The sequence below is a fragment of the Ornithorhynchus anatinus genome, chromosome 7 (genome assembly GCF_004115215.2).
Source record: "Ornithorhynchus anatinus isolate Pmale09 chromosome 7, mOrnAna1.pri.v4, whole genome shotgun sequence".
Lineage (NCBI taxonomy): Eukaryota > Metazoa > Chordata > Mammalia > Monotremata > Ornithorhynchidae > Ornithorhynchus > Ornithorhynchus anatinus.
In genome coordinates this window covers 412615-524856 of record NC_041734.1, presented here as the reverse complement: position 1 = coordinate 524856, position 112242 = coordinate 412615, and the positions used below count along the sequence as shown (strand labels likewise).

At 56.1% G+C, this 112242-nt stretch overlaps 2 protein-coding genes and 1 long non-coding RNA gene across 6 annotated transcripts; 1 reads left to right on the top strand and 2 right to left on the bottom strand.

The window, feature by feature from the left end:
- Nucleotides 1-20848: 20848 nt before the first annotated feature.
- On the bottom strand, nt 20849-42396 carry MRPS28 (mitochondrial ribosomal protein S28). Its single transcript, XM_029068821.1, has 3 exons — nt 42174-42396; nt 30558-30742; nt 20849-21246 (listed from the first exon to the last, which is right to left on the bottom strand). Exons 1-3 carry the CDS (start codon nt 42369-42371, stop codon nt 21072-21074), a joined length of 558 nt encoding a protein of 185 aa, XP_028924654.1. The 5' UTR covers nt 42372-42396; the 3' UTR covers nt 20849-21071.
- A 3422-nt stretch (nt 42397-45818) lies between these two features.
- Nucleotides 45819-58938, bottom strand: TPD52 (tumor protein D52). 3 transcript variants are annotated; one of them, XM_029068817.2, is made up of 8 exons: nt 58740-58938; nt 53246-53361; nt 52751-52899; nt 52176-52277; nt 51360-51386; nt 50355-50396; nt 46957-47005; nt 45819-46134 (listed from the first exon to the last, which is right to left on the bottom strand). In XM_029068817.2, the coding sequence occupies exons 1-8, from the start codon at nt 58768-58770 to the stop codon at nt 46015-46017; spliced, it is 636 nt and encodes a 211-aa protein (XP_028924650.1). In that variant the 5' UTR covers nt 58771-58938; the 3' UTR covers nt 45819-46014. The 3 variants fall into 3 exon arrangements, with proteins under 3 accessions (XP_028924650.1, XP_028924651.1, XP_028924653.1); XM_029068818.2 differs by lacking the exon at nt 51360-51386; XM_029068820.2 differs by lacking the exons at nt 50355-50396; nt 51360-51386 and having other exon boundaries at nt 58740-58936.
- Nucleotides 58939-59450: 512 nt separating this feature from the next.
- On the top strand, nt 59451-109567 carry LOC114813211. Of its 2 annotated transcripts, none has more exons than XR_003760874.2 (9): nt 59451-59622; nt 83430-83535; nt 84439-84618; nt 89423-89617; nt 92940-93402; nt 94228-94421; nt 101936-102043; nt 102943-103072; nt 109383-109567. It is a non-coding gene; the product is annotated as an uncharacterized LOC114813211 (long non-coding RNA). The 2 variants fall into 2 exon arrangements; XR_003760876.2 differs by lacking the exon at nt 109383-109567 and adding an exon at nt 104408-104587.
- The last annotated feature ends 2675 nt before the right edge of the window (nt 109568-112242 follow it).

Sequence of the window (112242 nt, the reverse complement as noted above, 5' to 3'; positions counted from 1 at the left end):
TTCACTTCTCTGGGCCTCAGTTCCCTCAACTGTCAAATGGGGATTAACTGTGAGCCTCACGTGGGACAACCTGATTACCCTGTATCTACCCCGGGGTTTAGAACAGTGCTCGCACATAGTAAGCGCTTAACAAATACCAACATTATTATTATTATTACCCCAGCATTTAGTATTGCGCTTGGCACCTAGGAAGTGTTTAACAAGTACCATCGTCATTATTAACAGAAGACCTGATCTCTGCTCTCCAGGAGCTTTCAGTCTAGCCCAGAGTAGACCCGAAGAAATTTGCAGATAGAGTGAAAATGAGGCTGAAGGCCTTGTACCTTTCTCATATCGGAGTTGTACGACCACAGTGACCTCCATAAATCAGCTCTCAAAACTGTAGGAGTGAGGGGTCATGCGTCCTGACTTGTTCACTCAAAGGAAACCACACTTCCCTGCTGCTTAGATCTAGGATCAGAGACCCTCCCTCCCCCGAAACAAATGATCTATCTACCTTTTACCTTGACTCTTAATCTCTTTCTTATACTTGAAATGGGATTAAGACAGGACAATCTTCTTTGTCCCTTGGGGTGCTCAGAGTTGACTGATGTTGAAGGCTAGTTAATTAATTAATTAATGTCGGTATTTGTTAAGCGCTTACTCTGTGCCGAGCACTGTTCTAAGCGCTGGGGTAGACACAGGGGAATCAGGTTGGCCCACGTGGGGCTCACAGTCTTCATCCCCATTTTACAGATGAGGGAACTGAGGCACCGAGAAGTTAAGTGACTTGCCCACAGTCACACAGCTGACAAGTGGCAGAGCTGGGATTCGAACTCATGAGCCCTGACTCCAAAGCCCGTGCTCTTCCCACTGCGCCACGCTGCTTCTTCAGTTAAAGTCCCCAAGGTGAGGGGTGGGTCTCCCAGGGTGACTTCGGGAGGATTCAAATCCTTTCGGGGACCCTGACTCTGGGAGGGTTGGAGTGCTGCCCTAGGGCTGCCACGGAGCAGATCCCTGTCAGTCATATTTATTGAGCACTTACTGTGCGCAGAGCACGTTACTAAACGCTTGGGAGAGGACAATACAACTGAGTTGGCAGACACGTTTCCTGCCCACAAGGAGCTTACAGTCTAGTGAAAACTCAAAGGTTCCCAAGGCAACTTCTGCACTTGGGGTTCAGAGAGGTGGCGGGCCGTTTCTTCTCCCTCACCTCTCACCCCAGGCTTCTCTGCTCTCATCCCTTACTGCTGCCAGCAGTTTTCAACTAGAAGCCGGAGGCCCTGGGCTAGGATTTCTGGAAAGGGCAACAATTCACCAAGCCGGACCAGGGACCGGTAGCCAGGTCTCCAGACTCCTCCAGACTGTAAACTCGAGTGGGCGGCGATGGTTTCTGTTTATTGTTATTCTGTACTTTCCCAAACGCCTAGTATTTGTTAAGCGCTTACTACGTGCAGAGCACTGTTCTTAACACTGGGGTAGATACAGGGTAATCAGGTTGTTCCACGTGAGGCTCACAGTCTTAATCTCCATTTTAATAATAATCATCATAATGTTGGTATTTGTTAAGCGCTTACTATGTGCAGAGCACTGTTCTAAGCGCTGGGGTAGATACTGGGTAATCGGGTTGTCCCACGTGAGGCTCGCAGTTAATCCCCATTTTATAGACGAGGTCGCTGAGGCCCAGAGAAGTGAAGTGACTTGCCCACGGTCACACAGCTGACCAGTGGCAGAGCCGGGAGAGGTAAGTGAGGCCCAGAGAAGTGAAGTGACTTGCCCACAGTCACACAGCTGACAAGTGGCAGAGCCTGGATTCGAACCCATGACCTCTGACTCCCAAGCCCAGGCTCTTTCCACTGAGCAACACTGCTTCTCTTCTCTAGTACCGTGCTCTGCACACAGTAAGCGCTCAGTAAATGCGATTGAATGATGAATGAATTGTCCGGGGCCAGCCCTCAATCAATCAGTCAATCGAGAGTATTGATTGAGCACTTACTCTGCAGACTACTGTTTTGTTCTGATAAGGACCACGCTTGACATGTACTAAATGCTTAACAGATGCCCTTATTACATATTTGAGTCAGTACAATAGAGTTAGGAGACAGGATCCCTGCTTTCAAGGAGTTTACAGTCTAGCTGGGGAGACGTACAAGCGGAAGAAAGGAACAGAATTTAGAGATACTGGAGGGGGGATGGAGAATGGTTTAGGTGACAGGGAAGTGCTAAAGTGCCTCTCTTGCCGTGCCATTTGCGTCTCTATTCAAGAGTAAACTCAACAACCTCCTCTCAGGGGAGCATCATCACCGTCAATGATATTTATTGAGCGCTTACAATGTGCAGAGCACTGTACTAAGCGCTTGGGAGAGTAAAGTACAACAGAGAGTTGGCAGACGTGTTCCCTTCCGGTCTAGACTGCCCTCTTCTCTCCCAGGAATGGAGTGGCGGGAGTTCGGGGATCCGTTTACTTCCCTGGAATCGGGATGCTGGTTTTCCTAATGGATGAGTTGGGAAGCAGCGTGGCTCAGTGGAAAGAGCCCGGGCTTGGGAGTCAGAGGTCACGGGTTCGAATCCCGGCCCTGCCACTTGTCAGCTGTGGGACCGTGGGCAAGTCACTTCTCTGAGCCTCAGTTACCTCATCTGTAAAATGAGGATTAAGACTGTGAGCCTCACGAGGGACACCCTAATTACCTTGTATCTACACCAGTGCTTAGAACAGTGCTTTGCACGTAGTAAGCGCTTAACAACTACCAACATTATTATTATTATTATTAACTCACAAGGTAGCGCGTCCAAGAACGATTTGGGGAGTGGGAATTGATTGCAGGGGAGTCTGACAGTCGGGAATGAAGGAGGAAGAGAGAAGAAAGGGAAGGGTGCGGTACTGCCCTCGGGAAAGTTGTGGACCCAGCGACACAGTCACTCAGCAAAGTAGAATGTCCTGCTCTTTTTTCGCTTGCCTCTGGAACCCTCTCTTTGTAACCTCCCTGCTCCTCCATAATAATAATAATTATGGTATTTAATAGTAATAATAATGTTGGTATCTGTTAAGCACTTACTATGTGCAGAGCACTCTTCTAAGCGCTGGGGTAGATACAGGGTCATCAGGTTGTCCCGCACGAGACTCGCAGTCTTAATCCCCATTTTCCAGATGAGGTAACAGAGGCCCAGAGAAGTGAAGTGACTTGCCCACAGTCACACAGCTGCCAAGTGGCAGAGCCGGGTTTCGAACCCATGATCCCTGACTCCCAAGCCCGGGCTCTTTCCACTGAGCCACGCTGCTTCCATAATAATGGTGGTATTTGTTAAGCGCTTACTATGTGCAGTACTATGTGTACTATGTGCACTCTTCTAAACGCTGGGGTAGGTACAGCAGCATGGCTCAGTGGAAAGAGCCTGGGCTTGGGAGTCCGAGATCATGGGTTTGAATCCCGGCTCTGCCACTTGGCAGCTGTGTGACTGTGGGCAAGTCACTTCACTTCTCTGGGCCTCTGTTACCTCATCTGGAAAATGGGGATTAATTGTGAGCCTCACGTGGGACAACCTGATACCCCCGTTTCTCCCCCAGAGCTTAGAGCTGTGCTCTGCACATAGTAAGCGCTTAACAAATACCAACATTATTATTATTACAGGGTAATCAGGTTGTCCCACGTGAGGCTCACAGTCTTAATCCCCATTTTCCAGATGAGGTCACTGAGGCCCAGAGAAGTGAAGTGACTTGCTCACAGTCACACAGCTGCCGAGTGGCAGAACCGGGATTCGAACCCATGATCCCTGACTCCCAAGCCCGGGCTCTTTCCACTGAGCCGCGCTGCTTCTCGCTTGTTAAACGCTTACTACGTGCTAGTCACTGTACTAATCGCTGGGGTGGATACAAGCAAATCGGGTTGGACACAGTCCCTTTCCCACGTGGGACTCACAGTCATAATCCCCATTTTCCGGGTGACTGTAACTGAGGCCCAGAGAAGTGAAATGGGTTGCCCGAGGCGACACAGCAAACAAATGTTCTTGTCTGTCCGTCTCCCCCGATTAGACCGTAAGCCCGTCAAACGGCAGGGACCGTCTCTATCTAAGCTCTTAGTACAGTGCTCTGCACATAGTAAGCGCTCAATAAATACTATTGAATGAATGAAATGGTGGAGCCGGGATTAAAACCTGTGCTGCTTCCCATCTAATCTAATTATCTAATCTCCCTTTCCCTTAGGTAGTGCGGCCCCGTGGTCCACGCAGGAGTCAGGGAGACTGGAGTCCCAACTCTGCCACCAGTCTGCTGTGTGACCTTGGGCAAGGCTCTCAACTTCTCTGGGCCTGGGATAATAATCCCTGCCTCTCCTCGCCCTCCGGGGCCCTTGTGAGGTGAAAACGAGATAAGCGGTAGGAAGTGAAAGGGATCTTCAAATCCCAAGTACCACTGCCGTGATTTTTTTCGAGCCCCACCCAACTTTGTCACCCAGTCTCACCAGGGAGGCTCCTCCTTCTCCCCCCCCCCCCCCGCCCCAATCACTGCCCCAAACTGGGGCAGTTTCCTGAAGAGGCAGCGGAAGGGAGATGGGTGGGGGCAAGAATTCCCATCTCCCTGAACCTTAAGGCTTCCCTGCCCGACCTAGCCCCGAGTCAGAGATGGGATGCCCCTGGAGAGGCAGCAGTTCCACTGGGCATGTTCAGTCATTCGATCGGATTTCTCCGGCACTCACTGTGTGCAGAGCGTTGTACTGAGCCCTTGGGAGAGGACTGTGGAACAATAAACAGACACATTCCCTGCCCACCCCGAGCTGCAGAGGGCCGGTTTTGGTTTAAGCTTCTGCTCAGACTGGGATCCCGGCGGGGGGTTGGAGGGCTGGGTTCCCCCCGTGCCCCCCTTCCCTGACCTCCTTACTGCTGCTGGCCGGGTCGGGGGTGCCGACTAGCCCGTCGGGCACGTCCCCTTCCAGGGGGTCCAGACCCAACGGCCCGGCGGTGGGGCAGAACAACTGTCCCGCCTCAGCCCCGACGCCCAAACTCACGGCCGGAACGGGCTAGCGGGGACACCGAGGCGGTGCCCGGGGATGCCAGGCCCTAGCCTCGGTAATTAGCCGAGGCGAGGGTCAAGACCCATTAAGAGACTGTGTGCTGAGGGGCGGCTCCTCACTTTCCCCATGTGTTTTGGCCTCGGGCCTCACGGGGTGTGTGCGTGTGTGTCTGTGTTTTGGGGGACGGGGGGAAGGTCTCTCTCTATTGCTCCCCTGGAACTTTCCCCAACCCCCACCCGGGGGGTGCGGGGGAAGGTTTACAGGATCGGGAAGGTTTGCTAGAGGAATAGGGCCAAAGCCTATTTTTCTATAACAATGGCACAGACCAGCCTTGCCACTCGCTATTCCCATTTTCCAGCCAGCTTGCGTATTTTGTCCGGGACTTTCTGTTCCCTCCTGTCTCTCTTCACCCTTCGGACCACTTCCTCAGCCAACGTGGAGTCCGAAGAAATCGGAAAAGGGACCGTTTATTCCAGCCGGCGGACTCCGCTCGGAGCTCCGTGCCGGCGGACCTCCGGGCTCACCGGGGCGCCAGGCCTGCCGGACTTTCCCCGGGCCCCTCCCCCCGAGCTGGCGTCTTGCGGAGCTCGACCACCAACCCGCCACCCCCAAGGTCGGAAACCCACCGTTTCCAGGGTCACTTGGCCCGATTCAGCAGGCTGCTCCGGCACGACCAGGGTCACCTTTAAGCACCCGATCTGGTCAACTGAAGAGGCCGACGGCTTCCCCCTTTCCTTCTGGAGGAAGGAAGTACGCTTGTCACTTGATGTTTTTTGAAGATGGGGGCCGTCATCTTCAATCACTTTGGCCTGGGGGTGTAATAACAGGTTACGCCTAGCCCGGGCTTCCCATGGTGTGTTGTGGGGATCGCGGGGTGGGCTGTCCCCACCTTTGGGGCGATTCTGATCTCAGGTGGATCGCAGACATGATCTTCTTATCGTGGCTGCGGCAAGACTGTCAGCTTGTTGTGGGCAGAGAACACGTCTACCAACTCTAATGATAATAATGTTGGTATTTGTTAAGCGCTTACTATGTGCAGAGCACTGTTCTAAGCGCTGGGGTAGACACAGGGGAATCAGGTTGTCCGACACGGTCTTCATCCCCATTTTACAGACGAGGGAACTGAGGCACAGAGAAGTGAAGTAGAGAAGCAGCGTGGCTAGAGAAGCAGCGTGGCTCACCACGGGCTTTGGAGTCAGAGGTCATGGGTTCGAACCCCGGCTCTACCACTTGTCAGCTGTGTGACTTTGGGCAAGTCACTTCACTTCTCGGTGCCTCAGTTACCTCATCTGTAAAATGGGGATGAAGCCTGTGAGCCCCACGTGGGACAACCTGATTCCCCTGTGTCTACCCCAGCGCTTAGAACAGTGCTCGGCACATAGTAAGCGCTTAACAAATACCAACATTATTATGCCCACAGTCACACAGCTGACAAGTGGCAGAGCTGCGATTCGCACTCATGACCTCTGACTCCAAAGCCCGGGCTCTCTCCACTGAGCCACGCTCCTTCTCAACTCTGTGGTGGTGTACTCCCCCAAGCGTTTAGCACAGGGCCCTGCGCACAGAAAGCGCTCAATAAATACCACTGGTTAGTACCACCGACTGCCTACCGACTCTGTTGTACTGTACTCTCCCAAGCGCTCAGTACAGTGCCTCGCACACGGTAAGCGCTCGATAGATATCGTTGATCGTTAAATCCCCTTGGTTGATCGATGGCCTCGGGAGTCCCAGGAGGCCTGCGGGCCCGGCATGCCGATGAAGGTGCTGACGGGGACTGGAACCGAGAAGGGCGAGCGAGCCTCGTCCGGTCCCCGAGGCCGGTGGATGGAGACCCGGCGAGGAGGTAGTCGATTCTAGTGCCGGGGGCTTGCCCCAGGCCTGTCCCGCACTCGTCCTCGTCCGTCCATCCAACCGGTGGGTTCCCGCTGGGGTGCGGAGCGCAACCGAGCGGAGGTGAGCGGAGGGGCGGCACGCTGACTGCCAAGTGCCCGCAGCAGTGTTTTAAGGACGGGACCCACCGATGACCGCAGTGACCGCAGCACGGTGCAGACGCTTTGCCCTGGAGTCACAGCCCAGTAGGCGGTTCGTAATAATAACAGCGCTATTTGTTGCGTTCACCGTGTGCCAACCACTCTACTGAGTCCTGGCATAGATAGGGCATCATCAGGTCCCACATGGCGCTTGCGGTCCAAGTAGGTGGGAGAAGGAGTATTGAATCCCCATTTTGCAGATGAGCGAACTGAGGCACAGAGAAGTGAAGTGACTCGCCCTGGGTCACACAGCGGGTACGTGGCGGAGTCCGGATTAGAACCCGGGCCCGCTCTCTTTCCACTAGGCCGTACCGCTTCTGCCAGCGGTCGCCAGGGTAGCCACTGTGGTCTTGGCCACTGCCCACATTAGCCAGCGATTTTTCAGCGTTCCCACCGGGTCTTGCGGAACACCCTGATCTGTTCTCCCGGCCCAGCGGACAAATCTGAACCGTCTCCCCTCTCCGAAATGCATCTCCCTTTCAGCAGGGAAACAGGGCGAGGCTGCCCGCTCCCCACGCCGATGGAAAGCCCAGGTTCTGCCTACTTGCCTATATTTCAAGTTTGTCCTTTCCCAGCAGTTTTAGCTGGATGCGCAGACGGCAGGCCAGAAAATTCTTGGCAGGGACCGATGAGAAGCCGTACCGCTCACGACTCTGGTTTATTCTAGCAGGGCCATAAATTTCATAATAACCTCTGGGAGTTAACTTTCATCCTTCAGCTCCTCCTCACACCCTTTGTTCTCCAAAAGGGGCCTGGAGCACCAGATCACCTGGCTACCAAATTTGTCCAAATTCATTTAAAAATCTCGACGGTCCCTCCCGCTGGTTCTGGGGGCGTGCTGTGTAAGCCGGGTAGAACGCTTGCTGATTTTCACACGGAGGGCAGAACGGGCATTATTACGGTGACCTTCAGTGACCTGTTAGGACCGGTTGGCACCCTGCAGGTGCTGTCCCCCGTGCCCCCCACCCCCAAGAACAAAGTCTGGAATCCACAACTGGCCCAAGCGCTGGGAGCCGGTCGATTTTTCTGTGCCTCAGTTTCCTCATCTGTAGAATGGAGAGTAAATAAGGGAAGCTGTTCTCCCTTCCCCTTAGACTGTGAATGCCGTGTCTGATCGGGGACTGTGTATGACGCGTTTATTTACAAATATATCCACACACACAAACACAACCCCCCTCCCCCCCGACCATACACACATTCTCCTGTGCTAGCTCAGGATCCCTCCCCTCCGCTTTATCCTCCTCCGGCCCTTTCTGGCGGGTGACCCGGGCTGGGGCAGCCTGGAAAATATTAGCCCGAGGCCAGAATCAGGGAGGGTCGGGGTTCTAGGGAACACCCTCCAAGATCTATCGGGCAGCGGGGGAAGCTGCACAGACCAAATTTAACTTTCATCATTTTTCTCCTAGACATAAAGTCTGGATGAATCACCATTTTGTCTACCCATCTCGATGTCTCTCTCAGCTTCACGGGGCACAGAAATACTCCTTTAAGCGCACGGTCGGTTCCTCCATCTCTACGGGAGATTGAGTCCGCTCCATGCCTCCGTTTAATATTGAAGAGTTATTAGCGACGGTATCGATTCAGCTCTCCCTGTGCGCCACCCCTAAGCACCGGACGGACACGGGACCATCCGATAAGTCGCAGACCCCGTCTAACCCCCGCCAGGGCTCCCCGTCGGAACGAAGGGGCAGGTTACGGGAAGCGGCCCGGCCTCGTGGCAAGAGCCCGGCCCTGGGAGTCGGCGGTCTTGGGTTCTAATTCTCACTCTGCCATCTGTCTGCCGTGTGACCTCGGGCGAGTCACTTAACTTCTCTATGGCTCAGTTACCTCATCTGTAAAATGGGGATTAGTATTCACTCATTCATTCAATCGTATTTATCAAGTGCTTACTATTCATTCATTCAATAGTATTTATTGAGCGCTTACTATGTGCAGAGCACTGTACTAAGGGCTGGGGATGTGTAGTACGGTAACAGAGAGAGACAGTCCCTGCCCTTTGATGGACTTACAGTGTGGCTCAGTGGAAAGAGCCCGGGCTTTGGAGTCAGAGGTCATGAGTTCGAATCCCAGCTCTGCCCCTTGTCAGCTGTGTGACTGTGGGCGAGTCACTTCACTTCTCTGTGCTTCAGTCACCTCACCTGTAAAATGGGGATTAAGATTGTGAGCCCCACGTGGGACGACCTGATTCCCCTGTGTCTCCCCAGCGCTTAGAACAGTGCTCTGCACATAGTAAGCGCTTAACAAATACCAACATTATTATTATTATTAATCGGGGGAGACAGACAAAAACAATAGCAATAAATAGAATCGAGGGGATGAAGATCTTAGTACAGTGTATTAATGGGGATTACTACAGTGTACAGTACTTAATACAGTGCTCTGCACCCAGTAAGCACTCGATAAATACAAATGATTGAATTAGGACTGTGAGCCTCACGTGGGACGGGGACTGTGTCCAACCTGAATCTACCCCAGCACTTAGAACAGTGCTTGGCACATAGTAAGCGCTTAACAAATGCCAGTATGATTATTATTATTATTATTATTATTGCTGCCATCCTGCCGGTCAACCGACCGGGTCCCACGGCTGCTCGTTTCCCCAGAAGGCGCCCGTCTGGTGGAGGCCCAGGGTCGGTGCCGGAGGATGGGGGTCGGGGGGAGAGGGGACAACCTCGTGGATCCGGGGCATCTCGTGGGACTGGGGGGATTCTCTGCGGGTGCGGGCCCCTCGCGGGGGCGTCGGCGCTGGCCGGCCGTCGGCAACGCCGACCCGCCGCCACCCTGGCCCCGCTGGGCCCGGCTCCCACGCCGATGACTCCGCGTGCGCACGGCACGCGCACAGCACGCCCACCCGCGTTGGAGGATTGCATTTTGCACCGGCCGGGCCCAGCTCTCCACGGCATCGGCCGTGCGTGGGGAGCCCGACGGGGGGTCTTCGCTTTCTCCCCCCTCCCCGTGGAGCAGAGCGGAGGGACCCCCGCGGCGACCACCGGCGGGGTGGGGAGACCGAACCCCCCCCCCCCCTTCCAGTCGACGGCTCTTTTCTCACTGGTTTGGCCAGGGGCCGGGTTCGGGCCGGTCCCTGTAATTGCGGTTTATACCAGGTTCCCACGCTACCATTGTTTGGTAGACTTGGTTTCCCAGTCCCGTCACATGTGCTAATTAGTTAACGTCGCTGGCTAGCTGGGAGGCGTGTGCCCGGTCTAAAAGCAGAGAGATCACTTCCTGGAGAGAGCCCGGCCCTCCGAAAAGCCCCAGGCCTTTTCTCTTTCTGCCCCTCGCCTGAGAACCCCTTCCTCTTCGTCTCCTGAGGCCCCCCCGGAGACGCCCCCTCGGCCAAGACAATAAGAGAAGCGGCGTGGCCTAGTGGAAAGTGTACAGGCCTGCCAATCGGAGGACCCGGGTTCTCAAGGCCTAATGGAGAGAGCGCAGGCCTGAGAGTCGGAGGGTCGGAGGTCCTAACCCCGGCTCTGCCACTCGTCTGCTGTGAGACCCCGGGCAAGTCACTTCACCTCTCTGGGCCTCAGTTCCCTCGTCTGGAAGATGGGGATTGAGACCGCGAGCCCCACGTGGGACGGGGACTGTGTCCAACCCGATTTGTTTATAATAACGTCGGCATCTGTTAAGCGCTTCCTATGTGCGGAGCGCTGTTCTAAGCGCTGGGGGAGAGGCAGGGTCATCAGGTTGTCCCACGGGAGGCTCGCAGTCTTCATGCCCGTTTTACAGATGAGGTCACTGAAGCACAGAGAAGTTAAGTGACTCGCCCACAGTCACACGGCTGCCAAGTGGCAGAGCCGGGATCCGAACCCATGACCTCTGCCTCCCAAGCCCGGGCTCTTTCCACTGAGCCACGCTGCTTCTCATACCCCAGCGCTTAGTACAGTGATCGACACATCCCACAATTCATTTTATTTTTATTTTATTCCGGTTCCACCGAGTGCCAGCTCCGTCTCCTTGGGCAAGTCTCTTCACTTCTCTATGGCCTCAGTTTCCTCATCCGCAAAATGAGGATTTAATACCCGTTCTCCCTACCTGGACTGTGAACTCAGTATGGGACGGGGACCGTGTCCAACCTGATTATCCCATAAACCCCCCGACGCCGAGAAAGGTGCTCGACACATAGTAAGCGCTTAACAAACCCCACAGTTATTACTGCTGTTCTTATTATTAGCCGTCGACAAGGCACGGAAGGCGTGGCGGAGCTTTGAGTCCGAGACCCGGAGACCCTTCGGCCCAACGCCTCCCGAAGAGTCCCCCCGCAGAGATCTCCGCCGCGGCCGGAGAACTGTCGAGAGGGGCCGAGGGCGGGTCCATCTGTCCTCCAAAGGCTCCGATGTCCCCGGTGGGTCGGCGAGATGGAGAGGGTAACCGGGGGCGACGGGACGAGCGGGAGAGGGTAACCGGGGGCGACCGGCAGAGAGGGACAGGGTAACCAAGGGCAACCAGTAGAAAGGGAGAAGCAGCCTTGTAGTGAGGTGGGACAAAGGATTCCCCGCAGGTCTGTGGTTTCAGCTGTCGGGCCGGGGGGCAGTGGAACCAGTTCCAGATGCGTGGGGGGGGGGGGCGGTAAATGAAGCTGGGGTCTCCCAGTTCCAGCTGAGGAGGGCGGTGGACTCAGCATCCCCCAGTTTCAACTGTAAGAGCTGATTCGCTCCCTTTATTCATTCATTCGATAGTATTTATTGAGCGCTTACTATGTGCAGAGCACTGGACTAAGCGCTTGGAATGGACAAATCGGTAACAGATAGAGACGGTCCCTGCCCTTTGACGGGCTCTCGGTCTTTATTCACCCCTCCCTCAGCCCCACAGCACTCAGGTACGTATCCGTAATTTATCGATTTCTATCAACGTCTGTCTCCCCCTCTAGAATGTAAACTCGCTGCGGGCAGGTAATGTGTCTACCGACGCTGTTATATCATATCGTACCCTCCCGAGCACTCGGTATAGTGTTCTGCGCACACGCTGAAACGGCGTGGTTTAGTGGAAAGAGCACGGGTTTGGGAGTCAGAGGACGTGGGTTCTAATCCCCACTCCGCCACTTGTCTGCTTGACCTTGGGCGAGTCACTTAACTTCTCTGTGCCTCAGTCACCTCACCTGTAAAATGGGGGTTGAAACTCTGAGGTCCCCGTGGGCCCGCCCGATTATCCTGGGCTTAGAACAGTGCGCGTGACTCGAAGGAAAAAGCCCGGGCTGGGGGGGTCAGAGGTCATGGGTTCTAATCCCGGCTCCGCCACTTGTCAGCTCGGTGACTTTGGGCAAGTCACTTAACCTCTCTGGGCCTCAGTGACCTCATCTGTAAAATGGGGATGAAGCGCGTGGGAAAACCTGAATGACCCTGTATCTCCCCCAGCGCTAGAACAGTGTTCGGCACACAGTAAGCGCTTAACAAATACCAACATTATTATCATTCAACCTGATGACCCTGCATCTCCCCCAGCGCTTAGAACGGTGCTCCGCACATAGGAAGCGCTTAACAAATGCCAACGTTATTATTATTACTGTTATCGTCGTACTGTCCTCTCCCAAGCGCTTAGTACCGTGATCCCAGCGCTTAGAACGGTGCTTTGCACTTAGTAAGCGCTTAACAGATACCACCATTATTATTAACAAATACCATTATCATTATTATCTGTACCCAATAAGGGCTCAATAAATACGAGAGAGTGAATGAATGAGGGGCGGGCCCGGGCTTCCGACGTGTCCGGCATCACTTCACCTGTGGCCGGCGACGGCCGCAGGGCCCCAAACGCTTAGTACACGGTAAGCGCTCAGTAAGTACGATTGAATAATGATAATAATGTTGGCATCTGTTAAGCGCTTACTCTGTGCCGAGCACCGTTCGAAGCGCTGGGGGAGATACGGGGTGATCAGGTCCCACGCGGGGCTCAAAGTCTTAATCCCCGTTTTCCAGATGAAGTAACTGAGGCCCAGAGAAGTTAAGTGACTTGCCCAAAGTCACACAGCTGACAAGCGGCGGAGGGGGGTTTAGAAGCCGTGACCTCTGACTCCTAAGCCCGTGCTCTTTCCACTGAGCCACGCTGCTTCTCTAGGGAATGAATCCCGGGGCCACGCTGGTGGGCCGCTCCCCCGGAGGGGGGGTCTCCCACCTCCCTTTTAGAACAGAGGGTTCAGGGTCTCCTCCCGGGGCGGCGACCCTCTGCCCGCTGGGGACGCCCAGGGGGCCAAACCCTCCGCGGGAGCTGTGCTCCCAGGGCCCCGGCGCCCCCAGACCCACGCAGGCCCCTCCCGGGGCACCCTTGGGGTGAAGCTCCATGCCCGACGGGCGAGGGGTCCCCCGACCCGCCCCAGTCCCCGGCTGGACCCCCCTCTGCCCGCCGGGGCGGCCAGTACGCTCCTCTGAGGACATCTTCCAGGCGGGCGCGTTGTAGGGAGCGGCCTACGGGCCGTACAGGTGTGCCCCATTACGGCCCCACCTGGGACTCCGGGCCGGCAACGCCAGCAGGGCGCCGCCCCTTCCTCTTCCCTTCGCCTCCCTGGCTGGTCCTGCTCCAGGTCTTGGCCGGGTTCGTACATTCACTCGGTAGTATTTGCTCCGTGCAGAGCACTGTACTAAGCGCTTGGAACGTACAGCTCGGCACCAGAGAGACACCATCCCTACTCAGTGACTGGCTCACCGTCTAAACGGGGGAGACAGACGGCAGAACAAAACCGAACAGAGGTGGGCCCGGGCCCCGCGCCGTCCAAACCCGCCTCACGGCCTGGGCCGGGGGCCCCCAGAGCCGACGGGCCCCGGACCCTCCGCCCTGCGACAGCCGCTGCCGCCGCGGCTCGGACTAACCCCTCATCCGGGAAGCCTTCCCCCATCCGGACTCCAGGTAACCCGCCTCTCCTCGGGCGCCGCTCAGAATGGCCCACTCTTTGTGTTGGTTTGGGGATGGTGACGAACGTATATGTCCGGGGGGGGTGGGTTGCCGTGAGCCGCCAGCCCAGTTCACCCCTGACCCCCTGCGTGGCCGAAAACGGAAGCAGCTTGGCCTAGCAGAGGGAGTCAGAGGACCTGGGTTCTAAGCCCAGCTCTGCCACTTATCTGCTGCGTGACCTTGGGTAAGTCACTTCACCACTCAGTGCCTCAGTCACCTCATCTGTAAAATGGCGATTATAGGATTCTTAATTAAGAGTACTTGTGGGACAGGGACCGTGTCCAATCCGATGATCTTGAATCCACCCCGGCACTTGGCGCCTGGCACTTAAGCACTTAAATATCATTTTTTTTTTTAAAAAAAAAAAGCAGATGCAAAACCCTGTATTTTGCAGACACACCACAGACGCCGTCTCCTGATGTTTTGTTTGCAGCACCTGGTCGCTTTAATTCCTCCCACCTTGATTCTCCAAAGCTTCTGTTGTAAAAGGATGGCTCCATTGGGGATGGCAGTGTGCCATGCTACTCTGTTCCCCTTTTCAGCTGGGATGCAGTACCGTCTGAGGTTCGGTTTTATGGTGTCCTTAAAATGTTTCCTCTGCCCTCCTTGGTTACCCTGTGACAATTTCGGCTCTCCTTGCGGCAGCTGTTCGGGGCCTCCGGCTGTAGTTTATTCTACTCAGGTGTCCCTCCCGCTGCAGCTCTGTTGAGTTGCGTGTGGCGGTTCCGAGAGGCCGACTTTAGTTGGTTTTTCGCTGTTTTTTCTGTTTTTTCTGGTATTAAGCGCATAGTGTGGGTGGCAGACACTATACTAAGTACTAGGGTAGACGAGCTAATCAGGATGGACACAGTCCCTGAGTAGATGAGGGAATGGAGCCCCAGAGAAGTGAAATGACTTGCCCAAGGTCACAGAGACAAGTGGAGGAGCTGGGATTAGAACCCAGCCCTGTCTGGTCTCCAGGTCCACGCTCTATCCATTAGGCCACACTCCTTCTCGAGACTGGTTCTAAAACTTATTTTTACTGTGGTATTCGTTAAGTGCTTACCATGTGTCAAGCACTGTTCTAAACACTGGGGTAGGTCCAGTAATAATAATAATAATGTTGGTATTTAAGCGCCTACGTGCAGAGCACTGTTCTAAGCGCTGGGGGAGATGCAGGGTAATCAGGTCGTCCCACGTGAGGCTCACAGTTAATCCCCATTTTACAGATGAGGTAACTGAGGCACAGAGAAGGGAAGTGACCCGCCCACAGTCACACAGCTGACAAGTGGCAGAGCCGGGAGTCGAACTCATGACCTCTGACTCCGAAGCCCAGGCTCTTTCCACTGAGCCACGCTGCTTCCCCAAGTGAATCAGGCTGATGATACAGTCCTTATCCACCTGAGGCTCACAGTCTAAATAGGAGGGAGAACAGATATTGAATCCCCATTTTGCAGTTGAGGAAACCAAGGTCCAGAGAGGTTAAATGACTTGCCCAAGGTCACACGGCAGGCAAGTCGAGGAGCCAGGATTAGAACCCAGACGTGGGGTTTATCCACTAGGCCACGGAGTGTGGCCCTTGCCACTTGTCAGCTGTGGGGACTGTGGGCAAGTCACTTCACTTCTCTGTGCCTCAGTTCCCTCATCTGTAAAATGGGGATTAAGACTGTGAGCCTCACACGGGACCACCTCATTACCCAGTGTCTACCCCAGTGCTTAGAACAGTGCTCTGCACATAGTAAACGCTTAACAGATACCAAACATTATTAATGCTGGAGTAATATTAATGATGATGGTATTTGCTGAGCACTTAGCACGTGCCAGACACTGTACTGAGCGCTGGGGTGGAAACAGGCAAATGAGGTTGAACATAGTCCCTGTCCCACTTGAGGCTCACAGTCTTAGTTCCCGTGTTAGAGATGAGAGAACTGAGGCACTGAGAAGTGAAGTGACTTACCCAAGGTCACCCAGCAGACAGGTGGCGGAGCGGGGATTAGAACCCAGGTCCCCGTGACTCCCAGGCCTTGGCCGTGGAGCCAGACGTGCACCAGGTCTCATCGCCATAGAGAAGGAAGATTCTCCTCAGCTCCGCAGACTGTAGACCTTCAGTTATGGTCTGGAGCTTGAGACCAACCCATTCCCCACGGCCTCGGTTTGACCGTCTCCGCGACAAATACGCTGGACATCTAGATTCAGTTTTCCCGTTTTTCTCTTTCCTGTCTGTCATGGGGTCGTCGTCAGTCTCTTGCCTAGGTAGGATTCCGCGACAGCGCGTTTAGCTCTCGGTCGTCGAGGCGATTATAAGTTATATGCGTTCCCTGGTGTGGGATGTTGCAGCCGCTCGCCGTGCTGAAGACTTACCGTCAGTTCGAGGAGACGGGCCGAGTCCCCGACGGGGGTTTACAGTCATGTTGCGTGTCTTCCTTGGGTGTTGGCTTCTAAGGCCTCGTGGTTCGCGTCCGGTAATTTTGGATGCCTGTCTCGGATTGTGGGAGATGCTTGGAGTTGGTTGAGTCGGAAGAGTTTCAGAAGTGTATTCTAACACTGCGCCCAACTCTCTGTGGGCACATCCAACGTGGCCGCCTAGAATACGTTGAACAGGACCGGCCCCGCGGTGTATCTCCGCTTTACTCCAGCCGTCGCGGGGGAACGGATCGGACGGGGCAACGCTCGGGCTCTTACCCAGCCAGCCGTGAGAAAGTCTGACTCTTGATGATTTTTTCAGGGCGGCCGAATTTTGCCAAGTGATTTCCTGAGCCCAGATCTACTGATGGTATTTTGCGCTTCCTGAAGGTATATGAAAACTCTGTAGAGGTCTTGATATTATCACCTTGCCTCCTCCTACCCCTCGCCGCTACTGCTCTACTACAAACCCAGCCCGCAAAAAACACTCCGCTCCTCTGGTGCTAAACCTCCCTGTATCTCCATCACGTCTCTTCTCGTCGCCCGACCCCTCGTCCACGTCGTCCCTCTGGCCTGGAAACGCCCTGTCTCCCTCAAATCCGACAGCAGTCACTCTCCCCCGACCCTACAAAGCTTTTATTGAATGCCCACCTCCTCCAGAGGCCTTCCCCGACTAAGCTTCTCCTTTCCTCATCTCCCACTCCCCTTTCGGCGTCGCCCTGATTTGCTCCCTTTATTCATCCCCTCTCCCAACCCCACAACCTCTTAGGTCTGCATATGTCATTAATTTATTTCTATTAATGCCCGTCTTCCCCTCTAGACGGTAAGCTTGCTGTGGGCAGGGGATGTGTCTGCTTATCGTTGTACTCCCTGCGGGATCGGAGCCCTTCAACCCGCCCGCGCTTTGGTGCAGCCCTCCCCGTCCCCCGGTCCCGTGTACCCCCCTCCCCCGCGTCGTGCCCCTCCGGAGGGGAGCCCGCCGTTTCCCACAGCTCGGGGGATCGGGTTCGGCTGTAACCCAATCTCCGTGCGACCGACCCCAGGCTCCCGGGGCCTGCCGCCTCCCCCTTTCCCCCACCCGCTCCTCCGGGTGGGCAGCGCGGACTAACTGCCTCCCGCTGGCCGCGCCCTATGCCCCGCACGCTCGGGATCCACCGCCCGGGGTCTCTGCGGGGTTGATCCCGGCACGACCCGGAACAGGGGCGGGGGCTGCGGCCCAGGGCCTGTCCTCCACCCCCCAACCCAACCCCTCGCCCACACCCCAGACTCGGGGCCGTGCCAGAACCCGCGGGTCCGGGGGCGACGGCCGGGTATTAGCAAGGCCCACCCGGCCGGGAGAGGGGTTGCAGGCAGAGATCTGTGAGCAGGAAGTGTGTGTGTCTATATTGTACTCTCCCAAACGCTTAAAACAGTGCTCTGCCTACAGTCAGTGCTCAATGAATACGAATGCCCGACGAACGGGAGAGCAGCTGGTCGGATGCAGGGTGAAGAGAGTTAGATCGGTGTCGGTTTTGGGGAGGTGGGGACCACCCACCCCAGGACTGTAATCTCATGGTGAGCAAAGAATGTGTCTGCTATATTGTTGTGGTACCTTCTCCCAACCTCTTAGCACAGTTCTCTGTATACAGTAAGTGCTCAATAAATACAGTTATTATTATTAATAATAATACGGTGTTGCGCATACAGTAAATACTCAATTAATACGATCGACTGGGGGAGAGAGGATCCGGCGCCGGCCCAGTTCCGTTGCGGACTCTGTTCCTCGTGGCCTTCCCTCGCCGCCTTCCCCCGCTCCCCCCCCGGCACGTCCCATCCTTCCCTGTTTTAGACTGTGAGCCCGTCACTGGGCAGGAATTGTCTCTATCTGTTTGCCCTGAATTGCACATTCCAAGGCGCTTAGTGCAGTGCTGGTGCACATTAGTAAGTGCTCGAATAAATACTATTGAATGAATGAATGAATGAATCCCTCCCCACTCCCCCACCCAGCGGCGCCCAAGCAGTGGTCCTGCTGGACCGGGGTTTGCGGAACACGACCCCCGGCCCCGGCTTTGCGCCTCCTCCGCCCGTGCCTCCGTCGCCCCCCGCAGCCGGCCCCGCTCCCGGGGCCCGCACTGGCGCGAAGGACAGCTGCAGGTTTCCTCCTCGCATGTCGTATGGCCGGTTTAGGCGCCATTAACTGCAAACCGCTGCCAAGGGAGGGAGAAAAGCTCAACTGAAGCCCGACACGGGTCCCTCCATCCAACCGCCCGCCTCGGGTCCCCCCAAGGGGGGGGAGGCCACGGGACTCCGAGTCTGGGTCTAGCCCCGGCTCTGCCCCGGCCCGCCGTCCGAGACCCCCGGGCGGAGAGAGGTGGGAGCTGGCTGGAGCCGCCCCTTGCCCCCTGCTTCTAGCTCTCGTAGCCCGCGGGGAGATGCCAGCGAGAAAAGGCAGCCTTGGGAGTTAGGTCAGTTGCCCCCTCCCCTCATCTCCCCTCTCCCGCCAGACAGTTTCCCTCTTTCTGCTCCCGAAGACGCCTGGGGCCGCTCCGCCAATGGTGTTTCCAGCCGAATTTCTCTGGGGTTTGTCTGCTGGCCCGGGAGAGGCTGAACTGCGGGGAGGGGATATGGCAGAAGACTTGGAGAGAAGGGAGGCTGAGGAAAGATAACGATGGAAGAAGTGCTTACTCTGTGCCGAATGCTGGGATAGATAGGTAGATGTGTTAGAGCAGACGCACTGCTGTTCACAGTCCTACCGGCGACCGAAAAGTTAAGTGACTTACCCAGGGTCACGTAGGCTGGTGTCAGAACTGGGACTAGAACCTGGGTCTCCCAACTCCTGTGCTTTTTTTTTTTTTTGATATTTAAGCACTTACTACACGTCAGGCACCGCAGTCGGCACTGGGCTAGATACACGCTCATCAGGTTGGACCCAGTCCGTGTCCCACGTGGGGTTTTAAATCCTGATCCCAGTTTTACAGGTGAGATCATTTAGGTAAATGGTGAAGCTGGGAACTCGGGGTCTCTGATTCCAGGCTGGTGCTCTTTCCACCAGACCCACGTTGCTCTCCCGAACCAGGAATGTACGTGGGGGGGGGCGAGGGGAGGGGTGTAGGGAGCTAGGGGCCGGGGGCGGAAGGCTGTGGGGAGGGGTGAGGGGCCTTTCCCATGAGCTCAGGGATGAAGGGGTCACCGGCCCACTTGGAGGCTACGGTTTGTCACACGAGAATCGGTTCGTTTGAAAGCCGCCGCCGCCGCCGCCGGCTCCCTCCGTCTGTCCGCCAGCCCCGTCCGTCCCCGAGGCCCCCCCCAGCCCCCCTCCGGCTCGCGTCGCGGCTGAGGAGGCGGGCTGCGGGGAGGGGCAGGGAGACAAGGGGAAATGACGGCCCCGGTGACCCCAGGGTGGGGGGGGGGGGGGCAAAGGTTACGAGGGCCCAGCGCTCATCTTACTCCCAGGCCGAGTCGTCCTCCCCGACCCCGGGGCCCGCTGGGCGGCTCCTCGGCCCGGGCGGGCGGGCCGGACCGCTGGGCTCCCGCCCGTCACGGGCCCACGGTGGGGGTCGAGGCATCGGAGCCAGGGGCCCGGGTGGGAGAACTGGAAGGAGCACTGTTCGACACGACAGAGGAGCGGGGAAGGAGCACCAGACGGGACCGGCCGAGCGAGAGCAGTGAGCTCGGGCCCCGGAGGGTGCTTTCCTCAGGATGGTCCCTTATTAAAAAGTATGTCTCCTTCAGGAAGTTTTTTCACTGAGCCTTCATTTCCCCTACTGCATCACACTCTAAGGTCGTTATGGGCAGGGAACGTGTCTGCTAATTCTGTTGTACTCTCCCAAGCTCTTAGTACGGTGCTCTGCACATAGTAAGTGCTCAATAAACGCCACCGATGGACTGATCGATCTAAGCACTTGGATCTATGTCCTTTAAGCAGTCCGTATCTGTAACTTATTTTACCGTCTTCCCCTCTAGATTGTAAGCTGCTTGTGGGCTGGGATCACGTCTACCGGTTCTGGGCAGGGAATGTGTCTGTTGTTCTACTGGATTCTCCAAGGTGCTCAGTACAGTGCTTGGCACACGTAAGGGCTCAAATCCCAATATCTGCCTTTGAGAGTGCAGGCGCGGCGGGTTAAAGGGAGGGGGCGGGAGCCTGCCTGCCGAGGCTCGAAGAGCGAGTTGGCGGACTGCCCGTGAACACGCGGTTCACGGGCCTCACCTCCCCGCCCCGCTCCCCCACCCCCGAGCGCTCCGGACCGGCAGAGGGCAGGGGCGGGCGAGGGGGCCGGGGAGCCACGAGCGGGTTTGAAGGCAGAGTGGAAGGAGCCGTCCGAGAGAGAGAGGTCGGAGGGGGCGTCTGGGGAGGGGAGAAGGATGAGAACGACCCCCACGGTGACCCGTCACGGACGCTGGTACGTGGACCGACGCAAACCGCTCGAGGACCTGGCTCCGGCCCACACGGCTCCCCGTGGGGACGGTGCCGACGCACCCCCGGGCGCGTGGGGCCTCGCCGGCGTCGCTCCGCATCCGCCGGGTCCGGAAGGACGAGCGTCTGGCCGAGAGCGGGGGAGCGGCGAGGGAAAGAGGGCCCCGAGGAGCAGATATTTTCACAGCAGGCGCCAGGCCTGGCCTTTATTGACGGTCCTCGCGCAGCGCTCGGCCCAGGGTGGGGGCTTAGCGCTTACGCCCCCGGACCGCTCATTCTTCCATCGATGGGCCATCGCGCCCCCTCCCCGGGCGGAGGTGCTCCTTCACGAGCGTTCCCGGGCCAGAGGGGGTGGGCGGCCCGGACGCCGAGCGGCCGGTCCCGTCGTCCGCCGGCCGGCTAGGCCCTCGCCGGGGTTTCCTCTCGGGGCCTCGGGGTGGGGTGGCCGTCCACGAGGCCCACGAGCACCGCGTCGGCCTCCAGCAGGGTGGTGTCCGTCTTGGCTCCCAGGAACCTGGAGGTCAGCTCCAGATCCACCAGCCTCAGGCGCACTCGGGCCCCTTCCCGGTACTTCCTGCGAGACAAGGGATCCGTCAGACTTGAGGGATCCCGTGGCAGCGCCCGCCGGCACCGCCACCCGCCGCCGCACACGAGCGTGCACGTTCGACACGGGGGTGCGTGGCAGAGGACCGTCCCCTCCTGGCAGGCCCGGGCGCGGAGAGGCCCGCCCAGTCTTTGTGCCGTCGGACACCTGGCAGGGTCTGTGACCGCTGTATGCGGGAGCGCCACGGGGACGCCCATCCGACGGGCCGAAAGCCTCCGCGGCCGGCCTAGGTGGCGTTGCCGGGTTGATGACCCTTTCCGCCGGGCCACAGTGCTCCGCCTAAAACAGGACTCATCTTCCCTCCCAAACCCACGCCTCCACCTAACTTCCCCATCCCACTCGACGAGCCCCGCCCCCCCCAACATCCTCCCTGTCTAGGTAGCCCACGGTTCTGGTGTCACCCTCGACTGTTTGCTCTTTCACCTTTCACGTGCCATCTGTAGCTAAATCCTGGTAGTTTTTTGTCCACATCTCCTGGATCTGCCCCTTCGCCTTCCAAAAGGCCCCTCGACTGTTTGCTCTTTCACCTTTCACGTGCCATCTGCAGTTAAATCCTGGTAGTTTTTTGTCCACATCTCCCGGATCCGCCCCTTCTCCTTCCAAAAGGCCCCCCCTTGGGTCCGGGCTCCTCCTCTTTCTTTCTTTAAGGGCTTACCGTGGGCCAGGCACCGTACTAAGCACTGGGGTAGGGTCAAGCTAGTTAGGTTGCTCATAGTTCACGTCCCATAAGGGATTCACAGTCTTAACCCCATTTTACAGATTTGGTAAGTAGGACATAGAGAAGTTCCGTGACTTGACCAAGGTCCCGCTGCAGACAAGCGGCGGAGCTCTTAGTTAATCTACTCCTTTCCCACCTCGCCCCGGCTCACGCCGTTCCTCCTACACACTGTGCCTCGAGTCTCCCGCCTCCAACCCTCCCCTCCTGCCCGAGCTCCTCCTCCCTCCAGATTAACCAGCGCGCGCCTCTCCCCACTTCGGAACCTTTCTGAAACCCCACTTCCTCCAAGAGACCGTCCACAACGAATCTCCTCCTCCCCGGCTCGCCTCCCTCCGCATCTCAGCAGGCAGTTTGCCCTTAGCCCTCTTGTACCTATCGGTTTACGAGCTCTTCGACTTAAGCCCTAGTTTATTCACTCATCCACCGTCCTAGTCTCGTTTCCCTCCTACGAGCGGCGCTCTTCTGCCACCCCAGCGGCCTCCCTCCCCGGCTCCCTCGGGTCCCCCCCGCTCCCGCCCCTCAGCCTGACTGTGGCCGGTCGGGCGTCTTTCCCAACCGTGTCGAGGTGGTCGGTCCCCCCGGCCGCCGTCCGTCCGGCGCTCACACACCCGGCGTCCCCTTTGGAGCCGGGCGGGCTGCCGTCCCCGCTTTCCCACAGGATCGGGTTTCCGGCGCGCTCTCGGGCTCCGGGCCGTCCCCGCTCCCATTGAGGCCCCTCCCGCCGGCGGGCCCGTCCACACAATGCGCCGGCGGCCTCCTCTCTGAACGCCGCTGAAACACAACCCCCCCCCCCCCGCCCGGCAATAAAAAGACAAGGAGCCCGATTGTACCCAACGAAGGCTTCTGGGAACGGGCCGACAGCGCAACCTCCTCCAGAAGACAGAATGGTTCGGGGAGTTTTCTCACCCGTGAAAAAGCACAGAGGCTCATAATTCTCCGGCTACGTGCCAAGATTTTGGGGGGGGGCCACGTCACTGAACACCTGAGAAGCAGGCCAGGACACCCCCTTTACCTCCCTCCACCCCCCCCCGCCAAAAATCTGCTTGCCCGTAAGCAAGCGATTCGATGGGATCAACTTTCGACCTTCTGAAGAAGGGATTTTTCCTTCAGGAGGTGGAAGAAGAAGTTCTAGAGGCGGCTTTAAAGACCAGTAAACGGGGGAAAGGCTTTTCTTTGGGGGAAAACCCCGGCCCCTCGCAAGCCATGGAATCGATCGATCGTGTTTATCGACTGAGCGCTTACCGGGTCCTGAGCACTGCACTACGCGCTTAGGAGAGTACAACACGACAGAGCTGGGAGATGCATTCCCTTCTCACAAGAAGCTTACAATCTAGAGGGGAAACTGATACGCGGGATCAAAGCCCAAAAGAAATTAGGTTGAGGACAGAAAAGAAGTTAAGCAGTGGAGGGGAAGGGCTCTAAGGAAAGGGGGCCCCGCGCTCTCTCAGGGAAAGGGCAGGGCCGGCAGACGGCGGGGGGCCGAGGCGGGGTCTGACGGCCCCTACAGCAGGCCGGGAAAGGGCGGACGGACGTGGGAACCCCGCGTCAAGAGGCCCGCCGGAGCGTTTGGCCTTCTCCAAGCAGCCGGCGCCCGGGCGTTGGGCTGAACGGCAGCAATCCCGGAATCCCGGGGTCAGTCCGGCACTGCGTCGTGCAATTCCCGCTGGGCGATATTTCAGGGAGCGGCCCCCTTCCTGTCCGTCCCCGGGCCACTCCGACGGCCCGTGCCTTCGTCCCCTGGCCTCCTCACTGGCGTCCCTGCCCCCGGCCTCTGTCGGAGGTCCGCTAGCAAGGGAAGCGCTAACAGTCGGCGGCCGATTAGCCCCCAGTTCCCAGCGGAACCCGGGACGGGGATGGTCGCCGCAGCCTGGTGGGAGAGGACGACCCGGGCGGGCCGCTCCCCTCCGGAAGTGGCTTCCTGAAGACTGGGAGAGCACGAGGCCCATTAGAACAGGGGGGCTGGGCACCGCCAGACGCTGAAGGGTCCACGCGGCACAGGACGGCCTCTCGGGCGGCGGAGGGAAGGAGTGTCATTCGCACTGGCTGCTAGACTGGAAACTCCTCAAGGGCAGGGATCGTGTCTGTCAACTCTACAGTACTGAACTCTCTCTCAAGCTCTTGGTACGGTGTTCGGGCCCCAGGAAGTGCTCTGTGGCTACCACCGATGGATTGATTGACTGGGACGGCGTCTCCCAGTGCAGGGTCAGCTCTGGGCCCGCGAGACTTTGCAGTTCAAGCTCAGTCGCCCCTCGGCGAACTGATGAGACACCGTCCCGACCCCTCGGCACCGAGGACTTGATTCTAGTGCCGGTGGCTGGCCCAGAGCCACGGGTGCTCTCTCCTCCCTGCCCCGTGTGTCCCCACCGGGCCACGGAGCGTCATCAGCGGGTGGACGGGCGGGGGTGCGGTGCGCGGCCGAGGTCACGTGCCGTCCAGACGGAGCCGGGGCCGGCCCGCCGGCCCACGGCGGGGCCCGGTCAGCTTGCAGCTCTGCCCGCGGGAGATGCTCGATAAGTCTGGTGGTGGGGAGGATGGTGTGCAGGAGGAGAGGAGAAGGCTGAGGGGTGAGTTACCCGACTCCCAGCCCCCTCGCGAGGACCCAAGCCCGCGCCTGCCTGGCTCTCTGGCTCTGCCCGAAGCTGAAACCGTTCCCTTGCGTTCCCGGCGACAGCTGAGGACGAGGCCATCGCGCGCTCCGGTGGGGGCCCGGCTCTGGCCCCGAGGGGGCCGGCTTGGGTCCTTCCGGTCCGGGGCCAGTGCTTTTCTTTCCTTTCCCCTCCCCCGTCTGTAAGTGTCTCTGACCAGGATGAAAGCGAGCCTTTAACCTCGTTCCCACTCCGGGAACAAAAGGAAGTGGGGAAAGAAAGAAAGAAAGAAAGAAGCGGGCAGGAGTCAAGACCAGGCCGCGGAGGGGGCGGCCCCGAGCCCGAGCCGGCGGCACATCACAGGGCCGGTCCTCCGGACTCGGCAGGGGCGGGGCGGGCCGGAGCGGGCGGAGGGGAGGCCGGCCAGCGCTCTCATCCCCACGAGGCCACCTCAGGCCCGACGATTAACTCTGCAGCCCCGCCGTCAACCGTCCCTTGCCCAGGCGGGTGGGGTCCCCCTGCCGTCCGCCACCCCGGGAATCGAGAGGAGGCCGTGGCGGTCGGGGGCGCTCCCGGCCAGGGGCACGGTCGGAGCCGTGCCGGCCCCTGCCGTTCCTTTCGTTCATCCATTCGGTCGTATTTATTGAGTGCTTACTGTGTGCAAAACACTGCACTAAGTGCTTGGGAGAGTACAACAGAACCAATAAACAGACAGTGTTTGCCCGCAAAGCGCTTGCAGTCTAGAGGGGGAGACAGACATTACAAATAAATAAATGGCAGCTATGGACGTAAGCGCCGTGGGGCCGGGAGGGGAGATGAACAAAAGGGAGCGAATCAGGGAGACACAGATGGGAGTGGGAGAAGAGGAAAGGGGGGCTAAGTCAGGGAGACGGGAGAGAGAGGGGGCAGGGGTCGCTCGCTACCGGTCTGGCCGAGGTCACCTGTCGGTCAGCCCATATCAGTACCATCTCTGCGGGCGGATGGCGGAGCCCGTGGGGCCGGGAAAATCGCATTAGGCTAATCTTTCCGCGGCAGAGGGACGAGCCCATCCATCTGGCTCGCCCGGAGCCTGGGGGGGGCCCTGGTTCCCCGCGGCGGCCGACTGGCCGAGTCCCCGCCTGCAACGCTCTCGCCCGGATGGACGGCTGAGGCGTGGGAGGGGTCAGGAGAGGGGCCAGAGGGGGCAGGGAAAGAAGAAGTGGGGCCCGGTGGGGAAGCTCCTTGTGCGCAGGGAACCGGTCTACCGACTCTGTGGTACTGCACTCTCCCAAGCGCTCAGTACAGTGCTCTGCACTCAGAAAATACCACGGATGGATGGATTGGTTGATGGTTGATTAAGCACGATCGCGCGCAGTGCCGGCAAACTCCAATTCTTGGCCTTTTGCTCACGTCGGGTTAGACCCCCGAAGCACCGTTCAAGAAACTCTGAGCTTGGAAAACTGCCGACCGTAGGTTTCCACCAGGGTGAGCGAGGGAGCCGGAGCCGGACTGACGGACTCTTACGAGACAAGTGTTCTCAGGAAGCGAGACCGCTGCGCCCGCGAGACCTTTACATCTTCTTAAACAAGAAGACGGGAAGGTCCTCCGGGGCAAGGATCATGTCTTCTATCTCTGGCCAGTCGGTCAACTGTTCTTATTGAATGCGTACCGCGTGCAGAGCAACGTAGTAAACGCTCGGGAGAGGACAACACGGCGATACAATAGACACGTTCCCTGCCCACAACGAGCTTATAGTCTAGATGCGGGGGAGACAGACGTGAATAGGAATCAATCAATTACAGATAGGGACCTAAGTGCTATGGGGCCGGGAGGGGGGATGAATAAAGGACAAAGGTCAGTGCGGGGCAGGAGGGAGAGGGAGAAGAGAAAAGGAGGGCTTAGTGGAGAAAGGCCTCTTGGAGGAGACGTGCCTTCGGTGAGGCTTTGAATGTGGGGAGAGTAACTGTCTGTGGGATATGAGGAGGGAGGACGTCCCAGGCCGGAGGCAGGACGGGGGTGAGAGTTTGGTGACGAGTTAGACAAAATCAAAGTACAATGAGAAGGTTGGCATTAGAGGAGCGAAGTCTGCGGGCTGGGTTGTAGTAGGAGAGTAGTGAGGTGAGGTAGGAAGGGGCAAGGTGATTGAGTGCTCCGAAGCCAACGGAGTGCTTCAAAAGACAGTGGTGAGGGGTTTCTGTTTGACGCAGAGGTGGATGGGCAACCACTGGAGTTGCTTGAGGAGTGGGGAAACGTGGCCCGGGCGTTTTTGTAGAAAAAAATGATCTGGGCAGCAGAGTGAAGTATGGACTGGTGTGGGGCGAGACAGGAGGCAAGGAGGTCAGCAAAGAGGCCGATACACTAATCGAGGCAAGAGAGGATAAGTAACCGTATTAACTTGGTAACGGTTCGGACGGAGAGGAGAGGATGGGTTTTGGCAATGTCGTGAGGGTCAAACGGTCGGGATGTAGTAATGGATCGAACGTGTGGCTTGAATGCCAGAGAAGAGTCGAGGACACCGAGGTTATGGGCTTGTGAGACAGGAAGGATAGTGGTTCCGTCCGCAACGATGGGAAAGTCAGCGGGAGGTCAGGGATTGGGTGGGAAGGTGTCCTGAAGGCAGGAGGAAGTGGGAGACTGCAGAGAGGGAGAGAGATCGGGGCTGGAGATGGAGATTTGGGGATCATCCTCGTAGAGGTGGTAGTCGAAGCCACGGGAGCGGAATGAGTTCTTCAAGGGAGTGGGTGTAGATGGAGAATAGAAGGGGAGCCAGAACTGAACCGTGAGGGACACCCAAAGTTAGGGGGTGGGAGGCAGAGGAGAAGCCTGCAAAAGAGACCGAGAATGAGCAGCCAGAGAGATAGGAGAACTAGGGGAGGACGGCGTCGGTGAAGCCCAGGTCGGGTAAGGTTTGCAGGAGGAAATGGGTGGTCCACAGTGTCGAAGGCAGCTGAGAGGTCGAGGAGGATCGGGATGGGGTAGAGGCCACTGGATCTGGCAAGAAGGAGATCACCGGTGACCTTTGACAAGGCGATTTCTGTGGGGTTGAGGGGAAGGAAGCCAGATTGGAGGTGATCAGGGAGAGGAGAACTTGGAAAGGAACTTGGACAGGAATGGTAGGAGGGAGATGGGACGATAATTGTGGGAGCCATGGGGTCTACGGAGGGGTTTTTTAGGACGGGAGATATTTGAAAGCTGTGGGGAAGAAGCCATTGGAGAGCAGTTGAAGACGGCACTTAGGGAGGAAAGACGTGCTCTGCACACAGTAAGCGCTCAATAAATATGATCGAATGAAGAAGGGAGGGGAAAGTTTTTTGGTAAGCTCTCGGTACAGTGCTCTGCACCCAGCAGCCCTCAGTACAAACTATTGGTTGAGTTACATTTTGGGGATAGGAAGGAGTTGCACGTAGCTCACAGGTGGGATTGCATATTTGCGTGAGCCCGGGGGCTGGGGAGGGGGCGCCCACCCCTAGGAGCGGCAGTCCTAGCCGCACGCCCCGAGATCCGGTCACTTCCTCACACCGGCTTATGCCTGCGGAGAAAAAGCCACCGGCTTACTGGAATGAAGGGAGCTTTATCTGCAGAGACCTTGGCCTTATCTCTAAGTAAGGAGGAGAAAAATCATTTCTTTCTGGAGAAGGCCAAGAGCAGGTGCTGGCGTCCTCAACGACCCCCTCCGCCCCCGCCACGGTCTCAGAGTGGCTCTCAGACCTGACAGCCGGTGAGGGAGAGATCTACTTTGGGACGGGCTAGGGCTAGTGAGTCCCTCTGCTCCCCAACTTGACCCCCTCCTACCCCACCTCGCAGCACCGAGACGTTCCATGCCCTGGGTGGGGCCGGACGGAGCCCCTCCGGCCACAAACGTGACCCGCCCGAGCCCAGCCTGACCCACGGGCCCAGGTGGCGATAGCCGCAACCTCACGGTGGCCGGTCTGGTTAGGCCCGCTGGGTCAGGTGACGCTGCCGCGAAGGGACTATCGCCCGTGATCGCCCGTCTCCGCCATCCCCTCCGTCTCGTCCTGCCTCTACCGGGCCTGGCCCGGCCTAGCCTGCCAGCCTCTCTTCTTCCCTCCCTCCAGCCCGCGGTTGATCGGCCCCACCGGGGCTGGGGGTTGACGGGCGAGGGCGGGGACAACGTGCGAGCCCCCGGGGGGACAGGCTGCTCGCAGGCAGCGGCACAAAGGAGGGGCCGGGATCCCCTGACGTTCTCACCCGGGGCCGAGAACGGCTCAGTGGGGAGTCTCGGGGATGTCTGCACAGCGTCTACCGCCTCTGGGGTCCCGCTCCGAGCCCGGCCCGCCGAGGACCTCTGCCCCGTCCAGCTCTGAAGCGCTCCTGTGTCGTGGCTGAGCGGCAAGAGCTGGGTCTCCCCCACCACCCGGTCTCCCGAAGAAGGGCCAGGGCAGGGATGACGGTCGGGAGGTCGGGACTCTGGCCGTGCCGGACACCTCTTGCGGCAGGGGGTCGGGGTGGTGCTCCGCACGTGGCTCTCTGAAGGGGCAGGAAAAGTCAAGTCGAATTTCTAGCCCCGAGGAGTTTAGAGCCTGACGGAGCCATGAGCGTTTTACAGTGGGTCACCGGAGGGAGAGTCAGGGATGGACAGGAGAATCAGAGGAGTCGGATGGTCTGTGCTGGGAGAATCAGAGGAGTCGGATGGTCTGTGCTGCTTCACTGGGGGAGAGTCGGAGACAGGGAGGGAAGAGTCAGTGGTGTTGAACGGTCTGAACTGGGTCACCGGGGGCGAGTCAGGGGTGTGAAATAGGCCACGCCGGGGAGAGAATCAGAAGGTCGGATAGTCCGTGCTGGGTTACCGAGAAGGGGAGAAATAGGTACGGTGCTTGGTCGCTGAGTGGGGAGAATCGGGGTTGGATGGTCCGTGCTGGGTCACTGGAGGGAGAGTCAGGGATGGAGCGGGGAGAATCGGGAGGTTGGATGGAGAAGGGAGGGGCGGGGTTGTGGAAGGTCCACCCCTAACCTTGAAACCGAGTGTCCCAGAGGACAGCCAACAAGCCGCCAGTCCCGGGCGGGACTGACACGGGCAGCTACGTGGTCGCTCTCTTTCCCAGACTGCTCTGGACAATGCTGGCGGCGAGGAGACGTGGCCGGGGACAGCGGCCGCCCCGTGCCGGGGGCTCTCACAGAGGGCCCGGGGCCCGGCCAGGCCCGGCCTGGGTTTCTGGCCGGCGGCTGCCCGAGGAGTCTGGCACAGAACTATCTCTGTCCGGGAAACAAAATAAAAAGAAAAAAGAAATGGACGGTAGAGCCCCAGCCAGCGGAGGCGGGGTCAGCCCCAGGCCGAGCCCGGAGTCCCTCCAACGGGGACGGTCGCAGCGGCCTCAGCAGCCGGAGCCTTGGGAGTGGAGCGGGGCCCGCCCCGGCGGCCCTCTCTCCGGCCCCCTTCGGCTCACGCCCCCCGGATGGGGATCTCGGGTTCCAGCAGAGCGGGCGAGGCCGTGACGGGGAAGGCCGTCTCAGAGGACGCAGGACAGGGAAGACGCTTTCAAGGGGAACCCCTCGAAGAGAAAGCCTCTCGCCTCATCGATTCCGAAACGCGACGCCGGAATCCGAAACGGCCGAGGGGGTCGGACTAGGCCCCGTCACTCCTCGTTGACCGCCTCGGTCGCCCCCACCCGGTGTCTCACTTGCACCGTCGGGGATCCCGGCCGAGGTCCGCACCCCAGGAGCGGGTCCCGGGCGCCGGGTCCGGGCCGGCCGGGTCCCTGCCGCGTTTGCCGGGGGCCCCGGGACGGTGAACGCCCCCCCGTAGCTCGCAGCGTGGCCCGACGTACGGAACGTCAGCTCCTTGTTCCGCCGGCCCGAAGGGCGAGCCGGGACAGGGCAGGGGGGTAGAGTGAGGGCGAGACAGGACGCCCTCCACTCCTCGCTTGTCTGGGTGCCCCGTCAGGCCGGGCACCCCCACGGGGCCGGCCGCTCAACGACCCAGAGAAAAGGCACCGGGCCGCCGTAAGCGGTCGAGGAGCGGCGGCAGAGAAACGACTTACTCAGCGTCCAGTTGGGGTCTCTTGCACACGCAGTGGAACTTGGCCCCGAAGTCCACGTAGAGGTCATCCCGCACCACGTGAAAGATACGTCCGATCACCGGCTTGTCGGCCGCGGGACCCATCTGGACCAAGGGCGAGTGCCTCAGCATGGATGCGAACGACGCAGGCGTGCTCCTCCACGAAGCCTGGACACGGGGCAGATGAGACGGGGCCTGTCGCATTCAACCCTCTCGACCAAGGGGCCCACCTGAACCTGGGGCCAGGGGGCTCTAGAAGACCCTTTGGCTAAAACGGAAATCCACCATTCATTCATTCATTCATTCGATCATATTGCCTGAGTATCCCCCGGGGGACCAGATCTGAGGCCCATCCAACCCGGACTCATCTTCAACAGTGGCACCAGGGTTCTCGGAGGATCGCCCGCCTAGATGTCCCCCCGTACTGCCTACCCCAGCGGACCATCTGACACGCCCCCGACTTTCCCTTCTCCATCCTTGACTCTCCCGCAGGGACCCGGCGTGGGCTGTCCAACATCCCCGACTCTCCTTTTTCCATCCCTGACCCTCCCCCAGTGATCCAACACGGATCATCCCACCCCGACTCTCTCACGGTGATAGCACAGACCATCTGACACCCCCAGTTTTCCCCCCTCATCCCCGACTCTTCCCTCCCGTGGACCCACCCGAACCCCCAAGACCCCTGTATCCCCAGAAGGGGCGAAATCCCTTCCCAAAGAAGAGGGGGGCTGCCCTCCTCCCACCCCAAAACCAGCCGGGGGCGGTTCGGAGCTCCTCCCCCGCCGCCCAACCCTGGCCATTCGGTGCCGACAGATGCACCTGTGGAAGGAGGGAACGGTGGAGATTCACATCTGCCTGTGACTTGAACCCGCCACAACAGGGAACTGCCTTTTCACGGCTCACCTGGGGTGGTTTGGCTGTCGAGCCCCGAGACAGAAAGGACGCCAAGCGGTGGGTGTTCTGGGGCTAACGGCGGGCCTCGGCCCTCTCGGGGCGGCGCCCCCGGCCTGCCGCCCCAGGGTGGCTCTCGCCACGAGTCCTGCCGGGGAATCGGAGGACGCTCACCCGGGACCCGGGAACGGAAGCCGTCGGGACGGGGCCGCCGCGGGTTGGGGGGAGACGACAGCGTGCGCGCTTACGACAGCGGACACGGTAATGCCTCACGTGTGCCGCCGTGGGGTCGTGGGAGGCAACCTGGTGCGTGCTCACGGCTCCGGACACGGGAACGCCTCACGTGTGCCGCCGCGGGGCCCGGGGAGATGACTGCGTGTGTGCCCGAGGCAACGGCCTTGGGAACGCCTCACGTGCCGCCGAAGGGTTAGGGGAGGCAACTGCGTGCGCGACCACGGCACCGGACGTGGAAACGCCTCACAAGTGCCGCCGAGGGGTCGGGGGAGATGACCGTGTGCGTGCCCCGGCACCGGACCCGGGAATGCTTCACACCTGCTGCCACGGGATCGGGAGGGACAGCGGTGTATGTGCAAGTCCCCACCCCGGGTACCAAAGGAGTTAAAGAGTGTTCCTGCTCCGCCGGTCCTTCCACCCCGCACCCTCTGCCAGTGGGAACGGCCCCCCGTGCTCCCGCCTGCACACGCATCTCCGTCCCCGGGGGGGGGGGGGTCGGGGGGTGAGCCCGTCCCAGGCCAAGGTCGGCTCCCCGGGAGGCCCCCGAGTCGGCCGTCCGGCCGCCCACTACTGGCCGTGTTCGAGCCGTCCGGTTAGGTACGGCTCATCTCGCCAGAGGCCGGCCGTGCCACGGCACGGTGGTTCCCGGCACGTCGGGGCTTGGCTGCCTCGGAAACGGGCCGGATCTCCCGGGCTCCAGGAGGGAACCCGGCGCCCGGCGTCCGGGGCGAGTTGCGGAAGGTCGAAACCGGTACCCCTGGATGGCCCTCCTCCTCTCACCCCGGTCCTCCCTCGTCCAATTCCCGCCCAAATCCTCCAAAGGGTTTGGGTCCAGCCCTGTCACCGTTACTTCCTCTCCTTCCACTCCCTCCTCGACCTCCCTACAATCCAGCTTCCCTACCCTCCACTCCCCCGCTAACGCTCCTGAACTCTCGGCTGCCTCCGATACTGTGGTCCACCGGCTTTCCCTGGAAACATCATCCAACCTTGGCTTCCCGGACACCGTCCTCTCCCGGTTCTCCTCCTATCCGGTGGTTCCTTCTGCGTCTTTAGCGGGCTCCCCCTCTGCCTCCCACCCCCTAATTTTGGTAAGCTCAGTTCCGGGTGCCCTTCTATTCTCCATCTACACCCACTCCTTTGGAGAACTCATTCGTTCCCACAGCTTCAACTCCCATCTCTACGCGGATTACTCCCGAACCTCCCTTTCCAGCATCGACCTCTCTCCTGTGCAGTCTCGCGTCTCCTTCCTGGATGTCCTGCAAGCACTACAAGCCCAACGTGTCCAAAACTGAACTCATCTTCCCGGCCAAATCCTCTCCTCCACCTGATTTTCCCATCGCCACCATCCTCCCTGTCTCTCGAGCCCTTATATATCATCTTCGACTCCTCCCTCTCTTTCAACCCCCACATTCGGCGTGTCGGCCAGTCCCGTCCGTTCTTCCTCCACCTCATCTCCAGACTCCTTCTGTCGCTCTCCGTCTCGGCAGCCGCCACAGGTCTGGCTACCTGTCGTATCCTAACCTGACGACCGTATCTGCCTCCTCGCGGACCTCCCTGGCTCCAGTCTCTCTCCCGTCCGGTCCATACATCGCTCTGCTACGCGGGTCATTAGTCTACTTCACTATTCAATCAATCGATGGTATTTATTGAGCACTTACTGTGTGCACAGCGCTGTACTCAGCGCTTGGGAGAGTTCAATCCAACAGAGTTGGTAGACGTGTTCTCTGCCCACCGAGACCTCCAACACCTCTGGTGGCGGCCCAGCCATCTCCTCATCAAGCGGAAACTCCTCCTCAGTGGCTTTAAGGCATCACCCTCGCCCCTCTATTATCCCCGCTCCTCTCTCGCTACGCCCCAGCTCACACCCCTCACCCCTCACAAGCCACCCCACCCAGTGTACCTCGTTCTCATCTCTCTCACCGCTAAGGTCTTGCACATGCCCTCCCTCTTGCCCGGAACTTTCTCTTTCCTCGCGTCTGACGGACCACCGCCCTCCCCCACCGTCCAAGCCCTTTTGAAACCACATCTCGGGAGGCCCGTGTCACTTCGGGGTCCTCGTCGCCTATCGTTATGCTTATTGTGGTATTTGTCAAGCACTGTTCTGAGCGCTAGGGTAGATACCGGTTAATCAAGGGTCACACTCCCTGCCCGACATGGGGCTCACCGTCTAAAGGGGAGGGAGAACAGGTAGCTAATGCCTATTTTTCAGTTGAGAAAACTGAAACTGAGGCACAGTGAAGTGCTCTGCCCCAGATCACACAGCAGACAAGTGACGGAGCCAGGATGAGAACCCAGGTTCTCTGTGCTAGTTGTGGCACGGCATGGTCATTTATATTACGTTGCCCACGGGTAAGCGCTCGATAAATAACGACCGAATGATGACCAGAATGATTAGGCCACGCCGCTTCTTGTGTAGCACTTCCCTGTAGCGTCTGTACGTAGTCGTCCCGCGCCGTTCCTCCCTCCTACCCATCACTTATTTTAGCGTCTGCCTCTCCTGCTAGATTGTAAGGTCCTTGAAGGCGGGACGCTAACTCTACGGCACTCTCCCACATGCCCTCGTAGTGCCGAGCACAGAGGAAGCGCTCAGTAAGCAGCCCGGATTCGGAAGGGGGCGCCCGTGCATCCCCGGGGCGATCGTCCGCTCATCTACCGCCGCCTCCTGTGACATCTGGGGTCGGTGCTCGGAGCCCTGGTCCCGTCACCGCTTTGGGGCCGGTCAATCCGTGGGACGGGCGGGGGGACCGCTCTCCCTGGCTGGGGTGGACAGAAGCGGGAGGGTGGGCGGCGGGAGGGACAAAGACCGCGTTGTCTTCATTTCGGAGTTCGGTCCAGCTGGAAGCTGGGGCGGGGGAAGGGTCACCGCGGGGCGGGACCCTCCCTCTAAGACCCCTTTGACAGGAAGCTCTCCCACGGTCAAGGAGCGGGGCCGTGGCGACCCCGGGGAAAGGCCCCGGCTCGCCCACTTCGCTCAGATTCTCTCCGCGGCGCCGCAGGGAGCCGACTGTGTGAACTCAGAAGGACCTGGGTTCTGATCCCGGCCCCGCCACTTGCCCGCCGTGTGACCTCGGGCAAGCCCCCACACTTCTCTGTTCCTCAGTTACCTCGTCTGTAGAACGGGGATTAATCCATCACGTCTATTGAGCGCTTACTGCGTGCAAAGCGCCGCACTAAGCAACGACGGACACATTCCTGCCCACAACGAGCTCACAACTGGGAGCGGGGGGGGGGGACGACAGGCAGTAATGTAAATAGATAAATTACAGATATATACCTATGTGTTGTGGGAATCAGAGGGAGGATGAAGGAAGGAGCGGGTAAGAGTGGGGCAGAAGTGAGTGGGAGAATAGGAGAGGAGGGTTTAGGGAAGGCTTCTCGGTGGAGATGTGTCTTCAATAAGGTTTTGAAGTAGGGGAGGGCAATTATCTGTCTGATATGAGGAGGGAGGGCGTTCCAGGCCAGAGGCAGGATATGAGCGAGAGGTCAGTGGCGAGACAGACGAGATGGAGGTACAGCGAGAAGGGTGGCATTAGAGGAATGAAGTGTGCGGGCTGGGATGTAGTGAGAAAGTAGCAAGGTGAGGTAGGAGGGGGGCAAAGGGATTAAGTGCTTTAAAGCTAATGGAGAGAAGTTTTTGTCTGATGCAGAGGTGGATGGGCAACCACTGGAGTTTCTTGAGATTAAGAATAACATTGTGAGCCCCATGTGGAACAGGGACGACGTCCAACCTGATCAGCTCGTATCTATCCCAGCGCTTAATACGGTGCCTGGCACTTAGTGAGTGCTTAACACCATTAAAAAAAACCCCCCAAAAAACCTCATCGGGGTGTTCAAATCGAACACAGCAGGGCTGGGCTCCCTCAGACTGATGGACCTGTGGACCAGCACCCAGGAGGATGGACCCGTAGTCCCGCTTGACTTCGCCCTTCCCCCCGCCTCTCCTCTTCACCCGCTTCTCCTCATCCCGCTCCCTTGGTTTCCCCCTCACACGACCTTCTAGCTCGCCTCGCTCAACCCTCCGCCTCGGCCCCTCTCTCACGCTGTTCCCCGGCTGGGGCTCCACCCCGATCCGACAGACCCCCAGCTCTCCTCACCTTCCTCGCTTCCACCAGGAGCCCTTCCCTGCCCGGCTCCCGACTCCTAAGCCACACCAACCAATAGTAATAATAACAACGTTGGTATCTGTGAAGCGCTTACTATGTGCAGAGCACCGTTCTAAGCGCTGGGGTAGACACAGGGGAATCGGGTCGTCCCACGTGGGGCTCCCGGTCTTAATCCCCATTTTCCAGATGAGGTAACTGAGGCACAGGGAAGTGAAGTGACTTGCCCACGGTCACACAGCTGCCAAGTGGCAGAGCTGGCATTCGAACTCATGACCCCTGACTCCAAAGCCCGTGCTCTATCCACTGAGCGCGTGTCTGCGCGCACCCTCAGCGCTAAAGTCATATTTATCGAGCGCTTCCTGTGTGCAGAGCACTGAAATTAGCGTTTGGCAGAGTACAAGAATACATCAATAAACACACACGTTCCCTGCCCACAGTGAGCTTACAGTCTAGAAGGAGCACATGAATAGAAATAAATTTCAGATAAGGACACGAGCTGTGGGGCTGGGAGTGGGGGATGAATGAAGGGAATGTGTCTACTGTTCGGCTGTACTCTCTTAAGCACTCAGGACGGTGCTCCGCGCACAGTTAAGTGCTCACTAAATATGACTGAATGAATGAAAAGCCCTTGAGGGCAGGACGCAGGCCGCTCGCTCAACTGGACTCTTCCCCCTGGTTAATCCTGAGCCAGCACCGTCATCACTTAGCGAGCGGTGGGTACCGGTGCCCGCCGCGGGCAGAGCGTGGTTCACAGAGGACGACGGAGTTGGTAGGCACGGACTCTGTCCTCGAGGAGCTTCCAGTCTTCTTTGGGCAGAGCGCCGCACCGAACACTTGGGAGAGGACAACAGAGTGAGCAGTCGTGATCTGGGCCTTCGAGGACCCTCCGGTCTACTGTGCGCAGAGCGCCGACAGCAAGCGTGTCAAGCAGCGTGGCTCAGTGGAAAGAGCCCGGGCTTCGGGGTCAGGGGTCACGGGTTCGACTCCCGGCTCCGAAGCCCGGGCTTCCGAGTCAGGGGTCGTGGGTTGGGCTCCCGGCTCTGCCACTCGTCAGCTGTGTGACTGTGGGGCAAGTCACTTCACATCTCTGTGCCTCGGTTCCCTCATCTGTAAAATGGGGATCAACTGGGAGCCTCACGCGGGACGACGTGATGACCCCGGATCTCCCCCAGCGCTTAGAACAGTGCTCTGCACATCGTAAGCGCTTAACGAATACCGACATTATTACTACTATTATTATTACTGACCTGGGCACTTGGGGGAGGACAATGGTAGATGCAATTCCTGCCCTCAGGGATGTTACAGTCTACGCTGTGCAGAGCACTGGACTGAGAAAGAGGACAACAGAGTTGGTAGACACCATCCCTGCCCTCGAGGAGGTTACAGTCTACACTGTGCAGAGCACCGGACTGAGAAAGAGGACAAGAGCGTTGGTAGACACCATCCCTGCCCTCGAGATCCTTAAAATCTAATATACGGGGGCAGGTCCTAAAATGAACCGCAGGCGAGGAGGATGGGGAACAAGAGGGCAGGGATGTCCAACACCTAGCGTGTCGGACGGTACGGCAAGGCCCCGCTGGAAGTTATAGCCTATTCATTCATTCAATAGAATTTACTGAGCGCTTCCTACGTGCAGAGCACTGTACTAAGCGCGTGGTACGTACAAATCGGTAACAGATAGAGACGGTCCCTGCCCTTGGCCGGGCTCACAGTCTAATCGGGGGAGACGGGCAGACGAGAACGATGGCAGTAAACAGAATCGAGGGGAAGAACATCTCATTAAAACAATAAATAGAATCGGGGTGATGGACATCTTATTAACGGAATAAATAGGGCGACGAAGATCTACACAGTCGAGGCGGACGAGTACGCGTGCCGAGGGGATGGGACGGGAGAGGGAGGAGCAGGGGAAAGGGGGAGAGAGGGTTTAGCGGCGGAGAGGGAAGGGTTTTTTGAACTGAGAGAAGACGAGGTCTTTAGGGCCTAGTCGGAACTGAGAGGTGTCCTCACCAAATCCACCTCCAGCTCTCGAGAAGATCTCAGTCCGCTCAGAGTGCGTGAAGATTGCCCGGAACGGTGAGGAAGGGCAACGATTACCCGAGCGCTGAGATCCCGGCTCTGCCACTTGTCAGCCTGTGTGACTTTGGGCAAGTCACTTCACTTCTCTGTGCCTCAGTGACCTCATCTGTAAAACGGGGACGAAGACTGCGAGCCCCAATGCGGGACAACCCGATTCTACCCCAGTGCTTAGAACAGTGCTCCGCACAGAGTAAGCGCTTAACAAATACAAAGCAGCGGCCGAAGCAGGAATCAGAGTATCGACTGAGGGCCATGGGCGCCGGGCTCTAAGCGCGGGAGAGGCACAAACAGAAACACGGGCTACGTGCCCCGCCACAAGGAGCTTGCAGTCTTCCGGGTGAGACCGACGTAGAAATATCTACCGAGGAATACATCGACCGTACCATCGATCGTCCGGGCGGAGGGAAGAGTGCGCATGATGAATCGATGGGATTTCGGAGACGCCGTCGGGGAAAGTTCGTTGGAGGGAGCTGGGATTTTAGGACTCGGAAGGTGGGCGAGCTGGGGTGGGTTGGGTTTCGGGGCCGGGGGGGGGGGGTGGGGAAGAGCGTGAGGGAGGACCAGAGGTAGAGAGTCGAGCCCAGAGTGAAGGACCTGTAGGAGCTTGGCTTGCAGGGATGAAAGGGCGAGCTGCTGAGGCGCAGGTCAACGGGGGCGGAGATGTCGGATGGCAAGAGCGGGTGGAGAGCTCTTTTGAAATCCATTTATTTCAATTAATGTCCCCCTCCCGACTCGAAGCTCGTCGTGAACGGGGAACGTGGCTGTCGTTCTATTGGACTCTCCTAAGCGCTTAGTACAGTGTTCCGCACGCAGTTATCCCTCAATAAATCTGAGGGACGGATTGACCAGGGAGGAGTTTCTGTGGAGGGATCTGAGGAGAGGGGAGATGGATTCCCCATCTATAACTGTTTCCCTATAGGGAAGCAGCGAGGCTCGCTGGAAAGAGCCCGGGTTTGGGAGTCAGAGGTCATAGGTTCGAATCCCCACTCTGCCACTTGGCAGCTGTGTGACCGTGGGCAAGTCACTTCACTTCTCTGGGCCTCAGTTCCCTCATCTGGAAAATGGGGATTAAGACCGTGAGCCTCACGTGGGACAACCTGATGACCCCGTACCTACCCCAGCGTTTAGAACAGTGTTCGGCACATAGTAAGTGCTTAACAGATACCAGCATTATTACGGAAGCAGCGTGGCTCGGGGGAAAGGGCCCGGGCTTGGGAGTCAGGGGTCATGGGTTCGGATCCCCACTCTGCCACTTGGCAGCTGTGTGACGGTGGGCAAGTCACTTCGCTTCTCTGGGCCCCCGTTACCTCATCTGTAAAATGGGGATGAAGACGGTGAGCCTCACGTGGGACAGCCCGATGACCACGGTATCTACCCCAGCGCTTAGAACAGCGCTCGGCACACAGTAAGCGCTTAACAGATACCAACATTATTATTATCTGTAATTCATTTTAATGTCATTTGTTCATTCACTGTCATATCTGAGCGCTTACTGTGTGCCGAGCACTGTACTAAGCGCTTAGCATCCCCACTAGATCGTAAGCTCCTTGGGGGCAAGCTCTGAACGCACAGTAAACGCTCAGCAAATGCCACTGATTGGCTTGAGTAGAAGCGGCCTGGCACAGCGGATAGAGCACGAGCCTGGGAGTCAGAAGGTTCCGGGTTCTAATCCCAGCTCTGCCACTTGCCTGCTGGGTGACCTTGGGCAAATCACTTCACTTCTCTGGCCTTCAGGTACCTGTAACATGGGGATTAAGAGTGTGAGCCCCATGGGGGACAGGGACTGTGTCCAAGGTGATTAGCTTCCCTCTACCGCAGTGCTTAGTTTAGTGCTCTGGCCCACATTAAGTGCTTAACAAATACCCATTCCCCTCCCCACCTCCTCAACGTACCCAAGGTGCTGATGATAATAATGTTGGTATTTGTTAAGCGCTTACTAGGTGCAGAGCACTGTTCCAAGTGCTGGGGTAGATACAGGGTAATCAAGTTGTCCCACACGAGGCTCACAGTTAATCCCCATTTTCCAGATGAGGTAACTGAGGCACAGAGGAAGTGAAATGACTTGCCCAGAGCCACCCAGCCGACAAGTGGCAGAGCTGGGATCCGAACCCTCGACTCCCAAGCCCGGGCTCTTTCCACTGAGCCACGCTGCTTCTCTCTGATGTGGCAGTTGGGAGGGGAATAGGGTGGGGAGATGAGGGATTAATTAGGGAAGGCTTTAAAAGTCCCCCCGATTAGACTGTGAGCCTGTCATTGGGCAGGGATTATCTCTGTTGACGAATTGTACGTTCAAAGCGTTTAGTACGGTGCTCTGCACATGGTAAGCGCTCAGTAAATACGATCGAAAGAGCGAATGATGGGGAAAGCGACGGATCGGTCCGACAGAAAGGAGGGACCTCCAGGTAGGAGTGAGGGATCAGTGGCAAAAGAAGGGAGGCAGCATGGCCCTGGTGGTTACAGCATGGATCTGGGTTCTAATCCCCCCTCTGACAGTTGTCTGTTGTGCGTTGACTTCTCTGCGCCTCAGTTACCTCCTCCGTAAAATGGGGATTAAAACCGTGAGCCGCGCGTGGGGCCACGGGACCGTGTCCATCCCGGTATTGACCCTATTGCTCGGCCTGGTGTCTGGCACGTTGTGAGAGCTTAATAGATGCCCCGAAGGTCGGTCGGGGCTGGAGGAGGGAAGAGTTGGAGGTGAGCGAGGGTAAGGTCGCCGGGGGGAGAAGGGGGCAGACAGTCGGGAGTACCTGCTTGATGCAGCCAGCGGGGGCTTAGTGGCAAGACCCCGGGCTTGGGAGTCAGAGGACGTGGGTTCTAATCCCCGCTCCGCCACTCGTCTGCTGGGTGACCTTGCAGACACCCTCTGGGCCTCGCTTCCCTCATCTGTAAAATGGGGATGAAGACCGTGAGCCCCACGTGGGACAACCTGTTCACCTTGTATAATAACGATGGCATTGTCGTCGTCGTCCCGCCCAGTGCTTAGAGCAGTGCTTTGCACATAATAAGTGCTGAACAAATGCCATCGTTATTATTATTATTATTCTCTGGGCCTCAGTTCCCTCATCTGTCCAATGGGGATGAAGAGTGAGCCCCGCGGGGGACAACCTGATCCCAGCGCTTAGAACAGTCTTTGGCACATAGTAAGCGCTTAACGAATGCCATCATTATCATTATACTCTGGGCCTCAGTTCCCTCATCTGTCAAGTGGGGATGAAGACTGGGAGCTCCACAGGGGAACAACCTGATCCCAGCGCTCTGAACAGTGCTTGGCACATGGTACGCGCTGAACAAATGCCATCGTTATTATCATTATTCTCTGGGTCTCAGTTTCCTCCTCTGGCCACTGGGGATGAAGACTAGGAGCCCCATGTGGAACAGCCTGATCCCAGCGCTTAGAACAGTGCTTGGCACATAATACGCGCTTCAATGCCATCATCATCATTATTATTCCCTGGGCCTCACTTTCCTCCTCTGTCCAATGGGGATGAAGAGTGAGCTCAACGTGAGACAACCTGATCCCAGCGCTTAGAACAGTGCTTGGCACATAATACGCGCTTAAATGCCGTCATCATCATTATTATTCTCTGGGCCTCAGTTTCCTCCTCCGTCCAGTGGGGATGAAGAGTGAGCCCAACGTGGGTAAGCCCGTCAAACGGCAGGGACCGTCTCTGTTGCCCACTTGTTCATTCCGAGCGCTTAGTCCAGTGCTCGGCCCGTAGTAAGCGCTCAATAAATACGGTTGAATGAATCATTATTAATATTAATAATTATTAATGTTAAGCGCTCACTACGGGCCGAGCACTGTTCTAAGCGCTGGGGTGGACAGAGGGGAAATCAGGTTGTCGCCCGTGGGGCTCCCAGTCTTCATCCCCATTTTCCAGATGAGGTCACTGAGGCCCAGAGAAGTGACTCGCCCACAGTCCCACAGCTGACAAGTGGCAGAGCAGGGATTCGAACTCATGACCTCTGACTCCAAAGCCCCCGCTCTTTTCGCCGAGCCAGGCTGCTTCTCCATTATTCCCTATTACTCTCTGGGCCTCAGTTCCCTCCTCTGTCCAATGGGGACGAAGACGAGGAGCCCCAAGGAGGGGCCGCCCGATGCAAGCGCTCAGCAGAGCGGCCGCCGCCTGGTAGGCGCTGAACAATCTCCAGCAAAGCCAGGGAACCTTCCCCTCCCTCCTCCTCCCCCTCCTCCCCCTCCCCCCCCCAAGGGGCGGGGCCCGGAGGCCGTGGGGCGGCAGGGCGCCTGCGCGCCGCCGGGCTGCGGATTGGCCGCGCGGGCCGCCGCTCACCTGGGCGCGCTCCGCCTCCCGCCGCAGCTCCGCCTGCCGCTCCATGGCGCCGGCCAAGCCGCCCGCCCGCCGCCCCGACTCCTCCGCCTCCTCCGCCGGCCCAGCGCTCCGGGCCCCGGGCCCGCCGGCGTGGCAGGACCGCGCGGGGAGGAGCGGCGGCCGGACACGGCGCCGACACCACGCCGCCGCCGCCGCCATGACGGCACCCGCCCTCCCCTCCCACCCGGAAGGACACGCCCACTTCCGGGGCACGTAACGCCCGCCCGGGGAGGGGGAGGAGGCGCGCGCGCGGGCGGGGCGCGCGGGCGTGACGTCACTTCCGCTTTGGGCCCGCGCCGGGCCTCGTGACGCGCTTGGCCTGGGCGGGGGCCGCGCGCCCCTTCACTGAATAATAATAATGTCGGTATCTGTCGACTATGAATACTTTTCGTTCAGTGGGCTTTATTGAGCGCTTATCAATTAATGGTGGTATTTGTTATTCATTCATTCATTCAGTAGTATTTATTGAGCGCTTACTACGTGCAGAGCACCGTTAATAATAATGTGGGTATTTATTAAGCACCTAACTCTGTGCAGAGCACTGTTCTAAGCGCTGGGGGAGATGCAGGGTCATCAGGTTGGCCCACGGGAGGCTCACAGGCTTCATCCCCGCTTGACAGATGAGGAAACTGAGGCCCAGAGAATACTAATAATAATGTTGGTGTTTGTTAAGCGCTTACTATGTGCAGAGCACTGTTCTAAGCGCTGGGAGGGACACAGGGGAATCAGGTTGTCCCTCGTGGGGCTCACAGTTAATCCCCATTTGCTAGATGAGGTCACTGAGGCACAGAGAATAATAATAATGTTGGTATTTGTTAAGCGCTTCCTAGGTGCAGAGCACTGTTCTAAGCGCTGGGGGAGAGACGGGGTCCTCAGGTCGCACGTGGAGCTCACAGGCTTCATAATAATAATGTTGGTATTAAGCGCTTACTATGTGCAGAGCACTGTTCTAAGCGCTGGGGTAGACACAGGGGAATCAGGTTGTCCCACGTGGGGCTCACAGTCTTCATCCCCATTTTACAGATGAGGGAACTGAGGCCCAGAGAATACTAATAATGTTGGTGTTTGTTAAGTGCTTACTAGGTGCAGAGCACTGTTCTAAGCGCTGGGGGAGATGCAGGGTCATCAGGTTGCCCCCCCCGTGGGGCTCACGGCCTTCATAATAATAATGTTGGTAATGTTAGAACTGTGTGCCAAGCACTGTTCCAAGCGCTGGGGGGGATGCAAGGTCATCAGGTTGCCCCCCGTGGGGCTCACGGCCTTCATAATAATAATGTTGGTAATGTTGGAACTGTGTGCCAAGCACTGTTCCAAGCGCTGGGGGGGGATGCAAGGTCATCAGGTTGTCCCACGTGGGGCTCACGGCCTTCATAATAATAATGTTGGTATTTGTTAAGCGCTTACTCTTTGCAGAGCACTGTTCTAAGCGCTGGGGGAGATGCAGGGTCATCAGGTCCCATGTGGGGCTCACAGGCTTCATGATAATAATAATGGTGTTTGTAAGCGCTTACTGTCTGCAGAGCACTGTTCTAAGCGCTGCGGGGAGAAACAGGGTCATCAGGTTGTCCCACGTGGTGCTCACAGTCCCATTTTACAGAGGAGGGAACTGAGGCCCAGAGAAGTGAAGTGACTGGCCCACAGTCACCCAGCTGACAAGTGGCAGGGCTGGGATGCGAACCCATGACCTCTGACTCCCAAGCCCGGGCTGTTTTCCACTGAGCCACGCTGCTTCTCCAATTAATTAATGGTGGTATTCGTTAGGCGCTTACTGCGTGCCAAGCAAGCAGCGTGGCTCAGTGGAACGAGCACGGGCTTTGGAGTCAGAGTTCATGGGTTCGAATCCCAGCTCGGCCACTTAGCTGTGTGACTTTGGGCAAGTCACTTAACTTCTCTGTGCCTCAGTCACCTCATCTGTAAAATGGGGATTAAGACTGTGAGCCCCACGTGGGACAACCCGATTCCCCCGTGTCTACCCCAGCGCTTAGAACAGTGCTCGGCACATAGTAAGCGCTTAATAAATACCATTTTTCTTTCTTCTTCTTCTTCTAAGCTCTGGGGGGGGGGCAGGATGCAAGGTCATCAGGTTGTCCCCCGTGGGGCTCACAGGCTTTTGCTGTGCACATAGTAAGCACTCAATAAATACTACTGAATGAATGAATGAATGAATAATAGTAATAATGTTGGTAATTGTTAAGCGCTTACTATGTGCAGAGCACTGTTCTAAGCACTGGGGTGGATACAGGGTGATCAGGCCCAGTCCCACGTGGGGCTCCCGGTCTTCATTCCCATTTGACAGATGAGGGAACTGAGGCCCAGAGACGTGAAGCGGTCTGCCCCAGGTCACACAGCTGACAAGCGGCGGAGCTGGGATTAGAACCCAGGTCCTCTGACTCCCAAACCCGGGCTCTTCCCACTAAGTCACGCTGCTTCTCTCTTGATTATCAGCCATCGCTGCTTCCCTGTGAACTCGAAGTGGGGGAGTGTGTCTGTCCATCAGTCAGGCTGCCTATTAGCACAGCCTCCCAGGTGCTTAATAATAATTATTGTGGCATTTAAGCGCTTACTATGTGCCAAGCACAGTTCTCAGCGCGGGGGCAGGTAGGACGTAATCAAGTTGGACACAGTCCTTGCCCCTCATGGGGCTCGCAATTTGATGCCCATTTTGCAGATGAAGTAACGGAGACGCAGAGAAGTTAAGCGACTCGCCCGAGGTCGTACGGCATACGTGTGGCAGAGCTGGGATTAGAACCCACCACCGCTGACTCCCAGGCCTGTGCGCTTTCCACTAGGGCATGCTGCTTGCTCTGCTTGATTCATTCATTCAGTAGTATTTATTGAGCGCTTACTATGTGCAGAGCACTGGACTAAGCGCTTGGAATGGACAAGTCGGTAACAGATAGAGACGGTCCCTGCCCTTTGACGGGCTTACGGTCTAATCGGGGGAGTACTCTGCAGCCTGTAGGCGCTCACACGATAGCGGAGCACTGTTTCTGAGTGGAAAGCGTCCGGCCCGGGCGTCAGCGGCTTTGGGTTCTCATCTTGTCTCTGCCACTTGCCTGCTGTATAAGCTTGGGGAAGTTATTAACTTTTTCGTAACTCAGTTTCCTCTTCCGTAAAAAGGGACGCAATATCTGTCCTCCCCTTTTACTTGGCCCACAGACCTCACTGTGTGACAGAGACTGTTTCTGATCCGCTGAGCTTGTATTTACCCGGCCCTCGGTACGCAGCCTGACCCATATTAAGTGCTTAAATACCACAATTATTATCATCTTTCCCTTCTCCACCCCTAATTCTTCCTCACGTGGCCCCCAGCAGGACCATCGAGAGCCCGACTCCCCTTCTGTGAACTGTCCCTCAGTGTCCTACCACAGACCATCCAACAAGCCCAACTCGATCCATCTCTCACTCTCCCCTGCCACACAGCCCCTCCACCATCCTGACTGTCCCCTCTCCAAACCCTAATTCCTCTAACGACCCAAAGCCGGGGGTCCACAGAGGCCCCCGCAGCACTTCTCCGGACCCTTGCTTTCACTTGAGGCCGAGCCCCACGGCAGGACCCCTAGAACGTGTTTAACGGGTGTTGCCCCGCCAAGAAAACCACACAGACCAGGACCACACACCACTCTTTAATGTCCAGGAGAATCAAACCCACACACACAAGCTGCTTCGTGGCGTGAACATCGAGCGGAATGAAAGCGCGCGGTCCGGTCCGGTGAAGCTCCCGCCCGAGGCCCTGCCCCGATGCGGTGGGCGGCGTCCGGCGGCGAGGCAGGAGCCGGCGGGACGGGGGCAGGGCGGGGGTTCACTGGCCCTCCCGGGGCTGCTCGGGGACGGGCTCGGGAGGCGGGGCGCTGGCGTTGGCCGTGGAGTTCAAGACTTCTCCGAAGTCTCCTCCGCCGGGCTTGGGGCCCCCGACCTTCGACTTGAGAAGGACAGAGAGGTCGGACCCTCCTCGACGCCCATCCCAGCGGTGGGGACCCCCGGGGAGCCCCCAGGTCCAGCCCCGTCCGCCCTCCGGGGGACCGCGGCAACGCCCGCCCGCCTCCCCCAGCGCAAACAAGCTCCCCCCCGGGGAAGCAGTGTGGTCTAGCGGAAAGAGCGTGGGCCCAGGAGTCGGCGGACCTGGGTCACAATGTCAGCTCCGCCACTTTTCGGTTGCGTGACCTTGGGCAATTCACTTAACTCCTCTGGACCTCTGTTTCCTCATCTGTATTCAGTCCACCGTATTTATCGAGTGCCTACTGTGTGCAGAGCACCGTACCAAGTGCCTAAACGGGGAGTAAACCCCTAATCTCTCCTACTAAGACCATGAGGCTCATGTGGACAGAGGCAATGTCGAACCTGATTATCTTGTATCTCTTCTAGCATTGAGTATACTGCTTGGCATAGAGTCGGCTCTTAAGTACCATAAAAAAAAAAAGCCATAAGGGAAAGGAGTTCTACACTGTGAGCCTGTTGTTGCGTAGGGATTGTCTCTATCTGTTGCTAAATTGTCCTCTCCAAGTGCTTATTACAGCGCTCTGCGCACCGTAAGCGCTCAGGAAATACGATCGATTGAATGAATGAATGCCTTTCCTGGGGAGAATACGCCGTCTGGGGTCTGCGGTCGGGACCGGCGGCCCGGAGATGCCCTGTTTGGGTCTCTCTTTCCATCATCTCCACGGCCGCCGGCCCCTGGTCTTTCCCCTGGGACGCCTCCCAGGCCCCAGGGAAGGGCCCAAGTTTCACCCTGGGGTTTGCTTACCTTCAAGGTTTCCACCTTTTCTTCAAAGGATTTGAAAGTAGGAGAGTTCCTGGAGGAAGAGGGGAAAGCAAGGGGTGAGCTTTGGGGAGAGAAGCAGCGTGGCCTGGTGGAGAGAGCACGGGCCCGGCTGGGGGCCACAAGGACCTCGGTTCCAATCCTGGTTCTGCCACTTGTACACTGTGTGACACTGGGCCAGTCGTGTCACCTCTCTGGGCCTCAGTCACCTTATCGATAAAATGGGGATTAAGACTGTGAACCACGTGGGACTGGGACTGTCTCCGACCCGATTAGCTTCCATCTATCCTAGCGCCTAGTATTCATTCAATAGTATTTATTGAGCGCTTATTATGTGCAGAGCATTGTACTAAGCGCTTGGAATGAACAAGTCGGCAACAGATAGAGACGGTCCCCGCCGTTCGACCGGGCGCACGGTCTGATCGGGGGAGACGGACGGACGAGCACGATGGCGATAAACAGAGTCGAGGGGAAGAACATCTCGTAAAAACCGATGGCGACTAAATAGAATCGGGGCGATGTACATTTCATTAACAAAATAAATAGGGTAGTGGAAATATATACAGTTACAACGTACAATGCCGGCATATAGTAAGCACTTAAAAAATGCCATCAAAGAAAGAAAAAAGAAAAGACCAGAATAGAGATGTGGCTCTCAGTGGAAGAGCAGTTATTCAACGGTCTAGTCCGGTGCCCGCTGGCTCCTAGGCGCATACTAGGGCGACTGGCCGGACACGAGGCTGGCTATTTACCACTTCACACTCTGTGAGCCCGTTATTGGGCAGGGGTCGTCTCTCTCTCTGTTGCCGAAATGCACATTCCAAGCGCTTGGTACAGTGCCCTGCGCATAGTAAGCGCTCAATAAATACTATTGAATGAATGAATGGGCCACAGTGAAGCCCTTTCAGGCCCCGCCTGCCGTGTGACCCTGGGCAACCCGGTTCACTTTGCTGGGCCTCAGTTACCCCATGGGTAAAATGAGGATTAAGAGTGAGAGCCTCATGTGGGATCAAACTGCATCTACTTCAGTGCTTAGAACAGTACCTGGCATATAGTACTGAGCTCCCCTTTTCCCTCTGCTCCCTCTACCCCGCCCTCACCTCTCCACAGCTAATCCCTCTTCTCCCCCCTCTCCCTCTGCTCCTCCCCCTCTCCCGTCCCATCCCCTCGGCACCGTACTCGTCCGCTCGACTGCACAGATCTTCGTCGCCCTATTTATTCTGCCAATGAGATGTACCGTCGCCCCGATTCTATTTATTTGCTATTGTTTTAATGAGATGCCCTTCCCTTCGATTCTGTTTATTGCCATCGTTCTCGTCTGTCCGTCTCCCCCGATTCGACTGTAAGCCCGTCAGAGGGCAGGGACCGTCTCTGTTCCCGATTTTTACATTCCAAGCGCTCAGTACGGTGCTCTGCACATAGTAAGCGCTCAGTAAATACTATTGAATGAGTGAGTGAATATAGTAAGCGCTTAGCAAGGATTAGCTCAGGTGTGACTTGCTCCTGACCCTTCAAGCATCCTATTACTGAAGCAGGAATTCACGCCGCATCTCCTTTCCTTCTTCCTCGTAATTTATCGTAGCGTCTGTCTCCCCCACAAGACCCTAAGCTCCTAGCGTGGCTCGGTGGAAAGAGCTTGGGCTTCGGAGTCAGAGGTCATGGGTTCGACTCCCGGCTCTGCCACTCGTCAGCTGTGTGACTGAGGGCGAGTCACTTCACTTCTCTGGGCCTCAGTGACCTCATCTGGAAAATGGGGATTACCCGTGAGCCTCACGTGGGACCACCCGATGACCCCGGATCTCCCCCAGCGCTTAGAACAGTGCTCTGCACATAGTAAGCGCTTAACAGATACCAACAGTATTACTAGAAGGCAGGCTTCGTGACTGCGAACTCCACCGCACCCTCCCCAGGGCTAAGGTCGGCGCTCCGCACGCAGACCGTAAACTCCGTGACAGCAGAGATTGTGTCTACTGACTCTCTTGTCCTCTCTCAAGTGCTCAGCGCAGTGCTCTGCACAGAGTAGACCGTAAACCCCTGGAGAGCAGAGATTGTGTCTACTAGCTTTACGGTCCCCTCCCAGTGCTCGGTGCTTAAATACTATTGATGAATAAATCGCACCCCTGTTGTGTAAAGGGCAGCTGGTTCTCGACATTTTCCTAAATTCGGGTCAGAGCCTGGACTCTTCAGAGCTGAAGGGGACGACGGAGGGCGAGCAAGCCCCCGTCATAGGAGAAGGCGGGGGGGCCTGGTGGAAAGAGCACTGGCCTAAGCGGCAGAGGATCCGGCTTCCAATCGGCCTTCTGTGATCTGGGGCGAGTCGTTTCTCCGGCTTAGTGGGCAGAGCGCGGGTTTGGGAGTCAGAAGGTCATGGGTTCTAATCCCAGCTCCGCCACTTAATCAGCTCTGTGACCCAAGGCAAGTCACTTCACTTCTCTGGGCCTCGGTTCCCTCATCTGTCAAATGGGGATTTGAGACGCTGAGCCCCACCTGGGACAGCGACTGCGTCCAACCCCATTTGCTTGGATCCATCCCAGCGCTTAGTTGAGTGCCCGGCACGCAGTAAGCACTTAACAAGTATTATTATTATTATTATTCTCTGTGCCCCAGTTTCCTCATCTGTCAAATGAAAATTCAGTGCTTTTTCTTTTTTTTTGGTATTTAATCCCCATTTTACAGTTCAGGAAACTGAGGCACGGAGCAGTGACTGGCCCAAGGTCACCCAGCAAGCATTTACCAGAGCTGGGATTAGAACCCAGGTCCTTCTGACTCCCAGGACCATGTTCTTTCTACTTGGGCCACGCCGCTTCCCCTTTCTAAACTGGGATCTTCATGTGGAACAAGGATCGCGACCTGATTTAGTCGTCTCTACCCCGGCGCTCGAGCCAGCGGCAGCGCTTGACACACGGTAAGTGTTTAACGAATGCCATTATTTAATAATTATCATCAAGACCCCATAACTGTCACTCGGGCGAAAGGTCCCAGGTCCAGAGACCACTATCGGCCGAGGCCCACCCAGGGTCGGCTTCCCGGCCCCCCCGGCGGCCCCCGGCGCCGCGGCCGCCACTGGCAAACGCTGCGGCGGCAGTGTCGGGCTGAAGACAGCGCCCCTGAGGTGGGGTTTTGCAGGAGGGGCTCCCGTGAGTTCATGCAGGGGGTCACGCGGGGCTGGGGGTCCCGCGGAGGCCGGGTCCGATCTGATGGCCCGCTTCCCCCTCCCAGCACAGAGTGAGCACCGAATGGGCCGTCGCCATTCAGTAAAGACCGACAGGGACGTCCGAGCCTGCCGGGGGCCTCTCCGGCCTCCCGCTCCCCCGGAGCGGGCGAGCTGGAGCCGGGCCCGAGCCTGGAGTCCGACTGGCCGACGACGACGCGGCTCGGCTTACCTCATGGCGGGCATGCTAATTGAGTGCTGGATGGAGCGGATGCTGGGGCGCAGCGTGAAGGAAAGACAGAAACGCCATTAGCTCGGCACTAGACCGGAAACTCCTCGAGGGCAGGGATTGCGTCTACCAAATCTAACGGATTAACCTATCGTGCCAAGCGCTCGGTACAGTGTGCCGCGGACAGTGAGTGCCACGATGGATGGACGGGTCGTAAAACCCTGCCCGTTTTCCCGGAAATGTGGGCCGGCCGGTGGGGAAGTCCACGCCGATCCCGGGGCCGCCCTCCCAGGCCCGCATCGGGCCGCAGTCCGGTTTGTCCCCCCCTCCGGGGCGCTCCCGGGCCGGGAATCGATTCCCCGTCGGGCGATGCCAAGTCAAACGGGGCACCGGATCGGCACCGAGGACCCGTGGTGAGCCGGCGGGGACTCGGGGCCGGTTGCTTCCCGGGGAACCGCCTCGGCGACCCCTCGTCCTGCCCGCCCCAAGATCCGGCTCCCGCTCCCCTCCCCGCGGCGACCCGCTGAACCTAACAAGGTAGGAAACCGCCCCTTCCCAGACGACCTCCACTGCGCCGGGACCTTTTCCAGCCCGTCTGAACCACCCGCTTATCCGGGGATGGGTAGACCAGGGAGGGTCGGGGATCCTGGCGAGGCCGCGAGTCCCCATTCAACGCCCTGGACCCACCCCGCCTGTCCTCGGGGGCCGGGGCCTCCCACCTCCCGGACCGTGCCTTTGAGTCGTCCCTCTCCCCCCGACCCGGGACCCCGAGGGACGCGGAGCGGAGCAGAGCACCAGAGCGCTGCTGGGGGCCAGGCGGAGCGGGGGAGCGTCCGGGGCAGCGGGCCGTCCGGCTCCGCCCCACCCAGCGGGCATAAGCGCGATCCCTCCGGACCGGGGCGGGGCTCCAGCACCGGCTCGGCTCCGAGAGGGTAGGTTCCAGCTCTCTGGGGGCGGGGGAGCCTCGGGCCCTCCCTCGGGCCCCTCCGCCCGCCCGGCTCCGCTTACCTAAAGGACGGCGCCAAGGCCTGCGCCCTGCAGGGAGCCGCGGAAGCGTCAGGAGAGAAAGGAGGAAGCTGAGGTGACTGGCTCGGGCCCCACGGCCCCACGGCCCGGCCCGGGAAGGTCTCGCGTCACGAGACGTGAGAATGGGGGCCGGGGGGGGGGAGGGGGGGGCGCCTCGCCCTCTCGGGGCACCCCAAGGTGAAGGCCTTCAAACCACAGCCCAGGAGGCACTACCCGTAAAGATTCACGGCCCCCGCCCCCCGCCAAGCACAGACACCAGGAGACGCGGCCAACACTCGTGCACACTAATCACAGCCCGAAGCGGCCGGCCAAGCTCCCGGGGTGGGTGGCAGGGCCACGCAACGGGGCGGGCGGCGAGGCGGGTGGTGAGGGTCAGGATGGCAGGGCGGGTGATGAGATGGGCGGCGAGGGTCACGGGCGAGGGTGACGGACGGGGCCCGAAGGCAGATGGGAGATGCCAGCCGCCTGGCACCGAAGGACACCGAGCACCGGCGGCCTACTGCCCGAGCCCTCTCGGGCCGCGGGGGGCACGAATGGCGACGCCCGGGTCATCCGCGCTCAGAAGCGACCAGCACAGCACAGCCGGCCCGGCGTTCCCGACGCCGAGACCGTTTCCGTGGGAAAGTGGACGGTCCCAAGAGATGGCCCAGAACCGTTCCCGACGGCGAGGTCTCGCCCTCCGCGTGCCCGGGGGCCTGGCCATCGTCGGCCCAAAGAGGAAGGCCCCGGGCGCCGGGAACAGCACGAGCCACGGATTGCCGCCCCCGACCCCACGGCCGGTCGGCCGAGACCACGTACCTCACGTCTTCCAGCTTTTTGGTGATGACCGAACCGACGGACGAGAAGGCGGCCGAGGCCTTCTGTCCAGCTTGAGAGAGCGTTTCGGACGTCCTCTTGTACCTGAAGGTACCCGGGGAGAGGAGCGGGGCGGGTCAGTCTGCATCAGGCTCCCCTTCCGTCCGGGGCGACCGAAGGCAGCCCCCCGCCGACCCCCTCACCGGCCTAGATGAGCGGGCCTCGGGCCGTGGCCCCGACTGTGTCCCCCCAGCTTCCCTCCTTCCACGCTCCTGGACTCGAGGGTCCGGGCACAGCTCCCGTCCCCCGACCCTCCGTCCGGGCCCCGCCCCGTAGACGAGGCCGAGTGCCGGCTCTCGCCGGCCACTTTGGGTGTACCCGGAGAAGAGGACGCGGCACCCTGACCTCGTGCCCACGGGACCCGGACCCCCGTGAGGCGCCCCCCCACCCCCCACCCCGCCGGAGACCGGGCCGGGGGTGGGTGCGCTCTGTCCCAGGCCTGTGTGCGGGGAGCAGAGGGAGGGGGGCTCGGGGACGAGGCAGGGATCTCCCCCGACCCCACCGGGAAGGGGACGTACGCGGTGGTGGCGGTCACGTCCTGCCAGGCCTCGGAGAGGTTCTGCCGCAGCTCCTGCAGCGAGCTGACCCCCAGCTGCCTCTTGATGTCCGCCAGCCGCTTCTCCTTGGCCGCCAGCACCTGAGAGAGCGTCTGGATCTCCTCCTCCACCTGGCCGGGCGCAGTGGAAGTCAGCGGGGGTCAGGCCCCGGGCACCGGGGCAGAGAAGTTCGCGACCAGCCATCATGGCGGCAGCGGGGGAGACGCCATACGCCCCGGGACGCCCTCCCCCCAACAAGCCACGCTGTTTCCGCCGGGGCAGTAGGCCCCTACGAGAAGGTACCGTGACTGAGCCGGCGGGGCCGGACTCAGGGTCTGGATTCGGCCTTGTCTGACCGGCCCGGGACCCCCTCCCCCCAGTCCCCTGGGGTCGGGCTGGGCCGGGACGGAGGGCTGGGATGGGAACCGGGGGCCGGGCCGGGCCGGGTCGGGGGACCCGGACCCCGGGGCCCGTCACCTTGGCGAGTTCTTTCCTCAGCTCCTCCCGTTCCTGCTGCGACAGGGTCTCGCCGGTCCCGACGGAGGCAGCCGCGTCTTCTCCCTCCTCCAGCAGCGATTCGTCCCTCAACAGGTCTGGGGGTGGGGACGGGGGGGGTCAGGGGGTCGGACGCGGGGCGAGGGTCCGGCCGAGAGGGGCGGCGATGCCGCCTACCCCCCTTCCCCGCCCCGAGCCACCCCGGGCTCCTCCTCAACGACCAGGGCGTCGGTCTGGCAGGGGTGGGGAGGGCGATCCCGGGAAGGGGCACCTGCCGGGGAAGCCTGGAGTGGTGAGGGGCGGGGGGCCGGAACGTCCGAGGGGCAGGACGAGGCAGGCCAGAGCTCGGGGGCGGCTAGTCGGCCTCCGTCCTGCTCGGTGGAAGCGGGGAAGGGAGGAAGGGGCTGCCCTGACCGGTGAGCCTCTCTGGGCTGCGGCGTCCACCCCCCGCCCCCCCCCCCCCGGGGACTCCCGCTCCTCCCCCCACCCCCCGGCGGCAGCCATCCCGCCGCCCCTCGGGAGCCGCCCTCCCCCGCCGCTTCCTGGGCAGTAGGAGGAGAGTGGAAGCCCGTGGACTTCGGCCTCGGCGGCCCCTGGGAGGAGGGGGACCCTTCCCGGCCTCCGGCAAGGTCGAGCTCTCCCGGGCCGGAGCCGAGGCCGCGAGAGTCGAGTCCTCCCAGGCGGGAGCCGAGGCCTCGAGGTTTGCCAGCTCGGCGCCGGCCGGAGTCCGGCCCGAAACCCGACGCCCTCGACTCGTCCCTCTCCATCCCAGACTCTCCCCTTTCCCTCCCCGACTCCCCCAGAGTGACGAGGCACGGGACGCTCGCCCCCCTCCCGGGCCAGAAATCCAGCACCCCCTCGGCCCCGGAGACGGGGCGGGCCGGGGTAGGAGGTCAGCTGGGGGCAGAGGATGGAAAGGGTGTTTCTACTGCAGCAGGAGGGATCGTGGCGGGACGCGAGGCAGAGCCACCCCGACGGTCAGGAGGGCAGATCCAGGAATGGGCTGCCCGGGGAGGGGTGGGGATCTAGTGGAAAGGGCCCGGGCTTGGGCGTCAGAGGTCGTGGGTTCTAATCTCCGCTCCGCCACTCGTCAGCTGTGTGGCTTAACTTTTCCGTGCCTCGGTTCCCTCATCTGTAAAACGGGGCACTAAGACCGTGAGCCCCCACGTGGGACACTTCGGATCTACCCCGGGGCTTAGTACGGTGCTTGGCCCCTAGTAATCGCTTAACGAATACCATCATTTTTATTTTATTAAGCGCAGACGCTGCTGCCCGGAGGCAGGGGGCTGGACCGGTTGGCCCCTGGGATCGATTCCACAGCCAACGGCCCCACCTGGCCAAGGGTCGCCGGGGCCCGTGGAGGCTGCGGGGGGGTGGCACCCACCGCGCCCCCTACGGGTCCCGCAAGCCCAGAGGGGGAGCCCGGAGGGGGAGGGGAGACATCCCGGCGGCGGGACGGCCGGCGGCGGCCGGGCCGGTCCGGCCGGTTCCTCCACTGCCACCGGTCTCCGGGTGGGTGGGAGGGACGGGCGGGGGCGGCGGCAGAGCCGTCGCGGAGACCCTGGGCCGGCCCCGCCGGCCCTCCCCGTCCCCCCGCCCTCCGAGCCCGCCGCACGCCCTCCCCTGAGCCAGCCCGGGGTCGGGGCAGGTGCCCGTCAGCCGGGAGGCCCGGGGTCCCTCCCGCGTCGGCCCGCGCCTCCCCCACGCCCAGCCTCCGCTCCCAGGCCTCTACCGGGCCGGCCGGCGGGCGGTCTGGGCGAGAGTCTCACGGGGGCTTGGGGACGCAGATGGAAGGGCGGGTCGACGGCGGGGGGAGCCTGCCGGTGCCCCGGGTGGACAGATGGACGGCACACCCGCCCTCCCCCTCGCCCGCCGTGCCACGGCCGGGGACCAGGCAGCCCCGCGGTGCCCCGACGCCAGGCCTCGGCCTCCCCCGACCCGCACTCGGCGGGAACGGGGAAGGGGCCGGGGAGGGAGCCGTCTAGGCCGGTCCCGGCCACGATCCCTGCCCCGGCCCCGGCCCGCTGTCGCTCGGAAACCCCCGGAGCCTCCGGCCGCTCTTGCCAAAAGTCCCAGCGGCGCCCGGGCGAGGACCTTGGGTGAAGCTGGAAAGGCTGGCCCGGAAAATGCCAGGGAACGGCCCTGTAAGGCCACCGAATCCGGCCCCGGTGGTGACCCCGAGGGCCCCGGCCGATCCCCGTGCTCTGCCTGGCCTGGGGCGGACCCTCCGAGAGCAAGGAAGAGTCCCGGATCTTCCATCTCCAGCCAAACCTCGGCCTTCGCCGGGTCCCGGGACGATTTCCGGGAAGAGGCCTGGGCCCGTGGGCTCTTCCTTGAGAAGACGTTGCAAGGGGACAGCGCGGTGGCGGTCACCGAGCCTCCGTTCGAGCCCGGGTCCCGACCGCGGCGCCGCGGCGGCCGGCGCGGGGCCGCGGGGCCGCGGCGGCAAGCGCGATGACGGCATCGGTTAAGCGGTAAGAGTAACGACGTCGTCGCTCGAGCTTTCATTACGGGCCGAGAACCGTACTAAGCCCCGGCCGGGGTAGATACAGGATGATGGGCCCCCGTCCCAGAGTCTGACGGAGAACAGGTATTTCACACCCATTTTACCAGTGAGGAAAGTGAGGCCCAGAGAAGTTAAGTGATTTACCCAAGGTCATACAGAAGGCAAGCGGGAGAACTGGGATTAGTGCTTTTTCCCTTAGGCCACGTCGCTTCCAGGGAGACACGGGGGCATATGGGCACAGGGAGGCGGCGTGTTCAGACCGCCTGGGCCCCCGCTGCACGTGCCCGGGCGCCACCCCTCCTATCAATATTTGCCGGCGTGGGCGAGGCCGGACTTACTGGCCGGCCACGAGAACCGCAAGACAGCGGGGGCCCGAGGGATGGGTTTCCTCCCCGCCGCCCCCCGGCCTCGGCGGCGCCTTCGGAGCCCCCGTCTGACCGGACCCCCGCCCACCAACCCCCCGGGACCCCACCGCGCACTCCGGCCCTGGGAAGCAGCCGGGACCAGCTGCTCATCACTCAGATCGATGAATGGAATGTATTGAGCGCTGCCGAGGGCGGGGCGCCGTACTAAGCGCTCGGGACAACACAACCCAATCGGCAGACACGTTCCCTTCCGCGGGTCTGGAAGCGGGAAGGGCCTGGTGGGGAAAGGGCTGGGCTGCGCGGGATGAGGTCACGTGGTCCAGGGGGCGAACCCTGCTGCCCCGGAACCCCGGACGGGTCCCTCTCAGCCTCAGTCTCCCCATCCCCGCCAGTGTGGGCACACAGCATGGCCCGGCGGGTAGAGCAGGGGCCCGGGAATCAGAAGATCATGGGTTCTAATCCCAGCTCTGCCACCGATGTGCTGTGTGACCTTGGAAAAGTCACTTCACTTCTCTGTGCCTCAATAACCTCTTCTGTAAAATGGTGATTGAGAACGTGAGCCCCGTGCGCGACAGGGACTGTGTCCAACCTGATCGACTTGTATGGCTCAGTGGAAAGAGCACGGGCTTGGCAGTCGGAGGTCATGGGTTCGAATCCCCCTTCTACCACTTGTCAGCTGTGTGACTGTGGGCAAGTCACTTAACTTCTCTGTGCCTCAGTGACCTCATCTGTAAAATGGGGATTAAGATTGTGAGCCTCACGTGGGGCAACCTGATGACCCTGTATCTCCCCCAGCGCTTAGAACAGTGCTCTGCACATAGTAAGCGCTTAACAAATACCAACATTAAGTACCATTATTACGAGAAGCAGCGTGGCTTAGCGGAAAGAGGCCGGGCTGGGGAGTCAGAGGTCGTGGGTTCTGATTCCGCTCCGTCACATCTGCTGTGTGATTTTGGGCGAGTCACTTCTCTGTGCCTCAGTGACCTCATCTGAAAACCGGGGGTATCTACCCCAGCGCTTAGAACAGCGCTTAACGGATATCGTAATTATTATTATTATCGCCGGGGGGACCGGGCGGCCCGACCGGCTCGATCTCAGCGGGCGCGGGGCAGAGGGGGGCGTGGCGTCGGTTGCCCGGACGAGGCCGCGCCTTGCCAAAGTCCATGGCGGAGGGACCCGCCCCTCCTCCCCACCCCCCCGCCAGACCCCCGACCCCTTTGGGAAGAGAAGGCGGAGGGTGTGGACTGGACGGTCTCCCCCGGTCGGGGCCGCCCCGGGACCCGGCCAGGTCCCTCTGTGGGCCGCCTCCACCGCCCGCCTGGCTACCTGTGAGCACGTGCCCCAGTTGTGGGCACACACGTGTTGACCCGTGCCAGGGCGGGTCCCGGGCGTGGGGGCTGGGCCCGTGCCCGCACAATAATAATGGCGATTGCTAAGCGCTTACTGTGTGCAAAGCACTAAGCGCTGGGGATGATACAAGGTGATCAGGTATTTTAATGAATAACGTCGGTATTTTTTAAGCACTTACTATGCGCAGAGCACCGTTCTACGCGCTGGGGGAGATACAGGGTAAGCAGCTTGTCCCACGTGGGGCTCACAGTCTTTCTTCATCCCCATTTTCCAGATGAGGTCACTGAGGCCCAGAGAAGCGAAGTGAGTCGCCCACGGTCACACAGCTGACAAGTGGCAGAGCGGGGATTCGAACCCATGACCCCTGACTCCTAAGATCGGGCTCTTCCCACTGAGCCACGCCGCATGTGACTTGGGAGCGCAGTGGGCCGAGAGAAGGAGCGTGGCCTAGACCGATCACCTTGTATCAGCTGCTTAGAACTGGGCTTGGCCCATCGTAAGCGCTTAAATACTATACTTATTATTATTAAGTCACCTCTTAATGCCTCAGTCTCCCCAACTGTCAAATGGGGATGAAGACGGTGAGCCCCACGTGGGGCGACCCGATCACCTTGTATCTAGCCCGGCGCTCGGAACGGGGCTTGGCCCATCGTAAGCGCTTAACAAATACTATATTATTAGTATTGAGCCGCCTCACCTCCCCGTGCCTCAGTCTCCCCAACTGTCAAATGGGGATGAAGACGGTGAGCCCCACGTGGGACGACCCGATCACCTTGTATCTAGCCCGGCGCTCGGAACGGGGCTTGGCCCATCGTAAGCGCTTAACAAATACTATATTATTATTATTATTGAGCCGCCTCACCTCCCCGTGCCTCAGTCTCCCCAACTGTCAAATGGGGATGAAGACGGTGAGCCCCACGTGGTGCTGGGCGCACAGTGAGCGCTTAGCACATACCGTCGTTCCTTACGGTGATTAAGCCGCGTCTCCTCCCCGTGCCTCAGTTTCCTCGTGCGGAGAAGGGGGAGGGGATGCGCTGAGCCCGGGGGAGGGGGAGCCTCCCTCCCTCCCGCTCCCGAGGGGGCTGCAGGCCTCCGTCCGGCCTGCCCCCGCCGGACCGGGAGCCGTCCGGGCCCCGGGCCCAGCTCCGGCCATCACACAAGAGGCCGAGCGGGCCCGGAGCCTCACCGCCCCGCCCCGCCCCGCCCCGCCGGACCCGGACGGACGGACGGACGGACATCCAACGGCCCCGCTCACCTCGACCGTCAACGCCGCCGCCACCGTCCATGGCCTCGCACCGCCCGCCTCCGGCCCGGCCCGGCCCTGTCCTCTCGTCTCCTCTCCTGTGCGGTCCTGTGCGGTGCGCTCGGGTCCGGTCCCACCGGCTCCTGCCCGGCCCGGGCCTCAGGTGCAGCTGCGCCGCCCAAGCTTCCGTCTCCAGCTCCGCCCCGGACCTCCAGGCCCCGCCCCCTCCCCTTAGGGCCCGCCCCCGGCCCTCCTGCCCCCGCCCCAGGACCTCCTGCCCCCGCCTCCTGCCCCCCGGCCCCGCCCCCACAGCCCCTGCCCCCACTCCCTACCGTCAGGCCCCGCCCCTTGACCTCCTGACCTGCCCATCTGCCCCTACCTGCCAGGCGGCCCCCCCCCCCACCCCCCTCCGTCTCCGGATCCCCCCCCGGCCCGGTCTCTCGGACCCCCCTCCGGACCCCGGCGTCCGGTCCCCCGTCCCCGAATCCCAAGTCCCGAGGCCCTCCGGTCGGTCCGCGGCCCGGGAATCGCGGTAGGAAGGTTAGGACTACTGCAGGATTTCTAGCCCAGATGTACATATGATGATAATAATAATAATGTTGCCATCTGTTAAGCATTTACTATGTGCCCAGCACTGTTCTAAGCGCTGGGGCGGACCCAAGGGGATCGGGTTGTCCCACATGGGGCTCACGGTCTTAATCCCCATTTTACAGAGGAGGTAACTGAGGCACAGTTATTTTTCTGTCTAGTTATTCTTTCTGTATGTATATACGTTGTATTCTGTATGACTATATATTCTAGAGATCCATGAGATTTCTGTGTCAGCAGAGAAGCAGCGTGGCTTAGCGGAAAGAGCCCGGGCTGGGGAGTCGGAGGTCGTGGGTTGTGACTTTGGGTAAGTCGCTTCACTTCTCTACGCCTCGGGCGCCTCATCTGTAAAATGGGAATTTCGACCGAGCCCCGCGTGGGACGGCCTGCTCGCTTTTTATCTATCCCGGCGCTTAGGAGGGCGCTTGGCACAAAGCGAGCGCTTAACGAGTACCGTCGTTATTACCGTTATCGTTATCCCGCGGCCACCGACGGGCTTCCTCGGCCTCCTCGTGAGCAGATCAACCTTGTCCTCTGGCCCCTCTTGGTCACGTAGGGCGATTATATTAATGAGCGTCCCCGCTTCCAGCCTCCTTGTGGGCGGGAAAGATGTCTACCGATTCTACGCTGTACTCTCATTTGTTCGTACGGTCGCATTTATCGAGTGCTCACTGTATGCCGAGCACCGCACTGAGCGCTTGGGGGGACCGTACGGCAATAAAACAGTCACGCTCCCTGCCCACGGCGGGCTTAGGGTCGGGGAGACGGACGTCAATACGGATAAATGAAATTACGGATATTTACCTAAGCGCTGGGGGGCTGGGAAGGGGGAAGAGCAAAGGGAGCAGGTCAGGGCGACGCAGAAGGGAGTGGGAGATGGAGCTTCATCTGGGAAGGCCTCTTGGAGGAGATGGGCCTTCAATAAGGCTTCGAAAGGGGGGAGAGTCATCGTCTGTCAGATCTGAGGAGGGAGGGCGTTCGGGGCCCGAGGCGGGACGTGGGCCGGGGGTCGGTGGTGCGAAAGGCGAAATCGCGGCACGGCGAGAAGGCTAGTATTAGAGGAGTGAAGCGTGCGAGCTCAGTCGTAAAAGGAGAGAAGTGAGGCGAGGTAGGAGATGGAGTGCTTTTAAAGCCGACGGCGAGAGGTTTTCGTTTGCTGCGGAGGTGGATGGGCGACCCCCTGGAGTTTTGGGGGGAGCCGGGTGACACGTCCTGAACGTTTTTGTCGAAAGATGATCCGGGCAGCAGAGCGAAGTCTGGACCGGAATGGGGAGAGACGGGAGGCTGGGAGGTCAGCGTGGGAGGCTGATGGAGTAAGTCAGGAGGTTAGGATGGATGATTACGTTAATGTGGTGGAGCTTTGGATGGAGAGGAAAGGGTGGATTTTAGCGCTGTGGCGAAGGCGGGACCGACGGGATTTAGCCATGGATTGAATACGTGGGTTGAACGAGCTCAGCCAACGGGCGGTGGCATTCCCTCGGAATTCCTGGGGCCTTGGTTGTGCAAAGTCAGGAGGCGGTCTCCGGGAGGTGGGCCGGGAAGTGTGCGAGGGAGGAAGGACGGAGCGCGTATCCGGTGGGAAGGACCGGGCGGACCCCGCTCCCGCCGGGGACAGGTCGGGGGTCCGAGTTGACCCCGGGCAGAGTCGGCAGCGCAGCCCTGCTGTTAACAGAGCGGCGCTGTGGGACGGACCGACTGGCCCGCGGGCGGCAGGCCAAGTCAGGCAGTGCCCCCCGCCCCGCCCCCGCTGACCTGCGCGTCCTGTGGACCGTCCCCTGTCCAGCTGCAGTTCGCTGTGTTCAGTGCAGTGGGGTTGGGGAGGGGGGACGACGCGGGAGAGGCGCTAGAAGAGAGTGGCAGAAATGACCTAAGGATGGAAAAAATAATGAGAACCGTAGCAGGAGAGACGGTGGAGAGACACGATCCCTCTAGACTGTCAGCTCGTTGTGGCCAGGGAATGCGTCTGTTATACTGTTATAGCGTACTCCCCCGAGCGCTTAGTACAGTGCTCTGCACACAGTAAGCGCTCAGTCGATGTGATTGCCTGAGGGACACAGGACCGTCCCTGTGAGGGATGCACTCTGGAAGGCTGGTGGACACCTGCCCAGGGATGGGGAAGGAACGGCCTGATGACCTGATATTTTCTGCCCCCCAAGGGGCAGGGTCCTTTCACCCGCTTGGAGGCAGGAGGTTGGACTCGTGATCTCTGGAGGTTGCTCGCAGACGTGGATTCCGGCCTGAAGCAGCTGGAGTCGGAGGAAATTCCTTTGGGAGACGGGAGGTGAAAGGCCAACTGGGTTTCTGAGGCCTCCCCAGCCTTCCCACCACTACTAAAATCTCATCTGACTTCTCTCTTAGCTACCTCGCCTATTTTCCATCCTTCTTGTGTCAAATATGCCTTTGGGTCCATATCCACTAATCATTTAGGTTCTCACCAACCCCCCGGCACTTATGTCCATATTTTTAATTCCGATATTTCCCCTACCTCGTTAATAATCATTTAATTTTGGTATTTGTTAAGCACTTACTATGTGCCAAGCACTGTTATAAGCGCTGGGGTAGATTCAAGGTCATCAGGTTGTCCCACGTGGGGGTGACAGCCTTAATCCCCATTTTACAGATGAGGGAACCGAGGCACAGAGAAATGAAGTGACTTGCCCATAGTCACACAGCTGATAAACGGCGGAGCGGAGATTAGAAACCACCATCTCTGACTTCCAAGCCCAGGCTCTTTCCACTGAGCCACGCTGCTTCCACTGGGACCTGGGTTCTAAACCTGAATCTTCCTCCTGCCTGCTGTGTGATCTTGGGCAAACCACCTAACTCCTCCGGGCTTCAGTTTTCTCATCTGTAAAACGGGGATTCATAACCCGTTCTCCCTCCTATCTAGACTGTGAGTCCCACGTGAGACAGGAATTCATCCTGATTACTTTATATCTACCCAGTACTTTAGTATAGTACAAATGCCACTATAATTATGAATTTTCTTTAGTGTCTGTCTTCCCGGCCAGAGTGAAGAATCATAGCTACTAGTCTCCCAAGGGCTTAGTACAGTGCTCTGCTCATAGTAGCAGCGTGGCCTAGCGGATAGAGCCCAGACCTGGGTCAGAGGACCCGGGTTCTGATCCCAGCTCCGCCACCTGTCTCCTGTGAGACCTTGGACAGGTCATTTCATTTCCTCTGTGCCTCAGTTCCCTCATCTGTAAAATGAGGATTAAGACTGTGACCCCCCATATGGGACATGGACTGTGTCCATCTCAATACAGTGCTCAGTACAGAGTCTGGCACATAGTAAGCATTTAACAAATACCAAAAAAAAAAAAAAGAGTCAGAAAAAATAAAATAAATGGTGGTATTTGTTAAGCGCTTATTATGTGCAAAGCACTGTTCTAAGCGCTGGTGGATACAAGGAGATCAGGTTGTCCCACGTGGGGCTCATAGTTTTAATCCCCATTTTAAGCGCTTACTCTGTGCAGAGCACTGTTCTAAGCTCTGCGGTAGATGCAGGGTAATCAGGTGGTCCCACGTGAGGCTCACAGTTAATCCCCATTTTACAGACCAGGGAACTGAGGCCCAGAGAAGTGAAGTGACTTGCCCAAAGTCACAAAGCTGGCAAGCGACAGAGCCGGGATTCGAACCCATGAACCCTGACTCCCAAGCCCGGGCTCTTTCCACCGTGCCACGGCTGACCTGGGTTCTAACCCTGGCTCCTCCACTTGTCTGCTGTGAGCTCTTGGGCAAGTCACTTCACTTCTCTGGGCCTCAGTTACCTCAGCTGAAAAATGAGTTAGGGGTACGAGCTGGACGAAGGGATAGGGGAGCGAGTGGATTGAGTTCAGTGGAGAGAGTGCTGTAGTGAGCCCCATGTGGGTCAGGCACTGTGTCCAACCCGATTAGCTTGTATCAACCCCTGGCATACATTAAGTGCTTAATAAATACCATAAAAAAAGAAGAGAGAGAGAAGATAGGTGCTCAGTAAATCCCACGGATCGATGGGGCTGCTGCTGCCCCTGTTTGCTTTTGCTTTTAGAGAAGCAGGGTGGCTCAGTGAAAAGAGCCCGGGCTTGGGAGTCAGAAGTCACGGGTTCTGATCCCTGCTGTGCCGCTTGTCAGCTGTGTGACTTGGGGCAAGTCACTTCACTTCTCTGGGCCTCAGTTCCCTCGTCTGTAAAATTGAGGGAACTGTAAAATCCCAATTGTACGTTCCAAGCGCTCTGCTCTGCACGTAGTAAGCGTTCAATAAATACTATTGAATGAATGAATAAAATGGGGATGAAGACTGTGAGCCCCACTTGGGACAACCTGATCGCCTTGTATCCCCCCCAGCGCTTAGAACGGGGCTTTGCACAGAGTAGGCGCTTAACAAATACCACAATTATTATTATTTTGCACTGCTGAAGTTTGGTTCCATTCACTGTCTCGAGGCTGTAGTCCTCCAGCCTTGAGTCTAGCCTAGCGCCGGCGCGCTGCAAAGCCCGACACTTCTAGAGCCAGATCCCTGTCCGTACCCCAGCCCGGCCAACTACCTCCCCCTTCCCGCACGGTGCGTTGGGCCAGCGCTGGACGGAACGACGGCAGCCTCTGCCGTTGGACAACGCGCCCGCACCTCCCAAATCCAGTCGTCGACTAATTCCCTGGGCTCAGTGACCCCCGGGGGAGGCCAGGAGACGCTAGAGAAATAATATCGTTGGTATTTGTTAAGCGCTTACTATGTGCAGAGCACTGTCCTAAGCGCTGGGGGAGATACGGGGTCATCAGGTTCTCCCACGTGAGGCTCACGGTTAATCCTCATTTTCCAGATGAGGTAACCGAGGCCCAGAGAAGTGAAGTGACTCGCCCACAGTCACACAGCTGACGAGTGGCAGAGCCGGGAGTCGAACCCATGACCTCTGACTCCGAAGCCCAGGCCCTTTCCACTGAGCCACGCTGCTTCCAGTAAATAGTAGCAGTGATAGTAGTACGACTAGTAATTGTCAGCTGTGTGACCGTGGGCAAGTCACTTAACTTCTCTGTGCCTCAGTTACCTCACCTGTAAAATGGGGATTCATAATAATAATAATAATAATGTTGGTATTTGTTAAGCGCTTACTACGTGCAGAGCACCGTTCTAAGGGCTGGGGGAGATACAGGGTAATCAGGTCGTCCCACGTGAGGCTCACAGTCTTAATCCCCATTTTACAGAGGAGGTAACCGAGGCCCAGAGAAGTGGAGTGACTCGCCCACAGTCACCCAGCTGACGAGTGGCAGAGCCGGGATTTGAACCCATGACCTCAGACTCCGAAGCCCGGGCCCTTTCCACCGAGCCACGCCGCTTCTCTGATTAAGATGTGAGCCCCACTTGGGACCCCCTGGAATTAGATACCACCCCTGACCCTCAGAGGCCTTGCAATCTAAATCTGGACTGTAAACTCATTATGGCAGGGAACGTGTCTGCTGATTCTTTTGTACCGTACTCTCCCAGGAGCTCAGTACAGTGCTCTGTAAATAGTAAGCACTCTAATAAATACCATTGATTGATTAAAAATGGGATTAAAAAGGGAGAGAAAGGACTGGCAACGGGCGCCTAAGGAGAGATGAAACAAACGATGAAGAGGACGTAAAATCACGGACAAATGCACAAAATAAAAATAGGGCACTGTAGCTAGAGGAGCAGAATTTTGTTAGGACCCCAAGAAATTGCATATTCCATTCCCCATTTGCAGTGGCTTTCGGGCACCGGCCCGGCGCACACTGAAGTTATCCGACAGCAAGCAGCAACCATTATGTGGATAGAGCGGACTTTAGTCTTTGCAGACTCCTGCCCCCTGACAGAGCGCCCTGAAGAACGACCCTTTAGAAAAAAAATCCCTGTAGAAAGACCCCAGAGACCTAGGGAGCCCCATTTCTTCTTCTCCCACTCCTTCTCTTTCACCCTGGCACTTGGATTTGCCCCCTTTATTCACCCCTCCCTCAGCCCAACAGCATTTATGTATTTATGTACTGCCATTGATTTATTTAGATTAAAGTCTGTCCCCCCCCAGACGGTAAGTTTATTGTGGGCGGGGAATATTTCTGGCAACTCTGTCATATTAGAGAAGCACCGTGGCTCAATGGTAAGAGCACGGGCTTTGGAGTCAGAGGTCGTGGGTTCGATTCCTGGCTCGGCCGCTTGTCAGCTGTGTGACTTTGGGCAAGTCACTTCACTTCTCGGTGCCTCAGTCACCTCATCTGTAAAATGGGGATTAAGACTATGAGCTCCACGTGGGACGACCTGGTTCCCCTGTGTCTACCCCAGCGCTTAGAACAGTGCTCGGCACATAGTAAGCGCTTAACAAATACCAACATTATTATTATTATTATCATATCGTACTCCCTTAAGCGCTTAATGCGGTGCTCGGCACACAGTAAATAATAATAATAATAATGTTGGTATCTGTTAAGCTCTTCCTATGTGCAGAGCACCATTCTAAGCGCTGGGGTAGATACAGGGTCATCAGGTTGTCCCACTTGAGGCTCACAGTTAATCCCCATTTGACAGATGAGGTAACTGAGGCACAGAGAAGTGAAGCGACTCGCCCACGGTCACCCAGCTGACGAGTGGCAGAGCCGGGAGTCGAACCCGTGACCTCTGGCTCCCAAGCCCGGGCCCTTTCCACTGAACAGTGCCCTGCGCACAATAAGCTCTCAATAAATACGATTGAGTGAACGGATGCCGGGTGACCTTGGACAAGTCACTTAACGGTGCCTCAGTTACCTCGTCGGTCAAATGAGGAGCAAGACTGTGAGCCCCAGGTGGGACAAAGGATGGCTTGAGTGGCTCACTCCAGTGCCTGGCGCGCACTAATCATTAGCGTCATTATTATTATTAATAATAATAATTTCATCGATTGAGTCATCCCCCACTGACGCTTCCTCTGAGCGCCACCCAGAGGACAAAAAGGTCGGTCACTTCCTTCTCTGTCCACACACACCGGGCGGATTTAGCGTGAGCTTAGGGGTCACTTTAGCGTGAGCTCGGGTGTCACCTAGGCTTGGCGCGCCTGGCGCGTTGCCTACGTTTGGCATGACCCTTCGAAAGAGCCCCTCGCTTGTGGCTGCCGCTCCCAGCCCTAGGCCGCCCGCGTCCACGAGAAGCCGAGCCCCAACCGGCCAGGACCGCCCGGGGCCGACCGCACCCCCTGGCCAAGCGGGGCGCCCCAGGTTTCTGCGTTAGACAGAAGGGCAGGTAGCCCCCACCTGGGCCGTGTGACCCCCGTTACTCCGGCCCACCCCAAACCTCCGGACCCCCCCGCAGGCTGGAGCAGCCTCTTGTAGGCCCCGGGCCCAGTGCATTCTGAGGTCTGGATTTTGGACACCCTCCAGTCTCCTTCAGTCCCTCTCCCCACCTTGCCTCTCCTTTCATTCATTCGATAGTATTTACGGAGCGCTTACTCTGTGCAGAGCACTGTACTAAGCGCTCGGAATGGACAATTCGGCCGATAGAGACAATCCCCGCCCAGTGACGGGCTCACAGTCTAATCGGGGGAGACGGATGGACAAAAACAAGTCGACATAATCACGATAAATAGAATGAAGGGGATGGACACCTCATTAACAAAATGAATAGGGGAATAAAAATATAGACGAACGAGCACAGGGCTGAGGGGAAGGGAGAGGGGGAGGAGCAGAGGGAAAGGGGGCTTAGCTGAGGGGAGGTGAACGGGGGAAGAGGGAGGGAGCAGAGGGCGGAGGGGACCTCGGTCACCTCACAGTCTTCACCCCCATTTTACAGATGAGGTAACTGAGGTACGGTTCTCCCCTACCGTCACCCGCCCCATAGTCTCGAGAGGGACGGGACGATGGGAAAGCCGAAATGACGGCTCAGCGTCCCAGTTCCTGGCCTGCTTCCGGCCCAGCCTCTGCCATGGGCCCCTTGACCAGGGGCAGGGGCGGCTCTCACAGTGCCAGGCCCCCGAGAGAGGCAAGGGCAGTGGGCCACACCCGCCCCGGAGAGCAGACCGCCCATCCCACCGGCAACCAGGCCCGTTTTGGACCAGGGAACCACCAGGTCATGCTCTGAGAGTGGAATTTGCGACGGCCTATGCGTGGGACGTGCAGCCCTGGCACTGCTGGACCAAACATCGGGCCTACTTTCTCTTTTTATGGTGTCTGTTAAGCACTTACTATGTTCCAGGCGCTGTTGTTGTCGTCGTGGTTTATGGTATTTATTAGGTTCTTACTCTGTATCAGGCAGTGTGGTTGTTTTGGGGGAAGCAACACGTGGTGGTGGATAGAACACGGGCCTGGGAGTCAGAAAGTCATGAGTTCTGATCCAGGCTCTGCCACGTGCCTGCTGTGTGACTGTGGGCAAGTTCATTCATTCATTCGATCGTATTTATTGAGCGCTTACTATGTGCAGAGCACTGTACTAAGCGCTTGGAATGGACAATTCGGCAACAGATAGAGACACTCCCTGCCCGACGACGGGCTCGCGGTCCAAACGGGGAAGACGGACAGACAACGAAACAAAACAAAGCGAGTGGTCTGGCGTCAAAGTCACTTCACTTTTCTGGACCTTACTTCTCTCATCTGTAAAATGGGGATGGAGACTGGGAGCCCCATGTGGGGCTCCTTTCCCTACTACCCTTCCTTTCCAAAATCCTAGAACGAGTCGTCTACAATCGATGCTTAGAATTCCTTAACTCCCATTCTCTCCTAGACCCCCTCCGATCTGGCTTCCATCCCCTCCGCTCTACCGAGACCGCTCTCTCTAAGGTCACCCGTGACCTCCTTCTTGCCAGATCCGATGGCTCCTACTCCATTCTGATCCTCCTCGACCTCTCTGCTGCCTTTGACACCGTCGACCATCCCCTCCTCCTCCATACCTCATCTCACCTCGGCTTCACGGACTCCGTCCTCTCCCGGTTCTCCTCTCACCTCTCCGGCCGGTCATTCTCGGTCTCCTTCGCCGGAGCCTCCTCCCCCTCCCATCCTTTAACCGTTGGAGTTCCTCAAGGGTCAGTTCTCGGCCCTCTTCCGTTCTCCATTTACACTCACTCCCTCGGTGAACTCATCCGCTCTCACGGCTTCGACTACCATCTCTACGCGGATGACACGCGGATCTACATCTCCGCCCCCGTCCTCTCCCCCTCCCTTCGGGCTCGCGTCTCCTCCCGCCTCCGGGACGTCTCCGCCTGGATGTCGGCCCGCCACCTAAAACTCAACGTGAGCGAGACCGAGCTCCTCGTCTTCCCTCCCGAACCCGGTCCTCTCCCAGACTTCTCTATCACCGTGGATGGCACGACCGTCCTTCCCGTCTCTCGGGCCCGCGATCTCGGTGTCATCCTTGACTCGTCTCTCTCGTTCACCCCACGCATCCTAGCCGTTACCGAGACCTGCCGGTTTCACCTCTACAATATCGCCGAGATCAGCCCTTTTCCTCTCCACCCAGACGGCTACCTTACCGCTACGGGCTCTCGTTATATCCCGGCTAGACTACCGTGTCAGCCTTCTCTCTGACCTCCCTTCCTCCTCTCTCGCCCCGCTCCAGTCTATTCTTCACTCCGCTGCCCGGCTCATCTTCCCGCAGAAACGATCTGAGCCTGTCACTCCCCTTCTTAAACAACTCCAGTGGTTGCCTATCGACCTCCGCTCCAAACAAAAACTCCTCACTCTAGGCTTCGAGGCTCTCCATCACCTTGCCCCTTCCTACCTCCCCTCCCTTCTCTCTTTCTACCACCCACCCCACACCTTCCGCTCCTCCGCCGCCCACCTCCTCGCCGTCCCTCGGTCTCGCCCGTCCCGCCGTCGACCCCCGGGCCGCGTCCTCCCGCGGTCCCGGAACGCCCTCCCTCCTCACCTCCGCCAAACCGATTCTCTTTCCCTCTTCAAAACCCTACTTAAAACTCACCTCCTCCAAGACGCCTTCCCAGACTGAGCTCCTCTTCTCCCTCTACTCCCTCTGCCACCCCCCCTTCACCTCTCCGCAGCTAAACCCTCTTTTTCCCCTTTTCCCTCCGCTCCTCCACCTCTCCCTTCCCATCCACACAGCACTGTACTCATACGCTCGACTGTATATATTTCCATTGCCCTATTTATTTTGTTAATGAATTGTACATCGCCTCGATTCTATTTAGTTGCCATTGTTCTTACGAGATGTTCTTCCCCTCGACTCTATTTATTGCCATTGTTCTCGTCCGTCCGTCTCTCCCGATCAGACCGTAAGCCCGTCAAACGGCAGGGACCGTCTCTATCTGTTGCCGACTTGTTCATCCCAAGTGCTTAGTACAGTGCTCTGCACATAGTAAGTGCTCAATAAATACTATTGAATGAATGAATGACAGGGACTGTGCCAGACAGACCTAATTAATATATCTGCCCTAGCTCTTAGAACAGTGCTTAGCACAATAATAATAATAATAGTATTTGTCAAGCGCTTACTATGTGCTGAGGACTGTTATAATAATAATAATGTTGGTATTTGTTAAGCGCTTACTATGTGCCAAGCACTGTTCTAAGCGCTGGGGTAGACGTAGGGGAATCAGGTTGTCCCACGTGGGGCTCACAGTCTTAATCCCCATTTTACAGATGAGGGAACTGAGGCACAGAGAAGTTAAGTGACTTGGCCACAGTCACACAGCCGACAAGTGGCAGAGCTGGGATTCGAACTCATGAGACCTGACTCCAAAGCCCATGCTCTTTCCACTGCGCCACGCTGCTTCTAAGCACTGGGGTAGATACAAGGTATTCAGGTTGTCCCACGTGGGGCTTGCAGTCTCAATCCCCATTTTACAGATGAGGTAACTGAGACACAGAGAAGTTAAGTGGCTTGCCCAAGGTCACACAGCCGACAAGTGGCGGAGCCGGGATTAGATCCCACATCCTTTGACTCCCAAGTCCTTGCCCTTTCCACTGAGCCACACTGCCCTGTTTAACAAGTACCATAATTATTGTTATTAAGCACTAATAATAGCAGCATGGCCCAGTGGAAAGAGCAAGGACTTGGGAGTCAGAGGTCATGGGTTTGAATCCCGGCTCTGCCACTTATGAGCTGTGTGATTGTGGGCAAGTCAATTTACTTCTCTGGGCCTCTGTTACCTCATCTGGAAAATGGGGATTAAGACTGCGAGTCTCGTGCGGGACAACCTGATGACCCTGTATCTACCCCAGCGCTTAGAACAGTGCTCTGCACATAGTAAATGCCTAACAAATACCAACACTTGCTATGTGCCAAGCACTGTTGCGGTTGATGTTGTTTATGGTATTTCTTAAGCGCTTACTAGGTGCCAGACACTGTATGAAACGCTGGGGTTGATGTGAACTAATCAGTTTGGACAGAGTCCACGTCCCACATGGGGTTCACAGTCTTAATCCCCATTTTATGGAGGAGGTAACTGAGGCACAGAGAATCAATAATGATGGTATTTGTTAAGCACTTACTATGTGCAAAGCACTGTTCTAAGCGCTGGGGTAGGTACAAGGTTATCAGGTTGTCCCACATAATGATGGTATTTGTTAAGCTATTACTATGTGCAAAGCACCGTTCTAAGCGCTGGAGGGGGGAGATACAAGGTGATCAGGTTGTCCCGGGTGGGGCTCACAGTCTTCATCCCCATCTTACAGATGAGGTCACTGAGGCACAGAGAGGTTAAGTGACTTGCCCAAAGTCACACAGCTGACAAGTATGAAGCCAGGAATAGAACCCACGTCCTCTGACTCCCAAGCCCGGGCTCTTTCCACTGAGCCACGCCGCTTCTCACACGGGGTTCACGGTCTTAATCCTCATTTTACAGATGAGGTGACTGAGGCAAAGAGAATTGAAGTGACTTGCCCAAGGTCACACAGCAGAAAAATGGTAGAGCCGGGATGAGAATTTAGGTACTTGAACTCTCAGGCCCCGGGTTCTACCCACTAGGCTACGCTGCTTCTCGGGGCTACTTCCGCTGACTAGTGTCGGTTTTCCTTCTGCTCTGGTTCGAAGCACTCGAGGCCCGAAAAACTGAAAATGGAGGCAATTTGCCAGGACACAGCAGGTCTGCTTGCCTGACTCTGATACTCCACTGGGTACAAAATGTTGTACTGTAATAATAATAACAACAACGGTAGTAATAATCAGTCGATTGTACTTATGGAGCACTTACCGTGTGAAAAGCATAATAATAATCATTCATTAATCATTCATACTTATTGAGCACTTACTGTGTGCAGAGCACTCTACCGAGTGCTTGAGAGAGTACGCTATAACAGTGAACACATTCCCTGCCCACAACAAAGTTACAGTCTAGAGGGGAGACAGCCATTAATAGAAATAAATAAATTACAGATATGGACGTAAGTGCTGTGGAGCTGGCAGGAGGGGATGAATAAAGGGATCCAGTCCGAATGACACAGAAGGGAGTGGGAGAAGAGGAAAAGAGGGCTTAGTCACGAAAGGCCTCTTGGAGGAGATGGGCCTCCAATAAGGTTTTGAGCGGGGAGAGAGTAATTGTCCGTTGGATTTGAGGAGGGAGGGCTTTGCAGGGTAGAGGCAGGATGTGGGCGAGAGGTCGGCGGCGATTTAGACGAGACGGAGGGACGGTGAGAAGGTTGGCATTGGAGGAACCGAGGGTGTGGGCTGGGCTGGAGTAGGAGGGTAGTGAGGGGAGGTAGGCGGGAGCCAGGGGATTGAGGGCTTTAAAGCCAACGGTGAGAAGTTTTTGTTTGATGGGGAGCCTTCTGGGCACCCACTGGAGGTTCCTGAGGAGTAGGGAAACATGGACTCAATTAACGGTTTTATAGAAAAATGATCCGGGCGGCAGAGTGACGTATGGACTAGAGTGGGGAGAGACAGGAGGCCTGTCTCCCCTCCCCACCCTCTGCTTCTCCCCCTCCCTCCTTCCCCTCCCCTCAGCACTGTGCTCATTTGTATATATTAATGTTGGTATTTGTTGGTATTTGTTAAGCGCTTAGTATGTGCCGAGCACTGTTCTAAGCGCTGGGGTAGACACAGGGGAATCAGGTTGTCCCACGTGCGGCTCACAGTCTTCATCCCCATTTTACAGATGAGGGAACTGAGGCACCGAGAAGTGAAGTGACTTGCCCAAAGTCACACAGCTGACAAGTGGCCGAGCCGGGATTCGAACCCATGACCTCTGACTCCAAAGCCCGGGCTCTTTCCACTGAGCCACGCATCACCCTATTTATTTTGTTAATGAGGTGTACATCCCCTTGATTCTATTTATCTCGATGATGTTGTCTTGTTTTTTTTGTTCCGTTTGGTCTCCCCCGTTTAGACCGTGAGCCCGTCACCGGGCAGGGATCGTCTCTATCTGTGGCCGGATGGTCCATTCCAAGCGCTCAGTACAGTGCTCTGCACCTAGCAAGCGCTCAATAAATACTACTGAATGAATGAAAGGAGGCAGGGAGGTTGGCGAGCAGACTGGTACAGTAATTAAGGTGGGATGGGATAAGTGATTGGATTAATGCGGTAGCAGTTTGGATGGAGAGAAAAGGGCAGATTTTAGCGCCCTTTTAGCGTCGCAATTAATGATATCGATTGTGATAAGCTCTTACTATGTGCCAAGCACTGGGGTAGATACAGTACAATCGGATTGGATACACTTCCTGTCCCCCATGGGGCTTTGGAGTGTAGAGTACTCTCCTTGGGGGCCCACTTAAAAAAAAAAAATTCATGGTATTTGTTGAGTGCTTACTATATGTCAAACGCTGTTAGAGACAAGACAATCAGGTTGGGCACAGTCCATTTCCCACATGGGGCTCGTAGTCTTAATCCCCATTTTACAGATTAGGTAACCGAGGCACAGAGAGATTAAATGACTTGCCCAAGATCCCATAGCAGACAAGAGGTGAGCAGGTATTCATTCATTCATTCAATCGTATTTATTGAGCGCTTACTGTGTGCAGAGCACTGGACTAAGCGCTTGGAACGGACGATTCGGCAACAGAGAGAGACGATCCCTGCCCCATGAAGGGCTCGCAGTCTAAAGCAGCGTGGCTCAGTGGAAAGAGCCCGGGCTTGGGAGTCAGAGGTCATGGGTTCGAATCTTGGCCTTGCCACTTGTCAGCTGTGTGACTGTGGGCAAGTCACTTCACTTCTCTGGGCCTCAGTTCCCTCATCTGGAAAATGGGGATTAACTGTGAGCCTCACGTGGGGCAACCTGATGACCCTACCCCCGTCGCTTAGAGCAGTGCTCGGCACGTAGTAAGCGCTTAACAAATAGCAACACTAAACGGGGGAGACAGACGGCAAAACGGTAGGAAACAAAAACAAGATAACATTATCAAGACAAATAGAATCATGGAGATATACACTTCATTAACAAAATAAATCGGGTAATGAATAATAGATACAAATAAGCACAGTGCTGAGGCGAGGGGAAGGGGGAAGAGATGAGGGCGGGATTAAGACACAGGTCCTCTGACTGCCAGGCACGTGTTCTTACTCCTAGGCCATACTGCTTCTCCAGCCTGTTGTTTGCAGAGCACTGTACTGGGCGCCTTCCGGGTGGAGAGCACTGTACTGGACCCCGGCTGTATGCCGAGCCCTGTCCTGTTCCCTGTCCAACACTCTGAGTGGGTGGGTGTAGGTATGTGTGTGTATTTAGGGAATGTCACTGTTTATTGTTGCAGTGTGCTTTCCCAACCGTTTAGTACAGTAAACTGCACACAGTAAGCGCTTAATAAATACGATCGCATGTTTCCATCTGGAACTGTGGGGGAGCAGAGATAGTGGGGAGAGCCCACCCAGGAGGTTCCTGATATTTTGGAGCACTGTCAGTGGTCACCCAACAGACCGTTTGGAGCAGGAGAGCTTCTCCGGGGAAGGAGTGCAATTTCAATCCCAAATCCAGAGTTGGCAAGCTGAGGGAGAAGAGCTTCCCAGCGGGCACAGGCTCGCGCCTCAGTGGAAAGAGCCCGGGCTTCGGAGTCAGAGGTCGTGGGTTCGACTCCCGGCTCTGCCACTTGTCAGCTGTGTGACTGTGGGCGAGTCGCTTCACTTCTCTGGGCCTCAGTGACCCCATCTGTAAAATGGGGATGAAGACTGTGAGTCTCAGGTGGGACAACCTAATCACCCTGCATCTACCCCAGCGCTTAGTACAGTATTAGATTAGACTGTGCGCCCGTCAAACGGCAGGGACCGTCTCTGTCTGTTGCCGACTTGTTCGTTCCAAGCGCTTAGTCCAGTGCTCTGCACATAGTAAGCGCTCAATAAATACTATTGAATGAATGCTCTGCACATAGAAGCAGCGTGGCTCAGTGGAAAGAGCGTGGGCTCTGGAGTCAGAGGTCATGAGTTCGAATCCCAGCTCTGCCACCTGTCAGCCGTGTGACTGTGGGCAAGTCACTTCACTTCTCTGGGCCTCAGTTACCTCATCTGTAAAATGGGGATTGAGACCGCGAGCCCCATGTGGGACCACCTGATTCCCCCGTGTCTCCCCCAGCGCTTAGAACAGCGCTCTGCACAAAGGAAGCGCTTAACAAATACCAACATCATTATTATTATTAGTAAGCGCTTAACAAATGCCAACATTATCATTATTGTTATTATTATTAGGGAACACAGGGTCAGAGGGCCCAGGTCAGAGGCAGCAGTGGCTGCTCTCCTCCCATTCCACTGCCCTATCACCCGATGGGCTCGGCAGAGGTGGGAGTCAGTTGGGGCTTGGAGCTGGGCTAGTCTGCAACCAGCCCCCTGCCTCGGCCAGTGCGAGGAGGTGACCTTTGACATCCCCCCTTCATTTAGGTTTGAGTTTCCCCCCTGGCATCTGAGGTGAAAAAGTGTATGCCGGGGAATTTGCCCGATGCCTCCTTCTCTCGTCCTCATCATCAACAACATCATCATCATCATCAATGGTGTTTATTGAGCACTTACTATATGTAGAGCACTGTACCGTGCGCTTGGGAGCGTGCAGTACGACAGAGTTGGCAGATATGTTCCCTGCCCACAGTGAATTTACAGTTTAGAGGGAGAGATGGGCATTAATATAGATGAATAATTTGTAATCTATAATTTATAGAGATGCACATAAGTAATAATGTTGGTATTTGCTAAGCGCTTACTATGTGCAGAGCGCTGTTGTAAGCGCTGGGGGAGATACAGGGTCATCGGGTCGTCCCACGTGAGGCTCACAGTCAATCCCCATTTTACAGATGAGGGAACTGAGGCCCAGAGAAGTGAAGTGACTCGCCCACAGTCACCCGGCTGACGAGCGGCAGAGCCGGGAGTCGAACCCATGACCTCTGACTCCAAAGCCCGGGCTCTTGCCACTGAGCCACGCTGCTTCTCCACTGTACTAAGTGCTGGGTCTGACCTGATTAACTTGTATCTATCTCAGGTTTAGAGCAGTGCTTGGCACATAGGAAATTATCATTTATTATCATTATCATCGCTATTATTTTTAGTATGTGCGGTCTCCGAGTTCTCCTTCCTGGCAGTTGAGCTCAGCGCCGAAAAATCCAAAGAAAGCATCCGCTCTGTAAGAGTTCCGACGGGAACGGGCCATCCGGCCCTTGTTCCTTAAGGACACTAACTATTGTGTGGTTAAGCACGACTGTGTGCCGAGCACTGGGGTAGATACAGTAAAATCAGCTTGGACACGAGATTCCCAGTCCTGTGCACTTCCCTCTGGACGTCCCCGCTCCTCCCAGTCCTGGCGTCGTTCAGCCTCCCTTCCAGCAGAGCTAGGGGGTGGAGGGGGGAAGAGAGGGAGGGTATGGGCTAAAACCCCCGGGAATCAGTTCGGCCTCACGGAAAAATCACAGACCTGGGTGTCGGAAGGCCTGGGTCCTATTCCTGGCTTTGCCACTTCCCTGCCGTGTGGTCTTCCTCAAGTCACCTGATTTGTATCTCAGTTTCCTCATCTGTAAAATGGGGATCGAACGCAGCACGGCTCAGTGGACGGTGCTTGTCCCGCCATCGCCCCCCCGGCCCACGTCCTCCCGCTGTCCTGGAATGCCCTCCCTCCTCACATCCGCCAAACTAACTCTCTTCCCCTCTTCCAAGCCCTCCTTTCATTCATTCAATAGTATTTATTGAGCGCTTACTATGTGGAGAGTGCTGTACTAAGCGCTTGGAATGAACAAGTCGGCAACAGATAGAGACATTCCCTGCCGTTTGACGGGCTTACAGTCTAATGAAGCAGCGTGGCTCAGTGGAAAGAGCACGGGCTTGGGAGTCAGAGGTCATGAGTTCGAATCCCGGCTCTGCCACTCGTCAGCTGTGTGACTGTGGGCGAGTCACTTCACTTCTCTGGGCCTCAGTTCCCTCATCTGTAAAATGGGGATTAAGACTGTGAGCCCCACGTGGGACGACCTGATTCCCCTGTGTCTACCCCAGCGCTTAGAACAGTGCTCGGCACATAGTGAGCGCTTAACAAATACCAACATTATTATTATTAATCGGGGGAGACGGACAGACAAGAACAATGGCAATAGAGTCAAGGTTGAGAGCTCACCTCCTCCGGGAGGCCTTCCCAAACTGAGCCCTCCCTTTCCCTCTACCCCTCCTCCCCTCCCCATTCCCCCTACTCCCTCCCTCTGCTCTTCCCCCTTCCCCTCCCCGCAGCACTTGTGCATATTTGTATGTATTAATTACTCTATTTTATTAACGATGTGTATAGATCTATGGTCCTATTTATCTATTCTGATGGTATCGATGCCTGACTACTTGTTTTGTTTCGTTGTCTCCCCCGTTTAGACGGAGAACCCGTTGCGGGGCAGGGATTGTCTCTATCTGTTGCCGAAGTGTACATTCCAAGAGCTTAGTACAGTGCTCTGCATACAGTAAGCGCTCAGTACATCATATGATTGAATGAAGAATGAATGATAGAACATGGGCCTGGGAATTAGAAGGTCATGGGTTCTAATCCCAGATCTGTCCCTTGTCTGCTGGATGAACTTTGGCAAGTCACTTCACTTCTCTGGGCCTCAGTCACCTCAAATGCAAAATGAGGATTGAGACTGTGAGCCCCACGGGGACGGGGGCTGTGTCCAAAGTGATTTGTTGGTATCCTCCCCAGCGCTTAGTACATTGCCTGGCAGATAGTAAGCTCTTAACAAATACCATAATTATTATTATTGTTATTGTTACTTAAATCGTGAACCTCATGTGGGACAAGGACTGCGTTCAACCTGATAATCTCATACCATATCATATCTCCGAAGCAGCGTGGCTCAGTGGAAAAGAGCCTGGGCTTCGGAGTCAGAGGTCATGAGTTCGACTCCCGGCTCTGCCACTTGTCAGCCGTGTGACTGTGGGCGAGTCACTTCACTTCTCCGGGCCTCAGTTACCTCATCTGTAAAATGGGGATTAACTGTGAGCCTCACGTGGGACAACCTGATTACCCTATGTCTCCCCCAGCGCTTAGAACAGTGCTCTGCACCTAGTAAGCGCTTAACAAATACCAACATTATTATTATTATTATTATATCTACCCCAGTGCTCAGAACAGCACTTGACACATAGTAAATGCTTAAAAAATACCACAATTAATGCACAGCCCCCACCACACATACATGCTCACACGCATACATGCTCACACTCATACGTGCTCACACGCCCTGGCACGTGATCGGGGGGCTGAGGATTAGGAGGGTTGGCAGAGGGTCGTGAGGGCCGGCGGAGGATGGTGAGGGTCGGCAGACCCCTATCCAGCAAATACAGAGAAGCAGCGTGGCTTAGTGGAAAGACCCCAGGCTTGGGAGTCACAGGACGTGGGTTCTAATCCCGGTCTGCCACTTGTCAGATGTGTGACTTGGGCAAGCGACTTCACTTCTCTGTGCCTCAGTGACCTCCTCTGTAAAAGGGGGGTGAAGACTGTGAACCCCAGGCGGGACAACCCGATAACCTTGTATCTACCCCAGCACTTAGAACAGTGCTGAGCACCTAGAGAAGCAGCGTGGCTCAGTGGAAAGAGCCCGGGCTTGGGAGCCAGTGGTCACGCGTTCTAATCCGTGCTCCGCCGCTTGTCAGCTGTGTGACTTTGGGCAGGGCACTTCTCTGTGCCTCAGTTCCCTCATCTGTAAAATGGGGATTAAAACTGTGAGCCCCACCTGGGATAACCTGATCGCCTTGTATCCCCCCAGTGCTTAGAACAGTGCTTTGCCCATAGTAAACGAATAACAAGTACCACCATTATAATTATTACTATTACTCTCGGCCCCTCCCCCGCGAGCCCCATCTCCAGGCTCAGGCTCCTCCCCCTCGTCGCCCCACAGATTGAGAAGCAACGTGGCGCAGGGGCGAGAGCCTGGGCTTCAGAGTTCATTCATTCATTGATTCAATCGTATTTATTGAGCGCTTACTATGTGCAGAGCACTGGACTCGGCGCTTGGATTGTCCAATTCGGCCACAGATAGAGACCATCCCTGCCCACTGACGGGCTCACGGTCTAAACGGGTGAGACAGATAGCACGGCAAAACAGAACAGAACAAAAACATCATCATCAAGATAAATAGAATCAAGGGGATGTACACCTCATTAAGAAAATAAACAGGGTAATAAATAATATATACAAACGAGCGCAGTGCTGAGGGGAGAGGGAACAGAGAGAAAGGGGGGGCTCAGTCTGGGAAGGCCTCTTGGAGGAGGTGAGCTCTCAGTAGGAAGTCAGAGGTCATGGGTTCGACTCCCGGCTCTGCCACTTGTCAGCTCTGTGACTGTGGGCGAGTCACTTCACTTCTCGGTGCCTCAGTTACCTCATCTGTAAAATGGGGATTAACTGTGAGCCTCACGTGGGAATGACCTGATTACCCTGTATCTACCCCAGCACTTAGAACAGTGCTCTGCACATAGTAAGCGCTTAACAAATACCAACATTATTATTATTATTATTAATCCCGACTCCGCCGCTTGCTAGCTGTGTGACTTTGGGCAAGTCACTTCACATCTCGGGGCCTCCATTACCTCGTCTGGAAAATGGAGGTTAAAACCGTGAGCCCCACGTTGGGACCGCCTGATCGCCTTGTATCTCCCCCAGCTCTTAGAACAGTGCTTGGGACATAGTAAGCGCTTAACAAATACCAACGTTATTATTATTATTGTTATTATCGGGCTCCGCCGCTCCCTTCCCCTCAAGGTTATGCCCTGCCCCTCGGACCCAGGCCCCGGCGGCCTCAGAAGGTCCCCGTGGGGCCCCCGCGTCTCCGGAGGAGAAGGAGCTCGGGCCGGAGGGTGGGGGGTCCCATCCCAGGATGGGGCGGTTTTGAAAGGGGCATCCTGGGCGTCGTTCTTGGGCATCCGGAGAGGATTAAGGAATCCCTTTTGTTGCCCCAGAGCCTGGCCGGCTGGCCGGCTGGCTAGCCGACCCGGGGCCTGGCGGGATGGCTAGTTGACCCGGAGCCAGGCTGGCCGGCTGGCTGGATAGGAAGGGTTCGGACACTTAGGAATAAGAGCCGGACTTCCCTCGACTGCCCGTTGTTAGCCGGGCCCTGACACCCCGCTCTCCCCAGCCTGGGCGGCCGCAAGGATCCCGGGGGACAGGCCCCCGGCTTCTCCGGGTTCTTCTGGCTGGCCAGGCCGAGCCTTTTGTCTCACCGGGCCGGACTGACCGTCTCCAGGCTCCCCTGGCTGGCCAGGCCGAGCCTTCTGTCTCACCGGAGCCGGACTGACCGTCTCCAGGCTCCCCTGGCTGGCCAGGCCGAGCCTTCCGCTCACCGGAGCTGGACCGACCGGTCTGAGGGGCCGGGGACGGGGGGGATCATCCGAGAGGTCAGGGGTGAGGGCCTGTTGGGAGGGGGGGAGCAGTGCTGGGAAATGAATGCCACATCCCAGCCGAGGAGGGGCTGGGGGAGAAGGAGAAGCCATGGACGTGCCGGCCTGCCGGGGAAGGGGTGGAAGCCGACACTAGACCGTAGCCTGGGATGGCCGGCCCCGCTCGGCCGCTTTTAGGAGCGGCGAGCCCTCTCCGTGGGCAGTTGGTCCACCGTGTCCTCGGCCTCCTGTCCTGGGTCACGGGTTGCGGCGAACTCACCCACCTCTTCCCACCCGTTTTGCCCAGAGGATGCCATGAGAGCCAGCGTGGCCCAGTGGGGGCTAGAGGACCTGGGTTCTAATCTCGGCCCCGCCGCTCATCTGCCATGTTATCTTGGACAACTCAGCTTCTCTGTGCCTCGGTTCCCTCATCTCCCAAATGGGGATTCAATACCTGTTTTCCCTCCTACTTAGACTGTGAGCCCCTTGCGGGATCCAGTTGACTTGTATCTACCCCAGCGTGCAAGCAGCATGTCGTAATGAATTAGAATATGGGCCTGTGACTCAGAAGGTCACGGATTCTAGTCCCGGCTCCTCCTCTTGCCTGCCGTGTGACCTTGGGTGAGTCACTTCACTTCTCTGTGCCTCAATAACCTCATCTGTAAAATGGGGATTGAGAGTGTGAGCTCCACATAGGACAGGGACCGTGTCCAACCTGATTTGCTTCTATCTGCCCAGCACTTAGTACGCAGGTCTGGGGGTCAGAAGGACCTGGGTTCTAATCTTGGCTCTGCCATTTGTCTGCTGGGCAAATCTCTTAATTTCTCTGTGTCTCAGTTACCTCATCTGTAAAATGGGGATTAAGACTGTGAACCCCACATGGAACAGGAACTGCATCCAACCTGATTAGCTTGTATCTACCCCAGCGCTTAGTACAATGCCTAACGTACATTCCAAAAAAAAAAAAAAGGTACTTAACTGGGCGGAAGAAGCAGGGATTGGGGAAAGTTTCTGCCGTGGGGCAGCTGATGCATGAAGTCTGGCAGAGAGGGATGGGTTAGAGAGAGAATCTGAGTCAGCAGGCTTCCTCGCCCAATAGCAAGCAGAGATGTTCCTCTGTCAGAAGCCCACACAAGTTTTACAAATGGTAATATTTTAGAAAGCGGCAGCCTCCTGATCTCATTAAAACGTCCTACGGGAGCCCTGGTCTGACCGTCGGCTCGAGTCGGTGCCGGGAGCCGGGGAACTGCCCCGTGGGGCCCTGGGAGTGAGGCCCAGCAGGGGGGCCCAGCTGACCCTGCTGTCCATCAGCGGATAAGGTTGATAACATCAGGGAATAAGTCCTTGGGCAGGATTCAGTTTGGATCGGGTTGAACTTTTCCATTCGTAAGGATTTTGGCCTACCATCCCAGGCATAAATTTGGCAAAATCTGAAGTTCTAAATATTATAGGGCAACACAGTCTAATGGAAAGAGGAGCAGGAATCTGGAAGTCAAGAGGTGCCTGCCCGGCCACCATCCCCTCTAGAATGTAAGCTCACTGTGGGCAGTGTGTCTGTGATTGTTTTATTGTTACTCTCCCAAGCACTTAGTACACAGTAAGTGCTCAGTAAATACCACGGAATAAATGAACCGTGGTGGGCAAATCACTCAACCTCCTTGGGCCTCGGTTTCCTTACCTGTAAAAAATGGGGATGATAATACCACCTTGTCTCTACTCCCCTCATTTGGAATAAAAAGTAGGGGACTAAAAAATGAACAATTTGCTAGACAAATCCCGTCACTGTTAGGGGAGTGAGTGAGTGGGGTCCACCCAGCATAGTCATTCCCTCCGTTTGGAACCACCCCTCTGGCTTCCCAACGGGGCCAGCTGGGGAAACCAGGGCCTCTAAATGGGTTAGACTACACCCCAGATTATGGGATAAACTTTGTCTCTTGACATTCTGATTTTGCTTTTGGTTAGTCAAACATTTACTTGGGCTCCCCGGGCTGGTAAACATGGTAGCTAATAAGATCTATTCTAAGGTGCCTTTCCTTGACAAGATTTTCCCCGGCCCGACATTCCGCATCTCCGCTGTCAGGTGCCTCTGGGACACCCTCTGCAGTGGGCCTCAACCAGGAGGCGGATAAATAAGCATCGGGAAAGGGGCTGAGGGCCGAGTTCTGCCTCCGGCACACGGAGGTGGCTGGAACGGGCTCTCCTCACTAGGCAAACGAGTTCCGTTGCTCGGTCAACTCCCGGCTGACCGAGGCCCCCGATAATCCACTAAACAATAAGGCCCGCTCAGCTCCAGGCCTGCTCGGCCTTCTCCAGGAGTAGATTACCCAAGCGGGGCTCTCTCCTCTGAAAAATGGGGAGAAGAAGGACCGGCCTCGGGTGAGGGCTCTGGAAAATTAAAGCGCTTTTCAAATCGGCCCGCTCCGGACCTTGGGCGGCAGCGGAAGCTGCCAAAGCGGAAGATGACCAAACCCCGGTCCCGTCCAGACCCTGCAGAGGCCAACCAGTGGCCAATTTGCAGGCACCGGGGTGGAAGGCTGCTCTGTTTTCCACCGAACTATGAAGTGCAGTGCCCACATTAACCACAGCTTCCATTAAAAACTCTCTCTCCCTCTCTTTCTCTCTCTCACACACACAATGCACTTATGCCCAATTCCCCAAATACATATTCTTTCTCATGATTTCAGGCATTAGTCTCTCTTGGTTGACCGAGTGACCTTTCCTTGGTGAGCCCAGCCTCCTGGCTTCCCAGTGGCCTCGGGCTGACCCTCCGTCCCAGCGTTGGAGGGCAGTCCTGGATTTTTGTGGGCGGCTCTAGACAGTTTCAGGAAAAAAATGTTAATGCCTCATTGGGAACGGGCTGTGCCTTGACTAGACAGCTCAGCCCACCTGGCTTGCAGCAACCCGGCGCCTTCCCGGGTGTCTGTAGATGCTTGTGTTTGCCCACCTGGGCCGGAGCCTGATCAGCATGTGTTCAGCTCTGGTCTCTCAGTCTCCTGGGCCTCCAGGAGTGGCCATCCTGTGATCCTGGGGGACTTTAGCCCCGCACTGTCCCTTCCCCCCACCCCCACCCCAATGATTAAGTGAGGAAGGGGGAGGTATACACGTCTGGAGCCCTGTCTCGGGGCCTTTATTTTCAACTCAAAGAATGACTGGCCTAACAGTAAACTCATTCACTTTGCATTTATGTTTCTGAAGTAATAATAATAATGTTGGTATTTGTTAAGAGGTTACTATGTGCAGAGCACTGTTCCAAGCGCTGGGGGAGATACAGGGTAATCAGGTTGTCCCACTCTCCCAAGTGCCTAGTACAGTGTTCTACACACAGTAAGCGCTCAATAAATACAAATGACTCACTTCTGGGCAGGATGGCCTGGGGCTCAGGATCAAGGTCACACTGGCCTAGCCTGGTCCCCACTTTTTTCCTATTAGCAGAATGGCCCCCAAATGTCCTCTCTCCTCTCCCCAGATCCTTCACCTGCGGCTGAGAAGACTCGTTGACTAACGCAGTCGGAAATTCCAGGAATGACTCTGACATCAATTGATGGACCTACCAATCAGTGACTCTACCAGGGGTATTTAATGTGCTGAGCAGTTGGGAGGAGCTTACAGTCTACTGGGGGAGGCTGAGAGGAAATAACGTTCAGTTAAGAGGAAGAAGAGAATAGGAAGCAAGGCAGAGGCTTCAATACCCAGATGCTGTCATCTGTGGCAGATGTCTTATCATCCTCCAGCCCGCTGGGCAAAGAGCCTAGCCAGTAGAACAGTAGCCCAGCTGCCTAGTGGCCCAGTGGAAAGTGCAAAGGCCTGGGAGTCCGAGGATCTGAGTTCTAATTCCAGCTCTGCCACGTCTGCTGTGTGACTTTGGGCAAGTCATTTAACATCTCTGTGCCTCAGTTACCTCATGTATAAAATAAGGATTCACTCCTATTCCCTGCTTCTTAGAGTGTGAGCCCCATGTGGGTCAGGGACTGTGTCCATCCTGATTAACCTGTATCTACCGCAGTGCTGAGAACAGTGTTTAGCTCATAGTAAAGTGCTTAAGTGCTTGGAGAAGCAGTGTGGCTCAGTGGAAAGTGCACGGGCTCTGGAGTCAGAGGTCAAGGGTTCGAATCCCGGCTCTGCCACTTGTCAGCTGGGTGACTGTGGGCAAGTCACTTAACTTCTCTGTGCCTCAGTTCCCTCATCTGTAAAATGGGGATGAAGACTGTGAGCCCCACGTGGGACAACCTGATTCCCCCGTGTCTGCCCCAGCGCTTAGAACAGTGCTCTGCACATAGTAAGCGCTTAACCAATACCACCATTAAGTACCATTAAAGAAAATGAAACTACAGCTTGTGATATACTGATCTTCCAGAATCTAACTTGAAGATGGCCTAGTAGCGACTCAGTAGGCAAGTTTTGCAAAACAACTTCAATTTGGGAGACCAAGGCCACTTTAGCATTTCTGCTCCCAGAAACTATTTTATTCACCACAGGAACGACAGACAAATCTCTGCCAGCATCCAGTGCAGCCCAGAGATCGGATCAAACTGCGACACCTGGTTCTGCAGGACCCAGATGGGTTCAAAAGTATCTTTTCTCTTCATGAAGAAAAAAGGATCGTGTTTCCTTTGGACCTCTAACCCCTGATCTCTCAGCTCAGGACCAGAGGCCAGGTATGGTCAGGTTTGGGTGGTGAGTCGGGGAGGGAGCAGGGGCGGGGGAGTGGTTCAGCTCTGTTATATTGTCCTCTCCCAAGTGCTCAGTGTAGTGCTCTATGCACAGTAAGCCCTCAATAAATACCAATGATTGATTGATTGATTCTAATCCTGGGACTCCTAGAGCCAGAAGCAGATGAATCGCTCCTCACTGCGTTCACGCGGTTAATGAATTGGGGCTCTGAGAGCCTGGGACCGACCCGAGAGTGAGTGAGAGTGGCAGGGTAACAAGGAGCTGGTGACATTGAGCTCAGAGACACAGGTCCCCACATGCCGTTTCCAGAGGCAGAGCGTCCTATTGGGTAGTGTTAGCTCGGGCCTTGTTCTTGGGCCCAAACCCTTAGGTTCAAAACCAACTTGTTGCTAGATCCTGGGCTCAGCCCTGCTGTCCAGAAAATGCTCTCTCAACAATCAATCGATGGGATTTACTGAGCGCTTACTCTGTGCAGAGTACTGTACTAAGCGATTGGGAGAATGCGATTTGACAACGTAACAGACGTATTTCCTGCCCACAGAGAGTGCTGTCAGCATCTAGCGTTGTCAGTTCTTCCATGATGCTGGGCAAGATTGGTGCTGTTTCCTGCAGGGATGGGGAACGGGGCTGGGGGGAATGGGAGTTGTGGGGGACAGGTGTGTGTATTTATATGTGTGTATGCTGCATGTGTATGTGCATGTGTACTCGGAGACACAGAGTGAGCCAACTTACATTTTGAATCTGACCAATTGTGGGCAGACTACCCTAAGATTGACATTCCCAGCCACTGGGAACACACCCCCAAACTGGCTCATGATGTTCATCCCTTTGCATCTGTTGGTGCTGCTTTTGTTTATGCCTCATGATCAGTCACTTAGTTGTATTTATGGAATGCTTACCGTGTGCAGAGCACTGTGCTCTGTGTTTGGGAGAATACAATATAACAGATTTGGTAGACATATTCCCTGCCCACAAGGAGTTTACAGTCTACAAGGGGAGACAGACATTGATATTAATAAATGAATTACAGATATGGGCATAAGTGCTGTGGGGCTGAGGAAGGGGGTGAATAAAGGGGTCAAATCCAAGTGCCGGGGTGAACGGAAGGGAATGGGAGAAGAGGAACCGAGGGCTTAGTTGAGGAAGACCTTTTGGAGAGATGTGCTTTTAATAGGTTTTGAAGGTGGAGGGAGTGATTTTTCTGTCATAAATGAAGAGGGAAAGCATTCCAGGCCAGAGGCGGGATGTGGATGAGGAATCGGCGGCGAGATAGAGGAGGTTGGGGTACAGTGAGAAGTTGGCATTAGAGGTGATGAAGAGTGTGGGCTGGGTTGTAGTAGGAGAGCAGTGAGGTGAGGTAGAAGGGGGCAAGGGGATGGAGTGCTTTAAAGCCGATGGTGAGGAGCTTCTGTTTGATGCAGAGGTGGATGGGCAGCCACTGGAGGTTCTTGAGGAGAAGGGAAACATGGACTGAAGGCCCGTGTAGAAATATGATGCGGGCAGCAGAGCGAAATGTGGACTGGAGTGGAGAACCTCTTAAAACTTCTGCTTGACAAGAACCGCGGACGGCTCTGTCGGCCACCACTGCCTCCCCTCGACTAGCTGCCAGGCCGCATTCGGTGTTGGTCGTTGTCTGAAGTCGCCCTCTGCTCCGTCCGCATCTCGTTTCCTCTGTCACCCTTGCTTCCAGTCACCCCCATTCCAGTTCACCATCCGGAAGGTGTTGGGGCATCCTGCAGCTGTCCGCTCTCACTGGGAAGAACGTCCCACAGCCAACCGTTCTCCTCGCGTGACCGGGCATCCAGCAGCTGCCCATTCTCCAGCCACGGCTGGGCATCCTGCATCCGATCATTCTCCTCACCTGGCTTGGCATCCTGCTGCCACCCTTATCCCTTCCATGCCCTGCCCAGGGAAGTTACTGGACTGCCTTGGTCGTTTGTGATCCTGTCTTGCCATGGGAAGTAGGAAGTTTTGATGGAATGAAACAGCTCTAGGATCCAGATTGAGCACGGGCTTGGGAGTCAGAAGGTCCCAGATTCTAATCCCAGCTCGGCCACTTGTCTTCTGTGTGACCTTGGGCAACTCATTTCCCTTCTCTGTGCCTCAGTTCCCTCATTTGCAAATGGGGATGAAGACTATGAGCCCCATGTGGGACAGGGACTATGTCCAACCTAATTACCTTGTATCTACCCCTGTGTTTAAAGCAGTGTTTGGCACATAGTAAATGCTTAAGAAATGCCATAATTATTATTATTATCATTACTTTATGGCCCTGATGGGCGTGGCCGGAGCCCACTACCCTCTAGGAGGCAGGCTGGACAGCACACCTGCAGCTGAGTGGGGAGGCAGGCCTTCGCTGTCCCCGGTCATCCCAAAGGATTCTTGGGCCTTCTGGATTCCATTTTCTACTTCCCTGGGTGGCCTGTCGCCTAGGTAACGGGACCCGGAGACGACGCTTAGTTCCACTCTGCCCATCCGACCCAGACTCAGACGTCTGTCGGCAGTGGGAAGGCAGAAAGGCGAGGCTTCTCTCTCGAACGTTCCCGTCAGTCTTCATGTAACATTCCTGACCCAGGATAGGGGTGGAGGAAGGGGACGGTCCCCAGTCCCAAATCTCCTAGCTAAGGAAGTGGAAAGGAGTGGAATTCCATGCGTAGGGCAGACACGGTATGAGAGAAAAGACTCTTCCTTTCCCTGGAACTTGTGACTGGGAGACCAGAGCAGAGGGTTTAAGGGGTTTGGCTCTGCCACTCAGTTCATCTCTGTTGCTACCTCCACTCATCTCCACCTTGAGCATAAAGGTTGGCCCAGCAGAGTGAAAGAAGACACTTGTGTCTTCCTTTTTCTCTGTGTTCTTCTACTAATAATAGAATTGTGATATCTGTAAGAGCTGACAATGTGCCAACCACTGGGGTAAATACAAATTCCGTCAGATAGGGACACAGGCCCTGTTCTACCCAAGGCTAGCGGTCTAAAGGGGAGGGAGAGTATGGAATTTAATCCCTCTTTTACAGGGGAGGAAACTGAGGCAGAGAGAAGTTAATTGATTTGCTCAAGGTCAAGCTGTGTGTGTGTGGCCTACTGGAAAAAGCACAGGCTTGGGAGTCAGTTGACCTGAGTTCTAATCCCGGCTCTGCTCATGCCTGCTCTGTGACCTTGGACAAGTCACTTCACTTCTCTGGGCCTCAGTTACCTCATCGGTAAAATGGGGATTAAGACAGTGAGCCCCGTGTGGCACAGGGCTATGTCCAACCTGATTAGCTTGTGTCTACCCCGGTGCTCAGTACAGTGCCTGGCACATAGTAAGTGCTTAAAGAATACAATTAAAAAAATAAAAGTGGTGGAGCCAGAATTAGAACCCAAGTCTCCTGACTCCCAGCCCGGTGCTCTTGCCACTAGGCCACGCTGCTCGTCTCATTATTTATCCCACCGCCCGTGCTTGCCCTTCCTTCCACAGACCTACACCCCCCCACCATCCGAGCACATTGCTGGGGAAAGGTAGGGAGTAACCAGAGAAAAACCCCTGGTGGAGATGGGCTTTGAAGGTGGGCAGAGCGGTGGTGGAGGCGAGAGAGTTGAGGGTAGGGCCCAGCGGGGAGGAGAGGGAAGGGGAGGAGAAAAGGGACGTGGGAGGAGCGAAAGGAGCATCATGCTGGGATCCAGCGTGGCTTCGGCCAAGGAGTTGGGTCTGGGGAGCAGCGGTTGGGGAGGGAAAGAAGGGGAGGAGGAGGGGTGTGGCCCGGGTTCCCCCTGCTCCCGGGACACCCCAAGCTTCAGATGCCACTAGCCCTGTGGACCCTCTGACCCGCAGCTCGGGGTGGGGGCACACGACCGGTGCTCTCCGACCGGTTGGAAGGGGTACGCGCAATGGACACGCGCAACGGACCCTTGGTACACTCCCAAGTCGTCTTCCGAGTGAGGCATCCCCAGAGAGGGCCATTTTGTTCCTTTTGTACCCAGAATCAATGGGAGCTAAATGCGTTCAAAATCTTCTTTCTGTGGACAAGAAATACATACTAGGAAACAAAAGAGAGTGTGTCTTCATCAACGTCTGTTGTACTTTTCCCAGCCCTTAGTACCGTGGGTGGGAGAAAGCGATTAAATAATTAAGTGGTTAACCATCAAGCCACGAGGCAACATGGCCCAGTGGAAAGGGCCAAGATAGGGAGACAGGAGACCTGTGTTCTAGTCCCAGTTCTGCCACTGACCCGCCATGTGACCTTGGGCTTCTGGCTTCACCTGGCCGGGCCTCAGATTCCCGACCCCCCCCCCCCCCCCGTAAAATTGGAACATGATCCCTGCTCTCCCTCCCTCTTACTCTCTGAGCCCCTTGTGAGATGGGGATGGAGTCCCACATACCCCAGTGCTTATCACAGTACTTAGCTCATAGTAAACACTCACTAAAGACCATCTTCCTTTATTATTTAACAAGGCTGCAGCCTGTTCCTTTGGGAATGATCGCTCTTATCTCACCTGGGCTACCCTGTTCCTTCCCTTCTCCCATCTTCCCCTCTCACTTCCTCAACCTCTCCACAACCCAGGCAGTGGGGAGTCCTGCCCCACATTTCATGGCTACCTGACCCTCCACTTAGAGCAACGAAGGGCAACTTAAGTCATGAAACCTTCCCTTCCCGATCTTTACGCACCAAATCAAAGCTGCTCTTTTTTTTCTTTTAAATACCATTTGTGAAGTGCTCACTGTGTCCCAGACACTATACTAAGCACTGGGGTAGATACAAGATAATCAGGTTCCACGTGAGGCTCACAGGCTTAATCTCCATTTTACAGATGAGCTAACTGAGGCCCAGAGAAGTGAAGTGACTTGACCGAGATCACACAGCAGACAGATGGCGGACGAGGAATTAGTGACTCCCAGGAGGAATTAGTGACTCCCAGGCCCGGACTCTCTCCACTAGGCCATGCTCTTTCCTAACTGCAGTCCCTTGAGACGTTAATCTTCCTATGTGCTCTGCTGTGCACACGGTAAGTACTCAACAAGTACCGTTGATTGATTGCATTGAGGAGTGACAAGATCCAAAGTCTGAAGACCAGCTGTAGGGGACCTCCAGTCCACCCGCCCTCTACCTCACATCTCCTCTCCTCCAGCTTCTTCTCTGACCTCTTCTCAAGATTCCTTACTTCTCTTGGGAGGGTCCGTCCCCTCTAGAACTCTTCCTTCCCACCCCTGGCTGTCTTGTCACTACTAGTGACCTGCATCGATCTTGTGAGCGCTTTATTAACTTCCAGGAAGTGTTTTGTGCTACTCTGTAGGGAGGGTGCTGTTTAAAAATAAACCATAGAAATCTGAAAAATGTCCCCGTACGCATAAGCAGTGCTGAGGTGTGTGCAACAAAGACTCAGTTGTGCCGTCGTAGAGAAAAGTCAATAATTAGTGACACATTTCTAAAGGTCCCTCTTGCATAATTTCTCTGTCCAGATGCCTGTGACATTTGGGTTCTAAACTAGAGTGCCAGAGAGTGTATCCATTCAGGCACGTTCTCTAAGAACAATCCGGTGGCTGTGTTTTTCAGTTAAATAAACATCAGGGCTAAAGAGGGACTTATCCGCCATACCAAGCGATTCATTTGGAACTCCATTTAGATGAAGAAAGTGTTCAGGAGAAACAGAAGGAAAAAGGGCCAAACTTCAGCCCGCGGGGTATCTATTTTTGGCACCCGGCTGCTCCGTCTGCAGGTAAAAATAAAAAGTCATTCGTAACAAATAATTCCATCGATATGTTTTGTGGATAAAGTCTGAACCTTGAGCCATCGCTGAGGGTGAAATGAGCACTCATACAATTATTCCAAAATACCCGCTCTGGGGGCAGAGCTACAGTGAGAGCCGACAGCCTGTTTTGCAATCTCCACTACCCCAGAATGTCTATCTTGCAGACCCCGGCTCCCTGCACGCACATCCCACCCCCTTCCTTCCCTGCCCCTCACCCAGGAGAATGAACCTAAATCCGTGGAGGTCACGGAGACTAGAAATAAGCCCTTGGTGAGATCTAACTGGATCTCTGGAGTTTCGGACCCCATCAGCCACTGCCCCTCCATCCTCTTTATTTCCACGGAACCCCTCAATGCGCCAATTTCCAAGTTCCCAATCCCTCTCTTTGGCAGCAGACGTTGCTGGCGTTAGCCCCGTTAGGCTACCGGAATTCTCCATGGGGGAAGTGGGAGAGTTGGTCTTTCTCGCTAATGATCTATTTATTTGCTTGACTGTGTGTCTTAGTTACGGCTAACAAACCAACTGGCTTTGTTGGCTAAAACGTTATTTGAAAATAGTTAGGTTCACGATGAGACCATAAAGGAGAACAAGAAAAAATGGAAATTTAAAAACGATTCCAGTCTCGGTTTCACTTTCCCGTTCTCTGGGATTTTCAGAGAACAGAGGTCGGCCGCTGGGTCCCCGTGGTAGAGCCCAAGCTGTTTTGGTGACCAGCTCTAAGTTTCCCTTAATAAGCAGCGGAGAGAAGCAGCATGGCCTAGGAGATAGAGCATGGGCCTGGGAGTCACCTTGCTCAGGGTGAACCCGGACTCTCGGCAGAGCTGGGACTGGAGCGTTGCTATTTTTGTTAAGCGCTTACTATGTGCAGAGCACTGTTCTAAGCGCTGGGGTAGGCACAGGGGAATCAGGTTGTCCCACGTGGGGCTCACAGTCTTAATCCCCATCTTTCAGATGAGGGAACTGAGGCACAGAGAAGTGAAGTGACTTGCCCATAGTCACACAGCTAAGTGGCAGAGCTGGGATTCGAACTCATGAGCCCTGACTCCAAAGCCCGTGCTCTTTCCACTGAGCCACGCTGCTTCTCTGCAGCGTGACTCCCAGTATGGAGGTTTCTCGGCGGTCCTACCCCTCCCTCCCTCCCTCTCTCTCCCTCTCATGGCATTTGTTAAGCACTCATGATGTGCAAGCATTAATATAATAATAATAATGTTGGTATTGGTTAAGCGCTTACTATGTGCAGAGCACTGTTCTACGCTCTGGGGTAGATACAGGGTAATCGGGTTGTCCCACCTGAGACTCACAGCTAATTCCCATTTTACAGATGAGGTAACTGAGGCACCGAGCAGTGACTAGCCCACAGTCACACTGCTGACAAGTGGCGGAGCCAGGATTCGAACCCATGACCTCTGACTCCCAAGCCCGGGTTCTTTCCACTGAGCCACGCTGCTTCTCTGCATTGTGTGTTAAGCACTGAGGTAGACAGAAGGTAGTCAGGTTGGACGCCGCTCTCATTGGCATCCGTTCTGGCCCTGTCCGGCTTGGAGGCGCAGAGAGCCATTGAGAGCCGGGGGGCGGAATTGAGGGTCATCTGCCCCTCAGACCATTTTTTTTTTCTTTTTAAATATTTGTTAAGCACTTACTATGTGCCAGATACTGTACTAAGTGCTGGAGTAGATAGATACAAGATCGTCAGGTTGGACACAGTTGCTGACCCACCTGGAGCTCGCAGTCTTAACTCCCTCACCCCCTCACTCTCTTTTTTTAAATGTGGTATTTGTTAAGCACATAATATGTGCCAGACACTGTACTAAGCCCTGGGGTAGATACAAGCTAATCAGGTTGGACTCAGCCCAGGTCCCACACGGGGCTCACAGTCTTAATCCCCATTTTACAGATGAAGGAACTGCCAGACACTGTACTAAACCCTGGGGTAGATACAAGCTAATCAGGTTGGACTCAGCCCAGGTCCCACACGGGGCTCACAGTCTTAATCCCCATTTTACAGATGAAGGAACTGAGGCCCCCAGAAGTGAAGCGACTTGCCCAAGTCCCCCCTGCAGACAAGTGGCAGAGCTGAGATTAGTCCATATGACTTCCAGGCCCCCGCTCTATCCACTAGGCCTTGCTGCTTCTCACTTATTCTCTCCCTGGGTTCAGTTGCTTGTGCTGGATTTCCCTCCAGGATCTCTGAGCCAGGTGGGCCCTGCCCCTCTGCCCACACACCTCAGCCTGCTGAACGGTGCCGTGCGGCTGCCTGAGGTGCCAGGGCAGGGCAGGGCAGCGGGTTCTCAACTCCCCAGGGTTGGCACACATCACTGACGGTGAGGAAGGCGTTCTCCTGCAGCCCACCTCCCTTCTCTCCCCCAGCTGGCCCCCTGCCTCCACCCCACCTCCTATGACCTGGGCTAATCCCAGAGAGCTGGGGTCCCTACGCCAGATGGTGCCGCAGATAATAATATCATGGTGGTATTCGTTAAGCGCTTACTATGTGCCAGGCGCAGTACTAGGCGCTGGCAAATCGGGTTGGGCACAGTCCCTGTCCCACATCAGGCTCACAGTCTCAATCCTCACTTTACAGATGAGGTAACTGAGGCCCAGAGAAGTGAAATGAGTTGCCCAAGGCAGATGGCACTGATCCCACAGTGATGATCGGTCACGGAGCCTGAGTCGATCAGCTGTCGGCCACTGATGGAAGCAGGAAAAGGAGATCCGTCCGTGGTCATCGATGCACATCTACCTGGTGCCGGGGCCCAGGCCTGCTGGCGGACGGGACGATCGTGGTGTTTGCTCACCGTTGCCAGCCCCCTCCATGGCCACCCATTTTCCAACGAGGGATGGAATTCTGGAATTTCCCGAGAAGGAGGGGGTGTCACAGCTGTAGGATCGTACGGGTTTGGGCACCCTCATGGTGTGGGCGCTAAAGAAACGAAGAGCGCAGGCTTTACTGAAGCCACAAGGAGGAAGGTGAATCAAGGCTGAAGCTGTTTGAGGCCGAGATCCGCTCAGCCCCAAAGCCCTGACAGCAGCTGAATGGCAGAGAGGTAGGGGGTAGGGTGAGGAAAATGCTGGATTACCATCCTTTACAGGAAAGAGAGGGGGAGGGGGGGGACCCCTCTGGCCTCTGGGATTCCCGGAACCTGGGGTCACCCAGGGTCAGTCCTCAGACTCTCTCGGGGTAGGGAGGTGGGGGGAGGAACAACTGGGGATAGAAGGAAAGAATGGCTCTGAAAGAGCCGGCCGGACTAGGCCAGATGGATTCAGCTCCGCCCCTTGACCCACTGATAGTGGGAAATGGGCTGGGGCGGAGGCTGGGGGCCCGGGGATGGGGCCGGGGCTGAGCCTGGGAGATCTCTAGGAACCCTCCCAGTTCATTGACCCTAGATGCAAGTGAAGATGGGCCAGGAGAGCGGGATCAGCTGGCCTGTAGCCTCTGTCTCAGCCATCCAGAGCCCCTGCACCCGGTGCCCCGGGAGCGTGCACATTGGTTGAGGGTCCGCTCCCTAAATCTGGGGAATCCAGAACCTCCTGGGCCACCCCGCTTCCCAGGGACCCAGAACCAGAAGGCTAAGCCGGAGGGGCGACCACTGTAGGCCTCGCAAGCGGACCAAGCTCAGGGCAGAGGTCAGGGGACGGAGGCGAGGGGACAGGCGGCGTGCAGCACCGGGAATGAGACGGATGTAGAACTCAGAGAGAAAACGCCATCAAACCACCCTGGGACCTGAGGGGTAGTCCCGGTGGCCAGAGTGTCCATCCTGGTCAAGGCCGGCGGAGTCCAGCCGCGGCCTACGGCAGGCCGTGAGGTACCCGGGCGGGAGGGACGCCGCGCAGCCAGACCGGCTCTCACCAATGTCCCTGCTTCCGCCCAGCGGGTCCGGCGCTCCGGGGGAGACTTCCATCCCATACTTAGAAGCACAGAGAAGTTAAGTGACAAGCCCAAGTCATACAGCAGAGAGATGGCGGAGGCAGAATTAGAACCCAGGTCCTTCTGAATCCCGGGCCTGGGGTCTATCCACTAGGCCATGCTGCTTCCTGACGACATCGTATTATGAGTGAAACGGTGGTGAGTTAATCTTACTTTTTTCAATTCATTTATCATTATCTGTCATCACGCATGCACTGTAAGCTTCCCCGATTTGAACGTTTTCTCGAAAAATGTGAATCGATTCCACAAGGGAATACCGCACTCTTCTGCGAGACCTGGTTTGGCCCGGGCCACGCCTCCATTTCCATGGTTCAATCAGAGGGCTTCATTTCTGTTTGCAGAGACAAAGTTGGGAGGGTAGGGATTTTCTTACCTCATTTCTGAAAATGATCAATTACTGTTTGGTTGGAATCAGCAGTCGTCGTGGTGATCAGAGTATTTATTGAGTGCCTACCACGTGCAAAAACTGTACTGAGCATTGGGAAAAAAATACACGGGTGAGAATTAGATGCGGACCCAGGCTCTAAAGGGGCTTGCAATCTAGTTGTGTGTGTATGTGTGTGGGGGGGGGAGGAGGGGAGGTGGAGGCAGTTGGTGACATAAGGTGAGAGATGGAACAGTGTGAGAGGTGATGATAAATCCAAGAGCAGCAGGGCAGTAAGGTGGCTTGAGGAGCTGAGATTTAGGGTCCTTGCAGCTCAGTTCCACAGATCCATCAGCCAGAGCCAGAGCCTCTACAGGTATTTCCTCTCTGTTACTGAGCTGGAATAGGGACTGTTCAAGACCCCCGCTCGGGTCCCAGACCCAGGCTCCAGACCCCCAACCCCTACCCCAGGCTCAGAGTATAGACCCCAGACTCCAGCCCCCAGAGTTTGGGCTTACATCCAGGGCCTGGAGCCAATTCAGATTTTCCCAGTTCCCACAATTTTACTGGCACGGAAAGGCCACATGGGCTGACCCGCTGCCAGCGTTACATTCTGGGCTCAGGGGAGACTGGGAAGAGGGACTTGAGGGTAGGGGTCGGGGCGGGTGGGCAGCTCCCAGGGCCAGGTACGGACACCCTGGGAAAGGAAGAGATTACAGAGAAAGCCGGAATCGCACACGGCCAGAGAGGGGAGAGAGAGGCCGGGCGGGCAAACAGATGGTGAGGCCGGCAGATAGGTTAAAGAAGGGTGAGACAGATGGGGCGGAGGAGAGGGCTGACCAGGATCCGGGATACCCTGGGAGGATGGGGTGGGGGAGAGAGAGAAGTACGTCTGAGGGTGCCGGAGCCTCGGCTTTAGCCCCCATTAAGTCCCCAAGGCCCATCTGGAAGAAGGCAAGTCCCCAAAGAATCCCTACCCCATAGACCAGCCTCCAGGGGTGGGCTGGAACGCTGCTCCTGTTTCAGGGCCAACAAACTTGCTGCAGAACTTGGTGGCCAAGAGCAACGAAACACTTGGGCAACGGGTACAAGCACACAACACACACACACACACACACAATCTCTCTCTCTCTCTCTCTCTCTCTTCTCTCTCTCTCTGAGACTGATGGGACTGTATGACCAACAAGGCAGGGAGGGGTAGAATTAGGAAAGGCCTCCTGGAAGACGAGGTGAATTTTTAGGAGGCTTCACAGGAGGGAAGAAAAGTGGTTTGGCAGAGTGGGAGGGATACCAGGCAAGGGGAAAGGGATGAGCAAAGGGTCGGAGATGGAAGAACTGGGAGAGAGGGAGGGAGGGGAAATTAGAGGACTAGCTTGGAATGAGCAAAGAGTCAGGGGTGTGAAGGGTAGCTGGAGAAGAGAGCAGCTCGATCAGAGGGGCAGTCGTTGGAGGGCCTTGAGAAGAAATAATTTGCCATTGGAGGTTTTTGGCAAGGGAAGTGATATACTTTTTTCTATCATTCAGGCAATTCATTGCATTTATTGAGTGCGTACTGTGTGCAGAGCACTGTACTAAGCACTGGGAGAGTATGATATAAGAATATAACAGACATATTCCCTGCCCACAACTTACAGTCTAGAGGGGCAGACAGACATTCATACAAAGAAATTATTATTATTATTATTACTACTGTTAATAATAATAATGGAACTTGTTAAGAGCTTACTATGTGCCAATCAGAGTTCTAAGCATTAGGGTAGGTATAAGATAACCCCCTGTCCTACATGGTGCTCACACTCTTAGTCCCCATTTTACAGATGAGGCAACTGAGGCCCAGAGAAGTTAAGTCACTTGACCAAGGTCCCATAGCAGACGTGGCAGAGCTGGGATTGGAACCCAGGTCCTTCTGACTCCCAGGCCTGTGCTCTATCCACTAAGCCCTACTGCTTCTCTAATTAGGGTTAAGTACATAAATGCTGCGGGGCTGGGTAGGGGGAAGAGAAAAGGGAGCAAGTCAGGGCGACGCAGAAGGGAGAGGGAGAAAAGGAAAAGAGGGCTTAGTTAGGGAAGGCCTCTTGGAGGAGATGTGGCTTTGAAAGATGGGCTTTGAAAAGATGCTCGGGGCTAGATTGTAGGATAGATTAAAGAAGAGCGAGGGGGAAGGAGGGGAGGCCGGTTAGAAAGGCATTGCAGCGTGGCTCAGTGGAAAGAGCCCGGGCTTTGGAGTCAGAGGTCATGGGTTTGAATCCCGGCTCTGCCACTTGTCAGCTGTGTGACTGTGGGCAAGTCGCTTAACTTCTCTGTGCCTCAGTGACCTCATCTGTAAAATGGGGATTAACTGTGAGCCTCACGCGGGACAACCTGATGACCCTGTATCTACCTCAGCGCTTAGAACAGTGCCTGGCACATAGTAAGCGCTTAACAAATACCAACATTATTATTAGTCTAACCTGGGGCTGATGGTTTGGACAAGGTCGCTGGACGGAGAGGCAGAGGCAGATCTCCGAATCGATCAACCGATCAATCGTATTTATTCATCAATTACTGTGTGCCGGCTACTGTACTAGGCACTTGGGAGAGGGACAACATAACCAAGTTGGAAGACACATTCCCTGCCCACAGCAAGCTTCCAGTCTAGAGTAAAGCACCGCAAAATTGAGAGACGGGCCGACTGGGAAAGGAAAGGGTTACCGTTAAGCCTCCTGACCGGTGGGAGGTTTCTAGGGGAAACCGACTCCCCAAGATAACCTAGGACTGTGGGGAGAGAGCAGAGGGGGAAAATACAGAAACAGACTTGGCGGCACCGACCGGAACTTGCCGAGGCACCCCCCCCCGGGGATGGTAGTGGTGTTGACCACCCGAGAGGTGACCTCTGCCCTCGCCATAGCAACCGGACGTGCACAGCGGCGGAGATGACGATTTTTCCGTCCGAATGGTCGTGCCCAGCGGGTATAGCAGAGGAGAGCATCCTATGTCTATGCGGTGGTCGGTGTGGGCGGAAGAGGAAGTGACCGGCATCGCCCTGCCCGCTGGATGGAGCTCACGGGAAGCGGGGGGAGAAAATGTGCCATCCGAGTGCAGGACAGATGTTTTCGTCCGTGGAGTCTGCGAGCTGGGGACTGAGCCCCCAAGGCCTGGGTCTCTTGCTCTTCGGGTCTTGGGTCTCTTCACATAATGTGAGCGTTGCCTTCTGTGAGGTGATTCAGAGTGATAACCGTCAGCTCGTTGCGGGCGGGGAACACGTCTACCGACTTGGTTGCAGTGTACTCTCCCAAGCGCTTAGTACAGTGCTCTGCATCTGGTAAGCACTCACTAAATATCACTGATGAGGGTAAGATCGGTAGCCGGATATCCCAGGCGTCCAAGTGAAAGAAAGCAGGGGGAGGAGTCGGTTGGGATCCTGGATAATAAGACTGAGTGTGGGAGGTAAAAGCAGAGAAGAGTCAAATCGATCAATCATATTTATTGAGCACTTATTGTGTGCACAGCACTGTACTAAGCGCTTGGGAGAGTACGGTATAACAGAAGTGGAAGACATGTTCCCTGCCCACAGCAAGTTTTCAGTTTAGAGGGAGGGAGACCCAGACATTAATATACATAAACTATGGATAAGTACATAAGTGCTGTGGGGCTGAGGGAGGGGTGAATAAAGGGTGGAAATTCAAGTGACCCTGAAGGGAGCGGGAGAAGATTGTCAGTCAATCGATCGATCAGTCATGGGAAGCAGCATGACCTAGTGGATAGAGCCCGGACCTGGGAGTCAGAAGGACCTGGGTTCTAATCCCAACTCCGCTGCTTGTCTGCTGTGTGTCCTCGGGCAGGTCACTTAACTTCTCGGGGCCTCAGTTACCTCATCTGTAAAAATGGGATTAAGACTGTGAGCCCCACCTGGAACAGGGACGGTGTCCCACCCAATTGGTTTGCATCTACCCTAGTACTTGGAACATTGTACTAAGCACTTGGGAGAATACGATATAACAACATAACAGACACATTCCCTGCCAACAACAATCTTACAGTCAAGAGGGGGAGACATTAATAAAAAATAAATACATACATTCCAGATAGGCACATAAGTGATGTGGGGGTGGGGGTGAATAAAGGGAGAAAATCAGGGTGATGCAGAAGGGAGTGGGAGAAGAGGAAATGAGGGCTTAGGGAAGGCTTCCTGGAGGAGATATGCTTTTAATAGGTTTTGAAGGTGGGGAGAGGGATCATCTGTCATATATGAAGAGGCAGGATGAGGGCGAGAGGTCGGCGGCGAGATAGATGCGATGGAGGCCCAGTGAGAAGGTTAGCATTAGAGGAGAGAAGTTTGTGGGCTGGGTTGTAGGAGGAAATCAGAGAGGTGAGGTAGGAAGGGGCAGGGGGGTTGAGTGCTTTAAAGATGACGGTAAGGAGCTTCTCTTTGATGTGGGAGTGGATGGGCAACGACTGGACGTTCTTGAGGAGTGGGGAAACGTGGACTAAACGTTTCTGTAGAAAAATGGTCTGGGCGGCAGAGTGAAGTGTGGTCTGGGATGGGGAGAGACAGGAGGCAGGGAGGTCAGCAAGGAGGCTGATATGGTAATCAAAGCACAATAGGTTAAGGCCTTGGATTAACGTGATCTCAGTTTGGATGGAGAGGAAAGGGCGGATTAGAGCGATGTAGTGAAGGTTGAACTGAGGGGATTTAGGGATTGATCGAATATGTGGGTGGAATGAGAGAGAGGAGCCAAGGATAAGGCCCAGGTTATGGGCTTGTGAGACAGGAAGGATGATGGTGCTGTCTACAGTGATGGAAAAGTCATGGGGAGGGCAGGGTTTCGGTGGAAAGAGGAGTTGAAGAAGACACACCAAGATGGACGGCGTTATGAAAGTGATTGGAGGTAGCAGGCGAAAAAATTCTTATTGCCAAGCTCATATAAATAAATAAGTGAATAAACTGTAGTCATTAGACATGATGGATGAATGTAAGGAGCATCCTATGAAATGTTATTGTATTATTTGGCCACTAGTGTTTCACGATAATAATATTTATGGTATTTGTTAAGCGCTTACTATGTGCCAAGCATTGTTCTAAGAGCTGAGATAGATAAAAGGTAAACACATTGTCCCGCGTAGGGCTCACAGTCTTAATCCCCATTTTACAGATGAGGTAACGGAGGCCCAGAGAAGTGAAGTGGCATGCCCATGGTCACACAGCAGACAAGTGGCAGAGCGGGGATTAGAACCCACATCCTCTGACTCCCGTGCTCTTGCCCCTAAGCCATGGATACATTCTAATGACCCAATGTCATTTAATAATATTTTGAAACCGAAAATAATAAACGGGCATTGGTGATACGTACAATTCACATTTCATAATTGCCAGTCACATCAGGAAAAGTCAGAATTCCACTCCTCACGAGAAGCCGCAACTGAAAAGCGGTCTGTCATGTGTCCGTAGGCAGGCTGCTGGTTGGGATTTGCTGCTCGTGGCTGTGTGGGGTGAATTTCACCAAGCTAAGTCCAACGCCATAGACCCAGCGGCCCCCTGGACTGAAACTCTGGGGGTGTCTGGTTCAGCTGCAGGCTTGGCGCATGGGCGGATGGGAATTTTGGGGGACTGAGGGAGGCGGACCCTAGGGATGCAAGAAGGCCAAGGCCAGGGTTTACTCCGGGTCTAGAGAAACACATTCTTTTTTGTGCTTTAGACTGTGAACCCGTCACTGGGCAGGGATTGTCTCTATCTGTTGCCAAATTGTATATTCCGAGCGCTTAGTACAGTGCTCTGCACATAGTGAGCGCTCAATAAATATGATTGAATGAATGAATGAATACGGTATTTGTTATAAGCCCTTACTATGTGACTGGCACTCTGCTAAACTCAGGGGTAGACACCAGCTAATCAGATTGAACACAGTCCATGTCTCACATAGGGCTCGCAGTCTTAATCCCCATTTTCCAGATGAGGAAACCGAGGCACAAACAAGTGAGGCGACTTCCCCGAGATCACACAGCGGACAGTGGCAGAGCCGGGATCAGAACCCAGGTCCTTCTGACCCCCAGGCCCCGGGCTCTCTCCATTAGGCCAAAAGCCTCACCTCCCGGTCAGGCCTGATGGGGAAGGATGATAATAATAATAATGTCGGTATTCGTTAAGCGCTTACTCTATGCCGAGCACTGTTCTAAGTGCTGGCTAATAATAGCAATACTAGTAATAGCAGTAATAGCGGCATCGGTAGCATTTATTGAGTGCCCCCATAGGGCGGGGGCAGTGTGCTATGAAGGCACTTGAGGAGTGAGGCCTTCCGAGCGTGTTTTCCACCTCAAACCGTGGTGTGTGAAACAGACAATATGATAGAGGGAGAAGAAGCAGATCAGAAATATTTTGCTTCCAATCTCAGACTGTACAGAACCATGCGTGATCGATTTCTTAGGGTATTTGCGCAGAACCTTGTGCCCCCCCCCGGCCCAAGCCAGACAGGGCTTTGTGTTCTCCGTCTCAGGCTGTGCAGAACCTTGTGTCCTCAGAAGCAGATCGCACAGATCCTTGTGTTCCTGGTCCCAGACTGTACGGAACTTCGTGTTCTCGGACCCAGACTGTGCAAAACTTGTGCTCTCGGTCTGAACAGGACCTTGGGTTCGCGGTTCCAGGCTGAACGCAAGCTTGTGTTCTCAGACCCAGACTGTACCGAACCTTGTGCTCCCAGTCCTGGGCTGTACAGAGCCATTGTATTAGTCCCGATAATAGTCTGGTATTAGTTCAGAAACTTGTGTTATTATTGTAATTGTATTTGTTCAGAACCTCGTGTTCCCAGACCTTACAGAACCTCGCGTTCTCGGCCCCAAACCGTACAGAAACTTGTATTCCCGGCCCTGGGCTGTAGAGAACCTTGTGCTCCCAGCCCCAGGCTGTTCAGCATCTTGTGTTATCATGATCATTATTATTTTTATTATTATATTTGTACAGCACCTTGTGTTCTCAGTCCCAGGCTGTACAGGACCTCGTGTTCCTGATCCCCAGCCTGTACAGAACCTTGTGCTCTCAGGCCCAGACTACAGAATCTTGAATTCCCAGATCCAAACTGGAGAGAACCTTGAGTTCTCAGACCCAGATTGTACGGAACCTTGTGTTCTCATTATCATCATTATTATTACTGTATTTGTACAGAAACCTGTGTTCCCCAGTCCCAGACCGTACGGAACTTGGTGTTCTCAATCAATACACCATACATATCAACCAGTGGCACCTACTGGCCCTCTATCTACCAAGTCCTAGGGCCTGTACTAGCACCGAGGAAAGTACACATTCCTTTCTCTCCAGGAGTTCATCGTTTATCAAGGGAGGTGGACTAAAATGATTTATCGACGGGGCAAGCCGGAGCAGGACAAGAAGAAGCAAGCAGCGGCGCAAATACATCGGTTTAGCTTGGTCAGTGAGACTAAGTCACAATGGAACGGAAGTTGCTTCTGAAAATAAGGTGTTGGGTGGGGGGGGGGGGGCGGTCTTTTAAATGCGGTCCCGCCTCGCTCCAGCACATGAGAAGGACATAAGCGGCAGCCGAACACTGGAAGGGTCCCGGGGGCTGTGGTACTTGTGATCTGACGAGCCCATGACTCCGCTCCTCTGGCCTTGGTTTCTTACTGTAGGTTTGCTTTTATCTTGTTTATTTGTCCTGGGACCTCTGCGTTGTTTTAGTGTTTTTATTGTTTCACCTACCCTTACGAGTCTGGCACCAGTCCCTTCTCCCCACTTTTATCCTTGTACCGGGAGTCTGGGGCCGCTCCCCCGCCCCCGAGCTCGGCGGGATCCCGGGATCACTGGCCCAGGGAGCCATTTGGGGCCGACGGCGGTAGCCCCCGAGTTCTCCGGTGCTGGCCGAGAGTGGCGAAGGCGGGAGGGATCGTGGAATTATGACTGCGGGTGGGGTCGGGGCCTGTTCAATACAGGCATCTTGTGCCCTATCGGGGCCCCGTCGTTCATTGTCGAGAAGCAGCGTGGCTCAGTGGAAAGAACATGGGCTTTGGAGTCAGAGGTCATGAGTTTGAATCCCAGCTCTGCCACTTGTCAGCTGTGTGACTGTGGGCAAGTCACTTAACTTCTCTGGGCCTCAGTTCCCTCATCTGTAAAATGGGGATTAAGACTGTGAGCCCCACGTGGGACAACCTGATTCCCGTGTCTACCCCAGCGCTTAGAACAGTGCTCTGCACATAGTAAGCGCTTAACAAATACCAACATTATTATTGTCCGTGGGCTCAGACGGGCCTCCCTCCCGGCTCCGCCACTAGGTAGCAGGCCAAACGCAATCACTTCTCCTCTTTCCAACTCAGGTGAAATGGAAGTGCTCACTGGATGACTTCTCATCCAGCTGCCATGAGGGCCCAAGCTCTTGCCTTCATCCCGTGGAGAACCGTGCCAGGAACGCCGGCCAGCCAACTCCTAGGACACGGCTTTTGTTCGGTGAGCCCATAACATCACCCCTCTTGCCCATCCTGTCACCTCGCCCCCGCCCAGCTGCCCTGCAGGGCCTTCTCATAGGCCAGGCAGCTCACCATGAACCGTTCCACTTGAGGTGAGCTCCGCTCCAGACCTGGAGGAGGACTATCTCGAGGTGCAGATTCTCTCAGAAACTCTGGGGACAAGACCCGCAACCGCGGTACGAGAGGGGAAAAAACAAAACCAAAAACCAAACATCTTTTCCCTCAGTAAATCCCCTGGTCTAGTAGGTAGCTTCTGGACCCCAAACTCATGAAAATGGAAATGTTGTTTCAATTAAGGAAACCGCTTTCAAGGTGTTTTTAGGAATTCTAAATGGACGGGTCAGATTTTATAAAGCACCACTGTCTCCATCTAGGGATTCTAGGTACTGAAAAATGTAAACTCTACACAGAGGGGGTGATTTATCCAGGAAGACCTGAAAGAAAGAATAAATTGTGTCTAAAATATTCAACAAAGTCCTTATTGTTCACGGAATTCAAGACTGCCTATAGCAAAATCCAGGAGTACTTACTCAGAGCAGACCATTACTCAAAATGCTTTGACAGAGGACGCCCACTCAAATACATTCTGCGATTAGTCACATAAAATTTGCTGTTGCAGCGGCATGTCAAAAATCGATTTGCTGCACGTCGCGGAGCGCGGTCGCTACACGGTTCCTCTAACATCCCGTCGCCACTCTCGGAGACGGAATCCTGGGCCGGATGGCCAAAGTTTCGACCCGGGGACGACATCTCTCCTTGGGTTCTCGGCCGGGAATCTATCGGTCGGTGGGTGGTGTTTTCTGAACACATCTAATTAATTTAATTAATTGATTATGGTGATTGTGAAGCTCTTACTATGTGCCAAGCACTGTTCTAAGTGCTGGGGTAGATACAAGCTAATCAAATTGGACACAGTCCCTATCCCATGTGGGGCTCACACTCTTCTCTCCATTTTCCAAATGAGGTAACTGAGGCCCAGAGAAGTGAAGTGACTTGCCCAGGGTCACACAGAAGACATGTGGCAGAGCTAGGACTAGAGCAGGGTCCTTCTGACTCCCAGGCCCGGGTTCTAACCACTAAGCCACGCTGCATCTGGGTGCAGAGCCCTGTGGGAGCTGTCTGCGATTTACTGAGTGAGGCACTGTACTTTTGGAAATATTCATTCGATAGTATTTATTGAGCGCTTACTATGTGCAGAGCACTGTACTAAGCGCTTGGAATGTACCAGTCGGCAACAGATACAGTCCCTGCCCTTTGACGGGCTTACGGTCTAATCGGGGCCACCCTCATCCTCGTCCTCATATCTGTTGAGCAGCTACCGGTTGCAGAGCGCTGTTTTGAGCACGTGGGAGTGTTGCCGCGGTGAGCCGATGCTGAAAGCCTCGAAGAGGAGTCAGGTTGTTGGGATGAAATCCTCAGCGTTGATTTGGGCCGCTCACGGAGCTTCCAGCCGGTCACGGGGCCCTGCCTTCCTCACCCGGCCGTGCACGAGCCAGGGACCAGTCCATCCTCCTCCCATTCCCCGTCCCAAGTGCTGCCCTCCTCCTGCCCCCAGCCCCCCACCCCATTGCCCTCTTTTTCCCTCTGGGTCCTTCGAGGGCCCTTAAAGGGACTGTGTATGCGCACGGAGAGATGTGCCCCCCTCTGAGTCGACTTGTTTTCTGATAGTGCCCCCGATACCCTGGAAATGCAGACTTGGAAGGCGCTCATCCGACGGGTCCCCCGACAGACAGACAGGAAGCCCTGATTCCAATATATGCCATCCTAAGGAAGAGCTTCCCCGCAAACAGGGACCACCTGGGCCCCAGGCACCGGGGTGTGGAGCCCCGGGGACCCCCAGAGAAACAGGAAAACTCGAGCACAGTGGATGCCACGTTTCGGGCTGCCTGCACAACAGGGGGCCCCACAGGATGTGGAGGAGCCCCGAGTCCCCCAGAGAAACAGGAAAACCCGAGCGCAATGGATACAGCCCGGACCTACAAGCCAGAAGGACCTGGGTTCTAATCCCAGCTCCGCCACTCGTCTGCTGTGGGACCTTGGGTGAGTCACTTCACTTCTCTGGTCCTCAGTTCCCTGATTAGGGAAACGGGGATTAAGACTGTGAGCCCCACGTGGGACAGGGACTGGGTTCAACCTGACTAGCTTGTATCTACCCTAGGGCTTAGTACAGTGCCTGGCACCAAGTAAGCGCTCAACAAATACCGTAAAAACAAAACAAAAGCATAACAGTGGTTCGCCATAGCTCAGGATGGGAGGTCACTCAAAATAACGGCCCCGCTCAAAGACGCTGCCGCGACCCTCACGGCGACCACCAACAGAGAGAGCACAGGAGAATGAGTAGACATGATCCCTGCTCTCAAGCAGCTGGCAGTCTGGTGAGGTTTTACATATGCACGCATATGAAGTACACATAGATTGGGACGTGCTCATCCGATGGGTCCCCCGGATTATACCACCGAAAGAGCTACCGGTGAAGGTTTGCTCCCCCCCGCACCCCCACCCCCCGACTCCTGCCGGTAAGCAGGGTGGTTCCAGTGGATGGAACACAGGCCTGGGAGTCAGAAGGACCTGGGTTCTAATCCCGGCTGTGCCATGTCTCTGCTGTGTGACCTTGGGCCAGTCACTCCACTTCTCTGTGCCTCAGTTACCTCATGTGCAAAATGGTGATTGAAATTATGAGCCCCATGTGGCACAGGGATTGAGTCCAACCTGATTACCTTGTATCTATGCCAGCGCTTAGAACAGTGCCTGGCACGTGGTGTATAACAGATACCTTGTAAAAAAAAAAAAAAAAAAAAGACTTTTCCTGCCACGCAACGGGTTAGGCTGAACCATCCCCATCTGCCTGGCTGAACTCCCCCCCGAGGGAATAACAGTGATAATAACTGTGGTATTTGTTAAGCACTTACTATGTGCCAGGCACTGTACTAAGCACTGAGGTGGATACAAGCAAATCAAGTTGGACACAGTCCCTGTCCCACACGGGGCTCACAGTCTCATTCCCCTTTTTACAGAGAAGGTAACGAGGCCCAAAGAAGTGACTTGCCCAAGGTCAACCAACAGACAAGTGGCAGAGCGGAATTAGAACCCACGACCTTCTGACTCCCAGGCCCATGCTCTATCCACTGCTCCATGTGACCATAAACACGCGTGGTGACCCAGCTGGCTATAGCAGGAGACCAGCGCCCAGGGGTAGTTTGGACAGATGTGCATCTTCTTATCCAGAGTCAGGGCACGGCAGAGCTGAAAGGTGTGCACCTAGAGAGCAGTGCAAGTCGGGCTAAACGCTGAGAAAATCAAAGCAATGAGATCGAGCTATAACAGTCAATCGTTGGCATTTATTAATAATAATAATTATGGTATTGGTTAACCGCTTACATTTGCCGTGCGTGTTCACAGTCTTGATCCCCGTTTTCCAGATGAGGTAACTGAGGCGCAGAGAAGTTAAGCGGCCTGCCCTAGGTCACACAGCGACAAGTGGCAGAGGCGGCATTAGAACCCACGTCCTCTGACTCCCAAGCCCGTGCTCTCGCCACTAAGCCACGCTGCCTTGCTTTCTGTGTTCAGAGCACCGTACGAAGCAGTTGGAACAGTGCAGTGCCACAGAGTTGGTAGACATTATCCCTGCCAGAAAGGAGTTTACGAACTAGAGGGGGAGATGGTCATTAAAATCGATTACAGGCGAATATATACATAAGTGCTCTCGGGGTGGGGAGAAAAGCAAAGGCCTTAAGGTTTACAGATCCGAGGGCACTGTCGATGCAGAAAGGAGGGCAAATAAGGGACTTATTTCTAAGGTCTTGGGGAAGATCTCATGGAGGTGGTGCGACTCGAGTAGGGCTTTGAAGATAGGGGAAATGGTGGCCTGTCGGAAAGTGAAGTCAGAGAGAGGACGTGGGCTAGGCGTCGGCAGCGAGAAAGACGAGATCGAGGTACGGTGAGTAAGTCGGCGTTACAGGAGCGAAGCGTGCAGGTTGGGTCGCAGATAGAAGATCTTCTAGACGGTAAATGTGTTGTGGGCAGGGATTGTGTCCATTTATCGTTGTATCGTAGTCTCCCAAGTGCTTAGTACAGTGCTCTGCGCACAGTAAGCGCTCAGTAAATACGATTGAATGAATCAGTGAAGTAGGAGGGGGTTAGCTGCGATGTTGGTCTCTTACCCTGTGTACAGTTGGCCATCATTCTAAATATTCATTTTGGCAATGTTGGGGCTACACCTGTTCCGGGGCTCTGTGAGGTGAATTTGAATTCCTCTTGCTAGGACCACGGTTCGTATTAATAATAAGGTGTAATTAAATGTTGATGCCTCTGGTTAGTAAAAAAAAAACTGCAATAAATCAGCTTCTGTCTTTGCACTCTCAGGCATGTAAATATTACAATCGATTAGCGAGGGGAACGCGTGATTTAAGAGAGTGTTTTCTTTCCTCCGATGAGAATGACTGCGGTTGAGAGGGAGTGTAGCCAACCTCTCCTGTCACCTCCCTGATGCAAATACTGAATGGCGTAGGCAGGCCAGCCCCGCGGTGGTTCACCGAATCATGGAATTCATTCATTCATTCGATCGTACTTATTGAGCGCCGACTCCGTGGGAGAGTACGATATAACGACAGACACATTCCTGCCCACAGCAAGCTCCCAGTCTAGAGGGGGATTAATATAAATAAATGAAGAGGTAAATAAATACATAAATTACAGATGTACACAGAGATATACATATAGGCCGTGGAGATGGGAGGGAGGATGAAGGAAGGAGCAAGTCAGAGCGGCGCAGAAGGGAGGGGGAAAAGAGGAGAGGAGGGCTGAGTCAGGGAAGGCTTCTCGGAGGAGATGCGTCTTTAATAAGGTTCTGAAGTGGGGGGGAGCAATTATCTGTCCGACAGGAGGAGGGAAGACGTTCCAGGCCAGAGGTGGGATGTGGGCGAGAGGTCGGTGGCGAGATAGACGAGATGGTGGTACAGTGAGAAGGTTAGCGTTTAGAGTGAATGAAGTGCATTGGCTGGGTTGTTGTAGGAGAGTAGTGAGGTGAGGTAGGAGGGGGCGAGGGGATTCAGTGCCAAGGGTGAGGGGTTTTTGTTTGATGCGGCAGCGGATGGGCCACCACTGGAGGTTCTTGAGGAGAGGGGAAACACGGTCTGAACGTTTTTGAAGGAAAATGATTCGGGCAGCAAAATGGAGTATGGACTGGAGCGGGGAGAGACAGGAGGCAGGGAGGTCAGCAAGGAGGCTGATACCGTAATCAAGGAGGGATAGGATAAGTGCTGGTTAGTGTGGTAGAGGTTTGGATGGAGAGGAAGGGGCAGATTTTGGCGATGTTGTGAAGGCAGACCTGACGGGATTTAGCGATGGCTTGAATATATGGGTGGAACAAGGGAGAGGAGTCAAGGAGACTGCCAAGGTTACGGGCTTGTGAGACAGGAAGGATGGTGGTGGCGTCAACAGTGACAGGAAAGGGAGCGGGAGGACGGGGTTTGGGTGGGAAGATAAGCAATTCAGTTTGAGCCATATTAAGTTTGAGGTGATGAGGATGGCCAAGCAAAGATGTCATGAAGGCAGGATGAAATGCAAGATGGCAAGAGAATTGGGTGTAGTGCTCCTGTGATCTTTAATATCATCTCTTAATATGTAAAAAATTTGCACTTTTTCTCCCCACTTTTCTTTGGTTTGGGGGAAATCCATTGTTTTGGTTTTTTTACGGGGCTTGTTGAGGGCTTATTTTCTGCCAGGCTCTGTACTAAGCGCTGGGGTGGATACAAACACAGAGAGTGCTCAAATGGTTACCGATTTGTACATTCCAAGCGCTTAGTACAGTGCTCTGCACATAGTAAGTGTTCAATAAATACTATTGAATGAATGAATGAATGAAATGGTCTCCAGGTTTGTGTTGGCTAGTGCAACTCCGAGACGTTCAATCAACTGTATTTATTGAGCGGTTCACTGGGTGTAGAGCACTGTACTAAGTGCTTGGGAGAGTACAATACCACCGTATAACAGACACATTCCCTGCCCACAACGAGCTCACAATCCAGAGGGGGAGACAGACGTTGATATAAATAAATGATGGATATGGACATAAGTGGTGTGGAGCTGGCAGGGGGAGGAGTGAAAAAAAGGGAGAAAGTCGGGGTGATGTGGAAGGGAGTGGGAGAAAAGGAAACGAGGGCTTAGTCAGGGAAGGCCTCTTGGAGGAGATGAGTCTTCAATAAGACTTGGAAGGTGGGGAGAGTTCTGTAGTCATTCGACTTTTATCTTAATTGCGTCTCCTTGATTTTTCTTCTCCTGCAACTTCTCAGGCTCCGAGGACATTCAAGAGGTCCGCCGACTTGGGCCATCCCTCCACCCTTCTAGCAAGTCTCTTCCCTTCCTGCTTCCGCAGGATCTCGTCACTCCCAGGACCCAGATGCACTGAACGGAGAGTGCAGAAAAACACAGTCGTCTGCAAAAAAAGTTTTAAAATCACAAATCCGCTAGTGTATTGATTAATCCTTCCCTGCAGTATCCTCAGAGGAGATCTCCTCCCTCCTCGCAAGTGCCACCCCCTCCACCTGCGCCTCGGACCCCATTCCCTCTCACCTTCTTAAAACCATCGCCCCTGCCCTCCTCCCTTCCTTAACTTCTATTTTTAACCACTCAATCTCCAAGGGCTCCTTCCCCTCTGCCTTCAAACACGCCCACGTCTCCCCCATCCTAAAAAAACCCGCTCTTGACCCCACTTCCCCCTCCAGTTATCGTCCTATCTCCCTACTACCCTTCCTTTCCAAAATCTTAGAACGAGTCGTCTACAATCGATGCCTAGAATTCCTTAACTCCCATTCTCTCCTAGACCCCCTCCAATCTGGCTTCCGTCCCCTCCACTCTACCGAGACTGCTCTCTCTAAGGTCACCCATGACCTCCTTCTTGCCAAATCCAATGGCTCCTACTCCATTCTGATCCTCCTTGACCTCTCTGCTGCCTTTGACACTGTCGACCATCCCCTCCTCCTCCGTACCTTATCTCACCTTGGCTTCACGGACTCTGTCCTCTCCTGGTTCTCCTCTTACCTCTCTGGCCGATCATTCTCGGTCTCCTACGCTGGAGCCTCCTCCCCCTCCCATCCTTTAACTGTTGGAGTTCCTCAAGGGTCAGTTCTTGGCCCTCTTCTGTTCTCCATTTACACTCACTCCCTCGGTGAACTCATCCGCTCTCACGGCTTTGACTACCATCTCTACGCAGATGACACGCAGATCTACATCTCCGCCCCTGTCCTCTCCCCCTCCCTTCAGGCTCGCATCTCCTCCTGCCTCCGGGACGTCTCCACCTGGATGTCGGCCCGCCACCTAAAACTCAACATGAGCAAGACTGAGCTCCTCATCTTCCCTCCCAAGCCCGGTCCGCTCCCAGACTTCTCCGTCACCGTGGATGGCACGACCATCCTTCCCATCCCGCAGGCCCACAATCTCGGTGTCATCCTTGACTCGTCCCTCTCGTTCACCCCACACATCCTATCCGTTACCAAGACCTGCCGGTTTCACCTCTACAATATCGCCAAGATCCGCCCTTTCCTCTCCACCCAGACGGCTACTTTACCGCTACGGGCTCTCGTTATATCCCGGCTAGACTACCGTGTCAGCCTTCTCTCTGACCTCCTTTCCTCCTCTCTCGCCCCGCTCCGGTCTATTCTTCACTCCGCTGCCCGGCTCATCTTCCTGCAGAAACGATCTGGGCATGTCACTCCCCTTCTTAAACAACTCCAGTGGTTGCCTATCGACCTCCGCTCCAAACAAAAACTCCTCACTCTAGGCTTCAAGGCTCTCCATCACCTTGCCCCTTCCTACCTCTCCTCCCTTCTCTCTTTCTACCGCCCACCCCGCACGCTCCGCTCCTCTGCCGCCCACCTCCTCGCCGTCCCTCGGTCTCGCCTATCCCGCCGTCGACCCCTGGGTCACGTCCTCCCGCGGTCCTGGAACGCCCTCCCTCCTCACCTCCGCCAAACTGATTCTCTTTCCCTCTTCAAAACCTTACTTAAAAATCACCTCCTCCAAGAGGCCTTCCCAGACTGAGCTCCTCTTCCCCCTCTACTCCCTCTGCCATCCCCCCTTTACCTCTCCGCAGCTAAAGCCTCATTTTCCCCTTTTCCCTCTGCTCCTCCACCTCTCCCTTCCCATCCCCACAGCACTGTACCCGTCCGCTCAACTGTATATATTTTCGTTACCCTATTTATTTTGTTAATGAATTGTACATCGCCTTGATTCTATTTAGTTGCCATTGTTTTTACGAGATGTTCTTCCCCTTGATGCTGTTTAGTGCCATTGTTCTTGTCTGTCCGTCTCCCCCGATTAGACTGTAAGCCCGTCAAACGGCAGGGACTGTCTCTATCTGTTGCCGACTTGTTCATCCCAAGCGCTTAGTACAGTGCTCTGCACATAGTAAGCGCTCAATAAATACTATTGAATAATTCCAAACTCGCTGCTAAGAAATGCATCTCACCCGGCCATACGGATTTTAGAATGGAAAGACACAAATTAGGAGAAATGGAAAACACCTCAGCCATCGATATTGAAATTGCCAACCTTCTACTACGGCTTGAATTATGGATCACAGCTCCTCACTCTACCTGTTGTTTCGCTCTCCCGAGCGCCTTGTAGTGCCCTCTGCACCCAGTGCGCACTCAACCCGTCTGCTAGACCCTTCTTCTTATGGTATTTGTTGAGCGTTTACTACGTGCCAGACACCGTACAAGGCGCTGGGGGTAAATACCAGCTAATCAGATTGCTGACCGTGAAGCCTGGGACCTGGGTTCTAGTCCCGGCTCTGCCGCTTGTCTGCTGCGTGACCTTGACCAAGTCACTCAACTTCTCTGGACCTCAGCTACCTCATTTGTAAAATGGGGATTGAGACCGTGAGCCCCATAGGGGAAACGGATTGTGTCCAACCTGATTACCTGGTATCTACTCCGGCCTGTTCATAAGTATTGCGGGGCTGTGGGGTGAATATCACGTGTTTAAAGGAGCCAGATGCAAGGATGACATCAAGTCTCTCCTTTTCCCCCTTCTTTCCCGCCCCCCGCCTTTCCTTCCCATCCTCTCTTCCCCCACCCAGCCTTAGGTCCACTCCCCTCCGGTCCCGCCCCGGCGCTGACGTCCCGCTCCTGACTGACCCCTCAGTGCTCACCT

Bases quoted from the DNA above. Each gene is read 5' to 3' on its own strand.
- MRPS28 (XM_029068821.1), bottom strand. From the start codon at position 42,371: ATGGCGGCGGCGGCGGCGTGGTGTCGGCGCCGTGTCCGGCCGCCGCTC. The intron at 30,743-42,173 runs GTGAGCGGCGGC...CCCCGTGTCCAG, and splicing joins GGGAGGCGGAGCGCGCCCAG to GCTTCGTGGAGGAGCACGCC. The intron at 21,247-30,557 runs GTAAGTCGTTTC...CTTGTCTCGCAG, and splicing joins AGACCCCAACTGGACGCTGA to GAAGTACCGGGAAGGGGCCC.
- TPD52 (XM_029068817.2), bottom strand. From the start codon at position 58,770: ATGGACGGTGGCGGCGGCGTTGACGGTCGAG. The intron at 52,900-53,245 runs GTGACGGGCCCC...GCGCCCGGCCAG, and splicing joins TGAGGAAAGAACTCGCCAAG to GTGGAGGAGGAGATCCAGAC. The intron at 46,135-46,956 runs GTAAGCAAACCC...GTCCTTCTCAAG, and splicing joins AAAAGGTGGAAACCTTGAAG to TCGAAGGTCGGGGGCCCCAA.